Here is a 144,179-nt window from a genome sequence, read left to right as displayed (position 1 = left end):
GCTGAAACACAATTTAAGCAGAAGAAGAAAGCGAAGAATGCACCACGAAGGAATTATGGGACGGAAATCTGTAGTTCTGAGGTTCATGTAGAGACAAATTAATAATTACAGTTTTAGAAAAACTGCATGATTTATACGAGAGGCAGAGCCACACAAATTATGAAACGTCAGTACTCAGTTGGTCCACACCTGTGGCCTTAAGCAAGCAGTTACATTCAGACTGATTAACGGAGTTGTTTTATGTACACCTGAGGTGTATCGTGCCAAATTCTGTGCAATTGGAGCTCGTATAAATCTAGCAATGGTTGGAGGGCTGTGCCTTTAATTCTCCAAACGTTCTCTGTTTAGGGCGACGGTGTTGGCCAGGTAGGGCTTGATATGCAAGAAGACGAGCAATAGGTAGGGCTTGGTAAGCAAGAAGACGAGCAGTAGGAACTCTCGCCATGTGGGGGCGGGAATGTCAAATCAGGTGGCTGGTCGTGAAGGGCAACAGTACAGACGATGTGTTGTATGGTGTGCAATGAAAGACAAACGGGTCCCGTTATAAATAAGGAAGGGGACCCCTGACCATCACTCCTTGTTGTTGGGCTGTGAGGTATGCGACAATGAGGCTGGCACCGCTGTGCTGTCCGGACGCCTCCAACTACAACTTGGGTGCACAGTTCGAAACAGCAATTATTATGGAATTCAATTCTACTCTAGTGAATGAGATTCTATTCTTCAGATATGTTTGGAGACGCCCAGGAGATCAATGGGATATGAACCTGATTGTTGCCTGCAATGTGGCCCATCAACCAATAGCAAAGGTCGAGGCTCCCATTTCCTAACATACATGTGTGAGGAGCATTGTATAAGAAAAGCAACAAATTTTTCCCGGAAATTTTGGGTTGAAAGCATTCTAAATTTCTTGTGGGTCATAGCGGAATATTTCTCCTTCCGTTCCTAAAGTTTCATGAAGTTCCGATAGGTGGCAGCACTATACATGGCCTTCAAAGTGGGATCTGTAATGGAGGTGCGTTCCAAGGAGCGAGTTGTCATTGAGCACCTTCTAAGGACACCAGTTCATCGGAGGATTTCTACAGAGACCTGGCAGTGAAGAAAAGCACGATGAGTCGATGGTCGAAGCGCCTATCATGGGAACAAGATCATGCAGACCTGTGCAATTTCCCACGTGCCTGCCAGCTGCACACAGCTATGAGTTCCATTAGTAATGACGTACACTCATCCACCAATTGGGTACTCAAAGTGTAAGCTTCGTCTAAACAGCTTGTCTGTATGTGAGAAAGCTGAAAATTTTGATTCCAAAAACTTTCTCCTCATGTAACTTGTTCCCTACTTATCGAATTCAATTGGATAACTTAACTGACGGTTGGTTGATCCTATGTTTAACATGTGAACAGTGTCACAAAATAATACTTTAAACTTCATAAATTGCAAAATCTGAAATAAAGAAAATGAATCTAAATGAATTCCCAGAAATTAATTGTGTGTGTTCTATGATAAAACTCAGTATCGAAGCACATCTAACATGTCTGAAATTGGTTCTGATCTATTTTCCCACCATAGTTGCGCAACGGTGCTCTGTGGGTGTTTTTGGAATACGGTGTTGAACCTATGGACTACAAGGTAGGAAGATACCGTAACAAGCATGCAGACTTCAGAAGAGTGCAGCAGTATGGACAGTGATGTAATCGGTCAATGATCGCAATGTCGGTTCCACTACACTCCCTGTAAAGGAAACGTTACCGCTAACAGAATTTAGTGTTCGGGTTTAGGCATAACTTTGTGTTAGCAAAAAATTGGAAGGCTTAGATTTTCGTTATTAAGGTATATTTTTAATCTCAGTATTACTTCACGACATTTTATAGAAGATACAGGATGGTAACATATTAGTAGCAAGATGTTTGATGACCATGGCTGGGGTTCGATAAAGTAGAAACAAATTAAATAGAATTAGGGCCAGAGGTATCAATTACGCTAAAATGCAAAATGAAAATATCCATAATTATCCAATTGAGTGTGTATAGGTTACGTAGATAACTGTACAAAGATAACTGCACAATTAAAATAGTTCAATAATTGTAGAGTGTAGAGCACTCTACAGTGGTTGGTCAGTCCTCTTCGTTAGATCGGATATCTCGCGTTTCTGCATCAATTAAGAACGACAATTGTGAATATTTTAAACTACAGCGATTCTCCGTATTAGGAGATTTTGCGGCTTAACCCCTTGAGCCTGTAAAAAAGTGTTCACATAATGACTCTCACAATCGTCTCAGTGCGGCCCGAGTCGTCTTGCTCTAACACTCAACGATTTGCTGCGAGAAAAATAGTGAATCTTCTCTTTACATCTGTCTATATCAAAGATGGTGGCCACGCATTTTTTCTGTCCAATTAGGGCATTCAATTAGGGCGTTTGTACCTGTTATAACTCCACACAATAGAGATTTTGTAGCATATCACAGGCTTAGTTTTTTCGTAGGGCAGAGCTTAACTTCTGCTACATAATACTGAGAAAACAGTTTTTTCTTTCATGCAAGACATAAGACAGGTGGCTACAGTGAGTCACCTATGTTTTGCATTGGGTTTCCCCAAACGTTCATTTGATAACTCCAGTCGTGTCCCTGTAGAATTGCTTTCCCAATGGTCGTCGTTAAAAGCAGGGACATGGGCGGCTTTTGCCGCCGACGGAATGCGCAGTGGCTCTGGTGCCTCATTGTGTCCGCTATGTGTCCCATTAAGACGTTTTCAGCCTACATGGGATGGGCGTTGCCTTTGTAAAATTCTCCTTCCCTCACAACTGCGTCTCGTAGCTCGGTTATCGGAAATTACTTACATGCAATTACTAGTGTGTGTGTCAGTGGTTTATATTCTCGAAATGCCAGCTTCTATTTCGATCTGCATATCAATAAAATTCGTACAATTTCACATAACTATGTCGTGTGACATATCTATTTAACCAGAATTATTTCAGGATTTCAATGCAAGGTGTGTTATTGGTTTTACACCTTACACCTGTTATAAATGACGTGTGATATGAGGTGTAATGTTAGATTAAGAATACTCTCGACAATAAATTACTACTCTATGCAGAAGAAGTTAACAGTCTGAAATTACTAACACTGTTCACTGAAAATTAATGTGCTAGCTAGCATGACACCTGACAATCCAAACTACATAGTGTTTGCTCAAGAATGGAATGTGAGATGTGCCCAGAAATAAAAGTGACTTACCTCTTGCTCCGCATGCTGTTTTTCAGTCTAGAGTACTGACATTCTCGAAAGTAAACACAAATCAACAGATACAGCTCCAAAAGGAAAATAATCTACTCTATATTCTTTTATGTCAGAGACAATCTATTGCTGCATATGGCATAAGTTACAATGCACACAAGATAAAAATTAAAGACTTTACTATGAATCACGGATGTGTCTTTAAAAAAATTGTTTTTGAGAAATCAACTTCTGATTACTGGAAAAAAGACAGCACAACAGAAGAAGACTCTAACTATTACAAAATTCTCTCATTACAAAGAAACTTCAAACAAACCTTTAAAATTTCCCCAGAATGTTCTTCATCAGTATAACAACAAACTTCACCCGGAATCCAGGCCTTCACGGCCCAACAGTAGCGACCGTCTGCCATGTCATCCCTATCCATGATGTGTCAGCGGATGCGAATAAAGCTCTCCTCACCATTGTCAGTATCTGTGCCCGTTATCCAAGAATATAAACAACAAGAATATATTTTGAATAAGTTTTCATTTCCATAAACAAGAGTTCTAGTTAGCTTGTACCAAATTCACAGAAAACAGAATTCTGATCTCATTCCTTGAAAAACTCAACTGCACGACACTGTGCCTCAAATAAGAATTTCTCAGCGCTGCACAGCAGACTGACTAGGAAGCCATGCACAGTGAAGAATAAGGATAGTCAAGTATCTTATTCACAGCTCACGTAGTGCGCTCATTCATCTTTGTCCCATTACAGTATCGGTGAATTATTTGCAATAGCAGAAAATGTATGAGAAACTTACGAAAGGTGTGTCCCCGCTGGGTTCCTCGCCTCCATAGATGACCTTAAAGAGCGACGAAGGGCCGTCTGTGCGGAACTGCCTGCACGTTTCGAGGTTGATCGTGAGGGGTGATGAACACTCGGTTCATCACTTCGGAACGAAAACAATATAACAATCTATGGAGTGACGCCACACCATCTCTCCTGCGGAAGAAAAGTTCAGAGCCGCACCGTCAGCCAGTAAGGTCATGGTGAAGGTCTCCTGGGACTCTGAAGGAGATATTCTGTTTGATGTACTACCCCATGATGCAATGGTCAACGCCGAAATGTGTTGTGCTATCCTCAGGAAACAGAAGAAACGACTTCAGAACATTTGTCGCCACAAAAATGGAAACGTTCTTCTTTTTTTCCATACAACACAACGCGTCAGACAAGTCTGCTCACCCGAGAGAAGCTCACGAAGCTTCATTGGAGTGTTCTTCCTCATCCAACATACAGTCTGGATCTCGCAACTTCAGACTTCCATCTGTTTGGCACAATGAGGTACCCACTCCGCGGGAAGCAGTACGTGGATGATGGGGAGGTTATTATTGCAACAAAACGTTGGCTTCTACGTCGACCGGTAGAGTGGTACCATGCGGGCTTACAAGCCCTCAAATTAAGGTGACGTAAGTCCGTCGCATTGAATGGAGAGTGAATAAAAACTAAGGTCTTGTAGCCAAAAGAATGGGAAATAATTTGGAATATTAGAATCCTGAATTAACAGAACCGGCTTTCAAAAAAATGCAATGACGTACGCTTGCTGTAGTCTCACTAGCAGCACGCGTACCCGCGGGTAACCGGCCCATGCGGGTTGCATCATGCACCCTCGCAGGTGCTCAGCTGCCAACGCGGCAATATGTTTTCGATTTTTTTTTTTTTTTTTTTCAAATTGTTGCATTCTCGAGCCCCTGTTCACCAGATGTACATCCAGCGATTGGCGGCTGACGCTACAGATCACACTTTACTAATAATTATAGTACAAGGTTACATCACCAGTTACAGTTACATTCTCGGCAGGTACACCAAATCCTTTCATCAATACATGAATTTTTTCATTATTACTAACTTTACGACAGCAGCGGGTATACGATGTGAAAGGCACATTACTATATTCATGATTAGGTCTACATTGAGTCTTAGCACCTATTCCACAATGTTGAACGCCTTACGAAAAATTGCATCTAACCATTGCAAAAAAAAAAAAAAAAAATGGTTCAAATGGCTCTGAGCACTATGGGACTTATCATCTATGGTCATCAGTCCCCTAGAACATAGAACTACTTACACCTAACTAACCTAAGTACATCACACACATCCATGCCCGAGGCAGGATTCGAGCCTGTGACCGTAGCAGTCGCGCGGCTCCGGACTGAGCGCCTTGAACCGATAGACCACCGCTAACCATTGCATCCCATTCGAATAAATATGAGGCACATATGACAAATAATACACAATTTGGTATTAATGTGGATTGTTTGGTGCTACATGAATGAAAATTACGTCATGTGGTTGGGAGCTTGAGGAAGCACAAGGTTTTTCTCCCGATGGGTACTCTAACAGATTTGGCGAGAGGTACGAGTAGAAATGGAACCTGCATGGATCTCATCTACTGTGGCTGTTGACTACCAGAGGTTATTTATCGAGATCTAAACTTCACGCGTCAAAAACCAAACAGAAATCCACAGTGCGTTAAGTCAAGTTTGTGGCGAATTTACAGTGGACCGTAGCACAGTTCTACTTTAGCGTAACTGTTTTCGTGTTGGTCTTATGCGCGTAGACAATAATTCAAGACCCTGATGACCGAAAACGTTAACAGATGGACGAAGAGTGAAATTTGTGGCAGATGCTCTTCTGTGGAACAAGTGTCACGGCATTGCATCATCGTAACTTCACGCATAACCTGTTCAGAAAAATGCATAAAACCCGATCGTAGTTGCTCGAGGGTGTATCGCTCATTGTCCACATCAATGCACGCCCGCATATCGGCAATGTTGTAGCCCAGATCCTGCGCGTCCTTCCTACAGCCCGGACATGAGTCCATAAGACTTCGATTTGCGTGGACGTCGTGATTTTTCTCTTGAAGAGCTTTCTACCACCGATACCAGAGACATTCTTTAGATGTATAGAAGTAGTGTCCTGGATGTAATTATTGAGCTTTCGGGATGTGGGGAGTAAGGCACAGAGAAGTAGGGAGACTATATTTGAAGAACTGTAAAAATATACTGAAAATAAAAAATTGTCGAAGTAAAAATATTATGTGCAGTATTTATGAAATGTCATTCATATTAACTGAAACCTGGACATAGACGTCCGTTTTTGCATTTTAAAACATAAACACTTCACCATATCAACGATTCCACTATCGTACGTTACTTACTTAGAATTTGTGTATTGTGTGAGCCTCTCTCTAGGACACGAGGAAATTCCTGTTTCCTGCCATAGCAGTTCGAGTCACCTGGTGCGCGACCCGCCTGTGTGTGTAGGCGGCGAGCAGGTGGCTCGGCTTCTCAATCGCCCGTCCGCCTGACGCGGTGCCTTTTACGAGCGCCGCCTCGCTTTGAGATATTACGACCGGCAGAGCACGGCCGCACCGCACCGCAGCGTAGCGTAGCGCGGCGTGGGCGTTGCCACAGAAGGCCTCCCAGAGCGAACGAGCGGCGGGCGGGCGGGACGGCCTACCTGCTGAAGCACACCTGCCACTTTGTTGAATTGCACATTCTGCGCGCACGTGCTCGTAAAATAAAACTGTAAACTCGATTCCATTCCGGCACATCCGACAACTTTATCATCTGGTACAGCGAGAAAATGGATCCACTACAAGTACGAGAAAAGTATCAGTGACACTGCATGAGTTGTTGTTGTAGTTGTTGTTGTTGTTGTGGTCTTCAGTCCTGAGTCTGGTTTGATGCAGCTCTCCATGCTACCCTATCCTGTGCAAGCTTCTTCATCTCCCACTACTTACTGCAACCTACATCCTTCTGAATCTGCTTAGTGTATTCATGTTTTGGTCTCCGTCTACGTTTTTTACTCTCCACGCTGCCCCCCAATGCTAAATTTGTGATCCCTTGATGCCTCAGAATATGTCCTACCAACCAGTCCCTTCTTCTTGTCAAGTTGTGCCACAAACTCCTCTTCTCCCCAATTCTGTTCAATACCTCCTCATTAGCTATGTGATCTACCCATCTAATCTTCAGCATTGTTCTATAACACCACATTTCGAAAGCTTCTTTTCTCTTCTTGTCCAAACTATTGATCGTCCATGTTTCACTTCCATACATGGCTACCCTCCATACAAATGCTTTCAGAAACGACTTCCTGACACTTAAATCTATACCCGATGTTAACAAACTTCTCTTATTCAGAAACGCTTTTCTTGCCATTGCAGGTCTACACTTTATATCCTCTCTACTTCGACCATCATCAGTTATTTTGCTCCCCAAATAGCAAAACTCCTTTACTAATTTTAGTGTCTCATTTCCTAATCTAATGGCCCCGGCATCACCCGACTTAATACCACTAGACTCCATTATCCTCGTTTTACTTCTGTTGACGTTCATCTTATATCCTCCTTTCAGGGCACTGTCCATTCCGTTCCACTGCTGTTCCAGGTCCTTTGCTGTCTCTGACAGAATTACAATGTCATCGGCAAACCTCAAAGTTTTTATTTCTTCTCCATGGATTTTAATACCTGACCCGAATTTTTCTTTTGTTTCCTCTACTGATTGCTCAATATACAGATTGAATAACATCGGGGAGAGTCTACATCCCTGTCCCACTACCTTCCCAACCACTGCTTCCTTTTCGTGCCCCTCGACGCCTATAACTATCATCTGGTTTCTGTACAAATTGTAAATAGCCTTTCGCTCCCTGTATTTTACCCCTGCCACCTTCAGAATTTGAAAGAGAGTATTCCAATCAACATTGCCCAAAGATTTCTCAAAGTCTACAAATGCTAGAAACGTAGGTTTGCCTTTTCTTAATCTAGCTTCTAAGATAAGTCGTAGGGTCAGTATTGCCTCACGTGTTCCAATATTTTTACGGAATCCAAACTGACCTTCCCCGAGGTCGTCTTCTACCAGTTTTTCCATTCGTCGATAAAGAATTCGCGTTAGTATTTTGCAGCTGTGACTTATTAAACTGATAATTCGGTAATTTTCACATCTGTCAACACCTGCTTTCTTTGGGAGATCTGCGTTTTAAATTAAAAGTATGCTTAGCGTAAGGACAAGAAAGTTTTCTGGATATGCCTGCTCCTGTTCATATCAGATGCTGCTGTATCTACAGTTTTCCCACATTTCTACTTACTTCCTCATGAATAAAACTTAATACTTGTACACACCGGTCGAAGAAAATTATTGCACCTTCCTGCTTAAGTGATGGCATTTGGCACCTTGAGCTTGTAGAAGTACTTATAACTGTTTCAACGTCTCCAGTCAGGAAATAGCTTAGTGGTAGAGCTACCAGAGCGCCATTTGTGTCTATTCTTTAGTAGGAAATGCTCACAGCCAAAAGGCTCAGTGTGGTGCAAAGGCGTGAAGCAAGTAGGCAACCAAGCCACGCAGACGCATGATACTTCCTACAGCCAGCTGACCGAGTTGGAAAGAGTCAAACTGTGACCTTCCGAGTTGCGCAGTGGTCCTTACGGAGAATTGCCACCCAAGTTGGATGTGCTGCATGAGTTGTGCTAAGATACTAGCATCAGTGATCAAGTGAACATTGTCACACCCGTGTAGGAGTTTCTGGAAGTGCACGCAGCACAGTCGCCGGCCATGATCGTCGTAATTAAGAGTGGCAGTGGTAGATCGGACAACAACCACAGCGTCAATAAGAGGGCTGGTAAGCCCCAGAGTGTCAACACGAAATGCTGCGAATCAGTTTCTAGCAGTGGAACTATGCGCAAGCACACTTCAGCCCGTCTTCTCCTCACGTTACAGCATCGACGTGCACTGCAGTTTATTTTCTAATTATATGACGCAAGATAATCATATTTTGTATTTCCGTTTCATCTAGCTTATAGAGAAATACGCTGAATGAAAAAATAATTTACTACGAGTGATTACATAATCATATGCCAAAATTCCAATATTTTCTCCTTTGCGATTACTCAGCACAGCTTTCCGAAAAAGCTGAATGAAACTGAGACTTTAATAGATGCAGAATGACCAATTAAAACTGACGATTGTAAAAACAGCCGTCTCGCTTTGTCACACCTAAAATAATACACACATCAGATGCGGCGTGTGCCACCCGTAACGGATAAACATGCAACATGACTAAGCCTATTGGTGGCGCATCATGATCAGCATGTAAAACGTAATATGAGTTCAGAAGAATGTTCAATTACGTGGGCTGAAACCTTGGTCAGGGGCTTTTGACTACTATTTTCCGCAACTGGTGGCATCTTTTATTCCATATATTACATCTGCAGAATTTCTGCTGCAGCCATGCTTAAGATTCTATGTCAAAAATGTGACAAGTGGGATATACAAAATTGAATTGGAGTGCTTTGTACTGTATGGTGCTGAACGATGGGGGAATTTTGAAGAGGAATTTGTGAAGTAACGAGAGGAGACAAAATAAGGAATGAAGTGCTACGAGAAGAAATGGGAGTTGCCAAGGATATTATATTCTCAATTGAATGTAAACGGCTAACATGGTATAGACATCTCAGAAGACTGCCAGAGGAGAGAAGGCCTTCGAAAATGTGGCACTGGAGACCTCAAGGACATATAAATAGAGGAAGGCGCTGACTACATTGGAACGATGGAATTAGGCGGGCGATACAAGATAGAGCCGTACAGAAAGAGGATTGGCATGACAGACGGATATGGAAACTTAAATGCGAGAGACGGCGCATGGCGTAGAAAACTTGCAGAAAGATGAACCACATTTCAAACAAGATAGTCGCGTAAGGAGAATTCCTTAACAATGAAAATAATCAATGGAGTGTCGTACTCCTACGCTGGCGGTCGACGAACGTATTGCACTAACTGTAATAAGGCTCGTTGAAGAATGATGCTGAAACTTTTCTCTTGAAAGTGATAGTCGTTATGAAGACGTGGTGCAGAATGAGTGTTGCATTATTGGTCTTCAGTGTATGATTCATCTTATCGGTACTGAAAGACTAATTGTTTACTATCGTTACTGAATGTAATCACTAGTCGAACTTTGTAGTCTTGTGCATGTGATGCACGGTACGGAGTATGTGATCAGTACTGAATTCAGTCCGCTCGGTAAACCAGTCCTTTTATAGCCACTGCTCTCGTATTTCAGCACGACACGTCGGGTCAAGATAAAACGCACAATCACACTAGTGTCCATTTCAGAGTACATGATCAATATTTAAAACTAGTTCTTACGGTAAATTGTTCCTTTACCGTCGCTGCTTTCATATTAGTCCACGATGCATTCGTATATGATAAGAAGCACATCAACACATGGGAACTAAAAACTCGGTAGGTCACGTTGTGCTTCGTAAATTATTCCGTTAACAGACTTTTCTCTGCGTTATTCCAAAGTCGCAGCCGTTATAACTTTGCTTTGAAACTTAATGCAGGACATATTACACAAACATGTTCTATACGCACACAAGGTGTTGTATAGAGTGCAAATTACGAAGTGAAATGTTCTATATGCGCATGTTTAGAAATTGGTTGTCTATGACCACATACTAGCCAGCAAGCAACAATAAAAAAGAAATCCTTTTGCGTCGTAGGATTGCCGACTTTTCATATGTTACATCACAAACTTAGTTGTGAACCTGTTGGAGTGCAAACGGAAACAATCACAAAACACATTCTGAAAAGTATACGCCTAGGAGATGCACCTACACATCCTGGGACTCGTAGAATGATATTACCTCAGTCTCATACTGTCACCAAAGAACGAATAACATCAAATAATGTCGTGGGAAATTTAAAGCTGCGTATGTTACGCAGATGGGAAGAAAATACTAGAGAGCCATGTTTGTTAGTACATGTACCACAACTACAATAACATTTGAAATTCCTTGAATGAAGATGACATTTTCCCTTAGGCTGTCTTTTTATTAAGATCTCTTCTGAGTTACATAAGTCGTTTCGCCTTAGAAAATCAGCATCAAGTGTTTCACCTGTTCAAAAGCACACTAGATAATAGCCACGGAATGTGAATGTAGGAGCGCGAATGTAATATTCAGTAAATTAGTTCCAGTAAACAGTGTGCAATATGCCGGCAAGTGGCAGTGAAGTCACGGGATATGGTTGCTTTCAGGATGATATACAAATTGTGCTGTTCGTGATTATTCGACACATAATATGTGCACTTAACGAAAAGATATACGCAAAGGTATAACGTTCAAAAAAGAAGAAAACTGAGACCATACTAACAATTTACAAATATATGCACATACATTTACATGTACGAAAGTAAAACCTAATACAGTAAAATAGAAATGGAAAAAAAAAGATTTGGAGAATACAATTAGGCATACGTAAAAATTAAGAAGATCCATCCGTTCTATAAGTGAAACAACAAATCCTACATGTCAGTGCCAAAATTACTGTCAGCAATACTTGACAAACATTATCTATTGATCTTCTATTTGGATTATCAGTTTGCTCTTTGATGAGTATATCTGGCTGTATTTGGAAACAATTAAACATTTAACCTCTTCTAGAGAATTAACTTCCGTTCCTTTCTCTCCATGCTAAACGATTTGGAGCTTATCGTTAATCTTTCGCAATGTACGTTTATTCCTTACTAGATGTAGCGCGAAAGCAGAGAAATTGTTCTCGTTAGGTTTCGTGTCTTTATTAAAACGAATCAAAAAGGTATTTCCAGATTTCACAATGTACAGTGTGGCTATAATTAAACTTTCGCAACCTATGAGTGCCCCGTCGGAAACGACTGATCATAGGATGCTGAAACTTTGTGGAAACATTTGTAAGGGCATTGGGAAGAAAAATAACAAATAAACAATTGATAGAAAACAGATTTTAATATCCAGATGAGAGGGCAACTTCCGTTAATTGCGTACCCTGTTTACTTTTCTGGTTATAAACTTTGCTCTCTGTGACGACCATGTGCAGCAACGACAGCCTGGAACCGCAATAGAGATCGCTCTATTGCTGCCCGAAACATCTCGGATGGGATGATGATTATCTCCTTGGCTATGGTCATCTTCAGCTTTCAGCCTGTGTCAGTGTCCAGTGACCCCTGTCAGAGCCATGGCAACAGTAACTTCTTCAATAATAAGTGAGGCACCTGGCCGTCGGGCGCTGCAAGGGGTGAGTTTCAAACCCCAGTTAATTCGAATTTCCGAATTATATTCTCCAACCCCATTGTAGCAAGAACAATTATCCTTTTCCCTTTAATGCAACAGCAGCACTATTGTTGTGGTTTTGACTAAATAGCTTTACGAACCCCTGTCGAGACCCACGTTGACTGCAACTGTAACTCAAACTAATGCCTCCCTACGTCACTATACCAGTACCGATGACTAACGGCAAGCCATGGCACTAGCAGTACTAACAACGCAAACAACACAATCTGAACATGATTTCTACTGTCGTTGGGTAGCCATATGGTAAATTATTTTCCGTCTACACAGGTAATAGCGAAAATGTTGTTATAACAACTTTGTTCGCCAGTGTGGATCGGCACAGACATTTAACTAATTTTTGATTTACTGAGCAGTTCCGTTCTTGAATAATTCATACTGCTTTCAGTGCGAAACCCAATTTTGATTTTCTTGTTTTTAAATGTACGATCTGTTATACCAGAATACCGGTCGTATCAGGAGTGAACTACAAACTTGGTCATTCGGCATCTATTAAAGTCTCAGTTTCATTCAGCTTTTTCGGAAAGCTGTGCTGAGTGATCGCAAAGGAGAAAATATTGGATATTTTTGTCATATGATTATGTAGTCACTCGTAGTAAATTATTTTTTCATTCAGCGTATTTCTCTATAAGCTAGATGAAACGGAAATACAAAATATGATTAACTTGCGTCATATAATTAGAAAATAAACTGCAGTGTACGTCGATGCTGTAACTTGAGGGGAAGACGGGCTGAAGTGTGCTTGCGCATAGTTCCACTGCCAGAAACCGATTCGCAGCATTTCGTGTTGACACTCCGGGGCTTACCAGCCCTCTTATTGGCGCTGTGGTTGTTGTCCGATCTACCATTGCCACTCTTAATTACGACGATCATGGCCGGCGACTGTGCTGCGTGCACTTCCAGAAACTCCTACACGGGTGTGACAATGTTCACTTGATCACTGATGCTAGTATCTTAGCACAACTCATGCACCACATCCAACTTTGGTGGCAATTCTCCGTAAGGACCACTGCGCAACTCGGAAGGTCACAGTTTGACTCTTTCCAACTCGGTCAGCTGGCTGTAGGAAGTATCATGCGTCTGCGTGGCTTGGTTGCCTACTTGCTTCACGCCTTTGCACCACACTGAGCCTTTTGGCTGTGAGCATTTCCTACTAAAGAGTAGACACAAATGGCGCTCTGGTAGCTCTACCACTAAGCTATTTCCTGACTGGAGACGTTGAAACAGTTATAAGTACTTCTACAAGCTCAAGGTGCCAAATGCCATCACTTGAGCAGGAAGGTGCAATAATTTTCTTCGACCGGTGTGTACAAGTATTAAGTTTTATTCATGAGGAAGTAAGTAGAAATGTGGGAAAACTGTAGATACAGCAGCATCTGATACGAACAGGAGCAAGCATATCCAGAAAACTTTCTTGTCCTTACGCTAAGCATACTTTTAATTTAAAACGCAGATCTCCCAAAGAAAGCAGGTGTTGACAGATGTGAAAATTACCGAATTATCAGTTTAATAAGTCACAGATGCAAAATACTAACGCGAATTCTATATCGACGAATGGAAAAACTGGTAGAAGACGATCTCGGGGAAGGTCAGTTTAAATTCCGTAAAAATATTGGAACACGTGAGGCAATATTGACCCTACGACTTATCTTAGAAGCTAGATTAAGAAAAGGCAAACCTACGTTTCTAGCATTTGTAGACTTTGAGAAATCTTTGGGCAATGTTGATTGGAATACTCTCTTTCAAATTCTGAAGGTGGCAGGGGTAAAATACAGGGAGCGAAAGGCTATTTACAATTTTACAGAAACCAGATGATAGTTATAGGCGTCGAGGGGCACGAAAAGGAAGCAGTGGTTGGGAAGGTAGTGGGACAGGGATGTAGACTCTCCCCGATGTTATTCAATCTGTATATTGAGCAATCAGTAGAGGAAACAAAAGAAAAATTCGGGTCAGGTATTAAAATCCATGGAGAAGAAATAAAAACTTTGAGGTTTGCCGATGACATTGTAATTCTGTCAGAGACAGCAAAGGACCTGGAACAGCAGTGGAACGGAATGGACCGTGCCCTGAAAGGAGGATATAAGATGAACGTCAACAGAAGTAAAACGAGGATAATGGAGTCTAGTGGTATTAAGTCGGGTGATGCCGGGGCCATTAGATTAGGAAATGAGACACTAAAATTAGTAAAGGAGTTTTGCTATTTGGGGAGCAAAATAACTGATGATGGTCGAAGTAGAGAGGATATAAAGTGTAGACCTGCAATGGCAAGGAAAGCGTTTCTGAATAAGAGAAGTTTGTTAACATCGGGTATAGATTTAAGTGTCAGGAAGTCGTTTCTGAAAGCATTTGTATGGAGGGTAGCCATGTATGGAAGTGAAACATGGACGATCAATAGTTTGGACAAGAAGAGAAAAGAAGCTTTCGAAATGTGGTGTTATAGAACAATGCTGAAGATTAGATGGGTAGATTACATAGCTAATGAGGAGGTATTGAACAGAATTGGGGAGAAGAGGAGTTTGTGGCACAACTTGACAAGAAGAAGGGACTGGTTGGTAGGACATATTCTGAGGCATCAAGGGATCACAAATTTAGCATTGGGGGGCAGCGTGGAGAGTAAAAAACGTAGACGGAGACCAAAACATGAATACACTAAGCAGATTCAGAAGGATGTAGGTTGCAGTAAGTAGTGGGAGATGAAGAAGCTTGCACAGGATAGGGTAGCATGGAGAGCTGCATCAAACCAGACTCAGGACTGAAGACCACAACAACAACAACAACAACAACAACAACTCATGCAGTGTCACTGATACTTTTCTCGTACTTGTAGTGGATCCATTTTCTCGCTGTACCAGATGATAAAGTTGTCGGATGTGCCGGAATGGAATCGAGTTTACAGTTTTATTTTATGAGCACGTGCGCGCAGAATGTGCAATTCAACGAAGTGGCAGGTGTGCTTCAGCAGGTAGGCCGTCCCGCCCGCCCGGCGCTCGTTCGCTCTGGGAGGCCTTCTGTGGCAAGACCCACGCCGCGCTACGCTACGCTGCGGTGCGGTGCGGCCGTGCTCTGCCGGTCGTAATATCTCAAAGCGAGGCGGCGCTCGTAAAAGGCACCGCGTCAGGCGGACGGGCGATTGAGAAGCCGAGCCACCTGCTCGCCGCCTACACACACAGGCGGGTCGCGCACCAGGTGACTCGGACTGCTAAGGCAGGAAACAGGAATTTCCTCGTGTCCTAGAGAGAGGCTCACACAATACACAAATTCTAAGTAAGTAACGTACGATAGTGGAAACGTTGATATGGTGAAGTGTTTATGTCTTAATACGCAAAAACGGACGTCTATGTCCAGGATTCAGTTAATATGAATGACATTTCATAAATACTGCACATAATTTTTTTACTTCGCCAATTTTTTTTCAGTATATTTTTACAGTTCTTCAAATATAGTCTCCCTACTTCTCTGTGCCTTACTCCCCACATCCCGAAAGCTCAATAATTCTATCCAGGACACTACTTCTATACTTCTAAAGAATGTCTCTGGTAACGGTGGTAGAAAGCTCTTCAAGAGAAAGATCACGACGTCCACGCAAATCGAAGTCTTATGGACTCATGTCCGGGCTGTTAGGAAGGACGCGCAGGTTCAGGGCTACAACATTGCAGATATGCGGGCGTGCATTGACGTGGACAATGAGCGATACACCCTCGAGCAACTAAGATCGGGTTTTATGCATTTTTCTGAACAGGTTATGCGTGAAGTTACGATGATGCACTGCCGTGACACTTGTTCCACAGAAGAGCATCTGCCACAAATTTCACTCTTCGTCCATCTGTTAACGTTTTCGGTCATCAGGGTCTTGAATTATTGTCTACGCGCATAAGACCAACACGAAAACAGTTACGCTAAAGTAGAACTGTGCTACGGTCCACTGTAAACTCGCCACAAACTTGACTTAACGCACTGTGGATTTCTGTTTGGTTTTTGACGCGTGAAGTTTAGATCTCGATAAACAACCTCTGGTAGTCAACAGCCACAGTAGATGAGATCCATGCAGGTTCCATTTCTACTCGTACCTCTCGCCAAATCTGTTAGAGTACCCATCGGGAGAAAAACCTTGTGCTTCCTCAAGCTCCCAACCACATGACGTACTTTTCATTCATGTAGCACCAAACAATCCACATTAATACCAAATTGTGTATTATTTGTCATATGTGCGTCATATTTATTCGAATGGGATGCAATGGTTAGCGGTGGTCTAGCGGTTCTAGGCGCTCAGTCTGGAGCCGCGCGACTGCTACGGTCGCAGGTTCGAATCCTGCCTCGGGCATGGATGTGTGTGATGTCCTTAGGTTAGTTAGGTTTAAGTAGTTCTATGTTCTAGGGGACTGATGACCATAGATGATAAGTCCCATAGTGCTCAGAGCCATTTGAACCATTTTTTTTTTTTTTTTTTTTTTTTTCTTGCAATGGTTAGATGCAATTTTTCGTAAGGCGTTCAACATTGTGGAATAGGTGCTAAGACTCAATGTAGACCTAATTATGAATTTAGTACTGTGCCTTTTACATCGTATACCCGCTCCTGTCGTAAAGTTAGTAATGATGAAAAAATTCATGTATGGATGAAAGGATTTGGTGTACTTGCTGAGAATGTAACTGTAACTGATGATGTAACCTTGTACTTTAATTATTAATGAAGTGTGATCTGTAGCGTCAGCCGCCAATCGCTGGATGTACATCTGGTGAACAGGGGCTCGAAAATGCAACAATTTGAAAAAAAAAAAAAAAATCGAAAACATACTGCCGCGTTGGCCGCTGATCTCCTGCGAGGGTGCATGATGCAACCCGCATGGGCCGGTTACCCGCGGGTACGCGTGCTGCTAGTGAGACTACAGCAAGCGTACGGCATTGCATTTTTTTGAATGCCGGTTGGGTTAATTCACGATTCCAATATTCCAAATTATTTCCCATTCTTTTGGCTACAAGACCATAGTTTTTATCCACTCTCCATTCATTGCGACGGACTTACGTCACCTTAATTTGAGGGCTTGTAAGCCCGCATGGTACCACTTTACCGGTCGACGTAGGAGCCAACGTTTTGTTGCAATAATAACCTCCCCATCATCCACGTACTGCCTCCCGCGGAGTGAGTACCTCATTGTGCCAAACAGATGGAAGTCTGAAGTTGCGAGATCCAGACTGTATGTCGGATGAGGAAGAACACTCCAATGAAGCTTCGTGAGCTTCTCTCGGGTGAGCAGACTTGTCTGACGCGTTGTGTTGTATGGAAAAAAAGAAGAACGTTGGCATTTTTGTGGCGACAAATGTTCTGAAGTCGTTTCTTCTGTTTCCTGAGGATAGCACAACACATTTCGGCGTTGACCATTGCATCATGGGGTAGTACATCAAACAGAATATCTCCTTCAGAGTCCCAGGAGACCTTCACCATGACCTTACTGGCTGACGGTGCGGCTCTGAACTTTTCGTCCGCAGGAGAGATGGTGTGGCGTCTCTCCATAGATTGTTATATTGTTTTCGTTCCGAAGTGATGAACCGAGTGTTCATCACCCCTCACGATCAACCTCGAAACGTGCAGGCAGTTCCGCACAGACGGCCCTTCGTCGCTCTTTAAGGTCATCTATGGAGGCGAGGAACCCAGCGGGGACACACCTTTCGTAAGTTTCTCATACATTTTCTGCTATTGCAAATAATTCACCGATACTGTAATGGGACAAAGATGAATGAGCGCACTACGTGAGCTGTGAATAAGATACTTGACTATCCTTATTTTTCTCTGTGCATGGCTTCCTAGTCAGTCTGCTGTGCAGCGCTGAGGAATTCTTATTTGAGGCACAGTGCCGTGCAGTTGAGTTTTTCAAGGAATGAGATCAGAATTCTGTTTTCTGTGAATTTGGTAGAAGCTAACTAGAACTCTTGTTTATGGAAATGAAAACTTATTTAAAATATATTCTTGTTGTTTATATTCTTGGATAACGGGCACAGATACTGACAATGGTGAGGAGAGCTTTATTCGCATCCGCTGACGCATCATGGATAGGGATGACATGGCAGACGGTCGCTACTGTTGGGCCGTGAAGGCCTGTATTCCGGGTGAAGTTTGTTGTTATACTGATGAAGAACATTCTGGGGAAATTTTAAAGGTGTGTTTGATGTTTCTTTGTAATGAGAGAATTTTGTAATAGTTAGAGTCTTCTTCTGTTGTGCTGTCTTTTTTCCAGTAATCAGAAGTTGATTTCACAAAAACGATTTTTTTAAACACACATCCGTGATTCATTGTAAAGTCTTTAACTTTTATCTTGTGCGCATTGTAACTTATGCCATATGCAGCAACAGATTGTCTCAGACAAAAAAGAAAATAGAGTAGATTATTTTTCTTTTGGAGCTGTATCTGTTGATTTGTGTTTACTTTCGAGAATGTCAGTACTCTAGACAGAAAAACAGCATGCTGAGCAAGAGGTAAGTCACTTTAATTTCAGGGCACATCTCACAATCCACTCTTGAGCAAACACTATGTAGTTTGGATTGTCAGGTGTCATGCTAGCTAGCACATTAATTTTCGGTGAACTGTGTTAGTAATTTCAGACTGTTAACTTCTTCTGCATAGAGTAGTAATTTATTTTCGAGAGTATTCTTAATCTAACATTACACCACATATCACACGTCATTTATAACAGGTGTAAGGTGTCAAACTAATAACACACCTTACATGGATATCCTGAAATAATTCTGGTTAAATAGATATGTCACACGACATAGTTATGTGAAATTGTACGAATTTTATTGATATGCAGATCGAAAAAGAAGCTGGCATTTCGAGAATATAAATCACTGACACACACACTAGTAATTGCATGTAAGTAATTTCCCATAACCGAACTACGAGACGCAGTTGTGAGGAAAGAAGAATTTTACAAAGGCAACGCCCATCACATGTAGGCTGAAATCGTCTTAATGGGACACATAGCGGACACAATGAGGCACCAGAGCCACTGCGCATTCCGTCGGCGGCAAAAGCCGCCCATGTCCCTGCTTTTAACGACGACCATTGGGAAAGCAATTCTACAGGGACACGACTGGAGTTATCAAATGAACGTTTGGGGAAACCCAATGCAAAACATAGGTGACTCACTGTAGCCACCTGTCTTATGACTTGCATGAAAGAAAAAACTGTTTTCTCAGTATTACGTAGCAGAAGTTAAGCTCTGCCCTACGAAAAAACTAAGCCTGTGATATGCTACAAAATCTCTATTGTGTGGAGTTATAACAAGTACAAACGCCCTAATTGGGCGCCCTAATTGGACAGGAAAAATGGGTGGCCACCATCTTTGATATAGACAGATGTAAAGAGAAGAATTCACTATTTTTCTCGCAGCAAATCGTTGAGTGTTAGAGCAAGACGACTCGGGCCGCACTGAGACGATTGTGAAGGTCATTATGTGAACACTTTTTTACAGGCTCAAGGGGTTAAGCCGCAAAATCTCCTAATACGGAGAATCGCTGTAGTTTAAAATATTTACAATTGTCGTTCTTAATTGAAGCAGAAACGCGAGATATCCGATCTAATGAAGAGGACTGACCAACCACTGTAGAGTGCTCTACACTCTACAATTATTGCACTATTTTAATTGTGCAGTTATCTTTGTACAGTTATCTACGTACCCTATACACACTCAATTGGATAATTATGGATATTTTCATTTTGCATTTTAGCGTAATTGATACCTCTGGCCCTAATTGTATTTAATTTGTTACTACTTTATCGACCCCCCGCTATGGTCATCAAACATCTTGCTACTAAAGAACCCTAGAATAATTAGAAATTTTGCTTCACAGTTGTGAACACTCAATATCAAAATTTTACCATCCTGTATCTTCTATAAAATGTCGTGAAGTAATATTGAGATTAAAAATATGCCTTAATAACGAAAATCTAAGCCTTCCAATTTTTTGCTAACACATAGTTATGCCTAAACCCGAACACTAAATTCTGTTAGCGGTAACGTATCCTTTACAGGGAATGTAGTGGATCCGACATTGCGATCATTGACCGATTACATCACTGTCCATACTGCTGCACTCTTCTGAAGTCTGCATGCTTGTTACGGTATCTTCCTACCTTGTAGGCCATAGGTTCAACACCGTATTCCAAAAACACCCACAGAGCACCGTTGCGCAACTATGGTGGGAAAATAGATCAGAACCAATTTCAGACATGTTAGATGTGCTTTGATACTGAGTTTTATCTGCTATGTTTTCATAGAACACACAATTAATTTCTTGGAATTCATTTAGATTCATTTTCTTTGTTTCAGATTTTGCAATTTATGAAGTTTAAAGTATTATTTTGTGACACTGTTCACATGTTCAACATAGGATCAACCAACCGTCAGTTTAGTTATCCAATTGAATTCGATAAGTAGGGAACAAGTTACATGAGGAGAAAGTTTTTGGAATCAAAATTTTCAGCTTTCTCACGTACAGACAAGCTGTCTAGACGAAGCTTACACTTTGAGTACCCACTTGGTGGATGAGTGTGCGTCATTACTAATGGAACTCATAGCTGTGTGCAGCTAGCAGGCACGTGGGAAATTGCACAGGTCTGCATGATCTTGTTCCCATGATGACAGGCGCTTCGACCATCGACTCATCGTGCTTTTCTTCACTGCCAGGTCTCTGTAGAAATCCTCCGATGAACTGGTGTCCTAAGAAGGAGCTCAACGACAACTCTCTCCTTGGAACGCACCTCCATTACAGATCCCACTTTGAAGGCCATGTATAGTGCTGCCACCTATCGGAACTTCATGAAACTTTAGGAACGGAAGGAGAAATATTCCGCTATGACCCACAAGAAATTTAGAATGCTTTCAACCCAAAATTTCCGGGAAAAATTTGTTGCTTTTCTTATTCAATGCTCCTCACACATGTATGTTAGGAAATGGGACCCTCGACTGGTTGCTGGGCCACATTGCAGGCAACAATCAGGTTCATATCCCATTGATCTCCTGGGCGTCTCCAAACATATCTGAAGAATAGAATCTCATTCACTAGAGTAGAATTGTATTCCATAATAATTGCTGTTTCGAACTGTGCACCCAAGTTGTAGTTGGAGGCGTCCGGACAGCACTGCGGTGCCAGCCTCATTGTCACACACCTCACAGCCCAACAACAAGGAGTGATGGCCAGGGGTCCCCTCTCTGTTTCATAACGGGACCCTTTTGTCTTTCATTGCTCACCATACAACACATGGCCGGTACTGTTGCCCTCCAGGACCAGCCACCTGATTTGATATTCCCGCCCCCACATGTCGAGAGTTCCTACTGCTCGTCTTCTTGCTTACCAAGCCCTACCTATTGCTCGTCTTCTTGCATATCAAGCCCTACCTGGCCAACACCGTCGCCCTAAACAGAGAACGTTTGGAGAATTAAAGGCACGGCCGTCCAACCATTGCTAGACTTTTACGAGCTCCAATTGCACAGAATTTGGCACGATACACCTCAGGTGGACATAAAACAACTCCGTTAAACAGTCCGAATGTAACTGCTTGCTTAAGGCCACAGGTGTGGACCAACTGAGTACTGACGTTACCCAATTTGTGTGGCTCTTCCTCTCGTATAAATCATGCAGTTTTTCTAAAACTGTAATTATTAATTTGTCCCTGCATGAACCTCAGAACTACAGATTTCCGTCCCATAATTCCTTCGTGGTGCATTCTTCGTTTTCTTCGTCTGCTTAAATTGTGTGTCAGCGACTTGTTTAGTTACACAGACGAAATAAAGTTGTTAAATTTCAAACATTTTGTTCACAAGAGAATCCGCATTTCAATTCAGCCTTGTTATATTTCGATGTTTACGCCTCGGTTTTGCTGACTGTGAACTATATACGGATAGTTTCAAAAATCTTCCTGCATTATCTAATCATTACCTGAGCAGTTCTGAAATAATTAATGTAGTAACAATTAAAAATTTTAACTTCTTCATGTCTGCTGAACTTCGTGCAGTCAGTATCATTAATTTAAATAACCACCATACATTGTCATCTGCCAGTGGAATCCACCAAGGTAATGGTTGCATAATGGAGGGTCACATTCGAATCTAATTACCAATAACTCAAATTTTCAGTGAAACTAAGATAGAAGAAACAAAGTAACAGGCAAAAAAAATGAATAGATAAATAAATATACATATTTATATTTGTATATTTACACATTTATTTATTTAGTTATTTTTAATATCGCAATGGTTGTAGCAACTTGGAATAAATTATAGTTCATTTTGTCTCTTTAACTGCTACACAGCAACTTGGAATAAATTATAGTTCATTTTGTCTCTTTAACTGCTACACAGTTTCAGCTGTGTAGCCATTATCAATATAAAATTTGTATATGATGGTGCAACGAAAAGTAAATTGGTAGATCTCCTAAATTTATGTGATCTTATGTAGACTGTATTTTTCCAAACTAGGGTACTGGGGAACAGTAGCACAGCCACAGACACTACTTTTATTCATTATTCATTACTAGATGGGCATTCTGTTAGTAAAAGGGTGAATGGCCTTTCAGACCCTGATGCATAAATTTTAACACTAAAAGTTTTTTGTATTCAAAGAAGTGACACATAGAATTACAAACTATGTAGGAAAGTTAATCCACCAACAATAGATAGTTTTTCAAACCTTGTCAAAGAACAAGAGTGGCAGAATGTTTATCGTGCCAATAACATAGATGATAAATATAACGCTTTCCTTAACACATTTCTCATGCTTCTTGAGAGTTGCTTTCCATTAGAACGTTCTAAACAGGGCACTAGCAGTAATAGGCATCTCGGGTGACTGACTAGTGGGACAAGGTATCATGTAGAAGAAAGTGGGAACTATACGAAATGTTAAAAGTAGTCACAATCAAGCTACAGTAGCCCATTACAGACAGTATAACGTGCTTAAAAATGATATTAGGGAGGCAAAAAGTATGTGGTATGCAAATAGAAGAGCTAATTCTGAGGAAGATATTAAAACCTATGGCCAATTGTGAAGGAAGTGTCTGATCAGCAGCACAAGGTCGAGGATATAAAGTCAGTTTACAGTTAAAATACTTCCGTTCCTGATAAATCAGATATTTGTTTAGTATTTAACAATCATTTTCTGAACATAGCTGGTGACATACATAATAATTCAGTTTCTACAGAAAATCATAAAACTTTCATGGCAAATGCCTTTCAGAGATTGATGTCTGAAATACTCCTCTGTGGTACAGACAAGGGGGAGATTGAGTCAATAATTAAATCACTAGAGACTAAGGACTCTCATGGTTACGATGGAGTGCCTAGCAGAATATTAAAGTACTGTGCAGCACATGTTAGCCCTGTGTTAATCCATATTTGTAATTTTTCCTTTAGGAATGATCAGTTTCCTGAACGATTAAAGTACTGAGCAGTATAGCCGCTTTGTAAAAAGGGGGAAAGGGATAATACAGACAATTTTACAACTATTTCTAGGCCATCAGTGTTTGCTAACATTATTGATAAGGCTGCGTATGTAAGGATAATTGATCATTTTATATCACGCCAATTTGCTATCTAAAGTTCAGTTCGGCTTTAGAAGTCGTTTAACAACTGAAAATGCTGTATTGTCTTTCCTCTGTGAGATGCTCGATGGGTTAAACAAAAGGTTTCGAACCCTAACCATATATTTTGAATTAAGTATGGCGTTTGTTTGTGTTGCGATAACAAAATGCTGCTCCAGAAGTTGGACCATTACGGAATATGGGGAGTTTCTCTCAACTGGTACACCTCCACACTTTAGCAACAGGGATCGGTATTGGGACCACTCCTGTTCCTTATTCATATAAATGATATGCCCTCTAGTGTTATGGGTAACTCTAAAACATTTCTGTTTGCTGATGGCACCAGCTTGGTACTAAAAGATGTTGTGTGCAACATTGGCTGGATTTCAAATAGTGCAGTTCTTCACTTAAGTTTATGGCCTGTAGAAAACTAACGTTAAATCACACTAAGACTCAATTTTTACAGTTTATAACACACAATTCAACAATTCACAGAATTGGCATTTGATTAGTGACACTGAACAGTTCAAATTTCTGGGTGTTCAGACAGTTAGTAAACTGTCGTGGAAAACCAATGTTCAGGATCTTGTTCAAAGATTTAATGCTGCCATTTTTACCATTCGAACGGTATCTGAAGTAAGTGATCGTTCCACACGAAAATTAGTTTACTTTGCTTATTTTCATTCGCTTATGTCGAATGGTATTATATTTTGGGGTAACGCTCCCCATTCTAAAAGGATATTTTTGTCTCAGTAATAGGCAGTTCGGGCAATAAATGGTGTAAATCCACGAACCTCTTGTCGACCCCTGTTCAAGTGTCTGGGTATTTTGACATTGGCCTCTCAATATATATATATCCTTACTGTCATTTGTTGATAACAATATTAGCTTATTCACAAGGAATAGCAGCCTTCACTCAGTTAATACTGGGCAGAAATCAAACTTGCATTTGAATCGGACTTCCTTAACTCTTATGCAGAGGTGAGTGCAGTACACTGCCACATCCATTTTCAATAAGCTACCAGTCGAATTCAAAAATCTTTGCAATAATGCAAGCGCTTTCAAATCGAAACTCAAGAGTTTCCTTGTGGGCCACGCCTTCTATTCTGTCCAGGAGTTCCTTGAAAAATTAAGATGATTCTTGTTGTGTTGTTGACTGCGTTTACTTAATCTTATGGATTGACTTTTTTAACATTCATAAACATCTTATTTTTATCTGTAGTCTTATTTTATGTTGTTACTTCATGTACTGATTCTTTCCATGACCCTGGAGATTTGCTCCTCAATTGTGTCCTACAAAACTTGACGTGTGAATAGAACTAAATAAATCAAGAGAATGGTATTAGCCGTCCACTAGACATACTTGGGTTACAGGCAAAATTTTCTTTGTTTTAAAAGTTATTTTTTTTTAATGTCCTGCCAACGAACAGCGTTTCAACAGTGGATAAACAACGTAACTTAAGACTCTTGCTTTAATCGGTCATGTCGTACACCTGAAAATGGAAAAATAGGCGAAATTTTCAATGCAAAAAATACAAAATGAAAGCATCTGCTAATCGAAGTTTCAACAAACACTGTGCCAGTATATTGTCAAAAACTGAGATTGTTAACAATATTCTGAAACGGAGCGTGGTCCCATTCTCAATGGTCTGTACTGTTTCAGGTGTAGAGGCCAGGGATTATACCTCCACTGTAGTGGAGGAAACGGCTGTATGAAGATAAGGAAGTAACCCCACCTCCTTAAGCGGGCTGTAAGGGTTGAATGGTGGTGTCTGGAATTGAGCAGTAAACCGCTAGTAAAACATCTCTGGTACCATTACAGTTTTATTTTTGTTCTAGTAGAATTTTGGAACACGTATTATGTTCGAGTATAATGACTTTTCTGCAGACTAGAAATCTACTCTGTAGGAATCAGCATGGGTTTCGAAAAAGACGGTCGTTTGAAACCCGGCTCGCGCTATTCGTCCACGAGACTCAAAGGGCCATAGACACGGGTTCACAGGTAGATGCCGTGTTTCTTGACTTCCGCGCCGGCCAGAGTGGCTGAGTGGTTCTAGGCACTACAGTCTGGTACCGCGCGACCGCTACGGTCACAGGTTCGAATCCTGCCTCGGGCATGGATGTGTGTGATATTCTTAGGTTAGTTAGGTTTAAGTAGTTCTAAGTTCTAGGGGACTGATGACCTCAGAAGTTAAATCCCATAGTGCTCAGAGCCATTTGCACCATTTTGACTTCCGCAAGGCGTTCGATACAGTCCCCCACAGTCGTTTTCATGAACAAAGTAAGAGCATATAGACTATCAGACCATTTGTGTGATTGGATTGATGAGTTCCTAGATAACGGAACGCAGCATGTCATTCTCAATGGAGAGAAGTCTTCCGAAGTAAGAGTGATTTCAGGTGTGCCGCAGGGGAGTGTCATAGGACCGTTGCTATTCACAATATACATAAATGACCTGGTGGATGACATCGGAAGTTCAGTGAGGCTTTTTGCAGATGATGCTGTGGTGTGTCGAGAGGTTGTAACAATGGAAAATTGTACTGAAATGCATGAGGACCTGCAACGAATTGACGCATGGTGCAGGGAATGGCAAATTGAATCTCAATGTAGACAAGCGTAATGTGCTGCTAATACATAGAAAGATAGATCCCTTATCATTTAGCTACAGAATAGCAGGTCAGCAACTGGAAGCAGTTAACTACATAAATTTTCTGGAAGTACGCATTAGGAGTGATTTAAAATGGAATGATCACACAAAGTTGATCGTCGGTAAACCAGATGCCAGACAGATTCATTGGAAGAATCCTAAGGAAATGCAATCCGAAAACAAAGGAAGTAGGTTACAGTACGCTTGTTCGCCCACTACCTGAATACTGCTCAGCAGTGTGGGATCCGTAGCAGATAGGGTTGATAGAGGAGATAGAGGATATCCAACGGAGAGCAGCGCGCTTCGTTACAGGATCATTTAGTAATCGCGAAAGCGTTACGGAGATGATAGATAAACTCCAGTAGAAGACTCTGCAGGAGAGACGCTCAGTAGCTCGGTACGGGCTTTTGTTACAGTTTCGAGAACATACCTTCACCGAAGAGTCAAGCAGTATATTGCTCCCTCCTACGTATATCTCGTGAAGAGACCATGAGGATAAAATGAGAGAGATTAGAGCCCACACAGAAGCATACCGACAATCCTTCTTTCCACGAATAATACGAGACTGGAATAGAAGGGAGAACCGATAGAGGTACTCAGGGTACCCTCCGCCACACACCGTCAGGTGGCTTGCGGAGTATGGATGTAGATGTAGATGTAAGACAGCTCTGGTAGAAGTGAAATTTAATTTTAGTTAGGTGCAGAGATTTGGTCAGCACAATAGATGCTGACAAACTCGCCATGACGTGGTAAGCAGCAGAGACCAGCGAGCCATCATCAGGAGGTATGCTCGGGCAGCAGTGCGTGTTAGCTACATCACTCCCTGGAGTCAGCAGCACAGCTGGCGATGGCAGGTATGCTTTGACTGCTAGAATGCTCATTCAGGAAGCTGGCAAAGCAGAAGAAGCTAGCTAACGCCTCTTGGCTATACCACACTCATGTTGAGTAAAAAAACAAAACACCTTAAACGACTAAAGATGGGACCTTAACATTCACTGGACATGTTCATTAGTATGCTGTGGAGAAACAATTAACATTCCAGTCACCTCAGTTCAACATGTGTTTTGTCGCCTAGTAGACACAGCGTCCACCATTGATGGCTTTGATATAGCTATCCATTTTGGACTGTTCCAAAATTCGTCTGTGGTGGTTGGCATTGGGTCACAGCGCTGCACGTATCGTTTCACTATATCCCACGTATTTTCGATTGGCGACAATCCTGGTGCTATGACGAGCCGAGCCGAAGGCTGACGTTCTTTGACACAAAGAGGGCATGAGTTCGTTTAGCAACATGTGGTCGTGCATTGTCACGATGAAAAATGGCGTCTGGGTCGTTCTGCATAAAGCGTATCGCTACGGGTCGCAGCGTGTCATTCATGTAGTTCAGATAGGTCACAGTTCCCAGGACACACACTCCAACTGTGAATTGTGGTTGTACTCAATAGCACCCTGCGCTGGCTCTATACGTGTTGTACGAAAGCAGTCACAAACATGCTGCTCCCCTGTCTGCGGCGAACCAAAATACGGCCATCATGTTCAAACTATCAGTACATGGATTCGTCCGAAGGACTATCTGTTGGCCTTAATGTCCCCGTGACGTCGTTCTATACAACAGTGCTGCCTCGCAAGTTTCTGTAGTATCTGAAGTGAGTGATCGTTCCACACGAAAATTAGTCTGCTTCGCTTATTTTCATTCACTTATGTCTTATGGTATTATATTTTGTGGTATCTCTCCCAATTCTAAAAGGATATTCTTGGCTCAGAGCCTGCCGCGGTGGTCTAGTGGTTCTAGGCGCTCAGTCCGGAACCACGGGACTGCTACGGTCGCAGGTTCGAAACCTGTCTCGGGCATGGATGTGTGTGATGCCCTTAGGTTAGTTAGGTTTAAGTAGTTCTAAGTTCTAGGGGACTGATGACCATAGATGTTAAGTCCCATAGTGCTCAGAGCCATTTGAACCATTTGGCTCAGAAATGGGTGTTTCGGCAATAAGTGCTTCAAAGGTAGGCGGAGACGTGGACTAAGCGCTCGTAACCCACGCCCTAATAAACGGCGAAAGATTTTCACCCATGATAGTGCACGATACCTAGGTTACACAGTTCCATTATTGCACCAGAGAGGAGGTGTACGAAGATATGTCCCGCAATGCCATTCGGATGAGGTGCCGACCTTCTCAGGAGGTGGTCTGTGACCCGTCACGTCGAGTTGTACGGCCTTGGGTGAACCATTCTGTACACATCCCTTGTCCTGCCGAGCCGCAGGCGCATTTTACCGTCATTTGGTGTTGCGACACGATATCGATATTGGCTTTAAACCCGTGGCCCGACATGGTTAAAATGCTAATCATTTGTTCAGAACATATTGATTTACATGTTCTGTGAGTATGAACGTCCTGTCTCTAACCGTTCAAGGTGTTCTGTTTTCTTCTGCTCCTACCTCCCCTCGCCCCCCCCTCACCATATTAGTTTTATTCTTTCCTCATGTGCTCAGGTGTTTTAAGACAGCCTCCAGTTGTGTACGTGACGCTGAGCGTTGTCACAACTGCCAGGCTATAGCTCAGAGTCGAAGGTATTTTCAATACATGATGATGCAGGCGGCTACTACCTCTCGACTATGGCTGCGGAAGCTGTAGGCATCCGCCTGAATAAAAGACTACTTACAAACTACCGAGCATCTTCACACTGCCGAGTCACCTACTAGGTGACTACCTGCTGTGGATGTCCACATCCCTGTTAGGACGTGCGTTCTGGTCTTAAGCAGTAGCTTGCTGACCGCGTGGCTACTTCCCTCCTTGGACTACCTTGTCACTGACCATCACCTTCGACACTGGACATGGTAGAGGAGACGGTTTTAACTGTTCTTTGGTGTATTGAACTCTGCGACCTGACGTGACCCAGCAGCCCCGACCGGCCTGTCATGCATTCGATGTAAAATGTTTAATTATATCCCTAATGAGCAAATCAATATCCTATTAAGCATTACTTTCCATTTTGGTGCCTTCAAAGGTATAATTTCACAGAGTTGCCGGTACCTGAGAGTACAAATACATACGTTATTAATACACATCTATGCTGCTCATTTCTTCAGATATTCCTCGTCCTAACTTTTAATTAAGTGATGAACTACTGTTCAGAATATGCTATTAGAATTATGGCTCCCTACAAGTAACAAATACAGTCTTTTACAGTGTTTCAAAGTGATTACAATCACTTAACCAGCAAAGTGTGCATTATGGAAATGGTTGTTAATATTTTCCTCGAGATTATTACCTTTGCTAAAAATTTTCACAAAAACTCAAAAGAGATGTTGCCACATAATTTTGCCTTAGACTTGGGCTTAAAGGTCAGCCTGGTTTTGAAGACATTTTGTTTCCTTCATCTAATCATTTATTGGGACTATAGATATTTTCTTCATACCAGTGTCACCTCTATGTACTCCTATTAAGTTCCATAGGTAACTTCTGCATTTAGCTTCAGTAAGCAGATTTATTTAGGGTAAAAGTGCAAGAGCTCTATGCTATACAAACATTACGAGATAAAACATTTCCAACGTGTATAAAAACCATTTTTATTTGTTCTTGTGTGAAATGAGTTAATTAACTTTCCTGTACAAATGTGTGTGAATCCCTAAGGCATCATACTGCTGAGGTCATCGGTCCCTAGACTTACACTCTTCTTAAACTAACTTATGCTAAGAACAATACACACACCCATGCCCGAGGGCGGACTCGAACCTCCAGCGGAGGGACTGCGCAATCCCTGATATGGCGCCTCAATTCGCGTGGCCACTCCGAGTGGCTAACCTTCCTGTTGCAACATTTATAAGAATTACTGAGCTCTTTGTCAGGTTGGTAGTCCTGAGTTTGATGCAATAAATTCTTACTGGGCAGTTGAACAGGAGGCTTATGTAAAGACTTACATGAATTTAGCGAGTTGTGTGAGGTTCAGTGAGTTGAGACCCCTGAAGGAAAATAAGTTGAACATGGGAAGTCAACAAAAGTTCCGAGAACTGTGAGATAACAATTTTACGGATCGTGACACTAACAGCAAAACACGAGGGTCGTTCCGAAAGTAATGCCTCCTTCTTTCTTTGTGGTGACTTTGGATGTCCACACTAGATATCGTTGATGTAGTACTAACGCTTGAACCTTCCTCATTCATTTGCAGATGGTTTACTTGTTTTGCGGTAGTCCGCGCCAGTGGAGGTGTGTTTCAAATTGGAGTTTGATGTGATGTGAGCCATGTGTGATTGAACTCCTCACTGTTCCAGAAATTGCGCCGATTGAAATCCATCGAAGGTTGCTAAAGGTGTATGGACACGATACAATAGACGTGAACAATATGGGGCGATGGTACGGCATTTTCAAGGTAGTGGAAAGGGTTGCATGATAAGCCACGCGCCGATAGACCCTGCAAAGCTGTCATCCCTCACAAATGAAGAGTGTTTTGATGAACGCATGCGTACTGTTCGGCGTTTAACGACCAGAGAATTGTGTGCAAATCTTAATGTCGGCTGTAACGCCTTGTAAACAATATTGGAACATCTTTTTTATCGCGAAGCCTGTGCGAGATGGTTCCAGCGGATGCTTAAAGAAGAACAAAAGAACTCTTCGAATGGAAATTTGTCGGGACCTACAAGACCAATATGAAGCTGAATGTGACCATTTTTTGAATGGCATCGTCACCGGAGGTGGGACGTAGTGCCACCACTACGAGCCTCAATCCTATGGAACGGACTGGAATGGTGACATGTGAATTCTCCGTCAAAAAAGAAATTCAAGGCACAGCCCTCTGCAGGCAAAGTGATTTGTGCAGTCTTTTGGGATAGCAAGGGTGTGGTTCTTTTAGATATCCTGGGGACTAGAGAAACTGTCAGTTCAGTACGCTACAAGACGACACCGACTAAGCCATAAAGCCTGAATTCCCAAGGTATGGGCAGAGAAGAAAACCAACATTCCACCTGCCACATGATAACACCACGCCCCGCACCAAGTTTGCGACCACGCAACTCGTTGCAAAATTCGACTGGACTGACTTACCATATCCACCGCACAGTCCACATTTAGCGTCTTCGGACTTCCGTATCTTTGTCCTCTAGAAGATGAACAACGAGGTGAATATTTTCAAGACTCGGATGCTGTTGTCTAAGCTGTAAAGTAGTGGTTAGACTCAGCTGGTTCCGATTTTTACAAGCGCGGCATGTAGGCTCTGGTATTTCGTCGGCAAAAGTGCATAACGAATGGTGGTCACTATGTGGAAAGATGACAATCTTTAGCTGAAATATTGCTCTAGTAAGCTGTGCTTTTGTTTACATGAATAAAACAAGGAGGCATTAGTTTCGGAACGGCCCACGACCGCTGACATTTTGATGATTATAATTATGTTTTGTGAAATGCAAATACAGTGTGTCCTAAACAGAGGTTTGCACTGAGCGTTAATAAGTTGAACACAAAAATGAAAACTATGAATTTGTAACTAAGATGGTCACTATATTACTGATCATATATTTCTAGGGAAGATGTTCAAAATGTTCTCCATCTCCAGCAATATATAGTCTTCAACTCTACGGAACAGATCAACTCATGTGTTATGGTTACCACTGGAATGGATTCATGGGCAGTCTCTCACGGTATTCAGTGTAAGTGGCTTTTGATGTAGACGTTGTCCTTCAGAGTTCCCCACAAAAAGGAGCCTAACAGCGTTGGAAGGGGAGATCTGTGTTGGCCTCTCCAACGCTCAACAAATGTTTCATGCAAGAACTATCACTTGTCACAATAGTAATGTGACGATGTACCGTCTTGCCTGTTGGTGTTCTTTCAGAAAAGAATGGCCTTACAAATTCTCTGACAGACAAACAGCACCACACTACACGACACCGATAAGCCAGCAACATGAACAGTTATTTATTCTGTAGCATGGGGATTATTTCTTGCCCAGTACACACAGTTATGGCGACTGACATGTCCATTCAGTTTAAACGTCTCCTCATCATGCTAAACAATGACATCAGTCGACTGTTCTCTATCGCAAATGCATTCAAAAATTCGAGGTTCCTATCTAGATCATGTTTATTCATCGTGAGAAGCATCCTGGAAATGTGGAGTTTCTACGTTGCTTGCTTTAAAATGCGATGAACACTCGGTTTACTTACACTTGATCCACCGTCAGCTTAAAAAATGGTTCAAATGGCTCTGAGCACTATGGGACTTAACATCTGAGGTCATAAGTCCCCTAGAACTTAGAACTACTTAAACCTAACTAAACTAAGGATATCACACACATCCATGCCCGAGGCAGGATTCGAACCTGCGACCGTAGCGCTCGCGCGGCTTCAGTCTGAAGCCCCTAGAACCGCTCGGCCACATCGGCCGGTGCACTGCATCCTATTCTCTTTCGTCGGCTGTCGATTACTTTTTGCCACGTTGTTTCTTCTTAAGGTCACGCACTGTTCCTTTCCTCTCAAATTTGTCGCATAATATCGTTGCTGTTACACGTGAACGCCTGTACACTTCTTTCACTTTTTCACATTTCCAGTAATATTTTCAAATCCAGTTTCTTTGCTCCAAGGGCAAGTGTCCGACATCTTCTGTTGACAGGCATTTTCGGGTCGTTACTGACAGTCGAAAATAAGGAAAAGGAAAACAAATAAATGGCTTCACATACCAGCACCATATAATCTGAGATGAGGTTCTCATTAATACCTCCTCAGTTATCAAAGCTCTAACAGTGTATACCTCTTCGTGGCATACACTGTACAGTGTGGTCAGAAAATGTCTGAAACGCATGTAGGGATGTTGCAGGGTGGGTTGAACTGAGATATGAATGTTACGAAACAAATTCGATACGTTGCACCATGTCCGAGTTATTTAGCGTTGAAGTTAGCCAATCAGATCGTCGTGCGCGTAAATTCAAGTTTCACCTAACGAGACAAAAAGCACTCATTGGGCAACTCCGCCCCTGGCAGGCCACTTGAGTGTGAGCGCGCGACGCCCCGATTGGCTACATGCTAACTCGGAAACGGAGCAACGATCGAATTTTTTTTTAACATTTATGCCTCAGTACAACCTGCCCTGTAACATCCCTACAAGCATTTCACACATTTCCTGGCCACCCTGTATATTTAGCCACCGATAAAGCTACAGTTAGATTTAATGCACGCTATGATCTAAGTAATGAGTACGAACGAATTTATAGCTTATTTCCAGAAGGTGCAGTAAGATAAGAAAATCAGTGTTGAAAGCAAAAGTGAAAACTCATCGCTCCCTATCTGACAAGTTTAGGCTGTCAACTCCAAGGAATCTGATTTGGAGGTAATACGTGACACTAGAGGGAAAGAGCCATCAGTGGCCGTTTAATATTTTCTGATGTAATTCCACAGAAATTACCTAGTGCCTTTTTCTGTAGCTGACAAATCTGATGTCAACGAGACGTTAACGTCCATCTTTCCATCCCATAATTCATTATGAGGACTATGTGTTTTTCATACAAAGTCGTGCATCTGATTATGTAGTGTGCCACTGACTCCACTGCTACCACCTCACTGCACACAGTTTGGTCATATCTCATGGACCACGTGCCCTAACTGCCTTGCCTGACGCCGCTGTGTTTCCTCCCGAGACCGGAATGGCCTACGCGCAGCGGGCCGCTGTTGGACTGCGTCGTGTTGATTCAGGTGGCCGCGATTAGCAGTGCATACGTGCGGGACGCAGGGTGGCCGCTTGGAGTAACACGGTCTGTACCGACGATACAGCGTCCTGGCAGTCCGCGTATTAACGTTGTTACTCTAAACTGCACGTCTCGCCTTGAAAGCAGGAATCAATTATGAGTATCGAGGCTCATACCATACGTTACACGACATTCTCTCTGAAGGACGCTGCATTGGTCTGCTGTAAGAGTGCACTTGGTGGCTCTCTTGGAGGTAACAGTGTAGCGATTTCAATTCTTCAATGCTATTCTACGCAAAGCCCAGTTATTCTCAATTAAAATATGATTGATCGAACAACATTATAGCCATATCCTTTCCCATACAAAATTGCATAATACTGTACTTTATGTGACGGAGGAATGAGCATTAAAACATGTAACCGAAGTTTTGACATTGTATACACTCCAAATCAGCGTGGTTCATTTGCTTGACGAACTCGCGCAGTAATATTTCAAGTAAGTAGATAAAAATGCTGATGATTTTCTTCACTAAGACACTATAACGCAAGTTCAAAGATAACTTCTGGTAATATCAAATGTAGAAATCACATCACGTAGTTCTGTTCTACAAAAGTGAAGTTTCTTTTTGTGCACCTTTTATCTGGCAGAGTGAAGTTCTTCAGACGTTCATTCAGACATTATCTATATGCACATTTTACACTGCATGTCTTAACGTAATATTAACAGCTACAATTTTAAATATAATTGTTGTATTGATGTCATACACTTACAAATTCATAAGTACACTTAACAGGAAGATGTTTTGTTTATTATAATACGAACTACAATAGCGTAGCGAGAATATTTTCGAGACTGGTGCCAAGAACCCCTTACCTCCCCCCTACCTCTATCTTTCTATATCTCTATCTCTATCTCCATCTCTCTCTCAGGGACCAGGTGTAGTTCTAGGCAGGGGCTATAGCCTCCCCCCCTCCTCCTCCTCGATTCACCTCTGTTGACAGAAAGAACCCTGGACGGTGGAAATCGCAGATAGAGTTAAAATCAGAACATAACTGACGTGAATGAAGTGCAACATGCCTTGTTCTTCTATTGAAAAAATTACAGGAAACTGTTATAATCAGTATTACAGTTCTGTTAAAAAAATGTACAAAACATTTTCTGGAAACAGAATATGCTATGAGTAGGTTGTTTAGGTTTTGATGTCGGTAACGCCAAGTTAAAGAAATATTATAGATGACATGGGCAAGCTAATTTACATTAGTAATACACACTTTTGTTAAGTTATAGTGTATTTAGACCACAACAATAATTCAACTTGCATTAGTTTGTAATTTCTCCTCTAATGGCGGCTAAATCTAAATACAGACAAAAAAAGTCTACCCATTCATAAAATCTTACCTCACAGCTTCCTCTCACTTTCAGCTCTCCAGGAGGACGACAAAGAATACACACCACGTGGTGCTTTTTATACTACTGCTGACCATTAACATCTCTTTGTAATCTTAGAACATTATTTTCCTCTATGGCTGAATTTGACATTTTTGTTATCGCAGATATTGACACATTTCTCAATTACATTATGAGTATAGAAATATTACAATCATAAAATATTACAATAATAACCAATGTCCTTTACACAAAATTAAATAATATTTTTTGTTAAATAATTACAGTATATACAAATTGCTTCATAGCACCGGATATAGTACAATTAAATTTTAGTTTATTAATAGTGTGTGTGTTGCCAGGGAACGTTACACGAATTCAGTAAATATTTAAAAAGAAACCACTGCATTTAGAAAATGTGTGCCAAGCCCGAATTATGTAAAGGATTTAATTCTCAACTAAATATTCTTAAACAGTTAATATGAATCCACGTAATTTTATATGTACTTAATTCTGTGTAAATGAATTTTTATTACCACACGTAAATAAGAGGTTCTACAACAAAGTTCGTACGTACAGAAGGAAAGAAAGGCAAATTAACTAAAAACAAATTTAAAACAGGTAACTGATTTTTTTTTCTGTAATTTCATTAAACATAACTGACGTGAATGAAGTGCAACATGCCTTGTTCTTCTGTTTAAAAATTACAGGAAACTGTTATAATCAGTATTACAGATCTGTTAAAAAAATGTACAAAACATTTTCTGGAAACAGAATATGCTATGAGTAGGTTGTTTAGGTTTTGATGTCGGTAACGCCAAGTAGCGCTCTCTATGAAAATCACTGACTGTGGTGTGTGCAGCCTGTGGCTGGTTGGCATTGTTGGAATAGTCACTATTGTAGTGTTGGGCAGTTTGATGTGAACAGCGCGTAGTGCTGCGCAGTTGGAGGTGATCCGCCAGCAGTGGTCGATGTGGGGAGAGAGCTGCCAGAGTTTTGAGAGGTTACTATAAGCGGTCGATCTGGACATGTATCCGCTAGTAAGAGGAAGTTTGTAGAGATGGGTGCCATGAATTGATATATATATATATATATATATATATATATATGATGACTTTTGAACATTATTAAGGTAAACACATTATTTGTTCTCTATCAAAATCTTTCATTCGCTAACTATGCCTACCAGTAGTTAGTGCCTTCAGTAGTCAGAATCTTTCATTTAGGTGGCAATATTGTCGCTCGCTGTATTGCAGTAGTTCGAGTAACGAAGATTTTTGTGAGGTAAGTGATTCATGAAAGGAATAGGTTATTGTTAGTCAGGGCCATTCTTTTATAGGGATTATTGAAAGTCAGATTGCGTGTCAGTTTAGTCATGATCAGAGTAAGTAAAGAGAGAAAAGTCTGAGTACGTTCAGTTTTGCTCAGCTGTTTGAGACTCAAAAAACGTAAGAGTTTTATCTCGCCCAGTCATTTATAATTTTATGAAGGGGACGTTACGTTACAGACATATACCTGTAGTACATGATAACTACATAGATATTAGTTTGTGATGGGTCACTGTACCTGAATAAGTGTAGCGATTATATGGGAAGTATCTCATGTTGTAATGCATGTGACTATAAAAATCCTTAATATGGCTGTGAAACAGCCACTGTGTAAATCTGAAGAGATTGAAAAATCACCCAAACGATTGCCAACAAAGGTTAATTAGCCTTTGACCTAGATTTCGATGTTTGTAAAAATATCTTCTTCAGGAGGAGTAGGCATTGTTACAACACATTATGGTGCATTAGATTACATGAAGCTGAACTGCTCTTGTCACATGTAAAATTGGCAAAACAAGAATTATCCCAAGCCGTAGCTTTAGATAGCAGCCAGATTACAAATATCGTAGTGCCGAATGAACACTCACTACTAAATGCCCACAGTTTGAGGCTCTCGTCAACATCTAATTGTAATGGGCGTCACAGGATAAAATAGTTGCATAAGTTTCGTCTACATCATGCCAGAGACTAAAGCCAACTGTTCTAACAGTGAGAATTCATTCTGAAGTACGATATAAACTGAAGAACCAAAGAAAGTGGTACACAAGCCTAATATCGTGTAGGGCCCCCGTGAGCACGCAGAAGTGATGCAACACGACGTGGCATGGACTCGCCTAATGTCTGAAGTAGTGTTGGAGGGAAATGATACCATCAATCCTGCAAGGCCCTTCATAAATCCGTATGAGCGCGAGGAAGTGGGGATCTCTTCTGAACAGCCCGTAGCAAGGTATCCCAGATATGCTCAACGTTGTTCATGTCTGGGGTGTTTGGTGCCCAGAGGAAGTTCTTATGCTCACAAGGGTGCTCCTGGAGCCACTCTGTAGCAATTCTAAACGTGTGGGGTGTCGCATTGACCTGCTGGAATTGCCCAAGTCTGTCTGCCTGTACAATGGCCATGAAACGATTGAGGTGATCAGACAGGATGATTACGTACGTGGCACCTGTAGGAGTCGTGTCTAGACCTACCAGGGGTCCCGTATCACTTCAACTGCACATGTCCCACACCGTTACAGAGCCTCCTCCAGTTTGAACAGTTCCCAGCTGACGTGCAGGGTCCATGGATTCATGAGGTTGCCTCCATACTCCTGCATGTCCATCCGCTCGATACAGTTTGAAACGAGATTCGTTCTACCAGGCAACATGTTTCCAGTCATCAAGAGTGAAATACCGGTGTTCATGAGCCAGACGAGGCGAAAAGCTTTGTGTCGTGCATTCAGCAAGGGTACGTGAGTGAGCCTTCGGCTCTGAAAGCCCATATCGATGATGTTCGATTGAATAGTTCGCACTCTGACACTTGATGGCCCACCATTAAAATAAAGTCCCTACTTTATCGCTACTTCCGAGACGCCGTGTCCCATCGTTCGTGCACCAATTATAACACCAAGTTCAAAGGCACTTAAATCTTGATAAGTAGCCATTGTAGTAGCAGTAACCGATCTAAGACCTCCGTCAGATACTTGTCGCCTTATATAGGCGTTGCCGACCGCAGCGCCGTGTTCTGTCTGTTTACAAATCTCTGTATTTGAATACGCATGCCTATACCAGGTTCCTTGGCGCTTCTGTATATGTAGACTGGCTACTATCTAAAGTGATGTCTTGGGGTAATTGTTCCTTTGTCGCTTTTATATATGACAAGAACCGCTCGGCTTCATCTAACATAATGTACTATCATGTTATGTAACAGGTCCCACTCCTTCTGAAAAAGGTATTACTACAAATATGGTAAGCTAGGTCAAGGGCTAATAAACTTAGGGTATCAACTGGTTGGCTGATTTTTGAACCTCTCGCATGCAATTATCTTTTTTGTGATAAGACTCTTACTCTTACTGCTTAATGATTTATTGCTCATGATGCTTTACACTGTATTGTATGAAACTCATTTCGACGATATGCAGGTAATTTTCCACACAAGAAGATACGAGCAAACGAGCAAGGTCGAATACCCTCACCACATCGCTTTTATTCATGCGCCATGCGTTTTCGTGAACAGGCTAGGCACGGCCTTGTCATTGCTTTTGGGAAGGAACGGAATTTGACTGCGTCGTAGGCTGGCGCACGGTATGGCGCTGCCGAATTCCCTACGCAGCGACGGAGAAAACTTTATAGACACATTGCAGAAAATATTATTCGCGTGGGACATGGACTATGACATGTAACAATACGTCCAGGATAATGAATATCTCAAAATGTCAAAGAAAAATCCTTTTACAAATGTGGCACAGTTGAAACGTATTACTGCTATGTTCGACGTCGCTTTTGCAAGACTGGAATATTTAGAAAATGTGTGCCCGTTAAGTAGAGACTTCGTGATCTTTTGCCAAGGACAGTGTCACCAGACACTGAACGAATGCGGTATATTTCGACCATGCAGTATTGCTCTCAGAGACAGATGGTTCGTTTCGAGTATACAAGCGTCAAGATGCCCTTTTCAGCCCCAACCATCATGAGCCATCTCGTAATAGCCATGTGCCTCTTGGGGGGGGGGGGGGGGGGGGGGGGTTGCACGATGTCTTTCGTGGATTCGCATGGTTCAAATGGCTCTAAGGACTGTGGGACGTAACATCTGACGTCATCGGTTTCCTAGACTTAGAACAACTTAAACCTAACTAACCTAAGGACATCACACACATCCATGATCGAGGTAGGATTCGAGCCTGCGACCGCAGCAGCAGCACGGTTCCGGACAGAAGCGCCTAGAACCGCACGGCTTTCGTGGATTGGGAATTTTTCACTGAAAAGATAAATATGGTTGACTTAATGCTGTCTGCATACCCATATTTCTTCTCTTTTGGGGGGAGGGGGGTGGCCGTCACGAGTTCCTCTCCTGTGGCAACGTCTTCATCTCAGAGAAGCACTTCCAACGTACGTCCTCAGTTGTTCGCTGGGTGTATACCAATCTCTGTCTTCCTCTACAGTTTTTGCCCTCTACAGCTCCCTCTAGTACCATGGAAGTCATTTCGTCATATCTTAACTGATGTGCTATCATCCTGTCCCTTCTTCTTGTCAATGTTTCTACATATTCTTTTTCTCCCCGATTCTGTGCAAAAACTCCTAACTCCTTACCTTACCAGTCCACCTAATTTACAACAATTGCCTGCAGCATCACTTCTCCATTGCTTCGAATCTCTTCTGTTCCGGTTTTCCTATAGTCCATGTTTCATTATTATACAATGCAGTGCTCCAGACGTACATTCTCAGAAGTTTCTTCTTCAAATTAAGGCCCATGTTTTGTACTAGTGGACTACTCTTGGCCAGATGTGCCCTTTTTGCCAGCGCTGGTCTTCTTTTGATGTTACTTCTCCGTCGCTCATTGGTTATTTTGCTGCCTAGGTAGCAGATCTCCCAAACTTCATCTACATCGTGATCATCAATCCTGATGCTAAGTTTCTGTCTGTTTTCATTTCTGATACTTCTCATTACTTTCCTCTGTCTTCGATTTACTTTCAGTCCATGTTCTGTGCTCATTAGACTGTTCATTCCGTTCAGCATATCATGTAATTCTTCTTCACTTTCACTCAGGATAACAATGTCATCAGGTAATCGTATCCTTGACATCCTTTACCTGGTCTTTTAATTCCACTATAGAACCTTTCTTTTATATCCGTTATTGCTTGTGTGATGTACAGATTTAACGGGGGGAGGAAAGACCACATGCCTGTCATACACCCTTCTTAATCCTAGCACTTCTTTCTTGGTCGTCTACTCTTATATTCCCTCTTGGATCTTGTAGAAATTGTATAATACACGTCTCTCCCTACAGCTTACCTCTTTTTTTCAGTTTTCTAACATCTTGCACCACTATACATTGTCGAACGCTTTTTCCAGCTGGACAAATCCTATGAACGTTACGAGCAATATTACGGTTATGTAGCCCTGACATTGTGCCAGAATGCGGGCTACCTGCAATGTAGTAAACTCAGACGAAGAAGTTCAAAAAGCCAAAATCCCTAGTAAACCAGTTATCGGAGCGAAAGTTTTACTAGCGATCTTGTCTTTTAGAAATTTCTCTTCTGAGTTTATAATAGTATGGTCCCGGCAGTGCGATAACTAAATCCTTAAGGTGAAGCCTTGCTCCAGCAGGATCTTTGTCCTATACACATGTCAGCAATCACGAAAGACTGATCTGCAGAACACAGTAAGACTTTTCTTCTCGATTGCCTTGCTTCTGCACCAATCCTATACTTTTTTGAATGAGTGTGGACAGAGACGGAACGGACCATTTTAGAAAACTGTCCTGACCGGGCGCCAAGGGCCCGTGATGACTTTTGGAATGTTACCCTAGCTGCCTCGGAGGAGATGGGAGAAAATAGATTTAATGTCCATCTCAGACTTCCTCCCTCACAGATTTCAGACGATCATAGAAAATTTAAGGACTTCGGGCGCCCTTTGAGGATCTAAGATTTCTTCCTAATAAGCGTGAACTGTTCATTCCCTTAATTTCGTAATTTCTACAGATAAACAAATTAACGGATCAACGCAATAGAAATTGCAGTAAGCCAGATACTAACCAAATGTTCTTGCCAGGCAGCTGCGTACTAGACAGCCAGCTACGCCACTGAGCCACGAATGCATTATTCAGCAGATGCCGTTCTATGAGGTCTGAAATGCTAAGAATGCCGCAGCGCAGTTTTCTAGCGTGTTGATCTACATATATCGATACTCCGTAATTCCCACGTAACTGTTTGGAAGAAGATACATAGAACCACTTTCTCATTGTTTCTCCACCGTTCAACTCTCTCAAAGCGTGCAACAAAACGGATACTTAAGTCTCAGTGTGAACTCTAGTTTCTCATAATTTATTCAATGATCGTTGCTCCCTGTGTAGATGGGCGTCATCAAAATATTTTCAAATTCGGAGGAAGAATCTGGAGAATGAAATTTTGGGAAAAGATATCGCCGCATCGAAAAACGTTTTTGTTTTAAAGAATGCCACCCTATGTAGCGTAACATCCATGACTCTCCTCTACCACGCGGTAATACAAAATGAGTTGCCGTTCTTCGACCTTTTTGAATATCCTCCGTCAAACGTGCCTGGTAAGGATCCCGTACGGCGCAGCATTACCCTAGCACATGACGAAGAATCGTACTATTGACAGTTTTTTTTATTGGATTTGTACAAAATAAAACGCAGTCCCTGCTTCGCCTTCCCCACAACGTTACCTATGTGAACGCTCCAGTTTAAGTTGTTCGTAATTTTGTCCGTGCTTATTTAGTTGAATTGACAGCCTTTAATTTCGTGTGATATATTGTTAAGGGAAATTTGACAGATTCCTTTTAGTATTCGTGTGTGTGACTGATATGTCTGCGTAAGCAGAGGAAACTAGCGATCAAAGTCCGAAAACAATTTATTGGACTGTTCATTAACCAAAACAAATTCTCCAAGTATATCACCAACACAAAACAGTGATCCGTCTTCGAATCACATCTACATACAAGAATGATATAGAAAACAACTGAAACAATTTCCTACTAGTCTCCGCCAGAGACTTCTCTGATATACCAAGCCTAATCCAGAGATCAGCGAGAAGATCCAAGCCGGGCTGCCGGGGTTGCAGCTATCCACGTCTGCTGGCGGTCGGTGAACTGCCGATGTGCGACCGAGTGCCGGCCTTTATAGCGTTTCGGCGGATGAGTACCTCGGAACTATTTTCCATCAAGTGGTATGACGTGTGAAAATAGTTCTGGGATCTGTAGCGAACTCTTCCTTACGTTTATGTGGGCCGGTAGTGGCCCCTGGTGGCCGCTGGTGTCTTTGCTGTATTGTTGTTGTTGTTGTGGCCATTCATCAGTACTGCCTGTCGGTTATGTAGTGCTTCGGTGTGTCTGCGATGCGGGCAACCCGCGGCTGCAGGCTCTGGGTTTGGTAGATGATACTCGAGGCGTTGTGATGTCTGGTGGAGATAGCCACAGCAATGACCACACACTTTCCATTATTATTTCGCACCCCACAGCACGAATCATTACGTAATTGGATTTGGTCTTCTGATAACTTCACTAGACGGCAAATGAGAGCATCATCTGCAAACAATCTGAGAGAGCTGCTCAGATTGCTTTCGGTATAGATCTTTAAAGGATTTGTGCAGTATTAATAATTACTCGCGGCTCAAAGGGCTGGTGAAAGTTTTTGAATGCTAAGTGCTAAAAAAGTGTTAATCTTTCCACTAAACTCAGTATTAGAGGTGTTAGTTACTTTTACGAGCAGATCTATACACCCCATAAGCGACTGTCTCCTGTGTAACGTGATGGGTAATCCAGATTTGGCCCACAGCCATTTGTTGTGCTGTCAAATGTACTTACTACAGTCAACCGCGAATCGTAGCTCTTTAATATTTCTTAATACTGTTTCGTCGAAAGAATGTCGTCTCCCCTCCAGCGAGTCCCAGCTGCGTTCTCGAACCACCTCCGTAATATTCGATTGTTGATCGAACTTACCATCAACAAATCTAGCAACGTGCCACCGAATTTCTTCGTTGTCATTTTTTAATTCGACTTAGAGGGGATTTCTAACACTCATGCAGTACTCAACAATCGGTCAGACTAGAGTTTACCGGGTCTCCATTATAGATCAGCTACACTTTTCTATAATCCTCCCAATAGTCCGAAACTTATTATTCGCCTTTCTTGCTACTGTTCTTATGTGCCCGTTGCACTTCATATCACTACGTGGCGTTTCGCGTAGATATTCAACCGGCGTTACAGAGTGGCACAGCTCACTACTACTTAGGCATTCGAACATTACAGGACTGTTTTCATACTAACTTGCATTAGCTCACTGAGCCGTGGCTCCATTAAGATAGTAGACTCTCCGTATGGCGCCACTAGCTCAAGGGTTGTATCGACTATCACACTTGCGGCCTCGTTGCCAATGTGTATGAAAAAGAGTTGGTGTCTGTGGCTTGTGTCCTCAGAAGCTCTTTTCTTGCCGATATGTATACGGGTTCGCTGGCCCAAGTTTGGGGATTGGCGGTAGCGTCGCGACAAGAGGCGGTCACGAGTTTTGAGTGGCCGAAGCCATGAGCTACGCAAGGAGGGCCTGTGCAGAACGTAGATACCGAGCACTTCACGAGGGTTAGCTTCAACTACAAGCAGCAGGCCGACAGCCCGTCGGTTGGTCGGCAACATTCGTGTCGGACAACTGCTCGTGGCCTGGCTGCCACTTGTACCTGGCAGTCATCAGGGAGCACTCAGTAACCGCTGCGACGCACCATGGATCCATAGAGCTGCTTGCCGATAAAGGGGAGTAACGTTCTGCAATCCTCGTGGTGATTGGTGTCGTTGCCTACTCAATCTCCTAATCATTTTCTGGTTTGTATCCAACCCTCAGAGTTTTACTCGGTCGGCTCTTAGGTCATAAATATAGACCGTTGTACTGTACTAGACACTAGTTGTCGTTTGAAAATTTGTTCTTATATTTTATTGCCCTTCCTTTCTAGTTTATACCCTATCATTAATATTTTAATGAATCAGCTCCTGGTCGGAAATACAGTCGGAACAATTGCACCAAGGCACAGGTTGCCGTTGAGAAAACAAGGGTCTTGTAGTTAGATTTGGATGTTAATCGGTTCAATTCCTTGATTGTAATTACAATTGAGGTAGTCTGAACTACCCGTTGTACTAAGCTGTGCGTTCCTTTCTTTGAACGACCGGGTTATTATTGGTATATTTTTAACTGGATCTTGTGGTTCTGCCAAGTGAGTTCTCTAGAAATAATTGCTCATACGTAATGTTTTAAAACGTTCCTTGTTCAGAGCGGCCTTCATAACTGAAAAGCAATTTAACTTTTGACATATTAACAACCAAGTGTCACCAGGTCTTTAGTCAGAATAAGATTGCCAAAAGGGACGGTTTGGGATCCAGTCACACCTTGGTTGCTGATTGAAATGAAATGGTTGCTCCCTTTGAGGCAAGCCTTATCATTGTCATAACTGTTTCGTGATTTGTTTAACCTCTAAGCATCGGTGCCCATCTTAACCCCGAACCTTTCGACATACATGTCCAAATAAAAAAAACAGAAAATGCGTCATCTGTTTGGGTAATTGAAGCACTCTTATCATCAATATTACTTATATGTTTTCATGTGTTGCAGAAGGGTATTGAAGAGGAGAAACTGTGTCCAGCGCCGTAGCAAACACCACTGTTTCACCCGATAACGGACGGGATGTAGGTCCGAGCGCTTGTAATTATTGTCATGTTGTTCTTGTCCTTATTTCGCTTGTGAAAGCTTATTCATTTCACAAATTTGTTGATTTGTATAGAAAACAAATTGATGATTATATGAAGGGCGTGTTTCAATAGTTTTCTGCGCTCATTTAACTTTAGGACTCTGTATCCTTGCTCCACAAGGAATTTTTAAATAAGCCCTTCATATATTGTTAAACAGATTGTGTGAAAAGGAAGTTAGATTGATGGGTCCTTCCTTCCATGTTTTCCTTAATACCAGTAAATAACACATCTCACTTACATTTCTCTACACCTGGAAGAACATGCCATTCTTCACACCAACTAGAAACTCCGTCTATCCTCCTACAGTCACTCAACGACGGCGCTTACCTGTAGACTACAGCATAACCAGCCAACAGTCACAAACTGCTGCTCACCTTGTCGGTCAGAGTGGCCCAGCCACACTTCTCTGGGGCATTCGTGACGCTACCCTTCCCTCAGATGAACAATCGCCGTCGAGCACAACGTACTGGATTCTATTACTTAAGAAGCCTTAGAGCCTGCCACGTATGTGAGAGCCTGTGTTCGAACTTTCGTTAACGGTCTGCAATTAGCAAGGTGTAAAACGCTTTCCCCTTATCTCTTATCCTTCATAAATGGTACGCAAGACATTGTACGAGAACTGAAAAAGGTTTGTTTCACCTGCGCGATACCTCCTAAATTCGAATGATTTGTGGAAAGAATTATTTGTGTTCCATTACATTTATTATATTCGCACTTAGGATACGTTTAAGAATTCTACAGCAACAGACGCTAAAAACGTTATAATTATTATTAGTAGTAGAGTCATCACTCTCCTGTCTAGTTTTCTATGGCCCGCCCAATTTCTCTCCTGTAACATACTTTTCATCCCAGTGTAGCACTTACAGTCTACGTCCTCAATTATTTACTAGTTGTATTCCAATCTCTGTCTTACTCTACAGATTTTACCCTCTACATAATGGCCTGTACTTTTGTACGTCCATTCTTTTATCTCTTGAGGAGATGCATCCACTTTTTCCCAGGCGAATGGGATTTACGTTGGATGAGAGATTCACGCAGAAAGCAAGCTAAATGAAGGGTCAATCCTGACTCCTTCGCTATATTATATAGATCGAGGGTAATACGACATAATTTTTCCTTGTTACATCTCGATAAGCGTTTCTCTTCATTTACCGAACAGGATCGTTTACATTACACAGAGACTCATTTCAGTTATCTGAGCGTAGGACGTTCCAAAGTGGTTGTTATGGCATATCGATTTGTCTGTCCCTAAAACAAATTTTGTGCATCTGTCCGCTTTCATATCACTTCTTAATAATATCCGTACCCAGTAAATGCTGTGCTGACACCAGAACGTTTTGTGTTGTTGCTGGCATTAGCCTATCTTCCGTTTATCAACAGTTAAAGAGTCTGTTCAAGATTGCTGTAGAACTGCCAGCTGTGTAAGAGGAGTTTGGTGAGGCTCTCAGGCAGAACGCGGCATGTACTCAGTCAGTTACACGACATCTGTAACCGCGGCAAATAACAGTGGTGGCCATGCCTTCAACCACAACGAATGAACACTGGCCGCTTGCACTATGCTACAGTACAAGTATTAGACGGCTTCCCGTCTTTTGAGATCATTCGCTACGGCAGAAACTTTATTTTGTTAAGGTTGGAGAGTAGTATTATATGCCTTACAACTGTTATTTGTTTATTTTTTAGGTGCTGTGGAAGATGAGAGTCACCTCTATTTCGTCATGGAATGAGTGAGTACACAGTTTCCAGAATAAATGTTAGAAAAATTAGACCGGAAAAAATAATAAAACGCGAAAAATTTGAAGAGAATATGCGGGTAAGTAACATTAAACTCACAACTGTGAGGATTTCCTAGACAGAACAGAAGGATTGCTCCACAAGCAATTTTTTAATTTGAATTTGGATACTTGGGCTTCACCACTCAGCTGTCATTAATGCAGCAAGCCTATTGAAAATGAAACGTGCTGAATAGTGAATTCCTTTCTGGAAAATGCTTAAGAAATGTTATCAAAGCGCATATCGATGTCCCCATCTAGTGTTCACAGATTGTTTCTTTTAGTCATTCAGAAGGAGTCAAAATTGTCAATAACAATTTCCATGATGAAGTGTATGTAAAGGGTGAAACACGCCAAGCACTCTCCACTTTCCCCTTTTAATTTTTCTGTTGCCCGTATGCGCTGTTCTCGGTGTGAGAGCGTAATTTAAAGTGATCAGCTCTAAATTCTAATTTTCATGGATAAATTTGGTGACGAAACTAGCTTCAGTCGAAACAAACTAGGCACTGCAGTGTTCGCGTGGCGGCTGAGCTCCCTGAGGGCCACTGGCTGTTAAAGATGAACTGGAGTCGGGCGAAGACAGCCCAAGGATGACCTGTTGCAGCAGCCAGCAAGGGTGAGCCGGTCAGTATCTTGTCGCCCGTGTGAAGACCGCGTGGCTTTCAGAGCCAGCTAAACACCACGATCTTCTGCTGCGTTAACCACTTTGCGGCATTTCAAGCACCTCCTGGCCGCTGGTACATGCTGTGTGCGATTCAGTCGCGCCCATGTAGACACGTTGGTTTGCTTATTTCATTGCGTGTAAAGATGCCTCTGGCTTTCCGAATGCTCAAAAAGCGAATAAGACGATTGGAGGACTGTCAGCGGCGCTTACTGACGTAACTAGGTGGCTCTGAATTTTGGTGGATTGGGGGAAGATTTTGTGATGTCTTTCGGAGCTGTTGTTGAAGAACGATTTGTATACAGGTGACGCATTAAGATCCACGGCTAGCCACTATTGGCAGTCTTTGTTGGAGAACAACAATCTTTCGAAGTTTGTGTGACGAATTTTTCAGATTACTCATCAGGACCGCCGGAGAGGTAGGCTGTGGCATGATGGCAATTGTCAAATGACAGTTAGGATGCCGTTAATGTCCCAGTAACTTGGGTAGAATTTCGTCATTCCCATCCAGAAGATTGGTAGGAATTCGTTCAGGTACATTAGCCGAGGTCCGCAGCTAGAGACGGAGGTCGCAGCCCTGTTAGCAGCCTGCAGATAGCTGTCTGCACGCACATCATCACTGGCGACTGGCAGTGTGTTAGCAGATTACAGTAGCCACGTAGATGAGCTATCCTGAAGCCTTCACTAGTGTGCACATCCGCACTGTGGCCACAGCAGTCCTTATTTGGTTGTAGACTCTATTACTCGCTTTGTAATCAGTCACTGTTTCTCAATTTATTAGTGCTTCGATCAGATAGGAATTATCGTCCTTTTCCAGAAAAGATGTTAGGGAATCATAGTCACTTGTTAGGCTCCCATTTAAACATTTCTAACTCATCAGTCTTAGATACCATTTGTATTTCCTTGTCCATTGTATGCCAATGTTTTTTATATCATTTGATCTCCATATTGTCAGGTTAAAAATATCATTGTAGTACTGAAAATCACTATCATTTTAGGAGCATAGGAACCAAATTTTTTCCTTTTCTCTGTCACAATCTTTTTTGAGGGTTGGGGGGATAGGGGGTGGAAGGACGATTTTAATGGGTTTGATAACTGTGAACTCCAGAACTTTCGACTAATGGCCAAATATATTCTTTTTTTGCGTTAGTGACTTCTACTGTGTTGCAGGCATAGCGACAGCTCTTGGGGGCTGGTTTGTATAAAGACAAAATTATGTTAAAAGTTTTTATAAATTCAGGCAGCTAAGCTTCACCTCATCACCGTGTCCCGCTTCATAATATGGCTACGGTACCATTGACACAATATCTCAATTCTAAATGAGTGATTCACTATGTAAAATATCTGTTATGCGTGGGGGGTCATCTACATCTACATCTACATCCATTCTCCGCAAGCCACCTGACGGTGTGTGGCGGAGGGTACTTTGAGTACCTCTATAGGTTCTCCCTTCTGTTCCAGTCTCGTATTGTTCGTGAAGTGCCATGAGAGACGCCAAGCTTGTTTGGCTAGTCCTTTTCATTTTTTACTAGCAATATGAGCTGTATTCAGTGAAAGCGGTTAACTTAGGGTCATGACATAACAAGTGATTGTGTACCGAGACATTTAACTTCTTACTCTGATGAAATTGCGTGGTGGCACTAGCTTCATTTTTGAACTACAATGCTCAGATACTATGGACATGCAGTGCGACGACTATTGCCGTTGTGAAACACATTAATGTATTCGCAGTTGCGAATATGGATAACCGTCAGCTGTAGAATGGAGTGACAACAGTGAAAATTCGTGCCCGACTGGGACTCGAACTCACTTATAGCGAACAGTCGCTTTGCAATTTGACTATCCGTGCACAACTTTTAAGAAAAGTGTCTCACCCATATGGGAACATTAATAATGGATACACGAGAACAAGTTGTAGACGCATGGTGGACGACATATGGGAGATTGGGTCCGGTCATGAGTCATGCACGGATACCCAAATGGTAAGGCGACAACTAGCTACAAGCAGGAAATCCGAGTTCGCGTCCCGATCCGGCACCTACTGTCGTTATTATGTGGCTGATGTTTCCCCAAAAGTCTGAAGGTATATCGCCAGCCTCATACATTCTTCGCACCAACGTGTAAAATCGTTTTTAGTCCACTTCCGCCAATGATTTTAGCATTTCGGAGGGAATGGCATCTAGACCTTCTGCCGTACATGGGCTTTAGTCTTCTAAATCTCTTCTGAATTCTGATTATAAAACTGGATTCCATATTTCTTTCCTGTCGACTCTTATTCCTTCATCTATCACGTAATCAGATAAGTCCTCCCACTGATACACATCCCTCAATATACTCTTTCCACCCATCCGCTCTCTCCTCTATGCTTATGAATACATTGTGTAATGTTTACATCGGATTATTGTTATGATGTACGCAGTATAGTCCGAAATTCACTTTTAGTCATTTAGTGAATTTTGGTACAATACTGACCCACTTTATTAGAGAGGATTCAATCCGTATTTCTTTCACTTAATTGTCACTGACCGAAACAAAACGGCATAAGAATCGCTGTGCCGGACTGTGGCGTTAGCGGGGCGTGGCTGAGGGGGTAGGTGAGGGGGGTTGGGGCGTGATTGTGTGCGGTGGCCGGCTTTCCGGCGTAACGAGCACTCAGCAGACCGTAAAGCCTCGCCGCGCCGCACCGCGCAGCGCAGAGCCGCCCCGTGCGACGTCGACGGCGTCAATTAGGGGACGCGGGAGCGCGAGTGGGCGGCCGCTGCGGCTCAGCTCATCCGCTGTCCGCGAGCACGGAACGACAGCAGAAGACGTGCCGCACACATCCGTCACAGCCTATTAATCTCGTGTAGCGTTTTTCATTACATTTTAAAAGCAACGAGGTAATTACATTATTTTACATAACGACGTCTTGTGTAACTCTGAGGTGACAAAAGTCGAGGGTACCGATAAGAACACATACAGATGGCGCAAGTATCGTACACGAAAGATATGGAATAACTGTGGGTGGATGCAGCTGTCTTTTGTACTCAAATGATTCATGTGAAAGTCTTTCCAACGTAATTATGGCCGCACGAAGGGAATTAACAGACTTTGAACGTGGCACTGTTGAGACGCATGGGACACTCCATTTCAGAAATCGTTAGACAATTCAAAATTCCGAGGTCCACAAGGTCGAGAGTGTGCCGGGAGTACCATATTTCAGGCGTTACCTCTCACCACGGACAAAGCTGTGGCCTACGGGCTTCACTTAACAAGCGAGAGCAGCGGCGTGTGAGTAGAGCTGTCTGCTCTAACAGAAAAGCAACACAACCTGAAATAGACACATAATTCAATGTGGAACGTAAGACGAACGTATCCGTTCGGTCAGTGCGGTGGAACTTGTCGTTAATGGCCCATAGCAGAAGAAGACCGACGTGAGTGTCTTTGCTAACAGGACGCGGACGCGTCTCTGTTAGGATCCCGAGGATATCGGTTGGTCCCTGGACGAGCGGAAAACTTTCACCTGGTGAAATTAGTTCTGATTTCATTTGGTAAGAGCGGATATTATGGTTATAGGGTGATGCAAACCCCACGATACCGTGGACCCCACTACGCTATGGGCTGTGGTTACATGGAATCACTGGATGGGCCTTAAGATAGGAAATTTCACTCAAGACATATCGAAATAAATAGTTTTGCAGCGTCTGTCTTCAGGTGAAATGTCCGTTGAAGACCTGGTAAACGAAAGAAGGCAGAAATAAGAAACCACAATAGAATCCTTGAAGACAAAGTATGTCCTGTGTACAAATCTGAGGCCATCTGAAGAGACGATATAAGGAAAAAAAAAAAGAAAGAAAGAAAAAAGAACGTTAGGTTCGACTTTAAATTGAATTTCCTGATTTTTTTTTTTTTTTTTTTTTTTTTTTTTTTTGTAATTCATGTACCTGTTCCTTATAATTTCCGAAGGCTAGAATTGAGAACTGTTGAACACTTATTTCTGTAAACCTAATAAACGGTGTCTCAAGGGTAAATTTGGAAAACCTTCGTGTAAGGTGAGATATAAGGCAAAATCCTTGGAAATTTTCATGAATTTTACACTGAAATGCTAAAGATACTGGTACAGGCGTGCGTATTCATATGCAGGGATATGTAAACACGCAGAACCCGATGTTGAGGCCGGCAACGTCTATATGTAACAACAAGTGTCTGGTGCAGTTGTTAGATCGGTTAGTGCTGCTACAATGGTAGGTTATCAAGATTTAAGTGACTGTGAACGCCTGGTTTTAGTCGGCGCACGACCGACGGTAGAGAGCTCTCTGAGGTACCGACGACGTGGGGATGTTCCCGCACCACGAGTGTACCGTGAATATCAGGAATCAGTGTAGAATGGTCCAGCTAACTTCTACGAAAACATTACATCAGCGCCCCCCCCTCCCTCCCCACCATCTCTCCTACAGCTGTCTCATATCCATCAGATTTCTCGATTTCGACAGTTCCGCAAAATGGTTTAATGTATAAGTCTTCCAGCCAATCAGAACCGGAAACAGACTACAGGTATTCTGCTTTTCGAATGTCGTACGTAGACGGATCGGTCTGCAAATTTCACTATGAGTGCTGCATCATAGTACATGCTACATAGGTAGTGACTACTGGTAAATTCCATCCACCCTCTGTCCTTGCGGTATCATTCACTGGATGGTGCGTATGTTGGAGTCCAATACTGACCTGAATGATGTTACTTGAAACCCTCGGTACACTTCCGTTACTCAGAGGCACCACAGCAGAGAGAAGAATGGAACATATAATTGCACTCATACATCCAGATTTTGGTCGTATTTACTCTCAGATTTACGTATTTACCATCGGTTTTGCAATTTTAGCAGTTTTTCAGTAATTTCAACGCATTTTACCTATTTACTCGAGTCTAAAACCACTGCTTTCGACAATTTCAACAAAACGCCTTATCGAGTCGATGACATTAGCCAGTAACATTATGGCATGTTTCCTCATTTCCTGCATCATTGATAAACCAGTATCTCCATTACTTTGTTAGTGCTATGTACTAGGGTGCGAATGTGTATAGATGGCTGTGCAGCAAATCCATTCGGCATTAATTCTCGGACATATACTCCAAAGCTTTCCAGATAATTTCCTATACTAGTGCAGTTTGTTTATCTACACATTTCCAGCACATTAAACACAGTGCAGAATTTCCGATTACGACTGACCATCTCTTCCTATGCGGAGGGGAGTCACAAAGTATTCTCGCATTCATAGGATAAAGAAAAAGGTCTCCCTGCAATATCTTTGACCAAACCCTTCCTGCAATATTGTCTGCGATTTAATTTGTAGCTCATCAGAAGTAGGAGGGTAATACACCTTCCACATTCAACGTATCGTGAAGGAACAGAGCGAGCTGAGTTCCACAAATCTGTACACTTAGATATCCTGCTTTAGGAAGGAACATAACAAGTGTTCCAATCCTGCACAACTGACCGGTATTCTCACTGAAATACCATAACTGCCGTTCTGTGAGGACTGTTCCGTACCTACCTTCTTCACGGCACCCATCCAAGTACACACGATCTGTCTACATGCGTGGATGCTGAGGATGTTAGCACTCCTACCACTTACATAGTAAATATAAAACTGTTTTTTTTAGTCTTTTGGTGATAGTTAAGAAGAAGAAGAAACTTATGGCTTATGGATGATGGAACTCTACGGAAAGAGTTTGAAAAATTTTAAGTGATTCATTTGTGCTATGAGTTCTGTAATATTGTAGTGTTTTGTTTACATCCCAAGAAGGTAATGGAAAGAGAAAAATGATCGCACAACATAAACACACAGTCATAAGGTTACACGGTTCTGCACTTAAACATGATATAATGGTAAAACGGTTGTTTTCCAAAGAAATATGAAATGAAAAGGCGTTAATACGCCAACACTGAAATACAATGATGAGCCAAAACATTATGATAATCTGAAACTTCCTGGCAGATTAAAACTGTGTGCCCGACCGAGACTCGAACTCGGGACCTTTGCCTTTCGCGGGCAAGTGCTCTACCAACTGAGCTACCGAAGCACGACTCACGCTCGGTACTCACAGCTTTACTTCTGCCAGTTTCATATCAGCGCACACTCCGCTGCAGAGTGAAAATCTCACTCTGGAAACATCCCCCAGGCTGTGGCTAAGCCATGTCTCCGCAATATCCTTTCTTCAGGAGTGCTAGTTCTGCAAGGTTCGCAGGAGAGCTTCTGTAAAGTTTGGAAGGTAGGAGTCGAGGTGCTGGCAGAAGCAAAGCTGTGAGTACCGGGCGTGAGTTGTGCTTCGGTAGCTCAGTTGGTCGAGCACTTGCCCGCGAAAGACAAAGGTTCCGAGTTCGAGTCTCGGTCGGGCACACAGTTTTAATCTGCCAGGAAGTTTCATATCAGCGCTCACTCCGCTGCAGAGTGAAAATCTCATTCTGGAAACATCCCTAGGCTGTGGCTAAGCCATTTCTCCGCAATATCCTTTCTTTCAGGAGTGCTAGTTCTGCAAGGTTCGCAGGAGAGCTTCTATAAAGTTTGGAAGGTAGGAGACGAGGTACTGGCAGTAGTAAAGCTGTAAGTACCGGGCGTGAGTCGTGCTTCGGTAGCTCAGTTGGTCAGTCGGCTCTGAGCCGTGCTAGCGTGCGGAACTGCTCCGCGCACCGTCCGACGCTCCGCTCTCGGCGGTGTTTACTTCCGCGTCGCGGTGTTTGTGTCTATCGAGTACAGTACTAACGTACACCATGGCGCACTCGTACCGCCGTGCAACGATCAAAGTAACGTTTCAGGCCGAACATCCACGACCCAGAGCTTTCGAAGTCGAACAGTTCCTACGTGAGGATGAACCCTCAGGACGTAATCGGCATACATTTTTCCATCACTGGAAGTGTTGTCTACATCAAGGTGTCGACGGAGGAAATTTGCAATGACATAATTCACTGTCATGCCACCGGACTGAAATTTAAACACTCTGATGGACATATGGGTGCTGTGACGGTCGCCCATGCTGGATTCGGTCATTGCGGGTGTTTGAGCTCCCGTTCGAGGTGCCTCAGGATGTGGTCATTGCCGCTTTCCAACCATATGGCACCGTCTTGGGTCACGTCGCGGAGAAGTGGCAAACATTTACGACCTACCCCGTATTAAATGGCGTCCGGCAAATAAAAATTGAGCTGACGAAACTTGTCCCATCGTACCTGCTGATTGGCGGAGTGAGGGCCATCGTCATGTATGATGGACAGCCACGAACGAGCGCAGGATGTGACCAGGAGGGATATGTACGTTCCGAATGCTTACACCGCCGATTAATACAGACGCCGTTACGTGACGAGACCCAGGCTTCGACGGTCACGTCCTTACCCATCACCTACGCCAAGGTTCACAGGACCCCGTCGTACCAATCTCGATTGCGCCAGCAGCACCGTCAACGCCACCCGCCGCAGCACAACGCGCCGAGGACACAAGCACGGCGTCGCCTCCAGTACTCGCTTCAGGACCGTCCGGTTTGCAGACCGAAACCGATGTTCCTGTAGGAACCGTGGACGTCGACCTCGGTGTCGTGCCGACGTCTGCCTTTGTCCAGACGGGTTCGGCGTCAGACGACGGGCGACCACATTCTGATTCAGAAGGCCACATCAGAAAACAGCGGTCGCCCCGCAAACGCAGGAAACGACGACGAACGCCTTCCGATGACGCTCTTTCTCAGACGGCCCCACGAGATGTCGACCTGATGTCCGACGGTGTTCTCCCACATTGCGTCCAGTCACGCGATATGGCAGCAACAGGCGCCCCTCCTGTGACGCCTACTCTCCCAGCCAGGGACGTGTCCTCACCGTTGTCAACGAATGATGACGGCGGTCCCCCTGCCACTTACGTTGCGGAATCCACAACACCCGGAAGTACGTGACCGTCACATGTCCGCGTCGTCAGCTTCCTGGGCCGATGACGTTGAAGAAGAAGTGGAACAGACTGCCAGCGTGTCTGCACAGGAGTCCACTTCGGCGACACTGGGGCTGGCGCCCCTCCAGTAATTATCACCACGGCGGGTCCACCGGCGGGTCTCCACCTGCCGGCTACATCTACTGCAAGTTCTGCAAATACTGAGGGTGGCCGTACACAGCAATATCGTATCGCCACGATGAATCTTGCCACCATTCGTGCCCCCCATAAACTGGCCTTGTTCAGAGACACTATTTACTCTGCGGATGTGGATATAGCACTATTACAAGAGGTGCTTGTGGCTGACTCCTAGTTCCCACCGGATACGACGCCCATGTTTCCCCCGCATCCGATACCGGTAGCGGTGTCGCCATCCTGCTACGCGACGGTCTCCATCCAGAGGACGTCATCTACCTCCCCACCGCGCGAGGTATGGCCCTCACACTGTTCGGCGTGCGTATTATTAATATCTACACTCCGTCCGGCACTGGCCGCCGTCATGACCGACAAACATTTTTTGCCGAAAGCGTCACACCCCTTTTCACCGGTCCGCAGGACGATTTGGTACTCGGTGGGGATTTTAACTCGACACAAGAGCCCGCGGACCAACTCCCGCGACATTCCCCTTGTGCATCTCTCTCAGTGGTCATCGACCGTCTTCGACTTGTTGACACATGGAAGAAGCTCCACGGAATTCAACCGGGCTATACATTCTACACCTCTCACTCGTCAAGCCGCATAGATCGCATCTACGTTACCCGCTCCCTTGCTGATGGCACACGTCATGCGGTAGTCTGGCCCTTGGCCTTTTCAGACCATGATGCGTAACTCTGTGACGTCACTCTCGCCCGACAGCAAGTGTGGCATGGTCGTGGTCTGCGGAAACTCAATGTCGCTCACCTGACTTCCTCAGACTGTCGCCGTATGGTCGAAGAAGCGTGGGCACGCTGCCACCATCGTCGAGAAGCCTATGATTCCACCTTATTATGGTGGCTCTCCTGTGCAAAGCCGACCCTCAGGAAGACTCTGATGAGTTAAGGGAAGAAATTAAAGGCGTGGCAGACTAATACCCTGCACTTCTACTACACCATTCTACGTGACTGTACGACGATGCCTTTCTGCCAGCCCGGCAGTCGATGGTCCATCGCACGAAGGCGCAGATCTCCTTGATCATGCGGCGTAACTTGGAAGGCACTGTAGTCCGTTCTCGACCTTCTAATCGAATCCCTCAAGAACGTCCGTCGATGTACCACCTCCTTCAGGAAAGACAACGACGACGACGAGCTCTGATTCAAGTCCTCACTGATGTGGAAGGGCGCCGGCACGACACCCAACAAAGCACCGGTCGTGCTCTTCATGCTCATTTTGCCGGGCTCTACGCAGACCATGATGCGTAACTCTGTGACGTCACTCTCGCCCGACAGCAAGTGTGGCATGGTCGTGGTCTGCGGAAACTCAATGTCGCTCACCTGACTTCCTCAGACTGTCGCCGTATGGTCGAAGAAGCGTGGGCACGCTGCCACCATCGTCGAGAAGCCTATGATTCCACCTTATTATGGTGGCTCTCCTGTGCAAAGCCGACCCTCAGGAAGACTCTGATGAGTTAAGGGAAGGAATTAAAGGTGTGGCAGACTAATACCCTGCACTTCTACTACACCATTCTACGTGACTGTACGACGATGCCTTTCTGCCAGCCCGGCAGTCGATGGTCCATCGCACGAAGGCGCAGATCTCCTTGATCATGCGGCGTAACTTGGAAGGCACTGTAGTCCGTTCTCGACCTTCTAATCGAATCCCTCAAGAACGTCCGTCGATGTACCACCTCCTTCAGGAAAGACAACGACGACGACGAGCTCTGATCCAAGTCCTCACTGATGTGGAAGGGCGCCGGCACGACACCCAACAAAGCACCGGTCGTGCTCTTCATGCTCATTTTGCCGGGCTCTACGCAGCGGTACCGCATTCTGCAGCACTGGTCACAGACGTCGCTCAGCTTACTACATACACTCGTCCGGAGGATGCAGTGTATGACCTCCAAGAGGACGTAACCACAGATGAAGTGGTAGATGCTATCAAGGCGGGTTCCGATAACAGATCTCCTGGACCTGACGGTATACCCATCGAATTTTATAAAAGTTTTCACTATTTGTTGGCTTCCACGTGGACGGCAATCGCACAAGAGCTGATGTCACCGATGACAGTGGTCCCGAGCGCCTTTCTAGAAGGAATTGTTTTGTTTGTTTTGTTTTGACGACTGCGCTTTAAACGTGGTGTAAGAATCAGCAAATCATTACATGCATGGTATCGCAAAACTACCTGCGATGCAACAGAAGGTTTTCGATAACAAGATGGATTGTATTGTTGACAATTTCTCTGATATTTGTGTCTATTTTGTTCAATAACCTAACGGGAAACGCTATTATCATGCACCACACTAATTCATCTGGTGCCTGATCATGACATACATTTAATGGCTATCTTAATCAAACATGAAGTCTTTTGTCAAAGTCAAGTAGTTTTACCAGACTAAAATGTAAATACGACCATCGGGATGTGGAGTAGTTTCCGAATGAAACACAATTAACAGAATATTCAGTGATATGATTTCATTAACAGATTTGTGTATTTTCAGTAGCAGTTCCGCAGTATTTTATGTTTCTTACCTCTAGATCCACGGGTTACTGAACATTGTGGTAAGAGGTACCAGTGCTTCCACAATAAGGTTTAGTTGTTCACTGTTTCCACGTGCAGTTTGGGAGTGGAACGAAAGAGAAATAATATGACAGTGGTTCGAAGAACCCACTGCCAAGCAGTTAATTGTAAATTGCAGAGTGTTCATGTAGATGTCGACGGAGATGCCAAGCGAGCGTAGCAGGAAATATGAGGAGACCTGGAAATGGATACCAGTGCAAAAGTGCTAAAATGCAAGAGTGAAAAGCTAGCAGTGTGTTCCTTACTGAGGCGTATGCCACAGTTCGTTTTATCTTAGGACAAGGAGAAAAGATAGGAGCGTTTTCATAATGAAGAATGGAATATGGGTAATTTGGTTTAATGGATCTTGAGGAGAGTGGTAGTGGACAGAAAATAAAGCAGAAATGAAACCAGTAAGCATAGTTTCAGTTGAAGCCGCTAGATTATTTTATAACGTCTTAACAGACGTCCTATCACCCTGTCGATTCTTCCTGTCAGTGTTTCCCACATATTCCTTTCCTCGCCAATACAGCAGAGAAACCTCCTCAATATTCAACTAACCAGTTCATCTACTTTTTAACATTCGTTTGTAACACCACGTTTCAAATCATTCGATTCTTTTCTGTTTCTGTTTTCCCATAGTCCAAGTTGCACTACCATACAATACTGTTCTCGAAACTAACGCTCGACAGCACAAAAAACAAGCCACCCCTGAATTCCAGTGTGTATGTCGCACCTGAATGTATGCAACCGACATAGCATAGCTGTGTAGCAGGTCCTTTAAAGACTCCGCAGTCACACAATGGGTACCACGAGACTACTACAGAATACTTCTCTTTATGGAGTCCGTCCACATATAGATCAGTACTGTCAAAGAACAAATATTAGAAAACAAGTTATTAGAGATGATATTGACGCTTGTAAATTAAGTTTCTTTGCGATAAGTGACACTTCACACATCTCATTAAACAGACACGACAAATTGTTGTTTTTTATCAGAATTTGAACCCGTGGGTTGCGTTTCTCATCGATTCCCGACTTGGCATGATGAGATGTAAACTAGCGAAGTGTTCACCAGTACCAGTTTACAAGGCCAAATGTTCGAAACTGGGAATAGATCACGATGCTTTTAGCATTGCTCTGGGAACGCCTTGAAGCTTATATTGCCACTGAGAAGTAAGCACGAAAAGTATGTAATAAAGTGTAAGATATAAGTGTGAAACATCATGAAGTAAAGTTTTGGTGACATACGGGGAACAGAACGCCGTACGTGTATAAATTGTTGACTAAGCACAATCTGATGCCACACATTAAATATATTCACCAATAGCGTAATATTGGAAGCTGAAACGACGATACAAACAATTTCTTTTTGGCAAGCATTTGATCCCATCATCTCTCGCAATAGTCTTATAACAACGAATGGACATGAAATACTTATTGTTTCCTCACCAGTAGGGAGATATTAACATCTTCTGCTAGAGGTAATACAATAAATAGTTCTGTGCTACCTGGGACTCAAATCTCGCATGTGTCGCCTTTGTTGACCCAACACGAAGAGGTGTCATCTATCAAATTCTGTTTCACCAGTAATTAGGATTCCACCGCTCGTAGAGACCTGCAGGAGTTTGGCATAGTGGGGAAACTACGAAACGATGGGACAGTATCTTTCCCAAGGTTCAAATCCAGAGAAATGTTGGAATCGGTGCTCGAATTTCAGTCCATACCAATATTTGCAAAATCTCAAGGTCACTTACAATAAGAAATATAGGTCTTATGATATTACATGACGATTGGTTCGTGAACTAAAATAACATTATTAGTGCAAGAAAGCTCCAAGAGAGAGTAGCTAAGTAGCTGGAAGCAGCGATTTCAACCCCTGAGACAGCCAAAACTAATCCAACTCTCTTCCAGTCAGTAGCGAAATGAGCGAAATGACATGTTTAATGTTGATTTGATACCACGGCACAGTCCAGCGTTCTTTACTTGGCGTTACTGGAACTGAAGAGTGTACGTTTGTGACCCCCCAGCGGGAATTTTACCAACACCTCAGCCATTACAAACTAGCCTCATTCCAACCAATCACAGAATTTCCACGTGTTAGCACCATGTTTTTGTTATGACGGGGTGCGCAGTACATTGTACGAGATGTGTTGAATTCTACTTGAGCTGCTTTTATTGTTCAAAATGGTTCAAAAGGCTCTGAGCAATATGCGACTTAACTTCTGAGGTCATCAGTCGCCTAGACCTTAAACCTAATTAAACGTAACTAACCTAAGGACATCAGACACATCCATGCCCTATGCAGGATTCGAACCTGCGACCGTAGCAGTCGCTCGGTTCCAGACTTTAGCGCCTAGAACCGCACGGCCACTCCGGCCGGCCTGCTCTTACGAACAGCCTATTTGTGGTCAATTAGTCAACGTCATCCAGTGAAAATCCAAAGTTGTGCTATCAAACCTATTCTATTCCTAACTTTAAGTCCTACTCCGTCCGTCTGCTAAGACAGAAGGTCAGAAAGTTTCGCTAATTTTCTAACCAGCCACTAATAGAGAGATCTTGCGGAAACGTGTTTGTGAAACGGCTAGTTTGTCTCTTTCATGGTAAGACCAATTTCAGCGCCAGGAGCCAGTGGCCGCTTGATATAAAAACGTCCACCCAGCGATAGCGACACCTTGGGCATTAGCCTGTGATCTACAGCGGACTTTTCTGCTTTCGAATAAGCAAGTATATAATTATGTGACGTTGTGTATTATATAATACTATGTTTCACCATGCTCTGAGCTGATTTTGGATGGCATGTTGCTATGAACGTGTTTAACTATCGTCTTATTTTGTTCGAGTTTGTAGTACAGCTCGTGCCATGGCATCTTGAATATTTCTCGGTTTTGATGTTGTGAGGAACGTTGTTTATGCTTTACGAAACGGAGTGTAAAACGGACGAAAGTCTAACATTTGTGATATTGTGTTTTGTTTGTGTTTGATAAAAAGGTGAAAGCAGCGGTGGACATCAGAAATACTTGTGCCCTGTGTGGAAACAACGTCTCGTCTAAAACGAGATTAGACAGAATCAGAGTGTCGAACTGGAAAGGAAGGGATTCCCCCCCTGAATGGACTGATTCTGTGATTTGCCGTAATGTATTAAGGAGATCACAGTAAACCTAAATCAGTGCTGCCTGACGGAGATTTAAAGTGTCATATGGTAATTTCATAAGTATAAAATAGTGGGTAAGCCATAAAAAGCATTAACTCAAACGTTCACAAAATGCATTGTTACAGACAAAGATCTGGTGGCCAAAAGGTGGTTTGTGTTACGAACTGTTTCCCGGGGATGTGTCCTTCACAGCTGACTTTTTTCCCAAGAAATGACATGGCTCGCAGTCGTAGAGTGACGAATGCGACCTGGAGGAAGTAGTGTAACGACGTAAGTTTTGTATAAATCATTTTCTTTTGACATATGACCAAGTACAGACTTCGTCACCTACGTCAGTTACAAAACACTTCAAAATTATTTAAATTCTTTTTAAAGTTGTCTCTGAATGGTTCTTGAACGGAACTGTAATTAAAACATCATCATTTGAGCTGTATGCGCAGAATTACGTCACTCAGTCCAATTGGTTTGTTCAAACTTTTTTCAATTTAGATGTCGTTTCTTTCTTCTCAGAAATTATATTAATGCAAGTTATCTGCTTTAATAAATATTAAAACCACATTGAAAAAACTTTTAAGACTCAAACTCGCGATTAACGATGTCAAAAATTAATAATCTTGTCAAATAAATCACAAATACTTCTTCCTTAATATAATTCTTCATAAATAAATTCTCGGAACACGTATTTAAACTTTGTAAGTATACATTAGTTTATTATTTTCATATATACTACATATAGACGTGAACATGAGCCTGGACAAGATAGAACTGAACATTTACAACATAATTAAAACTTTCTGCGACGTCATTGTTGTAGAAACATTACTAATTCTTGTTTTTTCAGTTTTTAGAAGAACGACGCAACAACTCGGTTTCAGGATCTTCTGTTGCTGTTTGGCTGTCGACCCGCGAAGTATAGTGGCCAGCAATTTTCTCTCTGGTCCCGGCAGTGAAGATGCTTTCTCCGTTCGTTGCGCCGCCCTCTCCGTACATGAAACATAAAAATAAATACAAAACTTTAGATAATTCACAAACATTACAAATATTACAAAATACATAAGCAAAACACTAAATTAAACTTATATTTACCTGCAAACTGGGCTGACACTGGTGGATGGGTGACGCTTCAATTTCGCACCCCACTACAAGGACAGCACCAAGAAGCTTGGCTGCAAATAGCCCTACCGCACATGTAATCTTCCACATGCAGGTGTTTACCTTTTCCGCCCCTTATCGGTTGCCCCTTATCAATCAACAAAAATTAGTTTTTGTTGTCTCCTTTGTTTTGTTTGTTTTGTTTTGACGACTGCGCTTTAAACGTGGTGTAAGAATCAGCAAATCATTACATGCATGGTATCGCAAAACTACCTGCGAATCAACAGAAGGTTTTCGATAACAAGATGGAATGTATTGTTGACAATTTCTCTGATATTTGTGTCTATTTTGTTCAATAACCTAACGGGAAACGCTATTATCATGCACCACACTAATTCATCTGGTGCCTGATCATGACATACATTTAATGGCTATCTTAATCAAACATGAAGTCTTTTGTCAAAGTCAAGTAGTTTTACCAGACTAAAATGTAAATACGACCATCGGGATGTGGAGTAGTTTCCGAATGAAACACAATTAACAGAATATTCAGTGATATGATTTCATTAACAGATTTGTGTATTTTCAGTAGCAGTTCCGCAGTATTTTATGTTTCTTACCTCTAGATCCACGGGTTACTGAACATTGTGGTAAGAGGTACCAGTGCTTCCACAATAAGGTTTAGTTGTTCACTGTTTCCACGTGCACTTTGGGAGTGGAACGAAAGAGAAATAATATGACAGTGGTTCGAAGAAGCCACTGCCAAGCAGTTAATTGTAAATTGCAGAGTGTTCATGTAGATGTCGACGCAGATGCCAAGCGAGCGTAGCAGGAAATATGAGGAGACCTGGAAATGGGTGGCAGTGCAAAAGTGCTAAAATGCAAGAGTGAAAAGCTAGCAGTGTGTTCCTTACTGAGGCGTATGCCACAGTTCGTTTTATCTTAGGACAAGGAGAAAAGATAGGAGCGTTTTCATAATGAAGAATGGAATATGGGTAATTTGGTTTAATGGATCTTGAGGAAAGTGGTAGTGGACAGAAAATAAAGCAGAAATGAAACGAGTAAGCATAGTTTCAGTTGAAGCCGCTAGATTATTTTATAACGTTTTGAGAGGACGGAGTAGAAGGGCAATTGACGCAACAGTGTAAGCGAGGTGAGAGAGAGTGAGAGAGAGAATGGAGGAGAAATTAACAGTGAATAAATGTAAGACAATGTCGTTTGCATAATGTCTGGAGAGCAGAGTTTTTATTAATGGATGGATAGGAGACAGATATATTTCAAACAACACAACGCACTTCTAAAGCGTAGTTGGCCAGCCAGCCCCTTCAGCCTTCCAGCTTGGGTGGCCCATAGCTCGCGAGACGCGGCTACTACAGGCCCAGGCCATAAAGACACCTCACTCCTTGAAACATCAAATATTTCATCTACATTATCCAGGTCTGAGGTATAAACTAACGCAGCTAGAGCAATTTTGCTAAAAAAATGAGTAGACTCATCTACTATTGACGTTTTATTCAGATATTTGAGGAAAAATAAAGAATACACTCTTGGCAAACCTAGATGCAAGAAAATATTTCAACAAGCCAGCAGTCACCCGATGCAGGAAAATATTAGGTCTACAACTTCGCTTCCGCCGTTTTGAAATAAACTGCGGAAGCGGCAAGTGATGTGCAGGTGGTTGGTCATAGGTGTAATACAATCATCTTAGGCGTCTGTAAACATAATGCCATAAATATATTATTCGATTTGTGATTGAATCATAAGGGTATTCTCGATTAAACGCTTCAACTTACGTACCCATTTCTCGCCATTTGTAAAAAGTTTTAATTTTCTGCTTTAACATGAATAAAACTGTGGCAGTGGCTCTTAAAATGCTGGGCAAGGCCCATGGTGAGGGAACTATTAGTAGAAGAACGTGCAGAGAATGTTTTCAACGCCTTAAGAACAGTGATTTTGATGTCGATGACCGGCATGACGGTGGATGGCAGAACGTTTCACAGCTGCTGAAACAGACAAAGATAGTCACAGGACATGATTATCGAAAGCAACTGATTCGTTAGAGCCCAGCATTGAAACACAAACGGCCACAATACAGCGATAGATACGTAAAGGTACTTTTGCAGCAGGTCAGTGCTCGACCCCATGTCGCAAAATCCGTCAAAATATTCATGGAAACGTTGTAATGAGAAGTCCTATCCCTCCCTCCGTATTCTCCATACGTTGCTCTCTCTCTGACCACCACTATCTGCAATCAGTTACATACAGTCTGGCTGATCAGCATTTCCGATCATACACTCCTGGAAATGGAAAAAGGAACACATTGACACCGGTGTGTCAGACCCACCATACTTGCTCCGGACACTGTGAGAGGGCTGTACAAGCAATGATCACACGCACGGCACAGCGGACACACCAGGAACCGCGGTGTTGGCCGTCGAATGGCGCTAGCTACGCAGCATTTGTGCTCCGCCGCCGTCAGTGTCAGCCAGTTTGCCGTGGCATACGGAGCTCCATCGCAGTCTTTAACACTGGTAGCATGCCGCGACAGCGTGGACGTGAACCGTATGTGCAGCTGACGGACTTTGAGCGAGGGCGTATAGTGGGCATGCGGGAGGCCGGGTGGACGTACCGCCGAATTGCTCAACACGTGGGGCGTGAGGTCTCCACAGTACATCGATGTTGTCGCCAGTGGTCGGCGGAAGTTGCACGTGCCCGTCGACCTGGGACCGGACCGCAGCGACGCACGGATGCACGCCAAGAACGTAGGATCCTACGCAGTGCCGTAGGGGACCGCACCGCCACTTCCCAGCAAATTAGGGACACTGTTGCTCCTGGGGTATCGGCGAGGACCATTCGCAACCGTCTCCATGAAGCTGGGCTACGGTCCCGCACACCGTTAGGCCGTCATCCGCTCACGCCCCAACATCGTGCAGCCCGCCTCCAGTGGTGTCGCAACAGGCGTGAATGGAGGGACGAATGGAGACGTGTCGTCTTCAGCGATGAGAGTCGCTTCTGCCTTGGTGCCAATGATGGTCGTATGCGTGTTTGGCGCCGTGCAGGTGAGCGCCACAATCAGGACTGCATACGACCGAGGCACACAGGGCCAACACCCGGCATCATGGTGTGGGGAGCGATCTCCTACACTGGCCGTACACCACTGGTGATCGTCGAGGGGACACTGAATAGTGCACGGTACATCCAAACCGTCATCTAACCCATCGTTCTACCATTCCTAGACCGGCAAGGGAACTTGCTGTTCCAACAGGACAATGCACGTCCGCATGTATCCCGTGCCACCCAACGTGCTCTAGAAGGTGTAAGTCAACTACCCTGGCCAGCAAGATCTCCGGATCTGTCCCGCATTGAGCATGTTTGGGACTGGATGAAGCGTCGTCTCACGCGGTCTGCACGTCCAGCACGAACGCTGGTCCAACTGAGGCGCCAGGTGGAAATGGCATGGCAAGCCGTTCTACAGGACTACATCCAGCATCTCTACGATCGTCTCCATGGGAGAATAGTAGCCTGCATTGCTGCGAAAGGTGGATATACACTGTACTAGTGCCGACATTGTGCATGCTCTGTTGCCTGTGTCTATGTGCCTGTGGTTCTGTCAGTGTGATCATGTGATGTATCTGACCCCAGGAATGTGTCAATAAAGTTTCCCCTTCCTGGGACAATGAATTCACGGTGTTCTTATTTCAATTTCCAGGAGTGTATGAACAAGTGGAAAATAGAATCGACTCATGGATCCCCACAAAAGACACCCAGTTCTTCCGCCACGGGATTCGTATGCTATTCGAAGATGGGAGAATGTAGTGGCCAGCGATGGGCAATACTATGAATCGTAATTGTTTTGTAAGTTTTTCGCAATAAAACCCCGAACTTCGAGAGAAAACAGTGGAAGCAAAGTTGTAGACCTAGTATTCTTTCTTGTAAGCGCTCTGCCTTAGATCTCACTTTTAGAAAAAAATGTATTATACCAAGCTAACTAAGCAGATTTTAAAAGTAGACAGTTTTAGTGGCGACCTTACCAAATAATTGTGTATGCGTAGTACATTATTCACTTTTTGAGCACTAATAAAGTGTACTCAATGATTTTGCGAAAACAGACATAATGTCTGCAGGGATACCGCAATCACTTTTTATATAATGTTGATTATAATCCGTCTTGATTGCAAAATGTTTATTCACATGACCGGTTTCGGTTCCTCTAGAACCATCTACAGTTCTAGAGGAACCGAAACCGGTCATATGAATTAACATTTTGCAATCATAACGGATTATAATTAACATTATGTACTCAATGACTCTGAGACAAAAAGTACTGCAGGACGGAAATTGTGTTCTGCTGAAAAAAGTTTACATCGCAATGACACACGATTACTCAGTAATTCGCATTTAAGTGTCTCGTAAAGGATTCACAGAATCGCTTCAATTTCTCGACCGTTCCACTCACGTGCGAACCTTGAGAAAAAAGAGCACCAAAATTTTTATGTGAGAATTCTAATTTCTCTTATATTATGACATTTGTAATATCATCCTTTGTACGGCGGTGGCAACAAAAACGGTTTGCATTCGGAGGAGAAAGATGATGGTTGAAATGTCATGGACATAAGGTGCTTCAGTGAAAAAGCGTTTATTTTAATTTTGCGTCCCCAACTCGTCGCTCTGCCCCCTCCCCCTCCAACCTCAAGGGAAAGAAAAAAGAGAAACATCCGTGGCACTCTCCCATCCCCCCCCCCCCCTATTTCACTATACTACAAATCAGCTGTCTTTTTTCAACGTTTACTATGTGCTCCGTCAATCTCATCAGGTTATGATGGCACAGTGCTCAGCAATATTCCTGAAGAGGTCGAACAAACGTAGTGCTGGCAGTCTCCTCAGAAAACTACCTGGATTTTCTAAAGTTGTGTCAATAACCCCTACGTTTGTTTGACCGTCTCCACAGCATGTGATGTTGTTTTATATTTGTGACCCTAGGCACCTTCGTTAGATCTATAACCATAAAATTTGTTTTACTTTTTCTGAATCGTCTGCACTCCTCTGAGAGTCGTGAAGGTTTGTTGGGCGAGGAACAGGGCGTTCTAGATACTTTACAAAGGAAAGCAACGCACAGAATTAACTGATGGGTCCGACAGAAAGAAAGTACCTACTGTAACATGCAAGTAATTGAATTCATAGCGAATGGTTAATAGTCCTAATGCTTTTATAGCGCTTTACATTTCATCACTACCGCATGAAAATGGGTGATGAAGCTTTTGCACCGTGGTTAGGTCTAGTACGCAATATTAAAGTATTTTACAGGTTTCTGGTAATCTAAAAGTTTTCATTATTGAACTGACTAGCCCAGCCCTTCCTCAGAATTCGATGAGGAGATTCCGCCTGCTTAGCATGAAATAAGTTTAAAATCAGGAACCACAAAAGTTAAAGATAGTTTCCAATTACTTTCACTGTGAAGTTTGTTTCCGGATTTATCTTTTGTATATGTGTAAGAAGGAAAAGCCTTTTCGGACTGATATATGGAGGAGACAGGTAATAAACTAGTTACCGCTTCATTTGATGGGACTATAAACTCCGTCTTTAAGCTTAACCATAAACATATCAGTGATAAAGATTTATTTCCTGTAACTTAGTCACTGGAAGTCTCCGGTAGCTGCTCGTTGCAGTTTACACTTCATGTGGTTTCCAAAGCTTTTGTCTTTTACAAGCGGTTACGAATCCAGTTGTAATACTAGATACAGCAGGGAAATAGTGTTTTAAATTTTTTCAGGTCTTTTCAAATGTTCTTTTATTTCATTCTTGACGTTTTCGTCTGCCATGTAGCAGGAGATTCCAGGTTCGAGTCCCGGTCGGAGCACACGTATGGTCACCGATGGTATCTGTTCTTTTGGACATGTTTGGACGTGTCCGAAAGAACAGATACCATCTTAGTATATATATATATTCTACTAGGAAATCGTGAAGGGTATCGAAGCAGTTAGTTTGATTGCAATTTAGACAGATTTCCCAAATTGCAAGGCTTTTAATGAACGGTTCATATGGTCTTGCACATTCCAGACTTTCCGTTTGGTTTGTGAAGTAATAAATTTCAAATAATTTTAACAAAATTTCTGTGAAATAAGCTACAGTCGGAAGACAGACCTTGCCTACGGAGAGGTGTACCTGGTCAGAAAAAGATAAATGTCATACACCAAGAGAAAATTTCTGCTGGGATATAACCACCTTATATCGGTATTACTCAATAAAAAATTGTAAATGCTTAGGAGAGTATTATAAAAATTCGCTACTAAATAGCAGGATGGTAGGATGACCATTTATAAAATTAACTATTTTCACTGCATCATAAGGCACTGAGGTTTTCCACATGCACCTAAAAGTAAGTTGATTTAATAATTACAAGCAACGGTGGAGATTTGCGTAACTACGTTGTTGCTCACGTTACAGCCATCAGTTATTTTGATATAAGACCGAAGGTAAATTACTGTGCCGGTAAATACTGTGCGACATAAAAGCTGCTTGCAAACGGGCCACAGAGATTTCGTTTCGTACTCTCATCAGTGTGATGCCTGGCTAGAGCGCGACTTGACGAGCAGCCGACCCTGACGGGCGTCGAGGTGGACTTGGGTTCTGTGTCGGGCCGCTTCATGGGCCAGCGGGCCCCGGTGTGCCTCGACCAGCTGACCGGGCAGAGCGAGTCGAGGGTCGCCCGGCAGTCGAGGATACGATCAGGGGAGGGCCGCGCAGGCTAGGTGCACGACTCTGACTGTAACACAGTGGATTACGTTTTCCCTTTTTTTCCATTTGTATTGCTGTAGTATGAGTAATTTTCCATTCTTCTTCATCAGTAGTAGAATACTCCTCATAACAGCACAGGAAATGACATGAAGTCGCTGCATCGCTGATGCACAAGATGCACTCCTAAATTGTTAGCTCACTCAAGAAAGACATTACCTGTAGCAACAGAATCGTCCCGCTAATAGGGTCATGACAACGCAGCAGCCGGCCGGTGTGACCGAGCGGTTCTAGGCGCTACACTCTGGAACCGCGCGACCGCTACGGACGCAGGTTCGAATCCTGCCTTGGGCATGGATATGTGTGATGTCCTTAGGTTAGTTTGGTTTAAGTAGATCTAGGGGACTGATGACCTTAGAAGTTCAGTCCCATAGTGCTCAGAGCCATTTGAACCATCTGAACAACACAGCAGAACATGTGTGGTGACGCTGTCTTAGTTTTGTTACTTCCTGGAATGACAGAGTTATCTTGCGAGATTCACTTGATATATTCTCCGTATACCACTCAATGATTCTGAATGTTCCGAATGAGTTCAATTTTGGTGTGTCATCGACATGTGAAATATTTGTTTACAAGCAGGACAGATTACTTTCGCGATCAACTACAAATAATCAAGTTGTCTACATTGTGAATTATCGGTTTCAGCCATCACAAAGGCAATGAGGAGGCTATTAACGCTGCAAGCCCCCGGAGAATATTGACGAAGCGTAATGAGTAAGAGGCAGTAGCTCTCAGCTCCAAAATGGAATGACAGTAACATTTCAAATCCTCTGTGACACAGCTACAAACAGCTGTATCGAACTCAGACAGACATCTTTTGAAATTTTGTCATTACAAAACGTCTCGCTAGATTCTGTAAACAGGGGATCTATAGTTAAGGAGCGTAAAATACTGGGGAACTCCTACTGAAACCACACAAATCTGTTAATGGAATTGTATCACTGAATGCTCTGTTAGCTGTGTCTCATTCGGCAAGAACTCCCATAGTCACATTGTCGTATTTACCTAGTAGTCTGGTAAAACTTCTTGAGTATAACAAAAGACTTCCTGTTTGATTCAGATAACCATTCGTTGTACGGTATTATGATGAGACACCATGTAAATGAGGATACTGCATATTAACAGCGTTTTCCGTTACGATATTAAACAAAATAGACACAAATATCAGGTAAATTACAACAATATGTTCCTCCCTGTTATCAAAAAACTTTAATAATGCGCAGGCAGCCGCACGTGGTAGCCGTGCGGTCTGGGGCGCCTTGTCACGGTTCGCGCGACTCCTCCCGTCGGAGGTTAGAGTCCTCCCTCGGGCATGGGTGTATGTGTTGTCCTTAGCGTAAATTAGGTTAAATTAGATTAGGTACTTTGTAAGCTTAGGGATCCATGATCTCAGCTGTTTGGTCCCATAGAACGTACCACAAATTTTCTAGTGCCCACGTAGTTTTCCTGTCCCAAGCATTAGCAATTTGCTGATTCTGAGCTAAACAACAAAAGAAATAAAAACAGACAAAAGGAAACAAAAATTAATTTTCTTCGTGGTTGATCAGTAAATGGCGAGAAAGGGAAAAACATGCGTGTAGCAGATTATAAGAAGTGCGGTAGGCATGTTTGGCAGCCACCTACGTCGTTTTGTCTTCGAGGTCGCATTTCCTACTGTGCGACTGCAAGGCATATCGTTTGTTGGGCAATAAAAGTCAGCTGCGAAGGACAAATCCCTTCGTAACACACCTTCTTTGTGCCACTGGATCTATATTAATAACAACACCATTTCTTACTTAAACTGGCCATGGTTTGAGATAACATTTACTATGGCTTACCCATTATTTTCTCGTTATGAATTTACGATAAGGTATTTCAAATCGCCATCAGGGCCCATTAATTTAGGTTTACGATGATCTCTTTAAATTCATTACGGCAAATCCCAGGATCAATTCTTCGGAGGACACAGATAACTTCCTTCCCCTTCCTTCCCAGTTCGTGATTCTGCTTCACTTCTAATCTCATTTTCGACGAGACATGGTACTGAAATTCTCCTTCCTTTCCTTTAACTTCAGTGTGACTACTGAAGGCAAGTGTCACACGAAGGTGACCATAATAATAAATCGCGGATACGTCCCTCATCTACGCCTGTTTTCCTTTCTGAATGTCATGATTAATTTATCTCAAAGTGATCGTATCTGACGAGATAAAACATGACTTTCTCGGCAGCAATCACTCCATAATGTGCACAGGTTTTTCGAATTTCCTCCATTGCTTTCACCCTTTTATTAAACACAAACAGAACAAAAAATCATTGATGTTATACTATATTCCGTTTTACACCCTGTTTCCTAATGCATAAACGATGCTCCTCATGACGTCAAAAATGACAAACATTCAAGTTGTCATGGCACGAGCTGAACTATGGTCTTGAGGAAAATAATACCATAGTTAAATAAGCTTATAGCAACATACCATACATAATCGCCACAGGACATACTGAAACACAGTATTATATCATACCCAACGTTACATGATTTAATACTAGCTAACTTGACGACAGAGAAGGCCACTGGAGATCATAGATTCTATGCCCAGTGCGTCGCGAGCACTTGGGTGGACTGTTTTGTACCAAGCGGACACTGGCTCCTGACGCTGAAACTGATCTTAGCATGACACACATCTACGAGTCCCTTCACAAACATGTTTCAGCAAGATTCTTGTATTAGTGTCTGCTTAAAAAATTTATGAGTCTTTCTCTGACCTTCCGTCAGACATATCGTCTAGGCCTAGAGACGAAATATGGTTTAAAAAAGAAAGGAAAAGAGTAGGTTTGATAACACAGTTCGGCGTTTGCACTGCATCACGTTAGCTACTAGCTCATGAATACAATAATAGACAATTCATATAAGCAGGCAAGCTGAATTGAACACTTCCCGTACTTTGTACGCCATTATAACAGAAACTTGATGGTAACAAGTGTGAAATTCGGTGGGTGGTTGGACTGAGGCTAGCGTGCAATGAATAAGCTGTTGGTTCGATTCCTCTTGGCGATACCAGTTTTTAACAGCCACAAACATACCCTCCACAACTCCAGTAACGCTACGTCAAGAATGCAGGACTATACCGTGGCTCCAGATCAACATTAAATGTGTCAATTCGCTACCGGCAGGAACAAAGTTCGATTAGCTCTGGATGTCAAAGGAATAAGTCGCTACTTGCAGCTACTCTTTGCGTGTCTAGTAAGCTTTCTTATACCAGTAATGTTATTAAAGCTCTTGAGCGAATCGTCATGTAAGATGACTTCATTTCTTATTTTAAATGACCTTGAGATTTTGAAAATACTGGCACTGGTCTTGGATTTGAACTCCGATCCCAATTTTTCTCTGGGTTTAAGCCCTTCGAGATGATACTGTCACATTATTTCATTGTTTCCTGACGATGCCAAATTCATACATGGCTGTATGAACTGCGGGATCCTAACTACTAGTGAATTTGATAGTTGACACTTCTTCATGTGGGGTCACAACGACGATATGTGTGAGATATGACTCCCAGGAGAACAGACCTATTCGTTGCGTTGCCTGTAGCCAAACATGTGCACATCTCGCTACTGGTGAAGAAACAATAAATATTTCATGTTTATTCGCAGTTACAAGACAATAGCGGAAGGTGCAGGGCTCGAATCCCTGCCAGGCAAAACTTATTTGCATCGTCGTTCCAGGTTCCAAAATCACGCTGTTCCTGAAGATATTTAATATTTGACATCTAAATGATCTTAGTTACAATTAATACGCTTACCTCGTTCTACTTCCCGTCTATCACCTTTACTTCACTTCATGGCGTTTCACACTTGTGCGTTGCACTTTATTACATACCTGTCGTGGTTACTTTTCAGGGGCAATATAAGCTTCATGGACTTCCCAGTACAGTGCTGAAATTAGCGTCATTTACATTCGGTCTTGTAAACTGATTTTGGTGAAAACTTCGTTATTTTACATCTCTTTATGCCTTGTCGAGTTACCATCGGACACACAACCTTTGTTTGGTTAACAGTTGATTCGAATTCAGACCACGAACAAAAGCTCACCATGTTATTTATTGGGTGTGATAACACTTTTGAATTGTTAGAAATACTTTTTCTACCATTGGTATGTCGCAGTATTAATTTCCAAATGGAGTGACTGCCATATAGAGCAATGTTCTATATTGGTCTCTTGTGGTAACCATTATGAGCAGGCAAACGACTGTACCCCACAAGATTTCGGTGTTTAGAGAACCTGTGACACAGCTACGTTGTGTTGCTTGCATTCAGCCGTGGCCACTTTTTGTGCTGTCAGGTGTTCATTCTCAGAAATTCCTTCCACATATGAAGGCTGTTTGATGCTAGTACGAGGGTTGGAACGTTAATGGTGGCAACTATTTATTTACAGCCCGTACGAAATAGATACGTGCTTGAAAGTTTTACTGACCTTCAGAGTAGTAACCAGCATTGTGTATAACCCGTTGCCAGTGATGTGGAAGTCGCAGGATACTCTTAGCAGTGCCAGTTGTGTTGACTGTTTGACCGGCGCAGTCTATTCAAAAAATGGTTCAAATGGCTCCAAGCCCCGTGGGAGTTAACATCTGAGGTCACCAGTCCCCTAGACTTAGAACTACTTAAACCTAACTAACCTAAGGGCATCACACACATCCATGCCGGAGGCAGGATCCGAACCTGCGACCGTAGCAGCAGTGCGGTTCCGAACTGAAGAGCCTAGAACCGCTCAGCCACAGCGGCCGGTGGCGCGGTCTATTGCCCGACGATTTTGTAGCAATTCTGAACCGAATGCAGAGAAGTGTTTCCTTCAGTTTAGAAATCGAGTTGAACTTACTGCAGAGGAGTGCAGTAGGTCGTATAGCACTTAGCGGACCCATCAGTCAAACAAATCAGTAACAGCTTGCACTGTACGTGCTTGAGCATTGTCCTGCAAAATCATGGTCAGGTCCTGCAGAAAGTGTCATCACTTCTGTCTCTAAGCTGGTCGTAGGTTGTGTTCCAAAAACGGACAGCACAGAAGTGATGACCCTTTCGAACATCTTGCACCAATTTACGTTGTCGAACGCTTTTTCCAGGTCGACAACTGCTATGATCCTGTCGTGACTTTTCTTCAGACCTGCTTCCATTATGAACCGCAACGATAGAATTGCCTCTCTGGTGCCTCTACCTTTCCCAAAGCCAAAATGATCGTCACCTAACAGATTATCAATTTTCTGTTCGATTCAAATGGTTCAGATGACTCTGAGCGCTATGGGACTTAACATCTGAGGTCATCAGTCCCCTTGAACTTAGAACTACTTAAACCTAACTAACCTAAGGATATCACACACATCCATGCCCGAGGTTGGATTTGAAACAGCGACCGTAAGGGTCGCGCGATTCCAGAATGAACTGCTTAGAACCGCTGGGCCACAGAGGCCAGCTCTTTTCGATTCTTCTGTATATTACTTTTGTCAGCAACATGAAAGCATTGAGCTCTTAAGCTGGCTGTATGACAATATTCTCGCTTGTCGACCCATACCATCTTCGGAATTGTGTGGATGATGTTTTTTTGCGGAACTCTAGTGGTAAATTGCTAGTATCGTACAGTCTACACATCAACTTGAATATTCATTTTGTTGCCATTTGACTGAATGGTTTTAGAAATTCCGATAGAACGTTATCTATCCCATCTACCGTATTTTAAGTATTTTCGAGCTTTTTAAATTCTAAAGTTGGATCTCCAGTCTACTTCTATTTCTTCTCCTATCACGTCATCACATAAGTTCTCCCATTCGTGTAGCCGTTCGATATACTCTTACACTTATCTAGATGTAAATTAGTCCAATTCCGGACTCAAGGAACACGAAGTGGCCGTACAGTGAAGTTCAGACGAGGGCATGTTTTCTTTGGCGCTACTCGCTTGTTACCGTTGACATCCTTAAGCTGTATATTACGTACGTCATGACAATCGTGCAAAACCATAAATCTCAATCCATGTACCTGACGATCGTTCGCTGTCAATTTCCGGTTAGTGCTGGGTGAAGCTTCTCCTGCTTTAATGACGCATAATACTTTCTTCCCACACGTTGCGCCACTTCTCCCAGCAGAAAACAGCTATGACCGATTTGTTATTGCCAGCTCACAGAGGTGGTGTGACAAGCCACAACATAGAGGCCGGTCAGGTATTTTGCATAAGACATTTTAACTGCATTATTCTATCAGTACAGTATTCGCTCCTGGAAGCCTACATTACTACAAAGCAGGAGTTGTGAAGCTGCCGACACAATGGAAAACCTGTAGCACTGATGTCATATATGCCGAATGGTCACGGCACGTCCCTCGATCATGTGGGGACTTACGAGACAGAAGCACTTCCATTTCAAGAACAATCACAGGCCAGGTTCTACACATACCGCCATTTTAGACAGGCATCACCAGTTATCGTCAGCAACGAGCAACGAATGGAGGTCTAGGTCAGTCTTCAAGTTGCTATGAATCAACAAGCTGTCGTTGCCAGATATTCTCTTCACAACCTGCGTGCTTGATGTCCATCTGAATGCTACTGATTTGTTGCCTTCCAAATGGCGGGCCAAATGGTGGTTAACTTCCAGCTGCTACTGGACGCCTACGCTGGTGGCCGAGTGACCTAGCTGTCCAATTGCCAACGCCTCTGCGGGCAACTGATGTTTGGTGTGCCCCACCGTCTGTACCCTACCGCCGTCTGCAGTGTGGACTACACTTCGATTCAGAATGTCCGGCTCGTCAAGCTCTGAGTTGTGTATTCGCTCCAGATGGCACAGCTGCCAACATCGATGTCTTCACAATGGGTTATCGGACAAGTACTGATATCTATCTCCGATTACTCCTGTGGTGGTAAACTGCAGGCCTTCCTGACTGACAGCAGTACAACTCCACCATCCACCATACAGGTCCTCCAGCCATGACACCTACGGACAGATACCAACATTCAAATACCATATGTGAATCAGACACCCGCTGGGTAATTCATGAAGATAGTGTTAGGCTACCAACCTTGTGTAGTTGCGCTGGAATGCCACTCATTAGCAAGTAGTACACTTCCAGACAGTTTCCCGTTGATACATGCCGCCTTCATGGGGTTGTAACTTCAGCGCACAACAGGACAGTTCTGGCAGGTCCACAAACAATAGTCTACATTTTACGACCTATGACTAATAAACAAAAAGTTGTGAGTCTTAAGTTCATAACCAGCGACTAAAAAATTTTGATCCCCCACATATAAGAAGTCACCCCCGTCTTATCAACACCCTGCCCAAAGAGGACAGAGGAGCAGACAGGAATTTAGGGTAACAACCTCTTTATTACCCCTGGGTGGGGAAGCTGCCCTTAAAAGCTGGAAAAACAGCAGAGATCAAATATGTGAAGGTAACCACTGCACCAAAGACACACAATGTCTATCCGCAGGAAATGTGGCTTGTAGTCTAAAAAGCACAATACGATTGCTTTTCACATCTTTAAGACAACTTCGGCTCCTGATAACAATTTGTTATGATGTTTATAAAATGTCTATATGAAGTTCCAACATACTTGGACAGAATTTTCATTATGCGTATTCGAAAGCTAACTTCATAGATATTTATAGCCTATGTTTATGACACACCAGTCGGCAGAGCTCAACTTCAGGGCAAAGACATCGCCATTGTATGCTTTAAGTGTGGAAATGTCCGCCCCAGTAGCTGAGTGGTCAGCGTGACGGATTGCCGTCCTCTGGGCCCGGGTTCGATTCCCGGCTGGGTCGGAGATTTTCTCCGCTCAGGGACTGGGTGTTGTGCTGTGTTCATCATCATTTCATCCCCATCCGGCCTGCGGGTCGCCCACTGTGGCGCCGAATGTAATAAGACCTGCGATATGGCGGCCGGACCTGCCCCGCGAGGGGCCTCCCGGCCAATGACGCCAAACGCTCATTTCCATTTCCATTTCCAGTGTGGAAATCAATCGTTTTCAATAATAACTCACAGTATTAAACGCTTATTCAGATGGTAGAGCTATTCAGATGTTAGTTTCATGAAATGTAAGATGCCACTGATATTTCTGAAATCTTAAATTATCACAAACGATACTATAACTGATTGTGTGTGTGTGTGTGTGTGTGTGTGTGTGTGTGTGTGTGTGTGTGTGTGGGTGGGTGGGTGGGTGTGTGTGGGTGTGGGCGGGTGGGTGGGTGGTGGTCTTCAGTCCTGAGACTGGTTTGATGCAGCTCTCCATGCTACTCTATTCTGTGCAAGCTTCTTCATCTCCCAGTACTTACTGCAACCTATATCGTTCTGAATCTGCTTAGTGTATTCATATCTTGGTCTCCCTCTACGATTTTTACCCTCCATGCTGCCCTGCAATGCTAAATTTGTGATCCCCTGATGCTTCAGAACATGTCCTACCAACCGGTCCCTTCTAATTCTCAAGTAGTGGCACAAACTCCTCTTCCCCCCAATTCTGTTCAATACCTCCTCATTACTTATGTGGTCTATTCATCTAATCATCAGCATTCTTCTGTAGCACCACATTTCAAAAGCTTCTATTCTCTTCTTGTCCAAACTATTTATAGTCCATGTTTCACTTCCATACATGGCTACACTCCATGCAAACACTTCCAGATATGACTTCCTGACACTTATATCTATACTCGATGTTAACAAATTTCTCTTCTTCAGGAACACTTTGCTTGCCACTGCCAGTCTACATTTTATATCCTCTCTACTTCGACCATCATCAGTTATTTTGCTTCCCAAATAGCAAAAATCCTTTACTACTTTAAGTGTCTCATTTCCTAATCTAACTCCCTCAGCAACACCCGACTTAATTCGACTACATTCCATTATCCTCGTTTTGCTTTTATTGATGTTCATCTTATATTCTCCTTTCAAGACACTGTCCATTCCTTTCAACTGCTCTTCCAAGTCCTTTGCTGTCTCTGACAGAATTACAGTGTATTCAGCGAACCTCAAAGTTTTTATTTCTTCTCCATGGATACTAATACCTACACCTAATTTTTCTTTACTTTCCTTTACTGCTTGCTCAAAGTACAGATTGAATAACATCGGGGAGAGCCTACAACCCTGTCTCACTCCCTTCCCAACCACTGCTTCCCTTTCATGTCCCTCGACTCTTATAACTCCATCTGGTTTCTGTACAAATTGTATTTTACCCCTGCCACCTTCAGAATTTGAAAGAGACTATTCTAGTAAACATTGTAAAAAGTTTTCTCTAAGTCTACAAATGCTAGAAACGTAGGTTTCCCTTTTCCTAATCTATTTTCTAAGGTAAGTCGTAGGGTCAGTATTGCCTCACTTGTTCCAGTATTTCTACGGAATCCAAACTGATCTTCCCCGAGGTAGGCTTCTACCAGTTTTTCCATTCGTCTCTAAAGAATTAGCGTTCGTATTTTGCAGCTGTGACTTATTAAACTGATAGTTCGGTAATTTTCACATCTGTCGACACCTGCTTTCTTTGCGATTGGAATTATTACATTCTTCTTGAAATCTGAGGGTATTTCGCCTGACTCATACATTTTGCTCACCAGATGGTAGAGTTTTGTCAGGACTGGCTCTCCGAATGCTGTCAGTAGTTCTAATGGAATTTGGTCTACTCTCAGGGCCTTGTTTCAGTGCTCTGTCAAACTCTTCACGCAGTATTGTATCTCCCATCTCATCTTCATCTACCTCCTCTTCCATTTCCATAATATTGTCCTCAAGTACATCGCCCTTGTATAGACACTCTATATACTCCTTGCACCTTTCTGCTTTCCCTTCTTTGCTTAGAACTGGGTTTCCATCTGAGCTCTTGATATTCATACAAGTGGCTCTTTTTTCTCCAAAGGTCTCTTTAATTTTCCTGTAAGCAGTATCTATCTTACCCCTAGTGAGATAAGCCTCTACATCCTTACATTTGTCCTCTAATCATGCCAGCTTAGCCATTTTGCACTTCCTGTCGATCTAATTTTTGAGACGTTTGTATTCCTTTTTGCCTGCTTCATTTACTGCATTTTTATATTTTTTCCTTTCATCAATTTAATTCCTTTCTTCCTCTGTTACCCAAGGATTTCTACTAGGCCTCGTCTTTTTACCTACTTGATCCTCTGCTGCCTTCACTACTTCATCCCTCAGAGCTACCCATTCTTCTTCTTTTGTATTTCTTTCCCTCATTTCTGTCAATTGTTCCCTTATGCTCTCCCTGAAACTATGTACAACCTCTGCTTTAGTCAGTTTATCCAGGTCCCATCTCCTTAAATTCCCACCTTTTTGCAGTTTCTTCAATTTTAATCTACAGCTCATAACAAATTGATTGTGGTCAGAGTCCACATCTACCCCTGGAAATGTCTTACAGTTTAAAACCTGGTTCTTAAATCTCTGTCTTACCATTATGTAATCTATCTGATACCTTCTAGTATCTTTAGGATTCTTCTATGTCTACAACCTTCTTTCATGACTCTTGAACCAAGTGTTAGATATGATTAAGTTATGCTCTGTGCAAAATTCTACCAGACGGTTTCCTCTTTCATTTCATACCCCCAAACCATATTCACCTACTATGTTTCCTTCTCTCCCTTTTCCTCCTCTCAAATTCCAGTCACCCATGATTATTAAATTCTGGTATCCCTTCACTACCCGAATAATTTATTTTATCTCATCATACATTTCATCAATTTCTTCATCATCTGCAGAGGTAGTTGGCATATAAACTTGTACTACTGTAGTAGCCATGGGCTTCGTGTCTATCTTGGCCACAATAATTCGTTCACTATGCTGTTTGTTGTAGCTTACCCGCACTCCTATTCTTTTTTTCATTATTAAACCTATTCCTGCATTACCCCTATTTGATTTTGTATTTATAATCCTGTATTCACCTAACCAAAAGCCATGTTCCTCCTGCCACCGAACTTCACTTCCCACTATATCTAACTTTAACCTATCCATTTCCCTTTTTAAATTTTCTAACCTATCTGCCCGATTAAGGGATCTGACATTCCACGTTCCGATCCGTAGAACGACAATTTTCTTTCTCCTGATAACGAGGTTCTGAGTAGTCACCACCCGGAGATGTGAATGGGGGACTATTTTACCTCCGGAATATTTTGTCCAAGAGGACGCCATCATCATTTAACCATACAGTAAAGCTGCATGCCTTCGAGAAAAATTACGGCTGCAGTATCCCCTTACATTCAGCCTTTCGCCGTACTAGCACAGGAATGCCGTTTTGGTTGGTGTTACAAGGCCATATCAGTCAATCATCCAGACTGTAGCCCTTGCAACTACTGAAAAGGCTGCTGCCCCTCTTCAGGAACCACACGTTGTCTGACCTCTCAACAGATACCCCTCCGTTGTGGTTGCACCTACGGTACGGCCACCTTGAATTGAATCTCTCATCTGTGCAACTTCGCTGTATATTTGTACCTTCTACAAAAAAAGTGAGGGTAAATTTGAGGCTCTACCTGTCTCCTAACCTAAGTCCTTGTGACGCCAGCGAATGAAAAGGAATCGTCTTGGAGTCATCGCAGGTGGTTCTAAGACGATTCCTTTCAGGTTTGGGTAACGGTTTAGAGGTCGTGATTCAAAGATTTTCTGTTTAGCCAGGTCATTTCATCTCTACATCATTGGCCTCTTCTGGCATAGGTAATGGTGAGTGCCTCGAGATAGGTTTAGCACTCGGGTGTATTGCGACACATTTTCGCAAGAGCGGTCTACAATATCTGCTTGAAGAGCGTGAAATCTAGAAGCACAAGGAATTCGTGAAGTCAAAGCTGCGATTTTTAGGAAATTTGTGACCGTTTATCAGGGAAAACATAACATCTGCGATAGTCAAGCACGTGAAGCAGATCCTATCAGATTATAGCCAATATCAGACTGGAATAAAACAAAGCAATTTAAATTCTTGATGGGCGTTTTGCATGGTGAATCTATAGTACTACGCCAAGTTTGGCAACGAGAGTCTCTGGCATCTTCATCTAACTGTCGAGGAATTACCGGCTGGTCCGCTATGGGATTCCTCCAACCCGTCAATATCGGTAGCCTCCTCCTTCCCCAAATCCTCATACATGGGAGTCATGGGAGGGTAAAATCATTGCTGGAACCGCACCATCACAAAATTCGCTTCGCGATTTACACTCTCTTCCATTAAGCTACGCGCAGGACCCCGCTGTTGCTAAGCCGGAAGCTGCTGTCTTTTTTTGCCAGATCAGATTTCTGATGTTCTTTTCTTTCATAGCCCCATAAAATACATCAGTGTCGGTATTTATTTCTTTTTTTTCTTCACCGTATTTAAACTTAAGCGCATTTGAACAGATCTCCAGAATAACCTACCTGTTAGATTGGTGGAGTTCCTACAAAAGTCCTTATTCATAACAACAACCCTTATTGTGCGCATTGTGTCGCCAATCAGCTATCTGCCATATTGGCAAGGTATACGGTGGACTCTGTCTTGTGATCGCCCAAGTTGGCCTCAGCAGAATCTAATAACATAAGGTAAAGAACGTTCGCTATTGAGAGTCTCTTACTCGTCTTCCTTTCGTGTTGCTACTGCAAGGCACGTCGTTGCTGGCTGGCATAACTGTTTCAGTTGAATGTGACCTTCAAGCTTATGATCTCTGATGATAAGCTGTCTTTGGCGCTAATGGCCCTTGTTCTATGGACAAATATTTCTAATGCTTCTCCACGCTCCGAGTTGTCGTGTGTAATTGATGCATGCAACGTTGAGACAATATTTGTTGACTTTCGGTACGACTGCATCCGTGTGTGCCACCACTTTTTCATTTCCGGGCTCCATACAAGAATCGGACAGCTTAATTTAATTTCGTCAGGCGCATCTGTCGCTGTCAGTGTATATCTACATGACTATTCCGCAAATCACGCTTAAGTCCATGGCAGAAGGTTCGTTGAACTACCTTCAGACTATTTCTCTACCGACCCGCTTCCGAATAGTACGTGGGAAAAGCGAACGTTTAGATCTTTCTGTGCAAGCTCTAATTGTTCTGTGTCATTACGAGGTTATTTCTCCTTATTTAGGTGAATGCAAACAATCGGCGGCTAATACATTATAGCTCTCATAGGCTCATGGTCTGAGCGAAATTTTGTAGCCTAATGCGTCATATTTCCTTGAAAACTACTACTAATTGTGTTGTAGATGTAGATAACCTAGCTACCAATCTATAGGATCTAACATTCCAATCTCCAACCAATAGACTTTAATTTTTTTCTTACGACAAAATTCTCCTTAGCAGATCCTGCCCGGTGATCCTAATTGGATAGTGCATTATCTCTGAAATTTTCATTCTAAATGATGCCATTACTCTTCAATCGTAAAGTCGAGTGACATATTCTGTGTAAATATAATGCCTGTAAATCTCTCATGTTTGCAGCCGTTCGCGGAAGGATCACTGACTGGGGGCAAGGAATGAAAGAGGGAACCACATGGCCGACTTTGGTCATCACACAATTTAATAATTGCAAAAGACACTTGGAAGCATCAGAAGGTATCAGATAAGTTTCATAATGGCAAGAAAGACGTTTGAAAATCACACTGTAAACTGCGAAACTTAAGCTTTTATTTTTTTGGTAATCAGTCTACTGACTGGTTTGATGCGGCCCGCCACGAATTCCTTTCCTGTGCTAACCTCTTCATCTCAGAGTAGCACTTGCAGCTTACGTCCTCAATTATTTTCTTGACGTATTCCAATCTCTGTCTTCCTCTACAGTTTTTGCCCTCTACAGCTCCCTCTAGTACCATGGAAGTCATTCCTTCATGTCTTAGACGATGTCCTATGATCCTGTCCCTTCTCCTTATCAGTGTTTTTCCACATATTACTTTCCTCTCCGATTCTGCGTAGAACCTCCTCATTCCTTACCTTATCAGTCCACCTAATTTTCAACATTCGTCTATAGCACCACATCTCAAATGCTTCGATTCTCTTCTGTTCCGGTTTTTCCATGTTTCACTACCATACAATGCTGTACTCCAGACGTACATCCTCAAAAATTTCTTCCTCAAATTAAGGCCGGTATTTGATATTAGTAGACTTCTCTTGGCCATTCTTCAGTCCTGAGACTGGTTTGATGCAGCTCTCCATGCTACTCTATCCTGTGCAAGCATTTTCATCTCCCAGTACCTACTGCAACCTACATCCTTCTGAATCTGCTTAGTGTATTCATCTCTTGGTCTCCCTCTACGATTTTTACCCTCCACGCTGCCCTCCAATACTAAATTGGTGATCCCTTGATGCCTCAGAACATGTCCTACCAACCGATCCCTTCTTCTGGTCAAGTTGTGCCACAAACTTCTCTTCTCCCCAATCGTATTCAATACTTCCTCATTAGTTATGTGATCTACCCATCTAATCTTCAGCATTCTTCTGTAGCACCACATTTCAAAAGCTTCTATTCTCTTCTTGTCCAAACTATTTATCGTCCATGCTTCACTTCCATACATGGCTACACTCCATACGAATACTTTCAGAAATGACTTCCTGACACTTAAATCAATACTGGATGTTAACAAATTTCTCTTCTTCAGAAACGCTTTCCTTGCCATTGCCAGCCTACATTTTATATCCTCTCTACTTCAACCATCATCAGTTATTTTGCTCCCCAATTAGCAAAACTCCTTTACTACTTTAGGTGCCTCATTTCCTAATCTAATTCCCTCAGCATCACCCGACTTAATTAGACTACATTCCATTACCCTTGTTTTGCTTTTGTTGATGTTCATCTTATATCCTCCTTTCAAGACACTGTCCATTCCATTCAACTGCTCTTCCAAGTCCTTTGCTGTCTCTGACAGAATTACAATGTCATCGGCGAACCTCAAAGTTTTTATTTCTTCTCCATGAATTTTAATACCTACTCCTAATTTTTCTTTTGTTTCCTTTACTGCTTGCTCAATATACAGATTGAACAACATCGGGGACAGGCTACAATCCTGTCTTACTCCCTTCCCAACCACTGCTTCCCTTTCATGTCCCTCGACTCTTATAACTGCCATCTGGTTTCTGTACAAATTGTAAATAGCCTTTCGCTCCCTGTATTTTACCCCTGCCACCTTTAGAATTTGAAAGAGAGTATTCCAGTCAACATTGTCAAAAGCTTTCTCTAAGTCTGCAAATGCTAGAAACGTAGGTTTGCCTTTCCTTAATCTTTCTTCTAAGATAAGTCGTAAGGTCAGTATTGCCTCACGTGTTCCAGTGTTTCTACGGAATCCAAACTGATCTTCCCCGAGGTTGGCTTCTACTAGTTTTTCCATTCGTCTGTTAAGGATTCGTGTTAGTATTTTGCAGCTGTGACTTATTAAGCTGATAGTTCGTTAATTTTCACATCTGTCAACACCTGCTTTCTTTGGGATTGGAATTATTATATTCTTCTTGAAGTCTGAGGGTAATGTAGAAGAGATAGGGGATCCAGTATTAGAATCGGAATTTAAAAGAGCTTTGGAGGACTTACGGTCAAATAAGGCAGAAGGGATACATTGCATTCCATCAGAATTTCTAAAATCATTGGGGGAAGTGGCAACAAAACGACTATTCACGTTGGTGTGTAGAATATATGAGTCTGGCGACATACCACCTGACTTTCGGAAAAGCATCATCCACACAATTCCGAAGACGGCAAGAGCTGACAAGTACGAGAATTATCGCAGAATCAGCTTAACAGCTCATGCATCGAAGCTGCTTACAAGAATAAAATACAGAAGAATGGAAAAGAAAATTGAGAATGCGCTAGGTGACGATCAGTTTGGCTTTAGAAAAAGTGAAGGGACGAGAGAGGCAATTCTGACGTTACGGCTAATAATGGAAGCAAGGCTAAATAAAAATCAGGACACTTTCATAGGATCTGTTGACCTGGAAAAAGCGTTCGACAATATAAAATAGTGCAAGCTGTTCGCAGTTCTGAAAAAAGTAGGGGTAAGCTATAGGGAGAGACGGGTCATATACAATGCGTACAACAACCAAGAGGGAATAAAAAGAGTTTACGATCAAGAAGGAAGTGCTCGTATTAACAAGGGTGTAAGACAAGGCTGTAGCCTTTCACCCCTACTCTTCAATCTGTACATCGAGGATGCAATGATGGAAATAAAAGAAAGGTTCAGGAGTGGAATTAAAATACAAGGTGAAAGGATATCAATGATACGATTCGCTGATGACAGTGCTATCCTGAGTGAAAGTGAAGAAGAATTAAATGGTCTGCTGAACGGAATGAACAGTCTAATGAGTACACAGTATGGTTTTAAGGAACTTTAAACTTACGTCAAAACGTGCCTCCGTGAGCTGGCAACTGGCAGGCTATCAGGCTTTCAAGCGTAGTGAGGCGAGCTCGTGAGATATTAGCGGCAAATAAGGGGAACTAATTATAAATGAGACTGCACCCAGACCATTGTCATATATTATTGAAATACAGAACGCTATAGTAAGGCAAACACTTAATATGAGGGGTTAGAGGCAATCGAATAATATCAGTAGCCAATAAACTACACAGAAAGAATTAATTAATCCCGGAGGGCAGAAATGATAAGGAAACAAAATCGCAGTATAGTGATTATACAAATGGCTAGTTCTGCATATACTGAATAACAAGAAATGCTGATCCACTACACCTAGCTGGTCAGCCAACTGCCTTGGGCTACCTTGCCCACAGAGGTGCGAGGAATTTACGTTGCCATAATTGATCTGATGAAAGCCACCACGCCGACTAAAGTACACAGCGAGGCCCCTTTCACGTTTGCTTCTGAATTCATTTCACAACGTGTTAAATAATGACTAGTCTGTCCTCTAACACACACACACGTAAGCAGAACTAAACACTGCTCTAATAATATGCGGTACAAACTACAATATATAAAACAAGACTGGCAAGTAGTACGCCAGACAAGTTGCCTACAGAAAACTTTTAACAGTAAGCATGGACTAGCTTACACAGTCACCCAAGCGATGCATCCACTTGCATCGCAACTAGGAATCAACACACAAATCACAATCTACGTTCGCCATAAATTGCGAATACGTGTCCAGGAAATCAGCTGGACGCAATCTGGTAGAAAAACGGAGACGAACATCTTTGTTCACAATATAATATCGGAGGAACGACCACATATACCAGTTACACCCGAAAAGTAGCAAGATGCAGTGGGTCACACATCACTTAAGAACAATCTTTCTCCTCGTTACAAAAAAAATTAGGCAAAGAACGGTTGCCTGAGCAGTCGAGCAGGCTCGCTTCCCTCAGTTGTCAACTAACTGACAAAACTCAGTCCAGTGTTAAGTCGCCAATAACATTCCACAGGCTAGTCCGCCGCCTTTCAACTGTCGTAACGGAGCGCTCACACGTCGTGCGTAAAACCGGACTTCCAACTCTCCACACTTCTGCCGGCAAGACCCCTCACTGCTGCACACGCCTCTATATCCCCATACGCCACTGCCTACGGACCTGCTTGCGTGCCACCGTCGTCGAGTTTCCCAGCAACGCTTCGGTGCCGATACTATCGTTAACTGAGGTCCAAGGACGTCTCATACACATGCCACAATTCTTATGTAATTAATGAAAGAGTTTCATAGTACCAAATGTATGTATTTCTAACTGTTCTCAGAAGTTCACGTTTAAGCATTCTATGTCCTCGATACAACTAATTACAATGCACTAAGCTGGCGAAATGAGTACGAATAAGTTTTAAACGTGAACAAATACATTTTAAACTAATCACCGTTAACTCAGATTTGAATGTAACCAATTGGTGAGAGAGATAATTCAAGAAACTGTAACATTAAACAAAGTTGCTCGTACTTATGCCAAAGCAGTGTCGGAATTTAGCAGATAAATGCGTTAGGAAATCTTCTCTAAATGCATTCTTCTGGAGTAGTGTGGAAGTGAAATATTTCTGATAAGCACTAAGATAAAAAGAAAACTCAAAGTGTTATAATGTGTTACTACAGATCAGTGCCGATAATTATATTGCTAGTTTGTGGAGCTAATATAGAGATAACGAATCAAAGCAGGGAGAAAAGAAATTCGTGATCATTCTTGAGTAAAAGTAGGGATCGGCTGGCTGTGCAGATTCGTAGGCATCAAGAGGAGTGAAATCGGCTTGTTTACGTCAGAGCGGGGGAGTTCACAGAAGGACATCAAGGCTTAACTATTGCAGGCAGGTTCGAGTGGACGTAGGATGATTCAGTTGTGCAGAGGTGAAGATGCTAGCAGAGGACAGACTAGCGTGGATTGAGGGAGCACACCCGCCTTCAGACTGAAGGGCCAGCAGGGGTGGCCGAGCGATTCTAGGCGCTACAGTCTGAAACCGGTCGCAGGTTCGAATCCTGCCTCAGGCATGGATGTGTGTGATGTCCTTAGTTTAGTTATGTTTAAGTAGTTCTAGGGGACTGATGACCTCAGAAGTTAAGTACCATAGTGCTCAGAGCCATTTGAACCATTTCAGACTGAAGGCCACAACAACATCATATGTAAATAATAGGAAGCACCAACACCGCACTGGTATTTCGGACTAAAGTCTTGCAATCGTCAGCTGTATGTGTGTAAAGTATTATAAATAATAAGAGACTGATACGTAGGAGAATGATTCCATATCAGTTTGAAGCAGCTACTTAATCAGTAGCGCAGGTGACGACGTAGGGACCTTTACTTTTCGCCTTTTCAGTTCCATCTAGTTGTTCGATATTGATTTTTTTTACAAATTCTTATCTTATTCTTTTTCAGTTCCTTGTTTACAGTGTTTCTTTTCTCAAATTGTGAGAATGCTGTGCATTATTGCGAATAGTAAAAATTAACATGTAATATCAATTAACAGCTATGCTAACAAAAGACTAGTCTTATTGAAACGAAATAAATAAAACAAAATAACGCTCATGCTATGAAATTGACGAATTTGCAACTAGATAAGCAATGCTCGATATAAATGCAAAAACATTTCGTAACAACAAATCAACGCCAATCAGTGCTACATATTATATTTGTAAGCTACGACTCATTTAGGAGTCAAAGAAGTCCATTCGTAGAAACTAAATTCCGGTTTTCATCTGTTATTTAGGTTAGTTTTTCACCCTCCCGTATTCGAAACAACACAGCTCTAAATTTCAGTGCGATACTCTCACACGATTTTCAGGTAATTGCGAGTATAATTACCTACTGATAAGTATTGGGCGCTTGCATCAGTATCATTTTGCCACATTTGTAATTCCCTATTTTGTTAACTTTCCACCTTCTACATGTATTATAGTTCCGAAGTGACTGCTCACCATTTACTGTCCAGATTTTCCATATAATTAATTTGTGCATTTGTGATTTTAACTTTTAATAAATTTCTCATTTTTCTTCATTTACGCTTTCGTGTCAAACACTGTCGTGCAACCGTGTGGCAGAGAGTTTCAGAGGGATCGGAAGCAGATGAGAACATGAAGACAACTTGGCAGGTAAGGACGCAGATTAAAACTGAAATTTTTGTTGAGAAGCATCAACCGATATACACCTCGCAAATGAGTTGTATAATCAGTTAAAGGGGAACTGTCTCTGTTCACATCGAAAGCTGTTCCAGACAGCGCAACATACTGTGTGCGTACTTAGATGCACGTGTGTGTGTGTGTGTGTGTGTGTGAGTGAGTGTGTGTGTATGTGTGTGTGAGAGGGTGTGTGTGGGCGCGCGCTTTCTTGTGTGTCGACCCTAGGGAAACAGACTATCCTGTAGTGTACTAACATGTATCATTTATCAGTGCTACATATTTACCTTAATTTGTATCAGAAGGTTAAAAATTTTCTTAACACTTCCTAGGTGTATGCAGTGCTTCAAAATAGAGTTCAGTTTCACTTCCAGAAACAAGTAATTAATAGAGTGAATTATGCCGAGGAGAAGCATGGTGCACGGGGTACAATTTCACATGATGAAAGTAAGAGGGATGCTTCTGCTAATTGCTGGTTGTAAAAGTTTATGATTCCCGGGTACCCCAACGTACGTAAGGAATATGAAGGTTACGCTGAGTGCAGCAAGCAGGATCTGTAAACGTAAATGGATGACAACTGAAATGCTAGTTCGCATAGTTCTGGTTTGGCAGAAATGAAGAGTTATCTATTCAAAGAAAGATTTATCAATAGGTAAGGAATATTAAGATTATGCTGAGTGCAGCAAGCAGGATCTGCAAACATAAATGGATGACAACTGAAATACTAGTTCGCATAGTTCTGGTTTGGCAGAAATGAAGAGTTATCTATTCAGAGAAAGACTTATCAATAGGTAAGGAATATGAAGATTACGCTGAGTGCAGCAAGCAGGATCTGCAAACATAAATGGATGACAACTGAAACACTAGTTCGCATAGTTCTGGTTTGGCAGAAATGAAGAGTTCTCTATTCAGAGAAAGACTTATCAAGGGGTGTGGTGAAAGCTGATGCATCACTTTCCAACCTTTTAGCCCCCGCCTATTCTTCTACGAGCTACACCATGGATAACCGGTATACTGTTTAAGGATGGTAAGGGGATAGTAAATTTGATTAGAAATCAAAATGGCCTCAATCCGACCAACGATAAGAGAACATACCACGAGCCGGGATGTAGAATGTCAGAAGTTCGAACCTAGTAGGGAAATTAGACAATCAGAAATAGGAAATGCTCAATCTAGATATAGTTGGGATCAGTGAAGTGAAACGGAAAGAAGACGGGGATTTCCGGTCAGATGAGTAAACGGTAATATCAACAGCAGCAGAAAATGGTATAATGGGAGTAGAATTCGTTATGAATAGGAATGTAGAGCAGAGAGTGAGTTAAAGTGAGCAATGATAGTGTTTCCTCATCAAAATCGATTGCAAAATAACACCGAAAACGATAGTTCAGGTAGACATACCGACGTCACAAGCCGAAGATGAAGAGATGGAGAAAGTATATGAGGATATTGAACAGGTAATCCTGTACGTAAAGGGACATAAAAATCTACTAGTCAAGGGTGAATGGAATGCGATTGTAGGAGCAGGAGAAGAAGATAGGGTTATGGAAGAATATGTCCTTGGTACAAGGAACGAAAGAGGAGAATGTCTCATTCAGTTCTGTAATAAATTTCCTCTCGTAATAGCGAATACTCTCTTCAAATATCGCAAGAGGGAGAGGTATAACTGAAAATATCCGGGAGATTATATTACATCATAGTCAGACAGAGACTCTGAACATTAATACTGGATTGTAAAGCGAATCCTGGAGCGGATATTGACAGAGATCAAATTTAATATTGATGAAGAGCATGCTGAAATTCAAGAGATTAGTCAGGAGGAATCAGTACGCAAATAAATGGATATGGATGTACTAAGGAATGAAGAGATAACGCATGAACATCTCTGAAGCAATAGATTCTGCAGTAAGGAACAGCTTAGTAAGCAGTTCGGTAGAAGAGGAATGGGTATCTCTAAAAAAGGGCAATCACAGAAGTTTAAAAGTAAAATGTAGGTACAAAGACGGTAACTGCTAAAGACCACGGGTAAGACAAGAAATGCTTCAGCTGATCTACGAAAGAACGACGAATTCACGAATACAGAAATAAAAGTCATATAGGAGCGAAGTAAATAAGAAATGCAGGGAAGCCAAGGCGGAATGGCTACATGAAAAATGTGAAGAAATAGAAAAGAAATTATTGTCGGAAGGACTGACTCAGCATATAGAAACGTCACAACAGCCGTCGGTGATATTAAGAGAAAAGATGGTAACGTTAATACTGCAACGGAAATTCCACCGTTAAATACAGAGGAGAGAGCGGATAGGTGGAAAGAGTATATTGAAGGCTTGTCTGATGATGAGATAGAAGAAACAAGAAACGATAGAGAGGAGATAGAGGCTTCAGTATTAGAATCAGAACTTAGAATAGCTTTGGAAGACTTAAGATAGAATAAGGCAGTAGAGATAGATAACATTCCATCAGAATTTCAAAATCGTTGGGGGAAATGGCAACGAAACAACTGTTCACATTGGTGTGCAGAATATATGAGTCTGCAGATATATCATGTGACTTTGGAAAAACTTCATCCACTCAATTCCGAAGATTGCAAGAGCCGATAAGTGCGAGAACTATCGCACAATGAGCCAACCAGTGTGAGAATTATAGAACTATCAGCTTCACATCTCATATATACAAGCTGCTGTCAAGGGTAATATACAGAACAATGGAAAAGAAAATTGAGGATGAGTTAGATGACAATCGATTTGGCTTTAAGAAAGGTAAACGTACCAAAGGGGCAGTTCTGACACTGCCGTTGATAATTTATGTAAGACTACAGAAAAATCAAAATAGATTCATAGGATTTGTCAACATAGAAAAAAGCGTTCGATAATGTAAAGTAGTGCAAGGCGTTTGATATTCCGAGAAAAATAGGTGTAAGCTGTAAGGGAAGGAAGGAAATTCGCCATATGTACAAGAAGGACAAGGAAAACTAAAGGTGGAAGACCAAGAACGAAGTGCTCGGATTAAAAATAGTGTAAGATGGGGATTTAGTCGTTCGCCCTTGGCTCTCATAAAAAGTGCTTTGAAAGGTCGAAGATTCCTGTCGAACGAGGTTATGCAACAGGCCGTTATGGACTTCTTCACACAGTAGGATAGGGTGTTGCACCGAAGTTATATCTTGAACATGGTGCGCCGGAGGGTGACTGCCTCAATCATCAGGACAATTTGGCTGATTAGTATGCTGATTCTGGACTATACGGCACTCTGACGAAAATGTTTTTATGACCCCAAATAGCTAACCCAGTATGAGATCCTAGGATATCGTAACTTTGTCATGATTTACCCAGTATGTTGTGTACTGTTCAATCTTCAGCTTAGATGTTGGCATGATATCATTAGCAACCTTAGTGCCTGCCTTCCTTACAAGAGCTACAGTCTGCCTGATAGTACAACTGTTAATATACCTGCCATGAAGGTAACATTTAAATATTGTGAATTTCGTTATCAATCAGCTCTCACAACAATGGTTACGTGAAAAAGCAAGTGAATCTAGCGTTCGCATTAAATGTTTTGAGACGAAATTCTGTGGGAAAACCATGGTGGAAATGGATCCGATAGATAACGGCAATATCAGAACTTTTCCGACAACCTGTGTGAATTTTATTCTGGGCTGGTAGGCAGTTACAATCGATGCCCGAAGCCCGAATTTTTGTTCTAGGCATCTCAGTTGTTGATGGCCCATGTTAATTTAACAGGGATATCGTCGAAACTTTTGTTAGTTTAGGAGGTGGATAGATGGATATGTTGGTATGGATGCGCGACAGCAACGTCTTCAGCTCCCGTGGGAGAACAGTCTAAACTATACGTTGCACTCTACACATCGACGATGCCAAGGAAGACAATCGGAAGCCGTTTTGGAAGGAATTTTCCCTCAGATGTGGATTTGGCCGTTGCTTGGTACTCTCGGCAATAAGGAATGTTTCTAACACGTCAAAATCCGTCGCCAAGAAGAAATTGTATAGAACATTCAAACATTAAGAGCAGTGAGTACAGTCAGCCCCCATGTCACTTCGCCACTGCTCCACTAACTTCATACATACAGCTTTGTATCAGAGCATGAACCAGATAATTTGTGTGACTATTTTAATAATAATCCAAATGCTATAAATCTGTTTTTGGAGCCATATTTTCTTTCCTGATCATGAACTTATGAAGGATCCTCTCTTAAGTCTTTACAAAACCGAGTATCGTGTTTCAAATGAATTAGTGAGTTATTTATGTTTGCCAAATGTGCAAGAAGTAGCAAAAGTTGAAGTTAAAACTACAAAAGTGAAGTTAGTTGGCATTTTGCTACTCTCAGTTCATCAGTATCATTTTGCAAAAAATACGGTGACAGATTGTGTAACTGTTACTGTCTAAAATACCTGCTTCACAGGTGATGAAAAAGGCAGTTAAACTTGTTTGAACATAATGTAGTCTTAATTACTATCACGAATGATCTTTTTTGGACTTACCTGAGTTCATTGTTGAACAGTTTGTCTCGAAGAGTAAACTATAAACTATCCCAAGTGAAGCTAAGAACTAACTTTGGTCGAATCTGTCTTTGATACTGAAATAATCTAGGACATGACTAGGGACACTATACTAGTTCATGGGTCACCACCATATTCTTCACATATTAGAAAGACAAGTGGAATAGTGTTGTTATTGAGGAAATCTGATATATTTCTATACATGGGAGTGTAAACAGTGTAATTATGATATTAATTCTGTTTATTAGTGGTTGTTACATATCAGCCCCTCCTGTCATATTTTAGTTCTGAACTTCTTGCAGTAACATCCCTGTACTGGTTTTCAGAACAGGAATACAAAACAATGGATGGTGAGGAAGACAAGGAAGCACGTAGAAGAAATGAAGGCTGTACAGGGAAGCATACTCAAGAGACAAATATGGACTAGAAGTCGGGAAATTCAAAGGTTTTCAGGAAGATAAAACAAACAGAAAATCAACTGAGGGCAAATGGTCAGATGAGAGGAAAATGGCTTAATCTGAGAATAATAAAGAGGTTTGGAGAAGGATGAAAGAAAAGAGAAAGAAATAGTTACCTTGATGTGGTACTTATTAGCCCCGAAACGAAATAATGAAAAACAAGGAATAAAACAACGGATGCGCAAGCAGGCCGTTTTGGTATTTACTTCTAGACTATTTAACTCCATTTCAGGCTGTGAATCTTTAAATTGTTTTATTTATGTCCTTTGTAGTTGCGGAACTTCCTATGAATACTGAAGTACTGTTATTTGTGACGGAAATCAAGACGTGCATACAGAGAGGCCATTAATTTTTTTATCCGTTAATGGTGCTGAACTGTAGCAGTGTGGGAGGCTCACACGAGCTGACCTTTTCAGCTGCTTGCAGGGCATTAAACAGCACTAATTGAAGTAGCTGCCTCATCAAAGGCGAAATACTAAATAAGTAACTATCTTAACTATCGTTTCTTTTGTATTGTCATGCGTTAGAATGTTGTTGCAGTAGTTACTATCAAAAGAAAAGGGGTGACCTTTGATTTATGAGTGTGTTACTTGTGAAGGTTATCGTTTTCTGTGACATCAACTCTTCACCTAGTTACATGTTCTCATAATTACGTTGGTCTGAAGGAAATGTAGATGACTCTTTGCACCAGTTATACATAATTCATGGTTGGTGACGGTATTTCAAGATGAACCCCCTGATTAGGTAGAAGCAGACGCCAGACCACATAGCAACTATCTTTTAAAACTAAGAATGAAATTGATTTTTCAAAGAACCCGACGCGTAACTGTAGTGACTGATCCACATATGACCGACACTGGTATGTACTTGCATATCTCATACGATTATGCAGAAATGAAGAAATAAGACATCTCGCACACTTACATGCACAGGGTTTAGAAACACTGACTGGAGACGGGCATACTTTACTGCAGAAATGAACATCAGTTCAGAAACATGTTGCTTTTATGCGTCGACCTCCTGGACTGTTTGTCCTAAAAAGCGACTCTAATTTTAAGAATTGACTTATTGTCCATGAGGTCTTTCTTCTTGTTACGTCTTGTTTCTGTATACACCTTGTTGGACATGCTTTTAACTATTTAAATTCAGCTCTGATATTTATCGATAGCAATCAGTCAGTTCCAGAATAACTGTTACAACCTACCTTTACCAAGTATTTACCCTTCTCGTCAGTTTGGAGAAACGGTTCACTACATCTTCAGTGACAACTTCATCTCTGTCATGCATAGAAAGCAGAGCAAGACCACTGAGTCTGTTTTCATTTTTATGACCCTTAGGTAGGGCTTTAAACGTTTTAACATACAAAATGTCATTTGTGGCGTAACTGTTGAAACTACATTACGAAAAAATTCTGGCCACATTGATTCATGAAATTAGATTGATTCCAGTACATTTTCGTTACTGCGACTACCGAATTTCCTCGGAACTGTGCTCCGAACGGATTTAATTACATTTCGATGGCTCTGAAGCTTATCGTTGAGTTGCTGTCTTACTTGATACAAGAAAAGTGAGACTGCGTTTCTAGTAGGACTATTGTCTCGATATTATATTGTGGACGCAGACCTCGGTACTGTCATTTTCACTTTGAGTTTTCTGTCAGCTGAGGTCTATTTAAACAGACTGTTGATTTCTTTATCACTATCGTCTACAGTTTCTTCTAAGACACTGGACATATTGCTAACGCTCTCAAATGCAACAACAAAACTACAGTAACTTTTCGAAGATTTTTTGAAGAGCAATTGTTCCATTAGCACAAAAGTAACAACGAACTGGCTATGAGTGGCTGCTCGTAATTGGTGTGCTTTTGAGCAGTTCCTTTATTAGAATATGATTTTGTTGCAGAGAATGCACTACGATAAAAAAAGAAACATTTTTTTAAAGTGCATTTCTGTCTCATGCTCGTAAATCTACCGAGTTTTGCACATTGCCAAAAATATTGAGTATATGATCACCGGTATAAGTCTAAGAGATTGCTTCAGAAAGTCATTACGTTTAGTGGAAGTGTTAAAGATGTTTCCGATAGCTTGTACTGCTCCTAAGCAATTTCTAATAGTCTTTAGGGAACACGGACGATCATGGCTAGGTTTAAACCGTGGTCATCACACATTGTATAGAGGATGTCCCAGAAGGAATGGTGAATATAGAATATTCGGCGATACGACGTGAACGATCATTCGAAGAAAAATAGTTCAATAAACTTTAAAATGAGATGTGAGCACTTGTTCGTCTTCACTACTGTAAATTACACCTATGCTAGTGAACAAGAGCTCATAGCTCTTAAAATACGCATTTTAGAGCATATGGTTAGTGTACTTTTTTCCTTGGTTTGGTCTATACTGCCACCTCCAAAAATATAGAACTCGAAGAGCATGCAGTACAAGAGATTTGCTTCACTATAACGAAGGTGAAGAGATGTTAATAGCTGTTAACGTATGCATCTTAGAGCCCATTTATAGCAACCTTTTTGGCTTCGAAAGATCACTCCTGCCAAATTCCTGAATAGTGACCATTCCTTCTGAGGCAATCTGTATGAACAACCGTTGGATATATTTTTTCAATGGAAAATTATGCATTGCTTCGATAGCCGCTCATCACCGTTGCTCTATTGAACCACTGACACACCTAGAAACAGAGTTAGCAGTGATTAGTTTCAAACCAGAGCCCTCGTATCCGCTCTCCACCGCTGATATTGAAAATAATCGAACTCCCTCATGTAAAGCTGCCGGAAATATCAATTTACTTAAAAATACAAGCGAGAAAAAATTTATAAAAGGTTTTGAATTATTTTTAAGGTTTAGTGCAAGTAACTTAGATCTCTCAGCGATAAACTTTGTATGAAAATAGTCCCGTGAATTATGTTGCCTCAAGACATATATGCAGTTCTTAATTTTATTACGTGGCTTATTGCGTTAAACTTCTAACGTAAGATTGTATCTTTTAATGAGTACATTTGAGGACTTTTGAAATTTGTATATCCATTCAATAATTATATGAAATACAGCAATCAAGATTTTTTGTCCCTGTAACCCTTTAGATAGCCAACCTGCAACCAGAATCTAGTGCTCAGTTTAATCTATTGATCATTATTGAGTTCACTACCCCCCCTGCACTGTTATGTTTTTAGCGGGTGTAAACATCGAGAGGTTAATGCTTTTATTCTATACATACATACCCAAAACAGGAAGGTAGTTATTCAGTTCTTGTAGGTCTGTAATTCCATCAGCAAGATCGAAAAAGAAACCCGGAACGGTTTAGCGTGTGAGCAGTTTACCGTCTTCTAATACAACATTGAAACATGCTCCTGTTGGTGTACGAAAAGGCGAATATGTTACTTTGAAAAAGACTCTCATGGAAAAGTGTGGAACTAGCATCTTCATTGCGCCTCCCTCACTAAGACTTTTTCCATGTGAACATGTTTACGCTGTTTTAACAGAGTATATTTTCATCCTTTTACCCACCATCAATTTACTGCTAATACTTCACACTCAGCATCTCACTTTCACTACCACCGCCTACATATAGGGTATAATGGGTATAAGTTCAAAATGTTTTATTGGTAACTGAGAACAGTGTTCTTAACAATATTTCATGATGATTTTTCTCAGGTGTAGAGCCACAGTCATATAAAACCTATTGAGATTTATAACCGCCATTTGACTGCACAATAGGATCAAAAATCATTACACTTGAGAACAACACAAGTCATCCTCAAAGTATGTTATTACGAAACCATATCAAGTGAATAAGTCACGCTAATTGCCAGAATTTACTTTTGACAAAATTTGTTCATTTAACCGAAGACATATTTCAACGACGACTTGTGTTTTACTAAAGTCTAATGATTTATTACCTGTAACACTTGAAAATGGTCTAAGACCGAAATAGAGATTGTGGAATTATATGTCTTTTACAGTAAAATGGCGGTCTTACCTTTAAAAAAAATTTATTTTGTTCAACACATCAGTATTGGTATACTTTTAAAACGGCTGTTTGAAGAGCGTCTCCTGCTGAACTAAAACAATCCTCGAATTTATCTGTTGTAAGAATAGTTTCACTAATGCATATGCACCTACGTAGAGCAGGCAAGAGAACCTGGTTAATACTCACAGTCCCCATGTCGTCCACCACAGCTAGATCAGTTGATTTAATGTTTTGTACGTAAATAGCTGTCACAAATCTACCTACCGTTACCAGCTTAACTCAAACAGATTTTCGAATACCGAATCCTAGGACATATTATGTACTTATCTGAAATTTTCTGGCAGATTAATATTGTGTGCTAGACCGAGATTCGAACTAGGGACCTTTTCCTTTCGCGGACAAGAAGCTGTTAGAACGGGTCACAAGTCGTGCTTGGGTAGTTTAGACGGTAGAGCACTTGCCGTAGAGCACTTGCCCACGAAAGGAAAAGGTCCCGAGTTTGAGTCTCGCTCCGGGACACAGTTTTAATCTGCCAGAAAGTTTTATATCAGCACACACTCCACTGCAGAGTCAAAATTTCATCCTGGGAACTTCCCTCAAGCTGTGGGTAAGCGATTTCTCAGCAGTCTCCTTTCTTCCAGGAGTGCTAGTTCTGCAAGGTACGCAGAGAGCTTCTGTGAAGTTTCGAAATTAGGAGACGGGGTTCTGTTACAAGAGTCTTGTGACATTCACGTTGTAGCGCACTCTTTCATCTGAAATCGGAAGGTGGAATGTGACTCAATGTAGGTAACGAGTACATGCCGGTAGATCGTATTGACCCACTTACAGTGCACATGGGTTGGTTAAGTAGCACATCTATAGCTACCAAGTAACGGGAACGCCTCATAATCTCCGTACATCTAAGGATTTCCATCATGTGTTCAGGAAGTGGTTGACGTTGCGGGGTATTTAGTGTCCTATGAATTAGCTACTTTCATAATACTGAATTTGAAAAAAACGTTTCCATTATTAGGTCTACCCATTGTCACCACTTCCCTAGAAGTATATTTACAATAACCATCGGCAGTAGCCGATAATACCATGAAAAAACGGTTTTTATAACTGATGTAGGAGCAATCATATAACAGAGGTTTTCTCAGTGTAATATGATTCATCAACAGCTCCAAGACAGGCCAGATTTATGATTGCAGTTTCCTTAGCAGCTCGAAAGCAGTGTTTCCCCACATAGTTGTAGACTCAGATAAGTAGATAAGTGGGCTGAATACGCTTCCATATTACTTCTCAAACGTCGTATTGTATCTTTGATAGTGTCCTTTCACCCACGTGGTAGTTTCAAGCTATGATTTCAAAAATATCACTCACTCTTAAATACCTGAAATACCGAAATATAGCAATCTTTTTATATGTCCTACAAAAAGAAAAGAGAGCACACATTTATGGACTCAAACACAATTCAGACGATGTAGAAGGCGTAGGATACAAATAATTTATAACAAAATTATTCACGTTATCTTACAAGCCTTTGTAGCAAAGGCTACTATAAATTATAAACGTGAATTCCTTCTTGAAAAGGAAGTGTCAAAAGAAAACTGAGGGGCTCTCATCGGGACGCCATCCACAGGCAGGAGAAAAGTGGACAGGTAGCTACTGATATTCGACCCTGGAAGTGGCTTTCTTAACTCGACATTTGAGAAACAGAAACACGACAAGAAATACAATGAACGCTGAAGAGAGCACTACGACTACTGCAAATGATGACAGAGAGTATGAAATCAGAGCAACACAGTCTAATGAAATACCCAAAGAACGTGGCCAAAAAGGGAGAAAAAACACACATCACTAATACGATACTGCAGAGCACGTATATCAGTAATAGGACGTACTTCGTCCTCTAACAAGTCGCCTATTCAGAGAACATTTGGCATACATCTCAATAATACTCCTGCCACTACAACATCTGCATCTACTTAGGAATGTTATTGAACAAATATCTATTTTGAGCAAAATGCATTACATTAATGACGAAATACGTAAAACGTGTACACTTCATTTGAATTCTTGAATTCCTCTGTGAACGTGTGAATCTCTCTGAATTGGTGTCTGTTTAGTTGGAAGCTTTCCTCTACCACTGAATCAGAAACTTCCTACGCAGCACACATTCGATTTTTGTATGTTCTTGCTACTACACGGAGGTCTTTCCGTGCTATTACGAGCATGTTACAACTAAACTACATTTCTGAGTTATTAATCAAGCTCAGAATCCAAATCAACCAGCACAGAAAGATTTGAAGTGGACAAAGCAGTGCGTGCCGCGTTGCGCAAGCGTTGTTCTATGCACTGACCTGCACTCCCTGCTCCTCCAGCGTGCCTCTGTTGCGTGCACTGTGCGCGGACCTGCATATGCTCCTGCTGCTCTGCTGTGTCTCCACGCTGTCTGTATTGCGTGCATTTGTGCGAGCGGGACTGAATATCTCCCATAATAATATTATCCTAGAAAAGTAGAATCGTTTCTACATACACTCCTGGAAATGGAAAAAAGAACACATTGACACCGGTGTGTCAGACCCACCATACTTGCTCCGGACACTGCGAGAGGGCTGTACAAGCAATGATCACACGTACGGCACAGCGGACACACCAGGAACCGCGGTGTTGGCCGTCGAATGGCGCTAGCTGCGCAGCATTTGTGCACCGCCGCCGTCAGTGTCAGCCAGTTTGCCGTGGCATACGGAGCTCCATCGCAGTCTTTAACACTGGTAGCATGCCGCGACAGCGTGGACGTGAACCGTATGTGCAGTTGACAAACTTTGAGCGAGGGCGTATAGTGGGCATGCGGGAGGCCGGGTGGACGTACCGCCGAATTGCTCAACACGTGGGGCGTGAGGTCTCCACAGTACATAGATGTTGTCGCCAGTGGTCGGCGGAAGGTGCACGTGCCCGTCGACCTGGGACCGGACCGCAGCGACGCACGGATGCACGCCAAGACCGTAGGATCCTACGCAGTGCCGTAGGGGACCGCACCGCCACTTCCCAGCAAATTAGGGACACTGTTGCTCCTGGGGTATCGGCGAGGACCATTCGCAACCGTCTCCATGAAGCTGGGCTACGGTCCCGCACACCGTTAGGCCGTCTTCCGCTCACGCCCCAACATCGTGCAGCCCGCCTCCAGTGGTGTCGCGACAGGCGTGAATGGAGGGACGAATGGAGACGTGTCGTCTTCAGCGATGAGAGTCGCTTCTGCCTTGGTGCCAATGATGGTCGTATGCGTGTTTGGCGCCGTGCAGGTGAGCGCCACAATCAGGACTGCATACGACCGAGGCACACAGGGCCAACAATCGGCATCATGGTGTGGGGAGCGATCTCCTACACTGGCCGTACACCACTGGTGATCGTCGAGGGGACACTGAATAGTGCACGGTAAATCCAAACCGTCATCGAACCCATCGTTCTACCATTCCTAGACCGGCAAGGGAACTTGCTTTCCCAACAGGACAATGCACGTCCGCATGTATCCCGTGCCACCCAACGTGCTCTAGAAGGTGTACGTCAACTACCCTGGCCAGCAAGATCTCCGGATCTGTCCCCCATTGAGCATGTTTGGGACTGGATGAACGTCGTTCACGCGGCCTGCACGTCCAGCACGAACGCTGGTCCAACTGAGGCGCCAGGTGGAAATGGCATGGCAAGCCGTTCCACAGGACTACATCCAGCATCTCTACGATCGTCTCCATGGGAGAATAGCAGCCTGCATTGCTGCGAAAGGTGGATATACACTGTACTGGTGCTGACATTGTGCATGCTCTGTTGCCTGTGTCTATGTGCCTGTGGTTCTGTCAGTGTGATCATGTGATGTATCTGACCCCAGGAATGTGTCAATAAAGTTTCCCCTTCCTGGGACAATGAATTCACGGTGTTCTTATTTCAATTTCCAGGAGTGTAGTTCCACAATTTCTTCACAAACGAGCAATCAGTTTGACTTGTGATCTTCGGTCAAAATTTTCACGATCAGTTCCTTCATCTGCAAATGTTCGGTTACAGTTGTAGGTACAATGGTGTTAACTCTACTGAACTCATTGGACAAACACCATATTTTACAGACATTGTTCAACAATTCACACATACGAACTAATCAGTGTCCCAGTGAATGTCGGCCACATAGAATCCGTCGTCGAAAAACACCTTTGCAATTGAAACATCTGTTGTTTTGGCAGCGGACTTCCAATGTTTCACACATAATCTGACAAAGTACTGTTCTTCAAGTGAATGATGCATCGCATTTGGAACCGGACCACCACATACATGTTACCTTAGGTACAACTTTTGACACTTCAGGGGCTTCGAGAAAACTGGGATAGGTCGCGCCGGCCAGCTCATAACCCAAACCAACTACAGCGGGCAGGTAGACCACTCGCCAACCAATAAGGGGGTGAGCAGATATGACATTAATTGCTGCACAAACCTTTTAATTAGTGACGGGCGTATAAATCTAATTGTGAAATCGTGCAGTGAGTCCCATATATGCAACTAAACACTCATCACAAAGCAATCAGTACATGGTATGAAACGTCCCCTTAGAAAAATTGTACATGACTGTGCTTAAACTGACGCACAATATTTTTTAGCGCAACGCAATCTGACTTTCAATAATCCCTACAAAAGAATGGTCCTGACTAAAATTAACGTGTACCTTTCACAAATCACTTACCTCACAGAAATCTTCGTTACTCGAACTACTGCAATAGAGGGAGCGCCACTACTGCCAGCTAAATAAACGATTCGAACTACTGAAGGCACTAACTACTGATAGACATAGTTAGCAAATGAAAGATTTTGATAGAGAACAAACAATGTATTTACCTTAATTGTGTTCAAAAGTCATAATATATATAGCAGTTCATGACATCCATTCTTACAAATATAATGTTTGTGATGGACACACGTCCAGATCATCCGCTCTCAAAAATCCGCCATCTCACTTCTCCACATCCACCACTGCTGGCGGCTCACCTCCAACTGCGCAACGCTACGTGCTGTTAACAGCCAACAGCCTAACACTACAATAGCAACTATTGAACAATGCCTACCAGCCTCAGACTGCACACACCACAGTCAGTGATTTTCATATAGAGCGCTACGTGGCGTTACCAATATAAAAACCTAAACAGCCTACTTACAAAGGTTTCCAGAAACAAAACGTTTACTTGAATACTTAATACTACGTGTTTCAAAAACAAAGAACAGGTATCAGTTCTTTCAGTTCTTTAGTAGAGACTAACTATAAAGGGTCGAAATACACTGTACACGTCTCTGAATACAGGGAGCGTCACAGTTTTGAGACAGCTGCGATGATATTTGTTTGTAGCAACATGGCGAGTACACCGCAGGGGAAATCATTTGTGTGTTGGAATTTACGCGATTCCAATGCATTGTTCAAGTGCAACGTGCATTCCACCGTCGATTCAACATGAAGTCGCCTCTACGTAGATAGATTTATGACTGGCACACAGAATTGTTGGATGATGTTTGTATATGCAAAGGGAAGAGCACTGGTCGGCCATGCGTTTATGATGAAAATGTCGAGCTCATCCGAGATGCGTTCACACGGAGTCCTCGAAAGTCCACAAGACCCGCAGGCCAGGAACTTCAACTCCCTCAGACAACGGTGTGCGTGCTTTGAAACGACGCCTGCATATGAAGCCTTACAATATGCAGCAATGGTCTCCCGGTGACCACATCAGAAGGTGTGAATTTTGCATTCGAGTTCTTCAGGATATGGAATAGGACACTTTTTCCGAACGACGGATCTTTGCAGATCAATCGGTGTTTCATCTATCGTCCATAGTAGGGAATTATGTAAGAATTTGGCGGGGGGGGGGGGGCAGGGTTCACGAAATCTTAGCGTCATCGTCGAACACAAAGGAGATTCACCAAACTGAATGTGTTTGGTGCCATTTCTGTTAACAAAGTTTGTGGACCTTCCTTTTTCGCACAGGAAACTGTGGCAGGCACGTCATACTTCGACTGTTGGTTGTTACCTCTACTTCACTAAGATTCAAATCATTTAATTTTCAAGAATGGTGGCACCCGTCTCACTTTCACCTTGATGTGCAGCGTTGTCTTGACGACATCATCCCGAAATGTTGGATTGGAAGAGACTGACAACAAGATCTTGTTCATTGCTTTTGGCCTCCCAGGTTACCATACCTCACATCTTGCCATTTTTTCTGTGCTGGTACACATAATACAGTCCATATTCGACCTATGGCAACTACTTTTAACGAGCTGAGAATTCGAAATGTTGAAGCTATCGACTCAATAAACAGACACCTGTTGATTTGTGTGTAAAGGAACTGGACTCGAGTAAAGCATGCTGCTCATGATGGTATTGTGTGTTTGTGAATACGGAACTTAAAACATTCATCTATCCAATGACATGTCCTACGTGTTTCTACCAGTAGTTAACAATTCAAATGAGGTTTTCCTTTTTGAATTACCCTGTTATAAGAAAAGATGGTATTGTTTTAAGTTTACTTATCGAAAAATACAGTTAGGGAAACAAATTAAATTCGGAGTAGCGTTTTGATCAAGGAAGGAGGCTACAGTGCTGTATGCAAAAACTTTTAAACTGGCTGCCTAAATTATATTCCACTCAACGATCGAGTGCTGTGTAGGTAGGAGAAGAAGAAATCGTGATTGAGATTCAGTAGTGAGAGCATCCGCTGTTCGGAATTCTAGTAATTTTGTAAAATTGTTGTAGTTAGCTTTTGATCAAATGATTAAGGGCTCGGAAATTGGTGAAGCCAGTTGTAAATGAGATTTCCGGAAGATTCGAGATTTTTAGAGAGAACTACGACTTCCTTCCGATGGGCAAAAGAACTCCACGTGGGATATTACGCAGACACATGTCAGAAACTTCAGATCGCTGAATATTGATGAAATACGTAGTATTGTTACTAAACAAATAACCATTGTGTGAAGTTTAGAATCGTTTACTGATCGTTAAAATTTGGGGTTCCTTAGACAATAGGTTGCGAATCATATAGTACTAAAAGGATGTACTACGAGAGTGATCGGAATAATGAAATCTATATGCAAGTATATGCTTTTACGCGAGAAGCTGTGTGTTAGTGCGGACTAGGTAGCAACACGTGTGTTACTAAATTGAGGTATGTAGCACAGACATTTTAGCCAAGAACGTGTTTTATTTAGCACCCTCAGTCAAACCTGACATAATGTGCCCTCTTTTAAGAGATGCGACAAAACCAGTTATGCACCGGATCGTTCATACACGTTTATACAACTTTTCAAAGTAAGTCGCTTTACTGAAGTGAGTTAATTCGATAAAAATAACGACCCCAACCCGCTACATGCATACCAAGGAACATAGGATTCTACGAATGTAAGCCATTTAAAGGCACACGTAAGGTGCACAACGTGACTGTTTCTTTGTGCTACGAATTCCTTTGGAACTGTGCCAAACGTGGTAAGTGTGAAATCGCAAAAGACACAGGTGTTCAAGTTGCCGATTACGCGCGTAGAGAAAACATCTACCTGTGCTAATGGACAATCTAACTCTTACTTAGAGAATTTCAAAGGAGATGAGCGCGTAATTGAATCCCCAAACCCTCCCATTCTCCCACTAACCCCCCCCCCCCCTCCCCCCGCCAAAGCCGGCCTCCTTCTCTACACACTTGTTTTACGACGTCATACCCAAAAGTATATAGCTCCGTCATAAGTTGGCTTAAAAAACTCCACTACCAATTTAAGTAAGTCATATTCTAGAGGAAATTATTGTGTGTGTGCCGTCATTTGTGCGAGAATACTTTGTACTTTTGTCACCCATCTCCCTTATGCCATTTTTCCCAACTTCGTACCTACTACAACCTACATTCTTCGTAGTCTACCTCGTGTTTACTGATGTGAATCTATCACTTCAACATGTCCTATTGTCTTCTAGTTGCAGCTGCAATTAACTATTCCTGTATATCTTAACATGTTCCACCAACATATCCATTCCCCAGTTATGAGCTCCCACCGCCTTCTTTTTCCTCGTCATCTACTTGTGTCTACTTAGAACACGCTTCATCTAGTTGCAGTTAAAAAAGCAATTAATTGTCGTAATAATGATTTGCGGTTGTTGTTGCAAAACAACATGCTTAGCTTTTCTCGTTTTGGAGGATTTCTAAACAGCAGTGGTTTTGAAATTACAGACAAACTTAAAGATTTTTTCTCCAGTGAATACGGTTATGTGACGTGGCAAGAGGCAGCAGTTATTAATGGGTTGTGAATAACAATGGATTGTAAATAATGATTTATGTAAGACGAAACATATATACTGTTACCTTTTTAACATCTTCATATAATAATTGTTAGTGCACATGCGGATCTATTTGTTAGTAAATAATTGGTTGAATATACGTACTTGTTTTATTTAACTCTTGTGCTATAGCTTTCCAGACATTATCTTTCACTACAACATTTCTGTATTTTTCATGCCCTGCGTCATAAATTACAGAATGTTTCGCCACATTGTTAATTAACTTTGCTTAATCGGAATGCGAGAAAATCATTTTCACTGAATTGGGTATGTTCGGCCAGTAAAAGCAGTCTCCGGTCGCTATGCGGTTCGGCGGCAGCGGGAGTACTGGTCCCTGACCGGATGTGCGGTCTGCCGCCGAAGCAGGTATATATACGGCGGCAGACGACGCTGCTGCCGCGTTCAGCACGCCTTACATTGCAAACAATGGTAACCAATGGTGCCGCCTGCAGCCGATCGATGCAGTCTGCGGTCTGCGCTCGTGTTCGGAATCGCACCTTTATCCTGTCCTGAAGGTGCCGAGGCGTCAATGTCGTGTGACACCTGGAAGTGTACGGTACCAGTAGTACATAAGTAGTTCACTTACGTTGCAAGCAGTCTTCGACATCACCACGACATGTTTACACATGTTTATTGACATTAACTATTTTAGTATGTACGATATAAATAACTATTAAATATTAAAAGCTGTATGCTGAAAATTGTGAGTAAGACTTCTCCTCTATCGTGTCAAACAGTCATGACTTGCAGAAGAATATAGAACTTTACTTCGGATAACTAGGATGGTCAAAGCCTTGGTACAATGAGGTTCCAAACAGCAATGTTATTGAACATACATCTCTCGATGACGTCATCATAGATCCCCGTCGAAAATTGTGTAGGTGACGCTGCTGTAGTAACTCCTGCCGCAACTCGGCTGACAGTAAACGTTATCTAGATACTTGCCGGTACATAATGGATCTGCAAGAGTTCTAATGACGTTAACGTGCCAGCCGATGATTAAAGTACGTTGTCTGTCTCCAGGCGATGGCTCTGAAATGAAAATTAATTTTCCAGACAGGGAGCAACCTCTCCAGCTACACATGCACCACAGCTCTGGCTGTGACTTGCACCATCTAAGTCTGGTTTAACGGGAAGGCATCTGAGCGCCAGGCCCTGCGTTCGGGCTATAATTGCATCTCTGGACGTCACGTGTCTCTGCGACGGAGAACAAAGCAGAAGCCCTGCCGCCGGCCCGCAGAGTGATTATATTCGGCAGCGACGTCCATGGCGCGATTGTTAAGTGAACCGAGCGAAAACCTGCTTCCTGTGTGGGGCGCTTTGTGGCTTCTGTTAACAGTATCTGCGTGAACAAAGCAGTATTTCCTCCTGTTGTACGGTCGACTATTCTTCAAAGACTAACTCGCCTGTTTTTTGAAAATTGTCTGCACCTATCGTAAGTAAAAAAGTGAAAGGAGAACTGAAAATTGATAATCATAGGCTCGTGCTACAAAATAGATCGTTATTGTTCGTGAGCAATCACGGGAACTGTGAAGAAAACGCCGGCCGCGAGGCCAAGTGGTTAAAGGCGCTACAGCCTGGAACCGCGCGGCCGCTACGTTCGCAGGTTCGAATCCTGCCTCGGGCATGGATGTGTGTGATGTCCTTAGGTTAGTTAGGTTTAAGTAGCTCTAAGTTCTAGGGGACTGATGACCTTAGAAGTTAAGTCCCATAGTGCTCAGGGCCATTTTTTTGTGAAGAAAACGAAGGCACATGCAACGTTCTCCTATTTTTCGGCAAATAATTGTATGCAAGAAATTGAGAGTGTTAATGCATGGATCTACAACCACACTCTGCGACATCACACTGCTTCCTATTCCGCCACTCTTACAACTATTTTGTTCACAAATGGAGCACGGAAAAATGATAGCTTATGGGTGTAGTCCTGTTTCAGAACATAGAAAATACATTTTATTTTGCTCAAAATGTACTCTGGACTACCTACTTCAGTATAGTGTTCATCCCTTGTTCTGCAGGAACTCTGTTGTCGAGTTACAAGACAGTTTGTGAAAATGCGTCTCCTAAAACCATTCCCACTGGGGAAAAATTAGACGAAATAGCGCCCACTTATGGCAGAATGTAATAAGGACGAACTAACAGGCGTTATGGTAGTTATGAACTGCCATAACACTTAGAAGAGGCAAAAGGTCTACTAAACAGACTGCGTACGCTTCTCTTGTGCGTCCTCTTCTGGAGTATTTCTGCGTGGTGTGGGATCCGCATGAGACGGAATTCACGGAGGACATAGAAATAGTCCATAGAAGGACAGTTCGCTTTATATAACCGTGAAACATAGACAGGGTGCCACGTGTATGATACGCGAATTTGAGTGGAAATAATTTAAACAAATACGTTTTTCATTGTTCAATTACCTACTCATGAAATTCCAGTCAGCAACTTCCCTTTAAGAACGCGAAATTGTTTTATGACGCCCACCTACATGAGAGAAACGAACCTTGTCACAAAGTAAGAGAAATCAGAGCTCACACGGGGAGATTTAAGTGTTCGTTTTTCCTGCACACAGGTGGAGAATGCAACGGTAGGGAAATAGCTTGAAGGTGGTTCGATAAACCACCTGCCACGCAAAATAGTGAATACTGGTCACGTAGACGTATATATCACTGACACCGCCGGAATACTGTGCGCCATACGAGACACAGCTCACCTTACGCTTCTTTCATCTTGCGATAAATTTCTGAAATATTTTTCACTTCTGCCGAAGGTATTAAATAACCGTTCATTGTGCTGATCGGAAGGAGTCCATCATGCAACGAACTGCAGAAACAATTCTGCAGAAATGAGGAATTTATGGTGAAGCCATTAAGTGTGCTTCAGCAAATGGGAACACCATCACACCATTCACCTACTGAGATTGCATAACACGCTGCTACAGTGAAGTTCTTCTTTCCAATTATTTACCAATACTTTTATGTTGGATGTGCAAATTATATTACATCTGCAAAATAGAAGGTGCATTCATCTCAGTGTGTCAGTTTGGTACTAACATATTCGTCAGCATAATTACAATGGAAATGACAATTCAATGAAGTACAGCATGCTCAGTCGCCTTTCATCAGTTGATTTATGGAAAGGTTACTTCATCTCGGCGGCCATTCATTATGACATAGTCTCGTTGACTAGATGCAGTGTAATATAGCCGTAGTTGCTTCTTTATGGCAACCATTTTAATTGTTGTCACTTTCTTCGAATAATTGGCTCTGAGCACTATGGGATTTAACATCTGATTAGCCGAGCTTTCTAAGGCGCTGCTGTCATGGACTGTGCGGCTGGTCCCGGTGGAAGTTCGAGTCCTCCCTCTGGCATTGGTGTGTTTGTCCTTAGGATAAGTTAGGTTAAGTAGTGTGTAAGCTTAGGGACTGATGACCTTATCATTTAAGTACGATAAGATTTCACACACTTTTTTTTAACGTAAATGGTTCTGCCAAACTCATCGTGAAAATATGCCGAAAATTTGATGTCAACACAGAATTATACAGATTAATAATAATAGAAGAATATAATAAATTAAATGACGGAGAGAGTGAGCTTAGAAATTTCTTCTTTGGCGAATACAGTTCCCAACTGACATTTAAAGCTGCAGCAGAAAGGAACATTAGTATATAATGTCCCATGGGCAGCCAGATCATTAGGGATGGAAGAATATGATATACCACAGAAAATTACTCCAGTGGTGTAACGAAAACAAGAGAAACGTAAATATAGGTTTTATATAACTTGTGCTTGGATCACTCAGTCTCACTCCTTTGACCTAAATTTTTGTTTAACTTTTTAGCTTAGTTTTTGTGATGCATAAGAACTTGGAGTAAGACTTTCACAACATGTTTTTCGGCTGAGAATTTCACACCGTATTTATCTGCTAGAGAAATAACCACATCCTCTCTGATGTTGCGAAGTACGACGTAACGTTTCTAGGATACTGATGTTCCATTACCTAGATTGGTTAGTGGTCGGCTTATTTCTGTCAGCTGCAACGGGAAGGAGGTGTTTCAGGAACTGGTCACCGCTGGTAATTGCGTCCACAACTGACAACGGAAGCGGAGTTAGAGCAAAGTTGAGCTTTGTGCTCGCGCCCTCCCCCGGCCATCACCGAACTGTTTGCTAAAAGCACTGGCTGGTAACAGCGCGGTCAGCCTCATTGCACGCAACAGTCTCTGGTCGGCTGCAGGCCCGTTTGTTTGTTTCCGGCGGTACAGTGCTGAAGCCACCGCGGTGACAATTGCTTCTGTACGCTACGGGCATACAACCATTGTACGAGTACGAAGTAATCAGACTGATAGTCGTTATTCTTTGGTGAATAAAGGTGGAAAATTCTGTATTTTATATTTATTCGAATATACGAAAAAAATTAGACAAATTTTCTGTCTGTCATTCTTCATTATATTATATCTTCTGTTTAGTTACGGAATTTCTGGTAACGTAGCTCTCTTGTAGTACCTGAAATACAAATTAACTGACCAACAAGCCAAAATTCGTCCAATAAAGATAATTTCGTAAGTAATTGTCGACTTATGGTGTGCATCACTTACTTGGTTTCTTAAAAAGGTAGATTTGTTTTTGGGTGGTACCCTCCTTGAGCATCACTAAAATTACGAAAACGAAGTATGTTTTATCCCTTTTAAAGATGGTTGCGTATCACAGACCTTTATCTGTCATAGATCTGTGAAATCGAATCATTGAGCTGTCTTAAAGTTGAGAAATAGATTGAACGTTGACTAGTTCTCAAGTGCAGTAGGCAGAACTAAAACCAACATTCACACTATGTGGAACATGGGTCAAAAATGGGGCATGGATACTTTCTTGTATGGAAGAAGCAGACTGTAAACAACGAAACCTTAGTGCACATTTAAAATGAAAAGTTATTGTTAGGCTTCGTGATTGATACAGATCCGTTCGGCTGACTTTGCAAATGGTCAGTAAACACTTATGAACTTCACGGCACGCGCTTAGCGATCTCACATATACATCATTCTTTTTAAGTGGCACAGGGTGCGGCAAACAGGTCCACTTGGATATTCGTCCGCATGATCGACGTAATATGCTGATCTCTCGCGACAGACGTAAGATTGATATAGTGAACTTCAGAAACGTTTTCTCATTTGCGGGTACGTATCGGATCCTATCTGACGGACTAGTCAGTGCGTGGCACTCTTTGATGACACTTTGGAATCATTAAAAAGATTATTTAATAGAAGAATATAATAAATTGAATGACAGAGATAGTGAGCTTAGAAATTTCTTTCTTGGCGAATACAGTTCACAATTGACAGTTAAAACTGCAGCAGAAAGGACCATCAGTATTTAACGCCCCATGGGCCACACCGTTTCCACGAATTCGTTGTCACGTAACTTCCCACAGCGAACACCAGGTGCTCCACTGTATATGCCGTCGTCTGCTTTGCACTGCTCCACTCACACTGGCGCAGCCCGCACTACGCTCTCAACCTGTGTGGACCACGTGGTGGTCTTACACATAGTGTGCGCGACACGGGATGTGGTTATATGCCTACATTCACGTCCAATCGTATCCGGGCTACTTATTTACCTCGCCATCCATGAAAAATGGGTGAAGACGTATAGGAACTGTGAAAGGATGCTCAGAAAAAAAGTAGGGTTCGTAAAGAGATTCATTTGATAGTCATCACCTTAGATTTTAGAACGATTTTAATTAAACTTTTCGAAAAATATTGGGAGGGGCAGTTTTTATCCAGTGGGGACATGTATTACGCCAACATGACATCTATCCACAAACGTGTCTGCATGAAATTCATAAATACAGTAACGTAAAATGCAGCAGGAACTACGAAGCAACAGTTACAGGAGACGTTTCAGTGTCTTACCAAATCAGACGGACGTACAAACAATGGACAAGTTGGTACTCGTAAGAGAGAAAATTCAAAGATTCTCGTCAGAAGTCCTCGGCCACCGTCCTTCAGACATATGTACAGCTGCCTGCAGAAGAGAGCGCATCTCACTTAGGTAACAGTTTTTGTTGATATTGCCACCAATGTGTACCTATCGAGATACCACGTTGTATCCACCGATGCCCCAAAGCAACACACTTGGTGATCGTCCGCTCGTCAGTGGATGTCACCATATTTTCCTCTAATATATGTCTGTAGACAAAATTGAAGTGGGAGTAGGTGTTCTCATGTCAATTGTTGTCTGAGGTTGTTATAGATTTTGGAAAACAGAAGCAGACAGATTTACTGATGTTCCAACAGTGCAGTCCCCACCTGACAGCCTCCAGCTGTCGGCAGAAATAGGGCCACACCAAGGGTATCTAGCGTGAAGGAGTCTAACCATCACTCTGGGTAAATGCCTGCTGCTTAAAAAGCTAGGAAAATGGCTGAAGTATCGTGTAAATTTCATATATAATCGTCATCGCCTTCGGCATTCTACTATCCACTAGTTATATGGATGGAGAGCTCTATCGTTGCAGCACTCCCGGTCACGGATCGAATAACCTGTATCCCACATAACTTATTCGATGACGATCATTTGTAATTTGCCGTCGAGGAGACATACTAGTACGTACACTTGATTTCACGTTCTCACCACAAAGACTGTTTCTATTGACTTCACCGGAGTAAAGCTGACCCGTGCATTCACAACAGAGCACCACGCAGTTGGATCTCAGTAGACGCCCCACCACATGACAACTTAACCTGGGGGAGGAAGGCGCAGGCTGGGTTCACGGAAAGCCATTTGTTGCTTTACAACAGTTGTTAATCCTCTGTTTAACAAGATATACATACAAATCAATAGTAACCTTTTGAGACAGAGTTCAGAGTGACAAACCAAAAACACCCTGACACAACAGGAAGTTTAAGGTAAGTTAACACAACTTACACAAGACTGTTTAGATACCTTCTTTCACAGTGGCAGTTATTTTTACAGGACAGGTAATGTCTCTTTAAAATAACAAGTTCAACATTTGAAGAAACACAGCTCGAGAGCGCTTGAGGCACTCGTACAATTTCAACCAGGCAAATGTGACAACTCTACAATTACAGAAAAAGAATCACCGTAACAATTTGAGAACCTCTCACTAAATAGTAAACTTCAAACAATGAGGGTGACCCTCATTAGAAAAATTTTACAAGTTAATTATGATTATGATTAAAAATAACTTGAGGGCGCTTTTACGATAGCTATTTAGAAACAGAAGGTTATTTTGTTTTTTATTTACAGGTTCAGCATTTTATCAAACTAGAGAAACTCTTTGACGTTAGGAATTTTTCAAACAGGAAGCTATAATGACAAAGATGACCGAAACAACAAACGATAATAAAAAGGAAAGTACACAATTTAAAAACGCTCAAATATATCGACCATAAGTTGGGTTCAGGCAGAGAGAGGGGTGGGGGGGGCAATTTAATGATCTAACGGTAGCAAGTTCAACACCGGAGCACATGTGCCAAAATTCAGAAGCATCTCACCCAAAAATAACGTAAGGCGGGTGCTTACCAGAGAAAATCAACGTCATCACGAAGGCCATATCAGTCACCTCCAAAGCCAGATAGTCAACGGAGGCCCAACAGCAAGGAGCCCAACACTCCACATCAATGTGGCCCTGTACAAATAGCCAACCACTGGGACAAGCAACCGCCGATCAGGCTCCATAATGGCACGCTCACCGTTCGTCATACGTTCCTCTCTCTCAAAGCCCCACCTTTCTTCACCACCCGTCTCCAACACCCTCTAACCAAAGAGCCAACTATAAGAAAACCGAAGCGTCACCCAGTGGTGTAACAGGGAAACGAATTGAGCCAGTAAGCTAAGATATAAAAGCTTGGAAAACGAGCCGACATGGCTCGCACAGGAATGTCGTGTCAGGTAGCGCTCTGTATTCGAATACAATAATTTCTAGTGTATAGAACTACACATACGACCACTCTGGATTCAGTCGGGTCATTGCTTAGGAAAGGTGAAATTCCAAAACTATTGAATTAGTTATATGCCTCTCTTTAAGGAAATGTAGTTCCGAATGAGTGTCCGTCTTTGAAACTACAACAATAGCTCCGTTTTGTCGTGAGAGCAGTCGGCTGTGTTCATTCAAGCAACCCATTAACCTGTAAAACAATTAAACATTCACTCTCTCTAAGCCCCAAAATTGTCTGTTGTCGCGCCGTAGGACACTGAAGAGCAAATGACCTGCCTATTTTTTTTTCCACCATGCCGTAGTACGCTGAAGAGCCAAAGACCTGCCTAATTTCGTTTAGCGTCCCCGCGAGCACGCAGAAGTGCCGCAACACGACGTGACATGGACTCGACTAATGTCTGAGCTATTTGTAAGTCCATCTTTTTAGTGATGGTTGCGGGAGTCGGCCGTTAGAAAGTGGATGTCAAATTAAACATCTTACAGCCGTCAATTTTCAACCTTATTTTATTGGGCAACCTGCTTCAGCATTTTACTACGCCAACAGTCGGCAGGTGATGGTTGAAGTTATCACTGTAACCAATATCTACTAAGACCAATATCGCTGGCCCCTATTTTAATCAGAAGCAAGGCAGATTATTCCTACACGTCCGTCAGGGGCGTGAGGATCGAGTAGAAAAACGTTGAAAATGGTTGCCCAATAAAATAAGGTTGAAAATTGACGACTGAAATGTGTTTAATTTGACATCCTAAATGTCTGAAGTAGTTCTGGAGGGAACTGACACCATGTATCCTGCAGGCTGTCAATAAATCCGTAAGAGTACGAGGAGGTGGAGATCTCTTCCAAGCAGCACCCTAAAAGGCACTGCAGATATGCTCAATAATGTTCATGGCTGGGGAGTTTGGTGGCCAGCGGAAAATTCAGAAGAGTGTTCCTGGAGCCTCTGTAGCATTTCTGGACGTGTGGAGTGTCGCATTGTCCTGCTCAACTCCTACGGAATGCACAATTGGCATGAACGGATGCAGGTGGTCAGACAGGATGCTTACGTACGTGTCACCTGTCAGAGTCATACCTAGATGTATGAGGGGTCCCACATCACTCCAACTGCACACTCCCCACACCATTACGGAGCCTCCACCAGATTGAACAGTGTTCTGCTGTCAAGCAGCGTCAATGGAGTCATGAAGTTGTCTCTATAACCATACTAGTCTATCCGCTTTGATTTGAAACGAGGCTCGTCCGATCAGACAACATGTTTCCAATCATTAGCAGTTCAGTGTCGGTGCTGATTGGCCCAGGTGAGGCATAAAGCTATGTGTTTTGCTGTCATCAAACGTACACGAGTGGGCCTTCGGTTCCGAAAGTCCATGTGAATGACGTTTTCCTCAATGGTTCGCACGCTGACATTTGTTGACGACTCAGCATTGAAATCTACAGCAATTATCGGAACGGTTGCCCTTCTGTCACATTGAACGATTTTCTTCAGTCGTCATTGGTCCCGATCTTGCGAGATGTTTTTCCGGCCGCAGCTTGTGTCGGGGATTCGATGTTTTACATGACTATTGATATTCACGGTACACTCGTCAAATGGTCATACGGGAAAATACCCATTGCATCGCTACCTCGGAAAAGCTGTGTCCGTCGCTCTTGCACCGACTGTAATACCACGTCCAAACTCATTTAAATCTTGATAACCTGCCGTTGTAGCAGCAGTAACCGATCTAATGACAGCGCCAGACGCTTTTTGTCTTATACAGGCGTTTGCCGACCGCAGCACCATTGTCTGTTCGCATATCTCTGTATTTCAGTACGCATGCCTATACCAGTTTCTTTGGCGCTTTGGTGTAGTTTGAAATTTGCCTCTTAGGTGTCTCCAACCTTCCTCTGTAGGTTTAGCGGTCAACCCTATGACGTCATCCACGGCGACGCTTCAACCCGTAAGGTGTCGACACTTGGGGAAAGGTGGCCGGTGCTCTGAAGTTCATTTGAGATGTAAGGTGGGTTAATGGTGTCTCATTGCCAGTAGTTTTCACCACAATTCTTCCCAGGGCCACGGTGAATGTGTCACAGGACGGGAAGGTCGTCACACACTGTCTTACCCACATGTCACTACTCCTTTTGACGCCTCATCGATGTTGGTCGTAGTCCCGACATCCAGCGTTGAAATCATACGGGTTTCTTATTGGTGCCCAAGGAAAAAATTTCAATCTCATTATCGCTCGGACACGATAAGATTTCAGGGGATGGCATAAATGCCGCACGAGGTGGCCGAGCGGTTCTAGGCGCTACAGTCCGGAATCGCGCGACCGCTACGGTCGCAGGTTCGAATCCTGCCTAGGGCATTGATGTGTGTGATGTTCTTATGTTAGTTAGGTTTAAGTCGTTCTATGTTCTAGGGAACTGATGACTTCTGAAGTAGGTCCCATAGTGCTCAGAGCCATTTGTGCCATTTGGATGACATAAATAGAATCAATAAAACCATCCCCTTTCTTGGGCCGTATGTTTACAAGCATTTCGAGGGTGAAATAGGCAATCTGCAGTGCAGCCTGTAACAGAATGATGCTCTTGACAGTCTTTGACGGTGCTTACATGTCCAGGACGATTCAGCCTATCTCTAAGGACAACCTGGGGGAGAAACAACATCTGATCCCTTTGGATTGTAGCATTACCGAATTTTTGATCTTACATGTTGATGGAATCACTAGGGACCATTCTAAATTATTCGACAGAACGTGAACCACAGTAGCGAAGGTAGTCAATGCTTTTCACTATTCTTGATTTGGGCCTTTCTATGTGGTGATGACCTTGACACACGCACGATTGAAACGGCAAAGGGTACCTCTAAGAACCCTCCCCCTCCCAATTCGGCTACTTTTTCCGTGTGTCACTAACTCACCTTTGTTGCCGTGCAGAGACAGCTGGTGGTTGATCCCAAGGCACCAGTGTGACAGTCAACCACTTCGATATCTCTGAGCTGCGTGATGGAAACTCTCTAAACTAGCGTCTGCTGGCAAGATGCGAGACCTAAAGGATGTCGAAAGGGATGGCTGCCACGTTGGCGCGTAGGAATCGGTCACTGATGGTTGCTGCACTTGAACACTTTTAAAGCGCCTAGCAAAAGATGCGCAGATGCGCGGACGGCACTGAGAGTGTTGTCGAAATGAAGTGTGTTTGAGGTACCATAGCACTACCGGCTACTACTAAATCAACGACACACCTATAATGTAACTTTTGTGAAACAATTTTAGTTTGGCCGTGATTGTGTATATACTGGTTAAGGTATTAAACTATTTTAGTTTCTCTAAATTTCCTATTGAAAATAAACAACAGCATAGCAAACGGGAATCTAACCAAGATTCTATTAGTCACCAAGTAAACTATGATTACGTAGAATGAAACTGTCTCCTGGCTAATTAGGCAGAGTTGTACCAAGCACTGGCATGGTTCTCAAAGGAAGTTAAGTTCTGGTATTGACTCTGCTTGATACTGAAATTCTGTAACACAGTTTAGAGAGTAATGTACCAGTGATTTGACATGAACTATACAGGAGGAGTATTAATACGGATGGGCAACAACTCGCTCTCAGTAACATATACTACCTGTACATTACAGTAGGAAGTTGATGATCATTATAAGTAAACGATTACGAATGGTGGAGCGTTGCTAACATGGACAAGGGGTTCTCTTGTCGGGTTAATTACTTGAAAGTACTGCCATTGAAATAGTTATGAAATAATGTATCTTTCGTATTGATTATTATTTGTATTCGCAAGGAACATTCACCTCCTTATGCTATTTAGGTCACATGGAATATGTAATACCTCAATCAAGTATTGTATGAATGGTTGTAGCTCTTAGCTTACTACAGTATATGCAAGTTATAAGAATGAAAGTTGTACTTTTTGAGCACTGATATGAAATTTAAATCTGACTTAACTTTTAGCAAGAGGACTCAGAAACTAGTGTATCATAAAACTCCGGTCTAGGCTTAACATTTTCGTCACAGTACAATATTTGGAAACATTGTTAAATATTTCTTTTGCTTTTTGAATCATCGGTTTTCTGACTGGTTTGATTCTGCCCGCCACGAATTATTCTCCTCTGGTCACCTCTTCGTCCCTGAGTAGCACTTAAAACCTCCGTCCTCAATTATTTGATGGATGTATTCCAATATGTGTCTTCCTGTACAGGTTTTGCCCTCTACAGCTCCCTCTGATACCATGAAAATCATTCCCTGATGTCTTAATAAATGTCCTATCATCTAACCCCGTCTCCTTGTGATTGTTTATCACATGTTCCTCTCTGATTCTGCATAGAATCTCTTTCTTCTTTATCACTCTACCTAATTTTCAACATTCGTCTGTATCACCACATCTCAAATGCTTCGATTTTGTTCTGTTCTGCTTCAGCGAAGTCCACGTTTCACTGCTATACACGTCGTGCTCCAAATGTACATTCTCAGAAATTTCTTCCTCGAATTAAGGTCTATGTTTGACACTAATCCTGATGTTCTCATTCCTGCTACTTCTCATTACTTTCCTCATTCTTCTATTTACTCTCAATCTGTATTCAGTACTCATTCGACTGTTCATTCCAATAAGTAGAGCACGTAATTCTTCTTCACTTTCACTCATAACAGCAATGTCATCAGCGAATCGTATTGTTGATATCCTTTCACAATGAATTTTAATTTCGCTCCTGAACCTTTCTTTTACAACCATCATTGCTTCTTTCATGCGCAGATTGAACAGCAGGGGTGAAAGACTAAATCCTTGTCTTGCACTCGTTTTAATCCGATCACTTCGTTCTTGGTCGTCCACCCTTATTATTTCCTATTGACTCTAGTACATATTGTATGTTACCCGTGTCTCCTCATAACTTATCCTCGATTTACTCAGAATTTTCTACATCTTGCACCATTTTATTTTTCGAGCGTTTTTTCCAGAACGAAAAATCCTATGACCATGTCTTAATATTTTTAGTCTTGCTTCCATTATCAATCGCAATGTCAGAATTGCCTCTCTAGTACCTTCAACTTTCCTAAAGCCAAGCTGATCACGATCTAAGAAATCCTCAGTTTTCTCTTCCTTTCTACTGTATACTATTCTTGTCAGCAACTAGGTTGCATGTGCTGTAAAGCTGATTGTACGATAATTCTCGCGCTTATGAGCTTTTGCAGTCTTCAGAAATGTGTTAATAATATTTTTCCGAAAGTCAGATGGCATGTCGCCAGACTCATACATTCCTCACGCTAACCTGAATAGCCGTTTTGTAGCCACTGCCCCCAGTGGTTCTAGAAATTCTGATGGAATGTTATCTATGCCTTCTGCCTTATTTGCTCTTAAATCCTCCAAAGTTCTCTTAAATTCTGATTCAAATACTGGATCTCCTATTTCTTCTGAACAGATTCCTGTTTCTTCCTCTGTCACAGCTTACACATTTTCCCTCTCATAGAGGCCTTCAGTGTACTCTTTCCCCGTATCCGATCACTCCTCTATATTTAACAGAGGTATTCCCGTTGCTCTCTTAATCTTACCGCCTTTGCTTTTAATTTTACCAAAAGTCGTTTTGATTTTCCTATATGCTGAGTCAGTACTTCCAGCAATCATTTCTTTTTCGATTCCTTCGCATTTTTCATGCAGCGATTTCGACTTAGTTTCTCTGCGCTTCCTATTTCTTTCATTCCCCAGTGACTTGTTCAGGGAAATTCTGGGATAAAGAAATATATTTTTGTACTTCCGCCGGCCGGAGTTGGCGAGCGGTTCTAGGCGCTGCAGCCGGGAACCGGGCGACCGCTGCGACCGTAGGTTCGAATCCTGCCTCGGGCATGGATGTGTGTGATGTCCTTAGGATAGGTCGGTTTAAGTAGTTCTAAGTTCTATGAGACTGATGACCTCAGCAGTTAAGTACCATAGTGCTCGGAGCCATTTGAACCTTTTTTTTCTTTTTTCTTTTTTTTTTAACTTCCTTCTTTCATAGATCAACTGAAGTATTTCTTCTGTTACCCATGGTTTCTTGACAGTTACCTTCTCCGTACCTACGTTTGTCTTTCCAACTTCTGTGATGGCCCTTTCTAGAGATGTCCAATTGTCTACAACTATGCTGCCTACTGAGCTATTCCTTATTGCTGTATCTATAGCTTCAGGAACTTTAGGTGAATCTCGTCATTCCTCAGTTCCTCCGTATGCCACGTCCTTGTGTTTTCATTCTTCCTGTCTAATGTTTTAAACTTCTGCCTACTCTTCGTCACTAATGTATTGTGATCTGTGTCTACACCTGTTCCTGGGTACGCCTTTAAATTCAGTATCTGATATCTGAATCTTTGTCTGACCATACTATAATCTAAGTTTAATATTTCTCTATCAGCCGACCTTTCCCAAATATACCTCCTCCTCTTGCGATTCTTGAACAGAATATTCGATTAACTGAAATTTATTACATAACTCAGTTAGTCATTCTCTTCTCTCATTTCTTGTCCCAAGCCCATATTCTCCATAACCTTTTCTTCTAATCCTTTCCGTACAATTGACTTCCAGTCCACCATGACTGTTAGATTTTCATCACCCTTTAAATATCTTTTCAGTATGCTCATACACTTTCTCTATATCTTCGTCTTCAGCTTGCGAAGTATGCACGTATACCTGAGCTATGGTTGTCGGTGTTGGTTTTCTGTCGATTCTGAGAAAAACAATCCTATCACTGAACTGGTCACAGTAACACACTCTCTGCCCTGGCTTCCTGTTCATAAAAAAACTAATACCATTTTCTGCTGCTGTTGATATTACCCTATACTAATTCTTGTCTTCTTTCCATGTCACTTCATTTGACCACGACTATGTCTAGATTGACCCTTTGCATTTTTCTTTTAAAATGTTCTAGCTTCCCTACCACATTCAAGCTTCTGACATCCCACGTCCCGACTCGTAGAACGTTATCCTTCCGTTGGTCGTTGAATCCTTTTCTCAAAGTCACCTCCCTCTTGGTAATCCCCCCCGTAGATCAGTATTATAACTATGTAACATACGAAATACTACACTTATTTGAATAAGAAGAGCCTTGAAACTGAATACTTTAAATTTTCTCCTAGTAATTGTACTGATGAAACTAACTATCCTTCTATGGAAATTACGCGAGGTATTTCAAAATTTATGCTCACTAAATAATTTTGTACTTTATAACTCTGAATAACTTATTAACTTTTGTTAAGGAAGATAACCGATTTTCAGATCATTAAAATAGGAATCTCAGAATTACCGTAATACTTGGGATAGGTGCCTTTGTAGGCAAACGACTAAGGATAAAATAGGGGTGCTCAGAACACAAACTTATTACCGAAAAAGAAACTACAAAAATGGTCCATGCAATTTTACAGTACTCAGCTAGTAATTCCAGATGAAGGTGGTTGCAATATCGGTCTTCTGCGCTATTCAAAATGGGCAGCAAAGGTATCCATGGCCCTTGCCGTGTAACTTTAGCTGAAACGTTTCTTCTTTGTGTCGGATTTTCGTAGTACAGAGGCAGCCAAAGTACGTCATGAATAAGTCAAATTACGTCCACATCCGAGGTTTTATTATACCTAACTGTCTTGTCTCGTTCAGTTCACTAGCTGCGAACAGTTTTTCTTCTATCAACCGACTGACCCATGGCACACACGGGCCTTGCAATTCGACCGCCAGATCCACCATCTCTATTCCCCCCCTAGCCAGCTCCGTTGTGGAGGGGCTTCCCTCCAAGTTTTACGTGATTACAAACTTATTTCCCTGTGCATGAACCAGTATTAAAAGTAAAATTTTAACATGTTCATTCTTTTACAGTACATTAATTTTGAAATTACATCCATAGATTAATTACAATTACGTAAATATTCATAAATAATGAGTAAAATATTCACTCAGATGTTACATCAAAGAGCTTTGTGATTCAGAAGTCACACTGAATAAAAGCAGTCAAAGAAGGTAAATAAGACAATTACAGATCATATCGAGAATAATGCTAGAGCACCATCTGCCGTTTTCTTAAAGTGTGTGTAAATTTTGCACTGGTGTGGAGAGCTGGTAAAGTTTACTTCTGCTTAGGATAACGTATAGGTTTCGTCGAATGGGTTTGATCGGTCACTAGTGGTTCCACTATGGACATCACAGCAAAAATTACGGTCACTCTATAGTCCAAACGGGTCAGATAACGTTCAGTGGGGTTTCAGCGCCACAGTAGTGTGGATGAAGGGTTAAATCGTCTGGCGGTGTCACCAACGCCAAATGATGTCAAGAACGACGTTCTGTAACACACTGTGCTGCTACCTGCTGTTTTCAACCCTGAAATGTATGCAAATGCATGCGCCAAGAGAGGGGGTGATTTCATTGGTGCCTTTTAAGCCACCCCCATCAGGTCTTTTCGTGTCCACTGAGAGTGGTGACTGAAATGCTTTCCTCGGCCACCCATTACAATACCGTGTGATTTCAACGCTGGGCGTTGCTGTTCTGACCTGCATCGCAGGGGCGTCAAAAGAAGAGGAGAAATGTGGGTAAGAGGCTGCTTCTTATAGCATGACATGTCCACAGTCCGTTGGGGAGAAATGTCGTAGAGTTTGGTGCCAATGTGACATCACTACGGCTGTCTTAGACCTCACATGAATGTCTGATCTCCGGCCTTTATTTCGCTTGTGTCGGCACGTTGCTGGTTATAACGTCACCGTGACCTGGAGAGACGTCAAAGGTAAGCAAGCCTTGCACCATTACAGAGGAATATTACAGACAGCTTTGAGCCAAATTTCAAACATCTGCCCAAGATTGGTAGGCAATTACGCGGTTTCGAAAATGTGACCTTTTAACTGCGTTGCTCCGTGTAAACGCCACAGAGCATTTCATGTAGTGTATATCGTAAGCTACAGGTCATAGACGTTATCTCTAAGAGGTAGTCGTAACACTACGACTGCAAAATGTGGAAACTGAAAGTTAAATTGCTTCGGTGTGCTATATCAAAGTTGACAAAAAATTTTCGAATAGTCAACAGGCTACACAATATAACAAACAAATTACGTTACCCTCGGTCAGACACTTTCTTGAGAGAAAATAAAACTCGGAAAGGAACTGAAGAGTTTCACACAAACTGCAAATGGAGCATACGCTTAACCTGTTTACTGCAAAAAAAAAAAAAAAAAAAAAAAAAAAACCTGAAACTCTGAACGTGCCAGCACCGTTCGCAGTTACATACTAGTGTGTAGATCGCAGGTGCTGTTGACGTGCTTTTAACTTCCAGTGCTGCAGTCACTTGGCATTTAAAACGCAGAATTCTGTACTGCTCAACACAGCACAATTCCGCGCCTTTACCGGACACAGCGCTAAATGTAGCGCCCACGCTCACCTGTTGCTAGATACCTTTGCGTCATAAAACTGGGCTGCAATAGATGTTGTTGCAGTTCAGTATCACGATTCGATGGTATCTTCTAACAGGTGAATGTGGCGGCTACATTTAGCGCTGTGTCAGGAAAAAGTGCGATATAGCGGTGCCTCTGCACAACGAATATTAGATACATGTATGTTACCTCTTACCGCCGTCGGATGAGGTTACCAGTTTTGTAAAATAGATGATCATATTTTGTTCGGAGTAGCGCACCCGACCAAGAAGAAATACCGATACAAAATCTGAAACGTCACTCTACATAAAATGCCATAGTACTTTCTGGTTTATACCTGGAAACAAACAGGAGATATCGATATCTAGAGAAATGCAGTTATGTCACCCTGCAATAACAATAGACATTTCGTAGGGGAGGTTTCGAAGGCACATCGCATCTGGAAATGTGTAAGTTTTCCATGTTGAATAGTCTACTGCCGATGTGAGAAGAGTAGTGATTAACCGTAAATGCAACACTTTAATGTCCCTCATTTCTTCAGTTTGACTGGTGGATTATTTGCACGTTTCGTCGATAGATCCGATATATGAAGCATAACGCGTGAAGACCCTCGTGCAGAAAGTTTACATTACAGCTAAGAGCTACGCAACTTGGATGAAGCTATAATAAAGTTGGTTTTCATGCAGCCGCAGCACTGTTGTTGCTATATTTCATCAAGCTTATTTCTAGTGATGATACGGGGCGTAAACTGGGAAGTCGACTGAGATAAGCGACTTCGTCAAAGAGCAGGTTATTTAGGCCCAGCGCCTTGCAAGAAGCATCTCACAAACCGCGAAGATATTGTCATACTGTCATCAGCATCAATGGAAACTCATCGAGTAAAGGACAGTAAAACATCTGATGACCGGGAGGATACTGCGCGTCCAGGCCCTGTCACTGAACGTGGAGGTCGGAAGTTGCCATTTCTGTAAAGCAGGATAGACGGCGATCTGGCCACTACAGAGTAAAATGCTAGTGAAGACACAAGTGTGTCGCGACTCACCGTTCAGCGCATTTCGTCGAATATGGAGCTCAGAAATGGACGATCCCAACGTGCTTCCATGTTGTCGCAACAACATCATTAATTCTCATAGCAGTGAGCACAGGATCATCGAGATTATACCGTGAATCAGTAAAAATACCTTTTACGCCAGGCCTATCTCCGTGTCCGGATACGCCTTCATCCAGGCAAACAGCTACTCCAAACTTGCAACGCACCATGGACGGAGGACGATTGGGGCAGAATTTTGCAATGGGGGACAGAACCGGTGGAAGTAGTCTACTGCCCTATGAAAATTATTGCTGACCATGTGCATACACTCTCGATCCACGACTTCCCCTGCAGCGATGGTATTTTCCAACAAGTCAGAATCATGCCACAATGATTTCAGCAGAATGATAACTAAGTCAGGTTGACGTTTGATTATCAAATGCGCCAGAACTGAACCTGATGAAGTATGGCTGGGACGCTGTCGGGAGCCGGCTCCACGTGCAGATATCAAGGCCTGTCATATAAAGGGTTCTACGTGACTTGTGGTTACACATTGTGAGCTGAAACCACTACTTTGCCTATTTGAAAACGTGGAAGGAAGATACAGAATGTTAAGAATATAGTCGCAATCACCTACCAATTCCCAGCTGAATGTCAACTCAGTAATGTTAATTGAAATTAGCCGACTAGTGATAATTTCTGTTGTAATTTCTACTCCTCCACACTGGTGTTGGAGAGAAACGCACTTTAGTGGCAGTTCTACCTGTATATGCTGTATATTTGCTGTATATTTGCGAGAAGCGTACCATGGTACTTGGAGCCGTCACATCATCATAGCTCCGAAATTCCTACACAGTGAACTTACCAGGAACTTTCCCATCTCCCCCTGGAGCGATGCTACTACATTTTATGAACAGCATCCGACACGCAGAGTTAACGGGCGAGCTGGTTTTAATAAATGACAGTTGTCCCGGTTCAGATGGTTCAAACGGTTCTGAGCACTATGGGACTTAACATCTGAGGTCATCAGTCCGCAAGAACTTAGAACTACTTGAACCTAAATAACCTAACGACATCACACACATCCATGCCCGAGGTAGGAGTCGCACCTTCGACCGTAGCAGTCTCGCGGTTCCGGACTGAAGCGCCTAGAACCGCTCGGCCATCGCGGCGGGCAGTTGTCATGGACAAAAGCAAAAATAACACAATGGTTTACTCCCTCTTTTGTGTGGTGCACATTCTAAAGAAATTTGAAAGTGATAATTACCATTTTCCGTTCGTTATCATAGCTACCTTCAAAATGACAAGGATTTTTCACTCATTTTTGCTCAACGCAGGAAGACTACAAACGCCAAGCTTCCCGAATCTTGGGGTGAAAAGACTACGAAGGCCCGAACACATCCATCTCTATTTTTTTGGAGAGAAATGTTGACCAACCTAAAGTTTTTAAGAAACCCAAAGCCAGCATTCAGGGTTTAGGGTGTTTGGTCTACGGAATTAGACTTCAAAAACAGTGCTGTATATTTGTGAGAAGCGCACCATGGTACTTGGAGCCGTCACATCATCATAGCTCCGACATTCCTACACAGTGAACTTACCAGGAACTTTCCCATCTCCCCCTGGAGCGTATCCTGTGAAGGCTGAAGACTTATTAAAAATTGCAGCAGACCTCCAAAATCGTGCAAACAAGGGGAACTACTCAAGACTGCTGGCAGAGTTGCATCAATGGGTTCACCTACAACATGTTGCACAGTCAACAGGCAATGAGGACAATTGTGATGGAGATGATGATTACTGTTCTGAGATAACACTGTTGCTGTATATCACGTTTTTCGTCCTTCATCTTTAATAAATAACTGTTTAACTAATGTCTCTCGTAAAATATAAAAAAAATCAAATCTTATGGTAAGTAAGTATGTAAGTAGGCTGTTTATGTTTTCTCTATGTAAGTAGGCTGTTTATGTTTTCTTATTGGCAATGTCACGTAGCGCTCAATATGAAAATCACTGGTTGTGCTGTGTGCAGTCTGTGGCTGCTTTGCATTGTTGTCTGCCATTGTTGTGTTGGGCAGCGGCAGCTGGATGTGAACAGCGCGTAGCGTTGCGCAGTTAGAGGTATGCCGCCAGCAGTGGTGGATGTGGGGAGAGAGATGGCGGAGATTTGTAATTTGTCATGAACTGATATATATATTATGACTTGTGATGATATTAAGGTAAATACATTGTTTGTTCTCTATTAATATCTTTCATTTGCTAACTATCCTTATCAGTAGTTAGTGCCTTCAGTAGTTTGAATCTTTTATTTAGCTGGCAGTAGTGGCGCTCGCTGTATTGCAGTAGCTTGAGTAGCGAAGATTTTTGTGAGGTAAGTGATTTGTGAAAGGTATAGTTTAATGTTAGTCAGGGCCATTCTTTTGTAGGGAATTTTGAAAGTCAGATTGCGTTGCGCTAACAAAATATTGTGTGTCAGTTTAAGCACAGTCATGTATAATTGTGCTAAGGGGACGTTTCATATGTCGACCCTTAGCCTAGGATACCTCACTGGAATCTTCTGATTTTTTTCTTGTAGTTTGTGTATTTATTGTAGCTTTTGTTTATTGCTAGCGCGTAATTGTAGAGAGAATCCCCTTTGTAGTTGTAGCCTTTCATTGTCGTACAGTAAAACAGTTGTGGCATGCATATAGATTTGCACCAAGTATTTCGCAGCTACGCTTGCAATTAACTAGATATTATTTTCAGTGCTATGTTAATGTGTTCTCCTATTTTTGCACTTCAAATTGTGCTTTTCTGTGTTATCGTGTGAAATATTGTGACAATTATGGCGTGTGAAAAACGTAACACAAGGCTCCAAAGAAAATTGAGAAATGATAGTGACGACGAGCGTAGCTTGCCAGCACCACTGGGTAATGAATTAACTAATGTTCAAAGTAGTAATTCGGTAATTGCGCATAGGGAAATGGAGCGGGCGGCAAACAATGGTGTAGACAGTGAAACAGGTAGTGAACTGGAAAGCGCTATCGATCGATTGGTCGGCAACAGCTCGCCTCAGGAATCGGGAATGACAGAACACAATATTGCAAATACTGCAGACTCAGGTTTTGGGTTCTCACCGTTTTCTCAAATGAGTCAAGACACATTTTCTGCTTGTCAAAATGTGAATGTTGCCGGTGCAAATTCACTGCCGAAAAGCACTGAGGAACATGTTTCAGACACCAGTGCATTGTTATTACAATTAATGCAACAAATGGGACAAAAGCTTGAAAAGTTAGATACAATGGAACAAAATCAGAGACAAACACAGCAAAAGTTAGACACAGTGGAACAAAATCTTCAAAAGTTAGACACAATGGAACAACACCAGAGACAAACACAGCAACAGTTAGACGCAATGGGACAAAATCTTCAAAAGTTAGACACCACACTTGAACAAACACGTGTTGATTTAACTAGTGAGTTACATAACATTGAATCGAAATGTCAAAAAGTCTGTAATGACATAAAAACACAAATTTGTGAGCATTTTCAACCCATTTTCTCGCGGCATGAAAATGTATTACAGAATCACGAAGCAGCCATAAAATAACTGCAAACCATTGTTCATGAAAATCACAACACCTTGCAAGCTAAAATTGACTCAGTTGCATCTACCGATTCGGTTACGCAACTTGCAAAAACTCAAGAAAACTTAAAGGACACAGTAGATACGATTTCAACACAAATGGACACTCTGAAACTTGGTTCAGAAAAACACTCTGAGGAAATGTGTTCACTATCGGAGAAAGTAGCCGAACTTTCGGATAAGGTCACTAACTTATCTACAAAGGTAGATGATGATCTGAATGACACAAGACCTGTAGCCTTCACTGACACAGAAGAGTATGAACAAATAAGAAAATTCAAACAAAATCAGAATCAAATTAATACACAACACCAAAGAGAAATCCGGGAAGTACAAGATCAGCTGACACAGGTAATACAAGAATTACGTATTTCAGAGGACACTGGCGCTCCAACACGGGAAGAGGGACTTAGAAACACGGAAAAGCCGCAAAATAATAACACAGGGCATTTCGGAAGTTATGAAAGAAATTGGCAATGTGCACCGAATTTTGAGATGGAACGGCCGACACGACCTAACAATGACCGATATGCGACTCGCCGACATGATGATTTTGACTATAAGCTGTTCATTACTACACGTAAATTCAAAACATTTAAGAATTCTGGCAACGACATTCATCCACACGCATGGCTCCATCAATTCTCTCATTGTTTTCCTCCCAACTGGTCGTTAGAACACAGATTAGAATTTATGTGTGGCTACTTGGAGAGTGAACCAGCTGTAAGAATGCGATCGGTAATTCACGATTGCCACAGTGAAGGAGAGTTTTACCATGCCTTCCTCTCAGCATATTGGTCTCAAGCTACACAAGACCGTGTAAAACGTAGCATCATGATGATGAAACACTTTGAACAATCTGAATTTTCCAGTCTTGTCAAATATTTTGAAGACATGTTGCATAAGAATCAATATCTTTGAAACCCATACAGCCCCTCAGAACTCATCCGCATTTGCGTACTCAAATTGCCTGAACATTTACGACACATTATTTTAGCAGGACGTTGCAAAGACGACATTGAAGCATTTCAGGGACTGTTACAAGAACTGGAAATTGACACAGACCGTCGCGGGATGCGAAAACAGGAAAACAATCACTACAGGTCACATCCGTCACAATTCCGTGACGACAGAAACAATAACCGGACACGACTGGTCTATTCTTACAATGCAAATCGTGACCAAAACAGACACCACCCATATGACAACCACTGGCAGAGTAATAATAGTTACAAAGAAAGATCACATTTCCGTAGTAATGAATATGACAGAGACAATCATAGAAACAGACAATATGGTAACCAGAACTGTTATTATCAAGGGAGACAGAATAATTTCAGACGCAACGGTCCAGCGCGGCTTTACGATTCAGGGAGAAATTCTCCACCACATGACCGACAAGAAAGAAACTACAGGAACTACCGACATGACGACAGACGATATAATCATAACGATAGACGTGAATTTCATCAGAACTGGCGGGACTCTAACAGAGCTGGGCCCTCTCGGCAAGGCGAATTTGTAGAAGTTAGGTCTCCTAATCCCAATAACGACGCGCGCCAACAAAGAGGCAGACAATGACTCGCGCCGCAGGCAGCCACCTGCGCCGGCTGGCTCAGGAAAAAATAACATAGACGCTAACATTAAGAAAAATTCCAGTATTCTTTAACGACGTATACCACATGATAATTGCGTTGAAGTTGAAACTCTGCGTACTAGGAAGAGTAAAGGTTTACACCATATTTCACATATAAAACCGTTTGTTGAAAGATAATCTGCTTTTTAACTTTGTCTTTGCCATAAAACTTTTCACTTCACATTTCTAGTATGCTTTGTCAGATTTAGAATCTGTTAACATGTAAGAATGTTTGAAGTGAAATATCCAGTCAAGAACCAAGAGAACTTATTTAAACAGAAATTACGAATGCATTGTTATAATGAACAGACGACACAGTGTTGTATTTGTACATTCTTGCTTGTTAGTTGCACGATTACGTAACGACTATCAGGCTTACATACTTAGGACACATACTGGTACTGCTAATGAGATTTTAATGCAACATTTTGGTTTACTTGAAAATACATTCTGGGTTTAATGTACTTTCTGTGAGATACCAGACGACACAGTGGTTAGTTTAAGTGACAACTACACGGTTTTATCACGACGCTTCTAATGAGTGACAATTTACAATGTTGCTTTTGTAGTGTTCTGTTTTATATCTGCACAGTTTTTCTGTTTTATTCTGCAAAGTAAAACATGTTTTAGTAGTAACTTTTGTGGTATAGCTATAATGAGATTGCCTTTTCCGTAGCACAACAATACGTTACAGCACAGTACTTTCTTCATCATGCCAATAAGCATAATAACTATGATATCTATACGCAAAGCATTTCACTTTTGTTTATCATGAGGTAAGTACATTGACTTCTGCAGAACTTAGCTTTCGGAGGACGATAACTACAACACTTCCACAGAGATTATGTTACAAGACGCACAGTTTAGCGCTACAGTACACATATTTGAGTGATTAATTTTATACTTAAAACATTTATTTTTAAACATTTTTGAATTACAAAGAAAGTTTTCCGTGGTATGTTTCACTCCATTGGTGTAATCTGTAACACCTGATGGTATAATTACATTAATCCTCAGGGGGGTATACGCCTACTTTGTGTACCATGTGTGTGGCAACCACAAGGAACCCTAGCTAATATGGTATTTGCTTATACAACTTTACACATCGGTACCATATTTCTCTAACACACAAATTACACAGCTGTCTGATTATTTACCTGAGAGAGACAAGCATTTATTTTACTACATCAGTGACAGACGTTTACGTAATTACACCGTTGGATAACTTCACACTTACAAAATTGTATGTTGTTTGTACTTTGTGAACTGTTCATATATTTTCGGAACCATTGTGATACTATGAGAGCTTTGAATGATGTATTTGGTATGGATTCATGATTTTTAAAGTACGTTTGAGGCAGATGACACTTTTGACATGAGCAGAGAATTTTTTTTAATTATTGGAGGAAGCTACGACGATTTTGAGATTTGACTGAGGTGTTATGATGTTATTTTTACGACGACGATGTGTATTATGCTGTTGAGGTATGTTTCTGATCTATAAGCTGATGCTATATGAGGAATTTGGTTATGCTATGTATTTATTATGATGAAATATTGAAGTGCCGTCGCAAGATTGACGTGTCGACGAATATATATATATGTGTAATAAGGTAAGGAGTAATGAATAGTGATTAGGGACTCTGACTTATGGAAAAGGATGTTGGAAACCAAGAATCATACTTTAGAATTATGAAATGTGTGTACATGTGTGAATCATGTGTGAATGTATCACAATGCCACTGAAAATTTTTTTGGACACTGTTATATTCATAGGATTTTGTTTCTACATATTTGCAACGCTAATTCTTGACCTGTGAAATATTTTTATGTGAGACTGTCACTGTAGCGGAAACTGCTGTCGTAAATATTTCCGTAAGAAAGTTAAGTGACCACCTGCACGTAATGCGTTGTGGGCACGCAGCTGTGTCTAACACCTGGAGAACAAGCCATTAGGGTGTGCCTTTCCGGAAGCACAGGTAGAAAAAAAAAAAAAAAAGAAAAAAGGCAGGCCTTTACCCTCGCCATTAACATTCCTTTAGAGAAAATATTGCAAATGCGACACCCTCATTACTTCCATTAACCTTGCTATTGACATTCCTTTGTAGAAAGCATCGCAAATATTACACACTCATTACCTGAAAACATATGATTACTCGTACTTTGTGCTAATTACTGAAATGCTTATGAATTGATGGGAAATATTCGTACCTCTGCACACCTGATTATGACAAGTGTCTTTCTATGAGAGTTGGGAGCTACTGACTTACGAAATGCCACATGACTATTGAATGATATTTTTATGCTTTGGTTTGCGTAATTGCTTATTTCATTTGACATCTGTTTTCCAGCTGTGTTGCAGCATTGCTTTTATAAAATGAAATGCCTTTGCTAATGTGAACACTTTCTGTCAACAGATCTATTAAATAATTATTTTATGATCCACATTCTTTAAAAAAGGAGCACTTGGAAAGGAAAGAACAATAAGAAGGAACTAGTAACAGTAACACATAATTTTCTTTTCTAGTACATGGTAATATTTTTTTTACAATAAGTTGTTGTGGTGCACCACTTTAATTACTTAGACATTAAGATGTGAATATACACTTCCCTTATCTGCATTGTTGTTTTTACTGTAATATCTTTTCTGCTTGAGCTTTGTCATGTATAGATATAAGTTTTATATTTTTTATATTTCTTATATTTGCTGCTGCTGTTTGCCAGGCATAGTGCTACTGAATTTTAAATTGTGTTACTCTGTTAAGCTAGTTTTACTACTGACTTATTTTTCTTGCTACTGTACATTGGCTCATATTAGTTGTAATGTAGATTTGCTTGGTAATTTAGATTTACTGTACCTTGCTTTGCGATTTTCCATTTTTTTTCATTGCTGTTTATATTAATTGTTTTATGTGCTGCTGCATTGCCTCGTCCCTTAGTTTAGCATCTGAGCTCAGTAGATTTAAGTTAGCTGAAGAGGGGTAGACTATATAAGAAACTGACTATGGAGAGTAGGTAAAGAATGCGTTGCGAAGTTATATGAAACAGACTTGGGCCAAAATGAGTATTGTGCACTGAGAAATAATTATATTAAAAAAATATATGAATAAAATACAGAAAGCAGGTATAGATAGGACTTTTGGGAATAATGATGAATGAAGGGAGATCTCCAAGAAGCAAAGAAAGTTTTGTTTGCATTATACTGCAATGAAACAAACCCTGTCCTTTCCCTTTTGTGTTATCCCACTATATGTTTGTGTTCCCTTGTGTATTTGTGTTTTTCCTGTCTTTATGTGTGTAGCTAATACGATTTATGTTGTAGAATTTTTCTAGTACTAAGCTATATTCACTATGATGAGGAATACTGTTATCCTCGAATATAATTGGCATTAATAATATGTTATTTACCTTATAAATATGCTTACACATTATTAATTCTGTTTTGTTTCAATGTTCATGTGTGAAATTAATGTTTCGAAAACTATTCTCATTATTTTATATATTTACTTATGTCATAATTCCTGTAACTCTGATGGATATGTTATTTCGATTCTTTTGTAAAGCCTGTATTGCTACAAATGTTATCTGTATTATTATGTTTTTAATGATTTTTTCTGTATCTTTGTAATTGTATTCTTGTGTTATAAAATTGTAATTGTCAACATTCATCATATTATTAACTTGTAAGTTACATTTCACTGCACACATTTCTGTTGGTCATAGTATATGGACAATATGTGAGAAGTAGGGACTGTTAGTGTTTGCACGTGTGTTAATAATTCAGCAAGGGACTGGATAACAGCATTGCTGGTTCTAAGGACAATTCCAAAAACTTTGTGAGTGCACAAGTGGTGGTTATGGACTTGCTATATCATCCACAAGACTCTTCAATGGTGATTGTGCACCTGCACAGTCACAACAGATGGCTGCTGGCTATCTGTACAAGGACTACAGTGGGTCTGCATCTTTGATGACCCACTAACGCCATTATTTCTACAAGGTCTGGAGTGGGTCTGCACCTCTGGTGGCCCACCAATACCATACTCTCTACCAGGACTACAGTGGGTCTGCTCTGTGATGACCTACCTACCAATATTCTTCCAAACTACGACTGACTCTGCTGTGGGTTTGCTCTGTTGTGGCCCATTATCTGTCAGCATGTCAAGAGTCAGCACTGTCTTTCCATTGGAAGGACAACACTACTTCTTCAAGACTGCATGGAAATCCACGACTTCCGTGTGCATTTTCTTTTACTGCTCAGACTTTGAGAAAAACACTGCAATTTTACTGTGATGAACAATCTGGACTGTCTTTATGGACTGTGAGAAATTTTTAGCTTTTGACCAACATTGTATCAATAAGTGTGTGCATTTGATATATTTGTTGTTGCAATTATGAAAAATTTTTTCAAATCTGTATTGGCCACTGCCCAACCCAATTTGTAAAATTTTTTGTGGGGAGCATGGGGGCTATGTAAGTAGGCTGTTTATGTTTTCTCTATGTAAGTAGGCTGTTTATGTTTTCTTATTGGCAATGTTACGTAGCGCTCAATATGAAAATCACTGGCTGTGCTGTGTGCAGTCTGTGGCTGCTTTGCATTGTTGTCTGCCATTGTTGTGTTGGGCAGCGGCAGCTGGATGTGAACAGCGCGTAGCGTTGCACAGTTGGAGGTGAGCCGCCAGCAGTGGTGGATGTGGGGAGAGAGATGGCGGAGATTTGTAATTTGTGATGAACTGATATATATATTATGACTTGTGATGATATTAAGGTAAATACATTGTTTGTTCTCTATTAATATCTTTCATTTGCTAACTAGCCTTATCAGTAGTTAGTGCCTTCAGTAGTTTGAATCTTTTATTTAGCTGGCAGTAGTGGCGCTCGCTGTATTGCAGTAGCTTGAGTAGCGAAGATTTTTGTGAGGTAAGTGATTTGTGAAAGGTATAGTTTAATGTTAGTCAGGGCCATTCTTTTGTAGGGAATTTTGAAAGTCAGATTGCGTTGCGATAACAAAATATTGTGTGTCAGTTTAAGCACAGTCATGTATAATTGTTCTAAGGGGACGTTTCAAGTATAATATTTAATGTGCAGTATATTAGTGGAGGTTTTATTGAATTCTGCAAAAACCACACTTGTCCAATTCATTTTCCTTCTCCACACCCAGACAATAAAATTTGGTATCACACAATTACTTCTGATAACATCCTTGATGTCTACAGAATATCTAGACAAAAGAAAAGGAAATTAGCTACTTATGTGACGAAGATGCGCTGTTCCTTCGTTTCCCCAATACTGTGATTTCCCGTCTAGTGGGGTTTTGGCAGCAACTCCTCAATTGCTTTCTCAAGTTTGAATAATGTGAACAAGTGTTTTCTTTTTAATTTTTACTGAAAAGTAGAGTTATTAAAATCAGCATCCCAATATTACAAGCATAGTACAATCATTTAACACAATACTTCAATATTACAAATATGTAACCAAATTGTTCATTAGCGAAATAAAAATGAAAAATGTCTTCACAACTTCAGTTATCGTATCTGAACTATCAAAGCGAAATAAGGGCTTAACCCCATCAAAAGTACTCGTCCTTCCGCATGTGATAAACCAATGACGCTAAATCTGTATAACTGCGAAGATATTTTAATGTTAAGCGAAAATGTTATCTGGAAATACCTCGCCAGTACAAAAAATTTTGAAACTGGATTATTAAAAACAGAAAAAAGCTTCAGGTGTTCTACATAATCTTCCCCAAGTCGAGTAAAACATGCAGAACGTTAATACGAACATGTGGAAAAGTCATAAAAGTCCTTCTCTGCGATGCTCAGCCCCAGCGTCACATTGTCTTTAATGTCAGTTATGTCGTCAAAGCGTTGACCCTTCACGTGAATTTCTACATTTTGCCGTTTTGTGGTTCGTTCGTCAAAGTAGCACCGAGACCACTCATTTCTGGTGATTTTTTCCAGAAAAGAACTGTACACGCTTTGCACTTCAGTCAAGTCGTGGCAGGCGTCCAGGTTTGTGGAAGAAATTTCGCACACGCTTTCTTCTTCTTCAAAACGTTCTCGACAATGTCTTGAACACTTCACTTAGGGAAGTTGCGCCATTGCGAATTGTGATACAACAACGTTGACACATATCGGGTGCGCGTTCCCTACTTAACACTGCCCACTTTTAAAAGACTGGTCGAATTCACAGCGGTCTTGCAAAGCTGTGGAGTGTTTCGAGCTGCCGCAGTAGTTGACTGTGGCCTGTGCATTCCCAAACGTATTTCAGTTGACCATAATATGAGACAGAGTGTCTATGACTACCTTTCACAAAGCTTAGAGGCACCAGTAACAAAGTGCTACCAGTTTACACACTAATTTCGTTTCTGCATTAGTTGCGATACTGGGCTGGCAATTACAAATCCCGCTCCTGTATACTGATTTAAATTTTCTGAGTTTTCCTAAGGCATTCAGTCGGAAGGATGGGTCGACCAGACGTAGGTGACAGAAAATATATTGGCTGTTCTTACCAGGAAGCACATCCGAGGAGAGCAGAGAAAAGCAGAGACGGAGATGTATGAAGAGATTGTTGAAGAGGCCAACGTCGTGAAACTCTATCTTGCTAAAGAAGGAGAAGAGAAGAAGAAGAAGAAGAAGAACAGGTGGAGAAGGAGGAGGAAAAGGAGGAGGAGCTCTATATAAATTGCTAATGCAATTCACCGGGACAGTTGCTTTAACAAGGTTTCCGTTGATAACAGGTTTGATGTGAATTCACGTAAGAGGTATGCACCGATTTTTACGTAGTTTGAAAGCTGTATCGGTGTGACAGTGGACACTATAAAGATTACATGGGAGTCAACGGTTGTGTGCTTACTACTTTCTTTAATGATAACTTTCGATTTATATATCATCAGATTAATGAAGGTTAAGGAGAGCACTCATTCACAGTTTTGGAGTGAAATATCTTATAATTTTTTTATGTCATATCCATTGCTTTATGAATAAGATATTTGACTCCGAACCTATGTAAGACGTGTTCACCTCAACCATGATTAATTTGATAATGTATAAAACGAAATAGTCACCACATAACTTGTGAATTCCATATACTTTTATGGAGTACTATAGCACTGACACAAACTTCAAGGTAACGTTGATGTGCGTCATCACTTTGGGTTTCAACTCGACCTCCAGTACACCAGTCGTCGACGGAATGTTAAAATCAAATTTGTGCTCCTTATTCCCAGCTGACCCCAATCCAATGAGTTAATTTTATATTCAGTGTTGGTATAACTGAAATACGCCACCTAAACAAAAGTTCCCCGTACATTCTACGTCTCGCTACTAGCATCGAGTTTACAGTGTAGACAGTCAGCTGTATACCAACATCTCCTAAAAGTCTCAAGACAAAAGAATGCCCATTTCCCCCGTTCAATCCCTAGACTTTTTGTGTGCCACATGATTGACTGCAACCAAAGTTTTGATTTTACAGTTCTCTGCTTACAATATATATATATATATATATATATATATATATATATATATATATATATATATCACTTTTAGGTGCCTCACAGGGGGTTCATTGAACCACCTTCACAATTCTCTATTATTCCAATCTCGCATAGCGCGCGGAAAGAAATGAACACCTACGTCTTTCTGTACGAGCTCTGCTTTCCCTTACTTTGTCATGGTGATCGTTTCTCCCTATGTAGATCAGTGTCAATAAAATATTTTCGCATTTGGAGTAAAAAGTTGGTGAATGGAATTTCTTGAGAAGAGTCCGCCGCAACGAAAAAATCCTTTGTTTTAATGATGTCCACCCCAAATCCTGTATCATTTCAGTGACAATCTCTCCCCTATTTAGCGATGATACCAAACGTGCTGCCCTTCTCTGTACCTTTTTTAACTTTAATTTACAAATTTTGCAAAATGAGGGTCCGTACATAGGTTACTCTCAACAATACTGTTGTGTGTGTGTGTGTGTGTGTGTGTGTGTGTGTGTGTGTGACGTAAAGACTGATAAGGCAAAGAGTTAATTGACCCGGTGTTAAAGCTGAGCATAGTTATCGGAGCAAATAGGATTAACGACGAAAGCTGTCACAGGCCTGAAAATCCTCTCGCGTTGTGGAGTTGGGCGGCCGTCGGCTGCCCTCCAGAGTTACGTCCACAGGAAACCTCAGGACGCTATTGGCAGAGCCGGCTCGACGAGAACAATGCTTCTCATGGCTTCAATAGCCTCTGCCCGCGCCTCACGTGCCGCGGTAATCCAATAACCGGCTCTGTTGCACCTTTAATATTAGAAGAGGCCGTAGGGCGGGAGGACGGGATGCTACCGTTCGCCACTGTAGAAACGCAGGATCTGTGACGCAGTCCTAGAGCAGCTGCGTAGGACCACGGAAGTACAAAAGCGGCAAGCTCTGTGAGTTAAAAATTCTGAACGACACATGATAATAAGCTACCTATAATGTAATTCTAACCATGTATCTTCCTATCAAATTACAGATGTTGTCTAATCAAAAGTATCCGGACACCCCTATGTAATGTTGAATTTGTCCTCCAGATGTCTTGGAAGGCAGTATAACAGGATGCAGGGAGTAGTGTGTTGTAAGTAGAGAAGAAGAACAGTAAGAGCTCAGTGACTTCAGATGTGCTCTAGTCATCGGTTGTCATTTGAGTAATAATCAACCAGAGATATTTCAAATCTTATAAGGCTGCCAAAACCACGTGTTGGTGATGTGACCGTGAACTGGGAGGGTGAAGTAACAGCCACAGCTAAACCAAGGTCATGAAGTCCAGCTAGTACAACGACTATGCGTAGTGATTTGGAGTTATTAGTCACACCGTATTCTGTGGAAATATCATGTATGCTTTTGTGTTTGCCGAATGTGTGGAGAATACTACCTGCTATCATGTGCAGTGCCAACAGTGAAGTACGAGTAGGTGGTGGTACAGTATTGGAGTTTTTTTTAAGTCTTGAGGGTGTCGTCGCCTTATTGCGCTTAAGAAGACGCTAAATGCTAAGGAATATAGACACATTTTACAGGGTTTTGCGCAGGGTATAGTAGAAGAACAGCTCGACAAATATGACTGTATCAACATGACAAAGCACCCTGTCAGAGCAGAAAAAAAGGGAGAGATATAAATGTTCCACGTCCTGTTGACAATAAGATCATTAGTAAGGGAGCACAAGCTCGGATTATGGAAAGGTGCGGGGTCGTTAGTCGAGCTGTTTGCCATGACCTTTTCTTGGAAATCTCGGTGAACAAAATGTATTTGGTCAGACGACGATTTAAAACGTCTTCTTCTGTGAGGCCTTACTTTGCGGATATTAACGCTCCAGAAATGGACTGTCACGCCCAGGCTCCAGACCCAAAACCAACGGAAAACCTTTGGTGTGAACCAGAACGTCCTCCTCGGTCCAGGTCCCAGCATCCAACATCATTTGAGGAAAAATGGGCACCCATTCCACCAAAAACAATCAGACACCTCCTCATTGAAAGTATCCGCAGAAGATTTCACGCCGTCATAAAGGCGAGGGGCGGACACAACACATATCAATTTCCACTAACAGGTGTCAGCATACTTTTAATCAGTACTGCATGTATCTGCACATACAGAATGAATTAATAATGTAACTTTGGTTTCTGAGCCTCTAGTCAATTAATCTTCCTGTCTGCTTTGTTTATCACGTCAAACAGATGAAATAAACCAGCATAGTGAAGAAACGCTGAAACACGTATGTAACGCAGCAGCGATGGCGAGGCATTGTAGCATCTGTGACCAGAGAGTATGCGCTTGACCGCGCGAGTGTTGCGAGCGGTTCTCAGTCAGTCAGTCAGTCGTTGCGAGTCTGTAGCTCGATTTAGTTACGAGCAGTCGGTCAGTAGTAGTCGTGCAGTGCAGTGCAGAGCGGTCGGTCAGTAGTAGCAGCCCAGTGCGGTTGTGTGATGTAGGCGGTCGGCAACACTGGTCAAGATGCTGAATGAGGTATACTGTTAATTAATATAATCATTAGATAATGTAAAAATTTGTTTATTGTAATTATTCTCCAATAAGTGCCCCAATAATAATTTTTAATTTCAAAAGCATTTTTCAAAATTTTATTTTTTATTGAACTAAAGATTTCGTTGCACTTCCCATTTCATTCCACTTCTTTTAAAGAAAATTTTCAGTAAAATTACAGAAAAAAGGAATATTATTATTTGCAATGCAGTTCCTCCAAGCCGTGCGCAAAGATAAGAGCAGAAATTTGACATCCAGTTATTCTGAGGTAAGACTTTAATTCTGATTGATTTACACAGGGCCAAAGACCGATATTTCGGTTTAATTGAATTTTCTTGTCACTGAATGGACTTTAATTTTTTGGTGAAGAATTTATATTGGAGTCAGATTGCGAATTTCACATTTTTGTTGTCATTGTCAGTACATTTCATTGTGGGCAGGTTACGCTTAGAGCAATGTACATTAGCATTCTTAAATAATATTGTCCATACTTTTTCAAAATAATTGCAGGGAGGTTACGTTTGGACGTTTGGCTCCTATTCATTTAATATTTCTGTCTTTAAAATTTTTGTGGGGAGGTTACACTTGGCGACACCCAGTCCAGGATCGAATTTCGTTGAGAGTCTTTTGAACAACAGTCAGATATCTGCTCTTGTTTGCTTAGATATAATTAGGATTTGGCGCTACGCTTTTACTAATTTTGTGACTTTCTTTCCACAGATCAACGACAATTCGTTTGCTCTATTGTATTTGTGTGTTGCTTTTGCATATGTGCTTAATTGTTTTGTGAATATTTGTGACTATTGTGAAAATGCCGCGAAAGACTATGAATAGTGTATCGCGAGGTATTTTGAATGAAATTACCGACCCAAACAACTTTGCCGATAGGACATGCGACACGCAGTGTAATGATGACAATCCTGCGTTCACTGACAATCAATGCATTCCAACCACTAGTGATGACTTTTACCCTGATAATGAACAAACAAACTCAATTGTCTCGTCTGTTAATTTGACGACAATTGATGACGCAGAACGCTCTATTCTAATGAGCGCTGCCCAGCTTAACACACCCGATTCGGAAAACTCAAGTAATGTACAGACAAATCTGTCTAATGAAAATGAACAGATCACACAAAGTAGGACAGATGTATTTAATTCCGAAACAATGACTGATAGTATACATTTGACTGACAAACCTTTTTGTAAATTTCAAAATGACCAAATGGTTACAGAAAGTGAAACAATTCCAGATCCACTATTGAACAGTACAGATAATAGAAATGGTAATTTTGGCTCGGATCCAATTATGGCAATACTGCTACAACTTAGGGAAGATAATAAACAACAGAATAAAAAATTAGACAAACAGAGTGAAGATTTCAGACAACTTAGGGAAGATAACAAACAACAGAATGAAAACCTCAAGCGACTTAGTGAACAGGTCAGACAACAAAATGAAAAATTTGACGACAATTCGAGGCAGCTTAGTGAACAAATTAGTGCGGTTGCCGCGCAGTGCCATGACACTAAGGAACAGTTGCGCGCGGAAATTGAGGCGTGTTCACAAAAAAACAGCGAAGAAATTAAATCTGTTGCGCAAGAATTAAGAGAAATGCAAACAGTCGCAACAGAAACACTCAGAGACGAAATTAGCGGAGTCGCTAAACAATGCTCTGAAAAAGCTGCACAATTACGGGACGAGTTTCAAGCAATGACGGTAGAACTTTCGCGCACTATGGACGCAAAGATAGACGCGAAATTCGAACAGCAGAACACTCAGATTAACGAGCGCTTTAGTCAGCACATACAGAACAGTGATACGCGTTTCCGCAGATTTATTCAAGATCAAAACAAAGTAAAACGACAAGTCATGGAAACAATCACTGCACAAAGACAAGAGGACAAACGTAAAATGTTCGCGAAAGCAAAAACGTATGTAGACAATAATATTACTACAGTGTCCGACAAAATTAATACCATAGAACAATTGAACGCGGAATTAAGGGATGAAATTTCTGATCTTAAATCAAAAACAGATACACACACAGTAAATATTCAAACAGTGACAGATAGATTCGAACAATTAGATCTAACACAGGATTGCGATGTCATCAAAGCTGATGTTAAAAAAATGAGCGAAACTACGCGCAAGTTGCAAAAACAGATTAATGCGTCCGATTCTAAAACTGATGATCAGGTTAAAATACTGACTGAAAGATGTGATGAATTTGCCAGTCGTATTGATGTTATCGAAAATGCTAATGACAATAAATCAGACGATACTGCACCGGTTTCATTTACCCAAACACCTGAATTTCAAAATTTACAGCAGACAATTAATGAGATCGATTCATCTCACAATACGTTACGTAGGAAGTTGTCAAATTTACAACAACAAGTAACAGAGATGAAAAACATTTCAGTTAATAACATACCGCAACAGACGCCACTTTATGAACATGTGTCAGACTCACGCAGCGCGTATAATTTGGGTAATCTACAGAGAGTACGGGACTTAGATTCTGATCAACCACAGTTCAATAGATTCTCTTACGATCCTGAACCTGTTCCATCACACAGAGATGATAATTTCGACTACAAACATTTTCTGTCAGTGAGAAAGTTTAAAGTTTTTAAAAACGATAGAACGCAGATTCACCCACTGGATTGGATTCAACAATTTAGCTTTGCTCTTCCACCGAATTGGCCTGTAACACACAAACTTGAATTTATTTGCAGTTTTTTGGAAGGCGAACCGGCAACTCGCATGAGACCGATCGCAAGGCAATGCTATTCAGTAGAGGAATTTCAGAATGCTTTTCTGTCAGCGTACTGGTCGAAGACGACACAGCGCGGAATTAAAGACCAACTAATTAATTTGCCAAACTATGAAAACTCAAATTTTCCCAGTGTAACGCAATTTTTTGAGCACATGGTACAACAAAACCAGTACCTAAGTGAACCGTACAGTGAATCCGCACTTATACAATTATGCATCTCTAAATTACCACGGTCATTACGAGTGTCACTTCTAACGGGCCAGCAAAAAGAAAACATTTCAGCATTCAGAGATCTTTTACAGCTCTTGGAAGTACAGCAATCCGATTATTCTTTTGTAAACAAAAACTTTTCGAGTAACAACCAAGGTCAACAACAGTACTGCAATTATGATCAGGGACGTAATTTCAATCGGAAAGATAACAGACGCTTTAGGAACGACAACTACCAAAACTTTGATAACAGGCAAAATTCTAATTATCAATACCGTCAAAATTTTCAGCAACAGGAACAACACTTTAGTAACAATAGAGGTGTTTCACAACAACAACATCAAAACCAGCCGGTTAGCATACCTAACCAACAATGGAATACACAAGGTCAACCAGGCTTTAATGTTTCGCCGCGTGGACGCATAGTCCCTGGTCCAACAAATAGTAACGCACGGGAGCAGAGAAACAACTATGTACAAAGAAGACAGTATTTCAATTCCCATCGCAATACACCGTATAGGAATGACTATTACGACAGACGTAAAAACGACGAGCACAATTATCAGCGTACATATAATAACAGTCGGTCTCACCAACAGCAAAATTATTCACAAGAACATATTCTCATGAATGAACCCGACAGTAGATACCATCCAGAGCGTAACACGTCTGGAAGAAGTGATAGGACAGTTCAAATAGTCGAAATGCCACAGAATCCTCCTAATAATAATAACACGTCAGATAGAATCTGACTAGATAATGTACAGGACGCATCTTCCAATAATACAAGCACTACCTTAGACACGCAAAATGTTGTTCACGAAAATGTAATTACTTTTGACGACATCAGAGACACTCTTTTACAGGAAAGACCAGTTATTCAGAAAACCATTTCACATCCTGTTATCGAAATTAAAATTGGTTCATCGAAATTCTCAGCAGTAATTGATTCCGGCTCACCTATATCAGTAATAAACGAGGAGACTTTTAATGAGTGCAACAAAGAGACTACCTATCCGACACTACCTTTAGGCAAAACAAAAGTGAAAGGAGCAGTACCGAGTAAAGGAGTAGACGTTAAATTACAGACGCATTTATCATTTTGTATTGGAGGTCATACTTTTCACTCTAATTTTTGGATTGTTCCTTTATTGACAACAGACGTTATTTTAGGTACGAATTTTCTGGTACAACACGACGCAGTTATCGATTTTCAGAATTCTTATTTAATGTTAAAGGATGAAAATGTACAATTGGCTTTAGAATTTCAGCTCGCTTTATCTGCGGAAGAACAAACAATTAACCGCACAGAGGTCATTTCCGCAACACGTAACACAGACTGTAATCCCACATTGTTCACTGATACGTACGTACACAACTATAATACT

Source organism: Schistocerca piceifrons, chromosome 1, assembly GCF_021461385.2.
Source record: "Schistocerca piceifrons isolate TAMUIC-IGC-003096 chromosome 1, iqSchPice1.1, whole genome shotgun sequence".
Classification (NCBI taxonomy): domain Eukaryota; kingdom Metazoa; phylum Arthropoda; class Insecta; order Orthoptera; family Acrididae; genus Schistocerca; species Schistocerca piceifrons.
This window is presented reverse-complemented; position numbering follows the sequence as displayed.